The sequence below is a fragment of the Lotus japonicus genome, chromosome 4 (assembly GCF_012489685.1).
Source record: "Lotus japonicus ecotype B-129 chromosome 4, LjGifu_v1.2".
In the NCBI taxonomy this organism is placed as follows: Eukaryota; Viridiplantae; Streptophyta; class Magnoliopsida; order Fabales; family Fabaceae; genus Lotus; species Lotus japonicus.
In genome coordinates this window covers 24,109,872-24,240,139 of record NC_080044.1, presented here as the reverse complement: position 1 = coordinate 24,240,139, position 130,268 = coordinate 24,109,872, and the positions used below count along the sequence as shown (strand labels likewise).

Sequence of the window (130,268 nt, the reverse complement as noted above, 5' to 3'; positions counted from 1 at the left end):
GTGTAGCTATGAGGGCATTTATTTTTCTGGTGGGGTCAACTAAATATAATCTTAATAAAATATGGCATAGTATGTAGGTTTTTCCAAAAGTAACGTGGGGGCATTTGCCCCACCCTCTCTCCAAGTAGATTCGTCCCTAATTGTGTGTGCATGAGACTTTTCGCATTGTCTTAACTACAAGGTTGAAAAATACCCCACCATCTCCTGCTTTCCGCTCTGCTAGGGTTCCTAGCGGCGAAACAGTGAGACTCCCCCAAGGCTAAGTGCCTCCTTTTTCCATCCCTTCTTGGGACATCCCCCGGCCCTGCTTTCGCATGGATCCTTGGAAAAACATATCCCTTCGCCCATATGAGGTTGAAGCTTTCACTCTCACTCCTGAAGACCACGAACCCAATACCCCAGGAGAATGGTGGCTAGTTGGGAAAGTACACACCCACCAGTCGATAAACAACCGAGCGTTCAAATCTATGGTCACCACCATATGGAAGACCAAACACGGCTTTGAAGTAAGGGATATAGCAAAGAATCTCTTCACCTTCCGTTTCTTTGCGGAGAGCGACAGAACCAACATTCTCAACTTCAGCCCCTGGAACTTCAATCACCAGCTAATCATCCTCAAGGAGATGGACCCTGACGAAAGCCCACAAGAGGTGGATCTGACCCATGCTCTGTTCTGGGCAAGAGCCTATGACATTCCTATGAGCTTGAGAACAACTAACATGGCAGAGCGCATCGGAAACTTCCTTGGCACCTTCAAAGCCTGGGATGAAAAGGAGAACCACCGCCTAGGGAGATACCTCCGGATCAGGACCTGGATCGATGTCTCAAAACCTCTCAAAAGGGGGACCGCTATCCCTCGTCCAGGGAAACCAGCAATAAAAATACTTTTCAAATACGAACGCCTTGCCGATTTTTGCTTTGGTTGTGGAGCTTTGGACCACATACTCAGGGACTGTGACCTAAAAGAAGATTCCTGGGAAGAGGATGATGAATCCAACCTCCCGTATGGCCCTTGGGTCAGAGCATCCCCCTTGAAGCCAGCACACACCACTGTGATGAAACAGGAGGGTAGGCCACCACTAGGGCTTCAGATCCCGCTTACTGACAAAGGGAAACACACACCTCCGAGCCCAAAAGGTAGAAGACTTTTTGAAGAAGGTGACAAAGAGGAATCAGAAGAAAGGTATCTTGGAGGACAGAGGGGACCTATGACTACAACCGAAACACACACTGAGATCCAAAACACACTAACCCCAGATCCAACATATACTACCCACATGAGCCAAGACCTAGCATTAACTGAGAAAGAAATAGAGTTAAATGCCCTCCCACCAAACAACACTATTGAGCAAGTGCTGACGGAATCTTTGGGAAATTTCACCCTCCAAAGCAATGAATCCCCCATACCACATAAAAGCCAAGATCAAAGCGACCCCGTTCTTCCTGAAAAGTACTCAGAGCAGGGAGACATATACACTACACAAACAGGAAATGCCCCCCCAATACACAACATAGAGCCTGAATCACAAGGAGAAGAAGAATCCCCCCCCATACTACAAGACAAACCTACGCCCAACACCCTCAGACAGTGGAAACGCTTTGCCAGAACAACCCCCTCTGAAAGCCCTCCGCCACCTCAGCTACACTGTGACCTGAAAAGAAAGGACAGCAACACACAAGAAGCTTCACCTATGGAGATGGACCACGAACCTGCCTCACAGAAACCTAGACTTCTATCGGTGGCGACTGCTGAGCAGTCCCGCCGGGCCCAATGAAAATTTTCAGTTGGAATTGTCGGGGGCTTGGGAACCTTCCGGCAATTCGAGCTTTGCGAAAGCTCACCCTCTCAGAAGCACCCAACATAGTCTTCGTGATGGAGACCAAACAAAAAACAGGAGAAATTACCCGTCTAAGGAAGATAGAGGGATTTGATTGCATGTATGCAGTGGACTGCAGCGGTGAAGGTAAGAGAAGAGCGGGGGGGCTTGCCCTCTACTGGAAATCAAGCATGGATCTCCGTATCTCCTCTTCATCCCTCAACCATATCAGCTTCACTGTCCAGTTAGAGCATACAAATCAATCAGCTACCCTTACTGGCTTCTATGGACACCCGGACCGCAACCAGAGACGGAGAACTTGGTCCTTACTCCGATCCCTCAAACCTACCCCTGAAACCCCATGGCTTTGCTTTGGTGACTTCAATGAGATCCTCTGCCAGGAGGAGAAGAGCGGAGGGAATGAATGGAACTCACAACACTCAGCTGACTTTCACGCTACGATCACTGATTGCAATTTCCAGGATCTTGGCTGCCCAGCTAAGGTTTTCACCTGGACCAACAACCGCCCGGTACCAGAACACATTGAGGAAAGACTTGACAGGGGCCTGGCAAACCCATCTTGGATTCACCTCTGGAAATCGATCACGGTATCACATCTCCTAAACCTCTCCTCTGACCACAACCCAATCTCCATCAACTGTTCCCTGAAAAGCAAGAAAAAAAGGAACAAAGTCAAAATGTACAGATTTGAGGAAGTTTGGTTAAGGGATACTGAATGTGAGGAGCTGGTGGCTGATACTTGGAACCACTCTCACGGTACTGCTGATAGAAGAGTGGAGGCTACGGGCCAATTCTTAGAGAAATGGGGAGAAGAAAAGTTTGGCCACCTTAACAGGAGGATCAAGGACTTGGAAAAAAAACTAAAAGCTCTGAAGGAACAAGCCCAGACGGCAGAAGTGATTACGGAGACAGCCACAATGGAGAAGGGCATCCATGAACTCCTCCAACAACAAGAAATTATGTGGTGCCAAAGATCTAGAGCCAGCTGGCTGGCTCATGGAGATAGGAACACCTCCTTCTTCCACAAGAAAGCTACCCAAAGAAAATCCAGAAATAATATCGACTCGATTGAGGACGATAGTGGCAACAAGTTTGTTGAAGAGGAAGATATAGCTGAAGTAATCACAAACTACTTTGAGTCCATCTTCACGGCTAGCCCTTGCCCTACCATGACTGAAGACCCCTGCACTCTTGTGGGGGGCCGGTTAAAAGACCACCATGGAGACATCCTCACTGACCAGTACAACCGATTGGAAGTAGTGGAGGCACTCAAGCACATGCATCCCACTAAGGCCCCTGGGAGTGATGGCACACCGGCTCTTTTCTATAAAACGTTTTGGCACATAGTGGGGGATCAAGTTACCGACCTCGTGCTCCAAATTCTAAATGGCCAAAAAAACCCAAAGGACATCAACCATACCCTCATTGTCCTCATCCCTAAGATTAAAAAACCCACCCACACAAGCCATTACCGCCCTATAAGCCTATGCAATGTCCTCTTCAAACTAGTCACTAAAGTTGTAGCTAATCGGTTGAAGCTTGTCCTTCCCGACATTGTTTCCGAAAACCAAAGTGCCTTTGTGCCTCACCGCCTCATCACCGACAATGCTCTAGTGGCGTTTGAATGCTTCCACCACATGAAGTCAAACAAAAACAAAAAAGGTACAATGGCACTCAAGCTGGACATTTCCAAAGCCTATGACAGAATTGAGTGGCACTTCCTGGAAAGAACCCTTACGCAATTTGGCTTTCCCCACAGCTGGATCCGTTTGGTCATGAGGTGTGTATCCTCAGTCACCTTCTCAGTTATGCTCAATGGAAGCCCAGAGAAAAAGTTCCAACCCCACAGAGGACTGAGACAAGGTGACCCCCTCTCCCCTTACCTTTTTATTCTCTGTGCAGAAGTTTTTTCCGCTATGCTTCAACAAGCTTTGGTGAACAAGTCCATATCAGGAATCCGCATCACCCCACGAGCCCCAACCATCTCCCACCTCCTCTTTGCGGATGATAGTGTGGTGTTTGCAAAGGCAACAACTCAAGAAGCCACAACCATTCTTCACATCCTCCACACTTACGAATCCATCTCTGGTCAAAAAATAAACCTTGAGAAATCTGAACTTTCCTGGAGCCAAGGAGTGCCTAGTACCCGAGTCAATGAGCTACACCAGCTATTGGGAATGAAAGCCGTGGAAAGTCACCCTAAGTACTTAGGGTTGCCCACTATTGTGGGGAGATCAAAATCTCAAGTCTTTGCCTTTGTCAGAGATAGAGTTTGGAAAAAGTTAAAAGGGTGGAAAGAACGCACCCTGTCCAGAGCGGGAAGAGAAGTGCTGGTCAAAGCGGTAGCCCAGGCCATTCCCACGTACATAATGGGCTGTTTTGCCCTCCCTGGTGCCCTTTGCAACCATATTGAAGGCCTCATCAGCCGCTTCTACTGGGGCGGGGATGCAGACAGGAGAAAACTTCACTGGCTCAGCTGGAAAAAGATCACAAAAAGGAAATCCAAAGGGGGACTAGGCTTTCGCAATTTCAAAGATTTTAATCAAGCGCTCCTAGCAAAACAATGGTGGAGGCTCCTTTGCAACCCACATTCTCTGCTGGCCAGGTTGATCAAGGAAAAATACCATTCCCATGGTACAATTGACGAAGCCCAATTGAAGTACAGGCCAAGCTACACCTGGCGTAGCATCCTGGGAGCGAGAAGAGTCATCGACCAAGGAGCAACATGGAAAATTGGGAACGGGAAAGGGGTAAGAATATGGCAAGACAAGTGGCTTAGGAGCAAGCTAACTCCAAGACGAGTTCAAGAAGTGTCCCATGGACAGGGCCTTCACTGGGTGGCAGACCTCATCAACCCCGAGAGCAATACGTGGAAAACCCAACTGATTCAGAACACATTCCCCCCCTTTGAAGCGGAAAAAATTCTCCAGGTTCCTTTACCAATCCAAAAGAAGGAAGATGAATTGATGTGGCCATTCTCAAAATCTGGAAATTATTGTGTTCGCTCGGGACACCACCTGCTCCAAACCTCTAACCATGAAGCCTCCACATCCACAACCACAGAAGACCCTCTTTGGAAATCCCTTTGGAAGACACACGCCCATCCTAGATGCAAAGATCTAATCTGGAGAGCTATCCACGACGCTCTCCCTGTTAAACTGAGCCTAAAGAGAAGAAGGATCACAGAGGACACCATTTGCCCAGTCTGCGGGGACCATGAGGAATCTACAGCCCATGCTCTCCTATACTGCCCTGATGCTCGTAAAATCTGGTTCCTTTCCCCCCTTGGACTGCGTATTGATGAAGCCGAGAATTACTCTTTTAAGGAATGGATCAAGGAAGTGTTGCAGAATACCCCTAAAGAATTCCTCCCCTGGCTCTGCTCTATAGCCTGGGCAATCTGGAAAAGGCGCAATTTGTGGGTGTTTGAGATGAAGAGGACAGAACCGGACAAAGTGGTTTTCAACGCCTCCCTCATGCAAATGATCGAAGATCCAGAAAAGAAAGCAAACAAGCAAAGAAGTACCGCAACCTCGGTTTGGAAGGCACCTCCAAGTGGCTGGATGAAAGTCAATACAGACGCTTCCATTCGTGATCCAGGGGGAACGGGCTTCGGAATGATCATTAGAAACAACAATGGCATCTTGATTGCTGCAGCCACCAAATGGTCCTCACCTGTCAACACACCCCAAATATCGGAAGCCTTATGTCTAAGATGGGGAATCATGTTAGCTCGGGAGCAGGGGATCAATGACTTAGTGATGGAAACAGATTGCCTCCAACTCAAGCAAGCTTGGAACAGAACCAGACCTCACAACAACCACCTTGACATGATTGTCCAAGACTGCAAGGCTCTCTCTTCCTCCTTTAGGAACTTTGATGTAATACACTGCTGTAGAACAGCAAATGTAGTAGCTGATTTTCTTGCCCATATGGCCTTTGATTTCAAGGACAATTTGTGGAGGTTTACCAGCCCCCCTGGTACCACACAATTGATCCAACTAGATGCTGCCCAGTGTAATGTTCCAGAGGTTTCCTCCTCCGTTTGAATACAACTGGACTTTCAAAAAAAAAAAAAAACTACAAGAGATAAAGAAATATGCTTAAGGGATTGTAAATTCAGAATATTTACTAGCAAAAATTAAATGTAACTCAACTTCTCAAGCTTTCAACACACTGCCACAAGCAGTGTTATCAGACTCGGACCGGTGATCGACTCGGTCGAGGTACTGGGTCAATGAGTCAATGGTTCAACCACTGGGTCATTGGTTGAACCGTTTGACTCGGTCGACACTAAAAAAAATTAAAAAAATTCATAATACCATAATAAAATGTTACAAAATACCATACACACAAAAGCAATAAGAAATGTTTTACCACAACAAAATGTCACAACTCACAAATAACTGAAATAAGTTTTAAACATCATCAAACAACATTGATTTTACGCTTTAATCACAACAAAAAGCGTATAAACAAGTTTAAAACAGAATTCAACAACTAAGATCTTGTACATCATAAGTTAACAAATGATATATACACATGAAACAACTTGTATATAATCCAGTTTCTGATTCAAGCTAACTAAAAAGATTTTCAATTTTTTACAACACTAAAGCTTGGTATTCATATTCTTTAATTTGTCCTCAAAGAAACGACAAGAAGACTTTGCAAAGAAATTATATACAGAACAACTTGACTCATTCTATATTAAAAAATTAAAAGAATTAATAATACTAACTAACATTAATTAATAACTTCATAATAAAAACACACAAACAATTGTTTTAACTTATTGTTAAATAACGTTAAAAAATAGTTATTGTTAAATATATATATATATATATAAAAGTAATTATTATAATGGTTGGGTTGTGTTTTAGTTATTTTGTGTACTAATGTTTACTTTCGTTCAAAAAAAAAATAATGTTTACTTGTTTATAGTATTAGTTTTGTTTATATATATATAATTAAATGTAACCATGATATCAAAACACTTATCTAGCCTAGTGGTAAGGTTCAGAACATTGGATCTTGAGGGAATGAGTTTGAATCCAAGCTAGACACTTTTCTAAAAAAAATTCGCAACTAATAAATGCCAAGAAAAAAAATGCTTTGTTAAAAAAAAAATGCTGGGAAAAAAATTGGCCGGTTCAACCGAGACCGGCCGAGTCTCCGGTTTAACCATAAAAACCGACCGAGTTGACCGGTTGACACCGGGCGGCGAGCATGGCCGATGCTCGGCTCGAACCGATCTAGGGTCCGGTTCCTGGCTCAACCGGTTGAACCGGCCGGTTCGAGCCGAGTTTAATAACACTGGCCACAAGTCTCTAGAAGAGCTTCTTGGAGAAGTAAAAGATTGCTCAAGGGATTGAAACACTAGAAAGTAAAGGTGAAATTGTTTTTATTATTCAATGGGTATGTGCTACTTGTTTCATTCTCTTATCCCATAGGCAATTGGCGTTGCTCTAATCTAAGTAGAAAAGGAACAAAAAATTGAAATGAAGTCAGATCATAGTGAGCAAATTTAGGCTTTTAGTGGCATTAGATGTAATATTGTGTACGTATCGGGACATTTATTTTTTCTGATCGGGGCGACTAAATATAATATTAATAAAGGCTTAACTGCACTTTGGTCCCCTACTTATATCATTTGTGCAGTTTTGGTCCTTAACGTTTAAAAATTGCATTTTTCGTCCCACACGTTTACCTCCGTTTGCACTTTTGGTTTTCCATCCTCTAAGGTTAACGGTTTCAGCTTAAAAATAATTTAAAAAATGAAAAAACATAAGCACTCCATCAAACTTCATCTTGTTCTTCATCATCTTCAAAAAATTTTCAGAAAATAATTTTTTTCTCTAACACTAAGAATACCCAAACTTCATGTTCTTCCAAACAACAAATTCATGAATCAAATGCAACAAAAAAAAATGGCTTAAAAGCATTTGTTGCCCCTGATGTTTCATGTTTGTGCAATAGACACCCCCTATCTATTTTTGTCCATGTTTGTACCCTCAATGATACTTAAAAGTGTAGTGAGTATCCCTCCGTCAGTTTGACGTTAGAAAACTAACGGAGGGGCTGACGTGGCTTTTCATTTTTTTTCTGACATGCCACGTGGATAATAATAACAACATTATCAAAATTCAGAAATGGAAAAAGGGGTGGGGAGGATTCGAACTCAGGACTTTAAAGTAGCAAAACACACACTTAACCAGTTGAACTACATACATAATTAGTATATATTACAAGCAAATTTTATTTATATTATCTCCTTCATCAAAATCAATTTCATATCATCTTCTCCTTCCTTTTCCTTCTCCATCAGAACAGACTCCACAATCTCAAATTCAGATTGATCATCAAATACCTAGAAACACCCAATTGCTAGAAAAATGTAGTTTCATCAGTCATCAGTGTACTGTTAAGTTTTCTAATGCTTGCAACACTTACTGCGTAAAAGAGAGAGTGATTTTACATAATGCTACTAGCACACCATGTATCTAAACAATGGAAGAAATTCACACAATCAAGCAAAAACTTAAAACTTCAACATTCGTAGTGGAAAATTTGGGCCTAAAAAGCTTTGCATTTGCCAAAAAGACCAAGAGAAACAGAAAAATAAAGAGTGAAGAGATGAAAGAAAATTTGACGGAAAAAAAAGAGATGAAAGAAAAGAGAAGTACTTGAAAGGAAAAGTGCGGAGGAGGAGGAAGAAAACAAACGGAAACTACTCGCAGATCGCACTACTCCACCGATGGCGGGACCTCTTTATGGCGGCGGCGAAACCTCTCTCTCGATGATGAACGCTTAGACTTTGGAGCAAGGCTGGAAAAAACCAATTTAACAAATTTTTTTGGACCCGTGGCAGCCCACATAATCTAGGGACAAACAACGGGTTGATCGCCCTCGCTGATGGGTGTTCAGGGAATTGGGTGTTCATGGAATTTCTTCGATTAGGCTGGACGTGGTTGTCAATGGATGGAGAGATTGAATCAAGCCAAAAGGAACAAGAGTAGAACCAAAGCAAAATTGAATCAATAGAGCAAAACCCCCAACCTAATTTTGCAGCCCCAATCTCAAACAACCATCAAATTGGGGGGAACGAGTGTGGAGAGGGGTTGGGAGAGGAGGTGGAGGGTGGGGGAAGCGAGGTTGAAGGTGAGGGAGGTTGGAATTGGGGAAAATGGGTCAATCTGAATTTGATATTGTGGAGTCTGTTCTGATGGAGAAGGAGAAGGAAGGAGAAGAGATATGAAATTGATGATGATGAAAAAGATGAAATAAACTAAATTTTCTTCGAATATAAAACATTTATGTATGTAGCTCAACTGGTTATGTGTGTGTTTTGCTACTTAGAGAACCTGAGTTCGAATCCTCCCCACCCCGTTTCCCATTTTGATAATGTTATTAATTTATTATTATCCACGTGGCATGTTAGAAAAAAAAATGAAAAGCCACGTCAGCCCCTCCGTTAGTTTTCTAACGTCGTCAAACTGACGGAGGGGTACTCCCTACACTTTTCAATATCATTGAGGGTACAAACATAGACAAAAATAGATGGGGGGTGTCTATTGCACACACATGAAACATCAGGGGCAACAAATGCTTTTAAGCCAAAAAAAAATCGAGGATCGAAATAAAGAAGCAATTCAAATCAGATATTTCGGAAACGGTGGGTTTTGGGAAAAAAGGTGGGTTTTTTTTATTCAAACCTGATATTTCATCATTTCACACACTGCAGAACTTCCTCTAAGGTTGATAAAAAAAATATAGGAGGAAAAAAATAAACTTTTCAGGGCCAGTAGCATCGAGAACATAAAGCATCTCATAGATTTCTAGTTTTTCTGGGTTTTTCATATGTATATAATAGATTGCTAGGTTATTTATTTTTTAATTATTTTTTTAAACTAAAACCGTTAACTTTTGGACGGAATTGGACGGAAGACCAGAAGTGCTAATGGAGGTAAATGTGTGGGACCAAAAATGCAATTTTTAAACATTAAAGACTAAAACCGCACAAATGATATAGGTGGGGACAAAAAATGCAATTAAACCATTAATAAAATTTGGCATAGTATGTAAGTTTTTCCAAAAGTCACGGGGCATTTGCCCCCACATGCCCCCACCCTCCCTCCAAATATATCCATCACTGCATACAATTTATTGGTGGGAAGTTATTATTGCATCTCATTGGTTTTTGTGATGAACTGAGTTGGATAGTGGTGCATCTGTGTTCCTATTTGCCCTTTTCTTATCTAAAATTAACATGTAGTACATTATAGAGTAAAGTACACTCACCCCCCTCAAGTTTTGTTAGAATAACACTCCACCCCATTCTTATCTAAAATCTACACCCCACCCCATTTTATATAGAGGCAAATTTAGTGACGAAAAATATTCTTCATTAATAATTAGTTATTATTTAAATTGTTAATCAATAATTTCAAAAAATATTTTCAATATAATCCAATAAATATAAAAATGAAAACATCACAATCCTCCTCATTCTCTCAATCGCGTTCTTCCTCCGTAAATTCACAATGCAAATTCTGCAATAGCACACATGACTGGTTGACAAACCATATCTCGAACATAGTGAAACATGCTTGTGTTTTCATATTTGGTAATAATTCAATTTTAATCAAAATAATATATTTATACCTCCAATTTTTAAAATTGGATTGTAGACCCAAAAAGCAACACAAATGAGTGAAGAAAATAGAGAAACAAAATTAAGAAATATGAAGTGGATCGGAGGTTATTAGAACCCAACGATGCGGTGAAGCACCGTTTTTAACAAAATCCAACAATATCTTAAACCAACAAAGCGTTCGCTCACAACTTAAAGGGATGAAGTTCACAACAAGTAGTTGAACAAGTGACTTTGGGGATGTGCGATTCACGTTCTGGGATTCAGGTCGCAACAAAACTTTGAGGCATGGTGGTGCCATGGGGTTTCACATTCTGGGATGGTTGTCGTCGTGTTAAAGGGAGCAAAGGTTTGGTGGTGACCATTTGTGGTGAGAAATATGATTTGGAGATAGATGAGACGTGGACTTAACAGACAGAGTGGATGGTTTTTTTAAATTTAATTCAGTAAAATTATTTTCATAAATTGATGTGTGATAGTGTATATGCATTTAATTTATTTAAATTTTAAATAATTAGTAATTATTTTTTATTAGTGACGAATTTGTTTTCGTCACTAAATTTTGCCTTTATAAAAAATGGGGTGGAGTGTAGATTTTAAAAAACAATGGGGTGGAGTGTCATTCTTGCAAACCTTGAGGGGGGTGAGTGTATTTTACTCTACATTATATTTTCAGTTTTTGACTGGTCAAATTTTTGCTATTGGTTCATCCTCATATTTCACTTTGGTTGCATCCATTGGCCACTTCCAAATTAGAGGTGCTTGAGAACATAATAATTAATGTATTTTTCCATCTGATTCCAGATTTTGCTTATTTTTTCATTTAATTAGATGACTCTAGATTCAACTTGAATGTAACTATCTTAAATAATTAAAACATTTATTTATCAACTGAAAAGGTCATTCACTAGATAAGACAAATAATGTTCAAACTTTTCAGTTGATTATTAAAAAGTAGTAAATATTGCATTGGACCAATAAGGAGCTTTATATCAAAATAAAACAAAGTTGTCAGCATCAAATTCATCAAATTGGTTACATAAATATAGTGCTGAAATTAGTAAATTGTATCCCATGCATGAACTGAAGAATCTAAATCATAACATCATGGCTGATGATGCACATGTCCCAGTAATAGTATTTCATCCCATTGCTCAAACTTTCAACCTCTACCTACCATTATTACAAATTAGGTGCGACATAACCCTGACTCCCCATAACAAATAACAGACAACTCCTGCATATTTTGTTTTATTACTCAGTGTAAGAACACAAAAGACATGAATTGGTTTATTATGATGCACGTTGTAAGCAAATAAATAGCTGTTGAGATTGAAAACGGAACGTTGTACAACAATAGAAGCTTCTATCTACCATCACACAAATAAAGAAGGTAAACCTCAAATGGAATCACAGTTGTAAGAAACAGACCTTGAGCTTCTTCAATCATCCACTTCCATTAAATGATAATATTCAAATCAATAGAGTGATCATGGAAGAGAAATGTGCAGCCTAGTAGTAGAAGCTGTTTAAGAAATGACGCATTCTGGTATGGTAGGGCACAAAAGAAAACACTACTCATTGGATGAAGAAGACAGCAGTTTGACTAACCCAACAAATAGTGTCATGTGCACAACCATCTTCATTAAACAGCATGCACTAGTTCGCTGACAAAATCAACGAAATTCAAAATCATAAAATTACATCAAGTTATAATGTTAGGGGTATCGAGAGCCAGATTCTACTCAACATTTCAAAGATTGTCTATAGTAACAATTTCCTGGCAGATGTTTCAAATCTTCACCAGGTTTCACATCGCCAGGACCCCCTTTGATGAAAACAAGCCAACTGTCCAGACGCTTACAAACAAATCTGCAGATCTCTGCTGGAGAGCACAAGAAATGTTCTTATTTCGCCCGTCGTCTCCGGTCCCTGCTTCTATCCTTATCATGATCATCCCTGTCCCTGCTTCCACTCTTTTCCCGGTGCCGGTCCCTTCCTCTATCACTATCAAAATCGTGACTTCTATCTCTTTGTCGGTCTCGATCCCTTTCTAAATCATGTTCTCTATCTCTGTCTTTGCTAGATAATCTGTGTTGTGGACTACCCCTTGGACTGGGGCTACGGTGCCGTTTCCTCGAGAAATCATGTCTATCCCTCCTCTCTGAAGATGATCTTCCTGCAAGTGTAAAATTACCAAACAAAATTCTCACTCTAGAATTACTAATAGAGATCTTCACATTTTAATGATATTTCTGAAAGAAATCCAATATGCTCAGAGGAATGTATGAAAGCATGCATCATATGACACGATTTATGCCTAGAGAGATTTGCACTCCATGCCTATTATTTTCTTCCATTTTTTCTCCTACCAAACACATTATCAGACATTCTGACTGGAAAGTATAACAATAATCATTTGTTTTCTTTCTTTAATAGAGAGAGCGGATTATGAGGATTAGCAACAGGGAGCTGTGTATGACTATGATGCCAGAACGCCAAAGACATACAACATAATGAGTTAAAAATGCAAACAACATTAAATGCAGCCAAGGTAAATTTGTGAGGAAGTTACATAGCATAGCAGAGTTCATATATCAATGAAAATGGGGCAGACAAATTCCACCATAGCATCTTTAACTGTTCAGATTCATTAACACATACCCTTTGAACCAAACAACGTCAAAATTGGAAAACATGGTACACATGTAAAAGAATATGCTGAAGCCATGCAATTGAATTATTATAACCAAATCATGTTTCAAGTACAAATCATACATAAATCATATAAAAATAATATCATCTTAATTTCTGTTACAGTGTTACCCAAAGTAGCATCATCACATGCAATTGCAGAAAGTTTCTAACTGGATAGCAGCATATGATATTTGACTTAATACAGATGACTTATTTAATTTGCTAGACATTTGTCTGGATAATCACAAAGAAATGTTACATCTCAATCAATGTCTACCGAGACAGTCAATTGAATTTTCAAAATCTGTCATCCTGGGGTCATTTAAAAAATGCAACAGTCAATTGCTTTTATATGATTTTCAACAGAGTAAGCCAGAAAGAACTTACTATTGCCTTGTCCATCTTCACCAGAATCTGATAACCCATACTCCGCTTGCAGCCGTTTCCGGTGCGTCTGAACTTTCTTCTCAATTTCCTCCAAGTTTTTGATTCCCCTTTCTTCAAGAGACTCACGATATTCAATCAAAGCAACCTCCAAGCGTCTCAACTTTTGTCTGTATAAAAGTTCATGCTAAGCTCAGTGAGCATGAGAAAACATACAGCACAAATATAATCCTTTCCACTTCTACTGGCATTTGTATTGTATTCGGGAAAAGAAAGTAACACTATCATATATAAGAGCAAACAAAGAAAGAATAATCAAAAGTCATCATATGCAGGCAGAACAAGAAAGAGAGTAAGATGTGACATAGACAACTCGATAACTGAAAAACTATAAAGCAACCTCTGTTCTTCATTCAGTCCACTGTCAGCATGAGCTGAAAAACTTGTATCAGCAGCAGACTCTGATTCATCAGCTTTAATATGACCACCACCCACATTCTCACTGCCAGAAGATGAGTAGCTTAATCCGAGATTTTTTCCACTTCTTTGCTCATCATCACTCTCATCATCCTCCCGAGCCCATTTAGAGGCAGGTAAAACCGGGTCATTCTTCTCCTTTTTTGTGAAGGCTTTAAGTTCAGGCTGTGGAATAGGAAGAGTTGGCGCTAAAGGTACAGACTCTTTGCCTTGTGATTGCAAATCATCATCCCCATAATGGTTCCATCCAGAATATCCCACTGGTTCAAGCTCTGCACTTGTTTCTCGCCGACCACTTGAATATTTCGCAGAACTAGCTTGGCCGTGGGGATATTTCAATTCATCATCCAGTTCATAAACCCTCTGTTTTTCTGCCTCTTCAAGACTTAACAACCTTGCGACCATGATTTCTCTACCACCAACTAGTGATAATCCATTGTGTCGGCACCGCCTTTCTAGCTCAGCAAGAGGAAGATTCATTAGCTCCTGCGTTGCAGCTCCTCGACCCATTGCCAATGCAGCATCTTGGTTGATCTTGCCACCAACAACTGTATCTTCAGAAGTGATCTTCTGCTCAATCTCAGGTGCATCACCGCATATGGAATGGAATGGCACCACACCAGAGTTCCCAGGTCGGAGGAAAGTGGCTCTTAAGCCATTAACATAAGCATCTGAAAAGAGAAACCAGTCGGCCCACACTTGCAGAACTTTCAGGACTCGTTCCTGGTACATTTCACACAAAGATCAGAAACAGAGCAACGGTGAATAATAAAGTTATACCAAGGCAGTCCAAGTGTTCAGCATACCTTTAGGGCTTCTGCAGTAATACGTCCCATTATACTACGATACAAGTCATTGAAACTCTCCATTATGTCAGGCAGTGCTGCTTCAAACTTTGTCCGATATGCCGATGCATTTCTTACAGGGGCACTACTATTATGAAGAATATCAGAGACAAGCATAAGCCTTGCAATTTTCGTTGGAATAGGAGTTTCTCGAAGAGTCAAGGATTCCGTCAAAACTTCAACTATCTGCAGTAAAAAAATTACATATACAATAAGGGAAATACTTCAAGAAACACAAAGAAAGATAATTCAAGAATGTGCATATTAAATGACTGCATGGAAACAAAACTGAACAAGTCAGAATCCCTTTCTTCTGTTTCTGAATTCAGATAGTGATTAATCCACAAGAGCTTTGCATAACATGCATGCCTTCTATTGTAGGCTTATACTAGATTACTAGTATATACTAGGCCTATGTGTCCACTCTATACTTGTGCATTGTACTTGTGCTTTCGGTGGAAATATGTAGAGAAAGAAAACGACTGTAGAGGGTAACCCTTATTTCTTGTCTTAATCATCTAGGAAACCTAGTTGCCCCTCGAAAAAGAAAAAGAAAATCAGTCTGAAGTCCATAGTAGTCAATCGCGGCAAATCGCGCCGCTATAGCGCCGTCGCGGCCCCTCCCCGCGATTCTAAATCAATCGCGTTGCGGCCAAAATCCCAGAAATCACAGATCGCGGCGCGACAAGGAGAAGATAAAGGGAACTCGCGGAAAAACCTAAATTGCCCTTGAAATTTTATAATTAGGTTAAACTCTAAGGGTGCTTTTGGAATTTAACTTCTAATAAATGAAACACGCGTTTCATCTCATGATTCATCTTCTTCTTTCTTCGGCGACCAGAACCCATGGTCATTGTGCGACCTCCTTTTGCCACCGTCGATCAGCACCCATGGCCACCGCCCGACCTCCGACAAGCACCGTCCAACTTCCGGCGAACACTGTGCGGTGACTTTCAGCCTATCTCCGGCGACCACTGCCCCTGTTTCCCTTGGGCCTCTGTTCTGCTCTGTTTTTTTTTTATCTTTCTGTTCCTCTATTTTTCTTTCCTTTCTTTTCCTCTTTATTTTTCTATTCTCAATCAATTCATTTTGTTACCCTTTGGTTCTCTCCTCTTCCAGCATAGCATCCTCCTCCTCTCTTCTCTATCATTTCATCATGTTAGGAATTTTAAGTTGTATTTATCATTTTTTAGTTATTACATGTATATACTATAATACTATTAATTATATATGAAAAATCAGAATAGCGGTCATCCCGCTATCCCACTTTTGGGGTCGGCCGCTATCCGGGATTGACTACTATGCTGAAGTCAATCTCTTATCTTGCTCAATCTGCACCGGACAAATCTTCTATCTCAGTGCCGATGATTTCTATACAAAATATCGAGAGACTTTATACAGATATTTCAGCATACGCAAAAGAACTGTACTTCTAACATAAGGAAACAATACAATGTAAGGAAATATATCTGTTCAACGATTCTCACGCCAAACCAATGTCGTCCTGGGTGTTAAAATTGAGAAAATATCAGTTCAAAATTCAAAATAAATTTAGTATCTTTTGTTGTGGTACAAAGTCTTGTAATTAGATCGATGATTTGGGGATGACATTGACCAGGTCAAGCCCAGGCATGGTCATAAGGCTGTCTAATCTAATGTTTGGATTTGAGTTAAAGCCCATTGACCTGAAAGTTAGGCCTAGGCCTAAGATTTACTGGAATGGAGTAATGGACAAACCAAACGAGCTAAAATAGAAAAGCATGATGAATACATTATATGACTGTAAACCAATAAAATGAATTATAACGACGGCAATCCAATAATAGATAAGCAGAGTATAAAAAATACCTCCCCAGCTGCGTCAGCATTATCCAAAGCAAACCCCATAGCCTCTTTTATTTGGCTCCTCTCTAATGTTAAAGCACGCAGCCTATCTTCAAACTCATCCCGTTGTGCATCAGTCAATGTTCTTTCAGGCTCTACACGCTGCATATATCAATCAAAACAAGGAAAAGTGAGAAGATCGAGAGAAACACTACTGAGTAATTGTATTCATCCTGATTGAAAATCCAACAAGGAGTACCCTGCTTCTTCCTCCAGCGTGTGTGGAACCAGACTCCTTTTCATGATCTGGACTTCTCGATGGTGGTAATTGGGGAGGAATCCACCTAGAAAAAAAAAAGTGCCCAATTTATACTTACTCCAATTGACTCATCCAGAAACAACATAAAGAAAATAACAAACACTTCTTTTTCATTTAATTCTAATTCTTTATGAAAACCAACAATGCATTACAGTACCTTCCACTACCCGTTATCATGATAAAAGGTTCAGTCCGCCATCTTTGAAGAGTGTCACCCTGTATACCAGGCAAAATAAACACACTTTCAATCAACGATTCGAAAATATCTGTGTTACACCATTTTTTTTTGTCAAAATGTAAGCATTTTGCTTTCTTGAGTTCTTTGGTGCAGATAAATTCCTGCAGAATCCAAGAAGGGAAATTGCATCTTCTCAAAAATAAAATGAATGTACCTGAGCAAATGAGTAGAGTCTCCAAACATAGTAGGTATGTTCCTTCGAGCCAAGAACAAATAAGAAATTAAAAAGAGGATTGCCACGACCCCTCTCCATAATTGCTTGTTCAAAAGCACATCCTCCATCCAGGACATACAAAGCCATAGTATCAATTAAATGCCTTAGATGGTCATCCTCAGGAGGTGTAACCATTATATCAGGAACATTAGGAGTAAGAACCTAACAAAAATTAACAGCAGGAATAGTAGAGGTAAGAACCATTATATCAGGAACATTGAGAGTAAGAGAAAACTTCAAGTAACATAATATCTGGTATTTGTATACCATTACAAATATTTTGAAAAAAAATTCCACAATCTGGTATATCAAAAGAAAACTAATCCATAAACATAACAAAAGCAAAATGATGGTTGACTACGCACCAAATTTGTGTCATATATAATTACATTTTTAATGATGATTTCTGGTCTCATCACTGTATGACAGCACAAGAAGGTATTGATTTAAAGAAATTATGAGAATTAAAAACAAGGAATTTACCAGTTCAGAGTTCTGACTAGGCACAGACGTTACTGGTGGACCTGATGGGCCAGACAAGATCACAGTACTACCCTGCAAAATAAAATAAAATAAAAAACAGGTCAAACGTTTTTTTTACATTTAATGCAAAAGGGAAGCATTGTGCGATCCATGGAAGGGTCAGATCTATGCGTATAGTAGGAAACCTTGCATGAAATTTGTACATTTTAAAAAACAAATAAAGATAGTCAAACTCGTATATTTTATCAGCATATCATATGTAGGGGCAAATGTACGTAGTACATTGGTAGATAGCATGGGTAAGTTTCTTTCTCTTACCTTTTTTCAGTGGAGAGGGAATTTTTTTTTCTTTTAAGAATTATTTTAGATGAATAATTACAATGAGAAAAAATAGAAACTAGGAATGATTAATTTTGAATTGAATAGCCACTGAAGGGTGATTACAACCAAATTGTAATTACAATCCTCAAAAAATCTTTAAATGTTACTGCCTTTTTAATAAAATAACAGTAGTACCTCCTTACTCCTGATGGCCATATGCCCCGGTGGAGGTGCAGGTAATGCTTGTGACGGGAGCGCAACAGACTTTCCCCACCCAATTTTTAATTCATATTCATAAACCACAACTCCTGCACAAACATATCATGGATTTACAAAAAAATTCGACCAAAAATTATTAGAATTCTAAGTAGAGAAAGTAACCGAGAGAAGCAATGCCGAATTATAGCCAGGTCAAAACATAATGTCATATCTTTGATAACTTCTATAGAAGATATCATTCAAAGAAATTAATCATATTCATTTGAAATTCAAGTTAGATGCAGTTTAGCATGGTATTATGGAAGCAAACCTGCAACAATATACTAAACAGAAAAAATAAAAATAAGCTATATTTTCTGTAGTTTATCTTCTGGATTCAGATAAAAGGATCAGACCTTGCATTTCATCTTTAGCAGCCTGTCCATCAGCTCGGTTCATGAAAGCCACAAAACCACAGTTTCTTTGCCGCCTTCGCTCCTCCTCAGTCCTAGGCCACATGATTTTCACACTAGCAATAGGTCCAAATCTTCCAAAAGTACGGAGAAGGAAATTTTCATCCACCTAAAATAATAAAAAAATTGCCAAGATGAGAAAACATGCTCTTAATTTACAGAGAGCAACAAAGCCCAGAGCTAAGGAGATACTCAAACCTTGGGCGAGAGATTTCCAACATAAAGATTTGTAGTTTGTGGATCACCATCATCAAATGATCCTGGAAGTTTTCCACTTGGATCAAAATCATCAGGCAGTTCATCAAAACGACTAACCTGTTGGTATAGCGGGAAATATCAATAAAACTCTCAAATATATTTAACACGACAGAAATAAAATGAACTGCTAAGAATATGCATATACTGATAATTATTTTCATAATATAGTATGTAGATTGAGAGGTATATCAAGTCATATTTGTGATGTGCAAAAATAAAAACAAGGAAAAGAAAGCAGAACAAGCAGATAGAGATGACAAAAAGAAATAAACAAGTCCTGCACATTTAAAGATAGAGGGACTGGAATCCAATTACAAGCACCTACAATCCTACATATAACTTGCTTGGTCAGAGAAAAGGATCACTTACAGTAGTAGAATGTTCTACCGGACGCCCATCACGCCAATTTTCACGTTCTTGATTTCGTTTCTCCCTCATCTCTTGCTCATGCTTTAGCTCCTCCATAAAAAAATCAATGTTCCTTGGCTTTCCTTTCTCTTTCTCCTTGGGTTTTTCCTCTTCTTTCTAAAATGCACCATACAAGAGCATTAGATCTCTGGATACATCATAACATACAAAATAAAATCAGACGTCAAAACTTCAATTGCAATACTGACTTTCCTTTCAGATTCCTTCCCCTTGGTTGCCAGTGGAGGTGGTATAAAAGATGGAACATACCTGCAAATAAATATAAATGATGAATTCCATCCTAATTTAATAATTTTTTTTTACTAAATACAAGTACAAGAAATATTAGATTCAGCATTTGCAAAACACTTCCTTGGTGTTTATTCATTATAGTTTATTTGTAACTTCATGAATTGCCACTGGACAATCCAGTAAACTTCTCCACATGATTCCAATTTCCAATCTCAACTAATATTCGCAGACCACTAAGCTTAAATGCTCAATCAATTCACACCACTTAACATTGAACATATATATGATTCACAGGAGAATAATCTTTTGAGTAAGCATAATGCCACACATGAGGACGTGTGCAGAATCTCCAGCAAGGAAGCACAGGTTATCCCCCTCTAACTCGGCAGAAGACACCCCTCCCCATAACACCCACAAGCAAGTAATGGAAACACTTGCCCAGTAGGAAGCCAGAACTTGTGAGCTATTCTAAAAATTGGAAAGAGATTTCTAGATATATTATTTCTTAATGCTTAGGGTACAGCCAGAATATACAGTATAGACCAATGCTCTTCACTACTTTCCTAGAATAGATCTATATTACAGCAATAAATCTTTCCTAGTAAAAGTAAATTAAGCACCAAATTGGTGAGAATAGAAAAAGAAGGAATAATAATTCTAAACACTTGCCCTCAAGCAACTGAATAGATATCTATCATTTCCATCTAGTTCGTAAGATCTTGAAATCACACCCCACGAGAAGTTCTTTAGTCAACACATCTAATGAATGATGTCCCAAAAGAACATATGTTGTAATGTTTAGTCCATCATCTAGTTTTTCTCTTTGATAAAGAACCATTCTATGTCCATATGTTTTGTTTTGCCATGCTGGACCAAATTATAGTAAGGCTAATGGCTGATTTTTCATAAGTTAGCTTCATAGGATTTCATACTTAATTCAAGGAATATCCAAAACAATAATCAACCATAGCAACTCAAATATTCCTTGTGCCATAGCTAGAAACTCAACCTCTAGTTTGACCTAGCGACAACATAATTTTACACTCATCCATGTAACTAAATTTCCACCCAAGAACATATGTAATTAGTGACCAACCTTGCACAAACAACATCTATGCACATTTCCATATATAGGTTTTCACCCCTGCTGAATGATAACCCACAGTCAGTTGGTGTTGGGTGATGGAAAATTTTGTATACTGCTTGCAAGTGCCTCACTCTTGGGTCATACTTCCACACATATATTGGCCAACAACACTGACCCCATATGCTAGGTCTAGTCTCGAATGGGCAAGATATGTTACATTAACCACTGACCTATGTTATTAAGCTTTATAAACTTTAGGACTTCCCTCATCATTCCCAAACACATGATTCTACTTTATAGACACATTGGTAGCTTATACCCCAGTTTCCCAGTCTCATTAAGAAGATCAAGAAATATTTCTCTTGGGAGATAAAAATGCATTCCCAGCAAAGTATTTAGCCTTCGAAGATCCTTGATCTCACACTCAGCAGCTAACTTTTACCATCAACAGCTTTCTTTTGACTAATTCTTTACTCAGTGTGACGATATCATCAACATATACAAGACAATGAGCTTGCCATCTCATGAATGCTTCCAAAAATAGGATATGGTCACTCTAACTCTATATGTAACCTAGGGACAACATCACTTCAGTGAACATGCCATGGATATTGTTTAAATCCATACAAATCCTTCATTCACTTCTACACCTTTTCTCCACTTGGGGAACCGTACTCAGGACAAATGTCCATATAAACTTCCTCCTCTATGTCTCCACAAAAGAAGTCATTTTTCACATGGAACTATTTTAGCCTCCATCCACACTGGATGGCAAGAGAGGGTAGGACAGTTAATTGTGTATACTTGCGCAGATGGGGAAATTTTCCTAATAATCAATAAATATGTCTCAATATGTCCTTTTGCAACCTATCCAGCTTCATAGCAATCTAGAGTACCATCAAACCAGTACTTCACAATGTATATCCATCTTACACTGGCCTTCCGTCTCCTAGCCATTCAAAAACCTCACGTGTTTTACTCTTTTAAGAGCATCATCTCTTCATTCATCACTTGAACCCAGTTCCTATCTTTATGTCTCTTGTACTGTTGTGGGGACTCTATTAGAGCCTGGGCTGAAGTAAAACTCGTGTAGCAGGGAAAGATATTTTTGAAGAGATAAATTAGGAAATAAGATATTCTCCAGGTAAAAACATATAGGTTAGGGTAATAGGTTAGGGTAACAAATATTCAAAGGCCTAATTGAGAAGTCATTATTCATGCAGGATAATCACATCTTAAGAACTTACAAGCTGTTCAAAAAATTGGAGTTGCTATTACTTATTAAACCAACTTGAGTTTTGTCTTCCTCTAATAACCAATTCAGGTGTGCATGCCTTGAACTTAGAAAGATTATGGGAAACCTAGTTGAGTCATTAGAAGAATTACAACGTCCTGCATATGAATTGAATCACGGGAGGAGAACTCAGCTATGAAAAAGAACACAAGAATGTCATCCCCCTAAAGCTGGGGAGAGAAATGACATATTCACTCTGATTAAATATGGCATCCTTGAAAACAAAGCATAATAGCACGTATATCCCTTTTAGCACGAGTTTGACCCATGAAAACACATTTGACATTACGAGGATCAAGTTTGAAATGATGTTTGCTGATGAAAAAAAGCCACACACTAGATGGCAAAGGGACTATAGACTCTGCAAAATAATGAGAGCATAGAACAAAATGGCACCATAAATTGAGTAGGACATACATGGCAAAAAATAGACGAGGGATGAGCTACAAAAAGACATTTGGAAAAGAAAGACTATAGTAATCCCAAGCAAGTGACGATCTTACTTTAAACAGCCTGATAAGTTACTTGCGAAAACCATACAACAAAAGCTAACCGTTGTAGTTGAGAGCCAAGGGCTTTATAAACTCCACAGTACAATCGCATGCTTCTAGTGTGAGAGGGCTCAAGTCGCATAGTTTTCCACTCGGGCTGTCTATGGACAAGTCTTTCGACTAGCCCTGGGGGAACAATGTAATGTTGACGCACCACCCGCATTGCTCGTTTGCAATTGAGAGACATGGTGGAAGGCTCTGCTACCAATTTGATAAGAACCATACCACAAAAGCTAGTCATTGTAGTTGGAGGGCCTAAAGCCTTATTAACCCAACACTAGAATCTCATACTTTGAATGTGGGACTCAAGTTCCATTCCTAGAAATTGGACCGTAACTCAACCAAACCATTTGGTGGAGGAAAATTATCACATGTTAGTTCATGACCAATAACATGTTGTCATAATAATGTAGACTAAGGCTCCTGGATTTAGTCCGTGTAGTAAAATCAGATAAACAACTGACAAACTTATGATTTGTCTTACACCAAAAAGTTGTTACCCAAGTCAAATCGTCAATTAACTAAATAAACAATTGATACCAGATATATTAGAAACCAATGAAGAACCCCAAACATCCAATTGAATAAGATAAAAAATTTCCACATTTTGTTTAGAACTGAAAGAAAACCTTCTAAATTGAAGAAAAGTAAACTCAGAAATATCCCTAGTTATAAATCTCGAATCTAAAACCTAAATAGTAGTCGACCGCGGATCACGGCCTGTCGCGGGTGACCCCCAAAAATGAAATCCCATACAAGGGAAGGCCGCTATTGGCCGCGAATAGCGGGATTTCGCGGCCGCGATCCCGTCGCGGCAGGGGTCCGCTACGCTACGCAACGGCGCTATAGTGCCGCTATCGCGCGCTATCGACAGCATGATAGCTTGAGGCGGAGTGTTGAATATAAAAGGATATCTTTTAATATCTTGATCATATCTTAGAGTAACTTAGGGTTGGGGTAGTTTAAATTTTCTTTAGGATTGGTTTTTTCCTAAATCATATTAATTTTTTTTTATTTAATTAGGAATATGAATTGTAACGTAAGCGGTTTCCCAATTTGACTCGGATAAGGAGTCTACAATTAGTAGAAATAAGGGTTAAAGCTTTGTCTTTTGTAAGATCTCACACGATATATTATATCAATATAATCATATTATTCTTTGTATTCTCTTTCCGTCTTTATTAGAGTATATGCTATGGAGTTAGTTACTCTAGTAGTTAGTTATCTTAGCTGTCAAGTCTAGTAGTTAGTTATCTTAGCTGTCATGCTTAGCTGTCAAAGCTGAGCTGGCATAACAGAATTGGTTAGCTTCTTATGCAAGCTTGTAACTCTCTATAAATAGAGAGATCATCAATTGTACTCTTTAGTTTTACAATCAATACAATTCAGTTAAACATTTTCAATATGGTATCAAGAGCAAGGTACGGTCCTTGAGGATTTTCTCTCAGATTTTTCTTAGGTTTTTCTTCTTCTTCTTCATCACCATGGCTGATGAAGCTTCTGCTCCTGCAACTCCTATACCTACTCCAGCACCAGTTTCAGTGGCTCTGTCACAATCGAGTGCATCTACACTGGTTCACAAGCTCACGCTGAAGCTTGATGATTCCAATTTCCTCTCATGGAAGCAACATGTTGAAGGAATTGTCAGGTCTCATCGCTTGCAGAGTTTTCTTGTAGATCCAGAGATTCCACTGCGTTTTCTCAGTGAACAGGATCGTATCAATGCTATTGAGAATCCTGCATATCAACTCTGGGAGCAACAGGATTCTGCTTTGTTCACATGGCTTCTTTCTTCTCTATCGCCTTCTGTGCTTCCTACCGTTGTGAATTGCAAGCACGCGTGGGAGGTTTGGCAAGCTGTTCTTGATTTCTTTCAAGCTCAGTCACTCGCGCAATCTACACAATTGCGATCTGAGCTTCGCACCATCACCAAAGGATCGAAGAGTACTTCGGATTTTCTCAAGCGTGTGAAGTCGATCGTGAATGCGCTCATCACGATTGGCGATCCGATCTCTTATCGTGAACATCTGGAAGTGATCTTCGATGGTCTTCCTGATGACTATAGTCCTCTGATGACGATTGTTTACAATCGGAGTGAGCAGTGCTCGATCTCGCATGTTGAGGCGATGATCATCGCGCATGAAGCGCGTTTGGATCGATCGCGCGCACGACAACTTCAAGCTTCTGCACCGGCGGCGCTTCTCGCTCACGCGACTGCACCACCGCCGTCGCCGGTGGTTTCTCCGTCTCCGGCGACACCTACTGCACCGTCTCCGATGACCGTCGCGCCTCCGTTACCGGTACACACTGAAGTCAACTATGCCTCGAGCAACGTTGACTCTTCCTCAGCATCTGATGATCGTGGTAGATCTGGCGATTCTCGTGGCTCTGGTGATCGCGGTGGCTACAACAATTATGGTGCACGCGGTGGCAGATCAAATCGTGGTGGTCGTGGCTCTGTTCAGTGCCAAATCTGTCATAAATTTGGTCATGATGCTAGCATCTGCTATCATCGAGGAAATTCTTCTTCCTCTGGTTCTCAGAGTCAACCTACTATGTCTTCACAAGCTGCTGTTTCTTCTCTTCTTGGCTTGCTTCCACAGTTTGGTTACACACCTTTTCGTGGATTTCAGCCTTTTGGCTCTCCTGCACAATTTGGTGTGCCTTTTGCTGGCTCAGGCTATGGTCCTAACCTTCCTTTACAACAAGGTGCTATGTTTGCGTCTCCTGGCTATGGTTACACTGCTCCTGCACCTTCTGGCTTTGGATTTGGTTTATTTCCTCGAGCTCCAGCACAGCACTCTCGTGCACCTCAGGCTATGATTGCTTCTGCACCACAGGCTATGGTAGCTTCTGCTCCTTCCACTCTTGGCAGTTGGTTCCCTGACTCAGGAGCTACACATCATGTTACTCATGATGCCTCAGTTCTTTCAGATAGCATGTCAGTTACTGGCAATGATCAAGTGTTCATGGGTAATGGACAAGGTTTGCCTATAAAGTCTATTGGTTCAGCCTCCTTTTCTTCTCCATTACACACACACACCACTCTAAAACTTCACAATCTTTTGCTGGTTCCTAATATTACTAAAAATCTTGTCAGTGTTAGTAAATTTGCCAGGGATAATGGTGTTTTCTTTGAGTTTCGTCCTGCATCTCCTGCAGCTACTGGTTCTTCTCACCCTCTACAAGAGGCTTCTGCAGAAGCAGTTGCAGCTACTGGTTCTTCTCTTGGGCATGAAGGATCTTCAGTTCCTCATTCTCCTAATGAAGCAGTTACACCTAATGCTTCTCCTCCAGCATCTGATTCCTCTGCTGTGCCTCCAGTAATTAATGCTCATCCAATGCAGACTAGGTCTAAGTCTGGTATTGTTATGCCAAGACTTTTTCCAACTCTATTACTTGCACAAACTGAGCCTACCACTACGAGGAATGCTTTAAAGGATCCTAAGTGGTTAGCAGCAATGAAGTCAGAATATGAAGCACTCATGGCCAACAATTCTAGGACTCTCCTTCGTGGCTCTCTTGGTCAAGATGGCTTATACACCTTTGATGGCATGCACTCCTCAACATTCCTCAAGGGACTTTCTTCTGCTTCTGTCCCCTCTACCTTTTCAGTGACCAAGTCTTCTCCTGCTGATGTTAATAATACAGTTTCTGTTTTAAATAATGTCCCTAATGTACCAAGCCACACATCATATGAATTGTGGCATTCTAGACTAGGGCATCCTCATCATGAGGCTCTGCAATCTGCTCTTTCCATATGTAAAATACCAATACCACATAAATCAAAGTTTTCAGTTTGTCAAGCTTGTTGTGTTGCTAAATCTCATAGATTACCTTCCTCTTCTTCTACTACAGTTTATACTTCTCCTTTAGAATTAATATTTGCAGATTTATGGGGTCCTGCCTCCATTGAATCTTCTGCTGGTTATTTTTATTTTCTTACTTGTGTTGATGCCTTCTCCAGGTTCACCTGGATTTATCCTATTAAAAGAAAATCTGATACTTGTTCTGTGTTTCTTCAATTTCAAGCAATGGCTGAATTGAAATTTGGTCTTAAAATAAAATCAGTTCAAACTGATGGTGGCACAGAATTCAAACCTCTAGTTCCTTATTTTACCAAGCTAGGTATAGACCATAGACTGACTTGTCCTCACACACACCATCAAAATGGTAGTGTTGAGAGGAAACATCGCCATCTAGTTGAAACTGGTTTGTCTCTCTTGGCCTATGCTCACATGCCTAATTCTTATTGGGACCATGCTTTTCTTACTGCTGTTTTTCTCATAAACAGGCTTCCCACTCCAGTTCTTGATAACATTAGTCCTTATCACAAACTATTCAAAGTTCCAGCAGATTATAGTATCCTTAGGGTGTTTGGAAGTGCATGCTATCCCCATCTCAGACCTTACATTTCATCTAAATTGTCCTTCAGGTCTAGAGAGTGTGTTTTTCTTGGCTATTCTTCCTCTCACCAAGGTTACAAGTGTCTATCTAGTGATGGAAAAATCTACATCTCCAAAGATGTGAGGTTTAATGAGTTTAAATTTCCATATTCCACTTTGTTTAGTTCTGATGCTGTGATGTCTAGCTGTTCAGGAATCTCTTCTACTATTCCTGTTATTGCTTCAGTTCCTCTTGAGCAGCAACCTCTCTTTGCAGCAGCTCCTGCATCTCCTGCAGCTACTGGTTCTTCTCACCCTCTACAAGAGGCTTCTGCAGAAGCAGTTGCAGCTACTGGTTCTTCTCTTGGGCATGAAGGATCTTCAGTTCCTCATTCTCCTAATGAAGCAGTTACACCTAATGCTTCTCCTCCAGCATCTGATTCCTCTGCTGTGCCTCCAGTAATTAATGCTCATCCAATGCAGACTAGGTCTAAGTCTGGTATTGTTATGCCAAGACTTTTTCCAACTCTATTACTTGCACAAACTGAGCCTACCACTACGAGGAATGCTTTAAAGGATCCTAAGTGGTTAGCAGCAATGAAGTCAGAATATGAAGCACTCATGGCCAACAATACTTGGACTCTGGTTTCTCTTCCAAAGGGGAGACATCCTATAGGGTGTAAATGGGTGTTTAGGATTAAGGAAAATCCTGATGGATCAGTCAATAGATACAAAGCTCGCCTTGTGGCTAAAGGATATCATCAAGTAAAGGGGTTTGATTATGCTGAAACTTTTTCCCCTGTGGTAAAACCAATCACTATTAGGTTGATCCTTAGTTTGGCTGTCTCTAAACAGTGGCATATACATCAGCTAGATGTGAACAATGCTTTTCTTCATGGTGCTTTGCAAGAAGAGGTGTACATGCAACAGCCTACTGGTTTTCAGAATTCAGACAAGTCTCTTGTGTGCAAGCTTAATAAAGCTTTATATGGACTCAAGCAGGCTCCTCGAGCTTGGTTTGATAGATTGAAGGCAGCTTTGGTTAAGTATGGTTTTAAGGCTAGTTGCTGTGATCCTTCCTTATTTACCTTTCACAACAAGTCCAATGTGATCTACATTCTTGTCTATGTTGATGACATAATCATCACAGGAAATTTCTTGCCTTTTATTCAAGAGGTAGTACAGAAACTTAATTCTGAGTTTGCTTTGAAGCAGTTGGGCCAATTGGACTATTTTCTAGGGGTTCAAGTACACCACTTGCAAGACAGATCACTCCTCTTAACTCAGTCCAAGTACATAGGAGATCTCCTTGAGAGGGCTGATATGGCTGAGGCTAAGGGAATTTCTACACCTATGGTTAGTAATTCAAAATTGAGCAAACATGGGGGTGACTACTTTGAAGATCCTACACTCTACAGGTCCATTGTGGGGGCTTTGCAATATGCAACTCTCACTAGACCTGAAATTAGTTTTGCTGTCAATAAAGTGTGTCAATTTCTCAGCCAACCTCTACAAGATCATTGGAAGGCTGTCAAAAGGATACTTAGGTATCTAAAGGGAACCATTCATTATGGCCTGCTAATTAAGCCTTGTTCTTTGCATACTCCAGTGCCATTGACTGCATATTGTGATGCAGATTGGGGCTCTGACCCTGATGATAGAAGGTCGACCTCAGGTTCCTGTGTTTTCTTTGGACCAAATCTTGTCTCCTGGACATCTAAAAAGCAAACACTGGTTGCCAGATCCAGTACTGAAGCTGAGTACAGAAGTCTGGCCAATACTTCTGCTGAGTTGCTATGGATTCAATCACTGCTTCATGAGCTTCATGTTCCATTCATGACTCCAAGAATCTTATGTGATAATATGGGGGCAGTTGCTTTGACCCATAATCCAGTGCTTCATACTAGGACAAAGCACATGGAACTAGACATTTTCTTTGTTAGGGAAAAGGTTCTGAATCAGTCTCTTTTTGTTCATCATGTACCTTCAGTTGATCAGCTTGCAGATATATTCACCAAAGCCCTCTCTCCTACTCGGTTTGAAGCACTTAGAACCAAACTCAATGTGGCTGAGAAACTTGTTTCTCACCCACCTTGAGTTTGAGGGGGTATATTAGAGTATATGCTATGGAGTTAGTTACTCTAGTAGTTAGTTATCTTAGCTGTCAAGTCTAGTAGTTAGTTATCTTAGCTGTCATGCTTAGCTGTCAAAGCTGAGCTGGCATAACAGAATTGGTTAGCTTCTTATGCAAGCTTGTAACTCTCTATAAATAGAGAGATCATCAATTGTACTCTTTAGTTTTACAATCAATACAATTCAGTTAAACATTTTCAATAGTCTTTCTATACCTTAAAGACTAAACCCTATCATTTTGAGCAAGACAATTCAATGGCTTTCTGCACTGCAAACCATGTAAAACACTTTAAAATAAAGGGTGGTTTCTCCTAGCCCAAATTTGAACCTGGATCATACTTTAGGTTTAGGCCACAATAGAGAACTCAAAGATTCAGTCTCTCAACAAAGCTAGTCAAAGTATAAGCATCCTTTTCACATTCCATCTTGAGGCTCTAGTGCCCACAATAGAATTTAATAGTTGGTTACTGAAAGGATCCCCAACCTTAGCAAAGAATTTTGCCCTTGACTCGTCGTAAATAGCTATGTTACTAGCATAACTCTAACAAATATTTTCCTGAAATTTTCAGGCAGTGGGAACGAAAATATACTGTAAGCAATCCTCTGAATCCATATATTTCATTTCCAAAGCAATGCAGAGAAACCTCATCATACCACCCCCACACAACAAATTGTTAATCACCTTGTTTAGGGCTAGTTCAATGCGATAAAGCTTCTTATGACATGTTAGAGTTGAATGGACAACTTTGGGTCCATCGTGCATTGCTCTGTCCAATAAGGCAATGTGAATGAAGAACAAGCATGTGAATAGAGTTAAAGGGAACAATGTTTGTAGTAAGCTGAGAGGTTGGTCCACATTGGTAAAGTCAAGCTCCTCTCGATATCAAAGTGGGAAATGATGTGAGGTTTAAAAAAGGTGGTTGTTTAGATGGTAAGGCCAGTGGGTTGGTAGGACTACTGTCAAAGACAACCCTAATTAGAAACACAGGGAAATTTGGGTTGTCAATGCTGGATATGAGCACAATGAAAGTGTTAAACAAGGAGACACGCCACAAGCGATGCAGCTGGTTTATGGCTGCAATAAAAATAGTGTAAGGTTTGCATGGCTACACTGAAAGTCACCTATGGTTCCCAAATGTAGAGTATCCTAGATCGAGAGCTCAGATACCAACTGGAAGACTGCAACATTTAATTGTATTAATTCTATTTAGAATCACAATCAAAATACCTAATATGGAACTTAGGACCTTCGTAAGACTGAGTCAAGATGGAAGTGTGGGCTATTGAAGGAATGAGTAAGGAAACAGAAAAGGAATTTGCATGAAACCACCACCACAAGGGTCAAAGGACTGAATTATGTAGTTTGGTTTAGAAGACATGGGAGCAAGTAGACCCAAGTGGAACTTCACATCAAAATATTTGCTATCGTTGTTATGAAAATAGTGAAATTTGAATGAATAAGCAAAACACTTAAACTAAAAAAGGGAAAACTCTAACCAATGAATCAATGATCCTCCTAAAAGTTGACTTAAGACCGAATACCCACATTAGGGAATGCAAACACTTAAAAGGTAGGGTGACCAAGTGTGATGAACTTCCACCAACTATAATAAGAAGCTCGAATTGTTGTGTTGGCATCCACAATCCTACCAATTTTGACTAAGCCATGTGTAACTTTGAATAATCTTATACCAAGAGGTATGAAGTTCAAAAGGAAAAGGTCAAAGCCATTTACCCACCAGAGAAATTATCTTAGGCACCAAATTACCCACCAGAGAGGTATGAAGTTCAAAAGGAAAAGGTCAATAATCTTAGGCACCAAATTACCAATACCAAAAACAACTAACTTACTGGGATAACAAAATACCTCCTTACTCACCAGATGATTATGTCTGATTATGAAAATGCACAGCCAAAGCGATATACAGACTATCCCCGAATATACTTTTACCTTTTTCTTCAAAGATATTCGACAAAAACAAAGGGCAAAGGGAATCAAGTACTGGAATTCCCTTCAAAAATTACTATCAAAAACATTATTTTTAACTTCTTCAAGGGATAACAAATCATAAAAAAGGGCAACACAGCACAGGTAAACACACTCAGACAAAGAGGAAGAGAGGGAGAGAGGGAGAGAGGGAAGATGGTAGCAGGCTGGAACTATCATGAAGAGTGATGCAAGGAGCTTCATGTTTTAGGAAGAACCGAAGAAGGGGAAAATCAGTGAAGCACAGAACTGCATGCAATAAGTGAGTAACGGTGAGTAAAATTGCAGTCATGGCTGATCCAAGCAACAGAAGACAGTGTTGGTTGCAGCAAACGAGACTTCTTGCAACGAACAAGGCAAACAGTGGAAGACTGGGGCCTGTGTTGGGCATTGAAAAAGCGAGAAAGAGAACAAGAATGAGAGAGGAGAGAATGGAGAAGAGAGAAGATGAAAAGAAAAGGGGATAGAACAGGGAAGAGTGAGAGAACATGGCCCATTTCATGGAATATATCACCTTGATAATAAGGATATACATGAGCAGTCTACCTTCAACATTTACTAAGACAATCACACCACCTATGCTATACTAAGAATTTGCTCGAGCAATTTAAGATGTTTCTCTTATTGATACTTAGTTATCACTTATCACAAACAACACTATCTTTCATATTAACATCATCAGACAAACCATCCACAATGAACTTTTGTTTTGCAATTATAAAATGAGATGATCTGCAGCATCAATAGCACAAAAACTAAGGAATTTTAGCTGACCTCACCTATCTAAACCTATGTAAAGAGAATTACAACATATTAGGGGAGTTGGAAAACATACAATTGTACATAATTATGTTTTCAACTACGTTAACCATATCACATCATTACATATTATCATAGAAAAATGCATCCTTGAATGTATGGAAGTTCATCAAAAACTAAATTAAAGTAGTCAGTCTATTATGTCTATTAGTACAGACATAATGAAAATAAATCTATACCTGAAAGACATGTCATTTTTCTATATGCGATGCCTAATTAAAGGAGCACAAAAACATGGTCAATCAAAAGCATTTATTTACCTACTTCCCTTCTTTGGAATAGACACCCCATCTTTGGACTTTTCACCTGTCATCCGCGAACGAATAAAAAAGGTCCATACTTTTATTAAAAGTTATAATATAAAATAATAGCAAAAAAACGTATTTATCCACAACATAAAAAACATATACAGCCAAGACTTCCAAGAGATGGGGCAGAAAGAATATAACTAGGAAGGGAAATATAAAGAACTCATTAGACATACTAACCCTCAGAATCATCTTTCAATTTTTCGTTGGGATTGATTGTTCCTCCTCGGACAAAAGTCTTTGACCCAGGCGTGATATCCCCTTGAAATGACTCTACAAATTCAGCATACAAGCGAGCGGTCTCATCTTCTGCTCTCTGCAGGAGACAAAATCCAATATGATCACCCAGATATGTTTTTCTCGACATTCTAACAAGAACTAACTAAATTGGATATGTCAACCCTACCTTCTTCTTTGCCTCCTCCTCTTCTCTATGCTTCTGGAACGGCGTCTTTTTCCGTGTGATGGAGAACGAACTCATCTTTTCCTCAGCACAGGTACCCTGCAAAAAATAATTCAAACACATTGCACGACCTCACATCAGAAACTTTCCACAACACAACGCCTATCAAAATCTTCCTACATTTCTCACATCATCATCATCATTCCTCATTCTCTACAACAATCTCAGTTTTCCCTCATTTAAAACCTCCATTCAGCACTCAAAACAGAAAACTTCAATCACAACCAAAATGCAGAGAAAACACATCAATCTCTGCTCCCCCATATCTAATAATCTAGCCTATCCACAAAACAAAGGAAACACCAAAGAGACCTAAAATGCAGTGCCCACTTTCTCCATTAACAGCAACAAAACTAGATTAACCTCAATAAAATAAATTTTAAATAAATAACTCATCAGCACTCTCCACCTTGGAAGGAGAAGAAAACCCTCCACCAACATCAAACACCATTAATTGAGGAACAAACATTGAAACATGAAAGTAAAAAGAGATGGGTATTGAGGAAATCCGAACCTCCCCGAAAATTGGGAGCAGCTACGAAGAATGCGTGTCTGGAATTCCCTTCCCTCCCAATTTTGACAGAGTGAGATTGAAGACTTGAACTGAAGGCAAAATCATCATCATCATCATCATCAACAACAATACACAGATAGCGATGGAAGAACGAGAAAAGGGTAGCAACTGAACTCAGCTCAACTCACCTGGGTTTTCTTCGTCGGAAGTAGAAGAGAAACTGAGGGATGCGCAGTAACAATGAATAACGTTGTTGTTCAGGGCAAGAGAGGTTTTCGATCGACACTTAAACAAATGTTGTTTTGCCATCCATTACTCTTTACTCTTTGTACTATAAGATTATTTTTACATTTTTAATTAAAAACATTTTTGGGTACCTTTTTTTAACTTTTTTATTTTTATTTTAAAATAATGAAAAAAAAGTATATTTATTATCATTATTTAATTTTAGTCTCTCGTCAAAATAAAGTCTTGAAAGTATCCCTCCATTTGGTGAAATACCTCACTTTTAGTCCTAGTCAGAGTTTGAGCTCTAGCAACTTTGCCAAGTGACCTTGTTAGACATGTGTGGTATTGTCATGTGTTTAATGAAGCTTGTGTGGCTTTTCTATTGCTATATTTTTTTCTCTAGTTTCCACACCAGATAGCTAATTATTAAAAATTAAAAATAATTAACTAAAAATATAGTAATAAAAAAACTTTTAATCTTCATCTTCATCTTTATCATCATCATCATCATCCCCCTCCTCCTCTCATCCCACCCTTATCTCCTCCTTCTCATCCTCTCGCTCACCTAACCATCTCTCCCTCCTAGAAGCTAGGATTTCAACCCAAACCCAAAATCAAGAAGACATTCTTAACCTCTCCTCCTCCTCGCAAACCTAACAACATAAACCATAAATCATACAGATCAAAAGTAATTAAAGGGAAGAAGAAGGAAAGCATGGGCGAGCTTAGTGTTAAGGAAGGTGTAAGGCAAGTTATGACTTGTCTAACTTTCCATAAGACAAAGGTTGAACACTATAAACCTTTAGGTAGCTTGCAACCTTTAGAAATCTCATAGTGGAAGTGGGAAGGTATAGTTATGGTTTTTGTGTCAAGTTTACCTAGATCCCCAAACAAGACATGATGCAATTTGGGTAATTGTTGACATATTCACCAAGAGTGAACATTTTCTAGCTATAAGTATGACCTATCATTTAGAGAAGTTGACTAGGTTGTATGTTAAGAATATTGTGAGGTTACATGGAGTGCCTTCTAACATAATATTAGATAGAGACCATAGATTTGTTTCCAGGTTTTAGCGAAGTTGGCATAAGGCATTAGGGAGAGAGCTGAATTTTAGTTTATCACACCTCCCTTAGTCAGATGGCCAGAGAAGACCATTCAGACATTGGAAGACATGCTTAGGGCGCGTGTACTTGACTACAAATGGAATTGAGAAAGCTATCAGTCCTTAGCAGAGTTCTCTTATAATAGCAGTTACAAATCCAGTATTGGGATGACACGTTCAAGGCTTTGTATGGTAGAAGATGTATAACTCTTTTGTGTTGGTTTGAAGGTGATAGGTTGACCTTAGGACCTGATATAGTTCAGGTGATGTTAAAGCAAGTGACAAGGATTATAGAGAAGTTAAGACTAATATGATAAGAGGAGGAAGGCTTTAGAATTTCAAGAAGGAGATCATGTGTTTCTAAAAGTCACACCAATCACTGAAATTGGCAGGGCAATTAATTCTCAAAAACATACTCTGAAATACCTTCACCTATATATACAAAATACTCAAGAGAGTAAGACTAGTAGCCTACCATATAGATTTACCATTGTCGTTGTCCAACCTACATGATGTCTTACATTCCCAAATGAGAAAGTGTTTGTTTGCTCTCTCTCTGACGTGATAGAACCTGAACGTATATTGCTAAATAAGAATTTGATGTATACAACTACACCTGTAAAGGTCTAAGATAGACAATTGAAGAAGTTCAAGAAAAGAGAAGTTCTATTGGCAAAGTTAACATGGGAGAAAGGAAGTGAACACAAAGCTGCTTAGGAGCTGAAGGAGGGTATGAAGGAGTCGTATCCTCTGAAGTTAAAATTAGAGTAGCACAAGAAAGGGGGGATTGAATTGTGCCATCCAAAAATTGGATTTCCAAACGATAAAGGGATATTACACTTTGGTCGATATTGTTTGGGGGCAGCGGAAACGTTAACGAGGAGAAAGAGAAATAGATAGACGATAGACACAGACAATTTATCCTGGTTCGCCCCCAGAACGATAGGGCTACATCCAGTCTCTGGCAAAGACGGAATTTCACTATGCAAGTATCAAGGACTTCTCCTACAACAAGTATTAAACATGACTTCTCCCAGTGAGTATTCGACAGGACTCCTCCAAGTATTATTTCACTACCTCTTCAGGCATTAAGTTTATAAGGGCTCCTCCTCATGAGTATTATCCAAGACTCCTCCAAGTATTATTTCACTGCCTCTTCAGACATTGAGTTTATAAGGACTCCTCCTAATGAGTATTATTCAGGACTCCTCCAAGTATTATTTCACTGCCTCTTCAGGCATTGAATTTATAAGGACTCCTCCTATGAGTTTATAAGGACTCCTCGTATTCTTTCACTGCCTCGTCAGGCATTGAGTTTATAAGGACTCCTCCTACTAAGTATTCGAAGGACTCCTCCTTTACAAGTATTAGGCGGGACTTATCCCAAAACAATCTTTCTCAAGATCGTTTTCTTCTACTTTAAAACCTCTTCTTCTAAGAGGGATAGTAGATCAATTAAGTCCATGAACATAATTTAGGAGATTTTCAACTCCAAGATTATGCTTTATGTTCTATTACGTATAGAGATAGAAAAGAATTTAACTCTAAAGAATATCTATCCTATATGTTGAATCAGACGATGATGAATGATATGATCATGAAGCGCATCATCGATGTCTGAGATTGAGCATTGAGGCTTCTTTTCACGCTTAAGTGATTTGAGCATAAAACTCAATCCATGTGAGCATAAGCGCTACCTCCTCCAGTCTTCACTTCTTCCCTTTATACTTCTGAATCCTTTGTGAGTAAAAAGTAGTTGTTGCGGCCCGTTGGAGTGTGGAGTTCACAAAGCTTCTAGTTGTTGGATCAAATAACACAAACAGTACTTTCGTCAGAGTGTGGTACTATTTGATAGAGACCATATTTCGTAAAGATGTAATATGTCATGTAGTAGGTAGCATAGGTATGAGTTTCTATTTGTTAGTGTAGAGATATGAAAATCTGATAGTGACACCATAGAGCTTTTCTTCGTCATAGCATTGTGTCAGATATTTGATCTTCAATTTGAATCTTCTGCACAAAGCTTTCTTTATATTTTATCTTCAAGGGAAAGCTTGTTTGATTTGACTTTGTAGTTTGCTGGAGAGGAACTTTGACTTCTCGGACGATCTTCTGCTCCTTTTTTCTTCATTCTGCTTCAGAAGATCTTCCCTCAATTCTTCAGACGATGAGTGTGTTTCTGCTTTGGCTCAGTCGCTCTAGAACTTTTACTCGTGTCTTCCTTCTTGGTACAGCAGTCTTCAGATGATGATGGCTTGATTGTCTCTGAAGTTCTCCTTACCATAATCTTCCTCGGACGATGCTTTCAGCTCTGACTAGTTTCTTCATTCGTCTTTAGAAATGGATTGTCTAGTTCGCCTTGAATTGATTCGATGAGACTAGGCGTAGACAATAAGCTTTGCTTCATTTCGTCAATCCTTGATGAGAGAGAAAGAGGAAACTTTGATTGTAGACATGTTGCTCTGGTTTCCTTGGTCGACGTGCTTTTTAGAGTATCACGTGATTTCCTAGCACTTGACTTTATCCCATGAGTATTAGAGATATTTCCATTTGCATATGACGCTCTTTTCTCTTGACACTACTTTCTTTAATCAGTCTTGAGATAGACATTGAGCTATAGACGTTCCGTGCAGTCTTCTCAGACGATCCAATGCCTTGACTTGTTCTTGCATAGTTTGTTCTTTGATCTTCTTGTGTAGATGTGATTTGAAGCTTTTCCTAGTGAAGATGATCCATACGATTTGTCTTATCATGTATCTTGATGCCTTCTTCACCAGCTTGCTTTCTTTAGATAGATGATCCAGCGAATATGGCTTTTTTTTTTTTGCTGGCTTGTTTCATTGCGGGTTTGATCATTCTTCTCCTTCTTCATGATGTGCGTTGAAGCTTTGATCTTCTTTGTTGATCCTTCTGACTGAGATGTTCGACCTTCCTTCCTTGCATTGTAGCTTTGAGCTTGATCAATCTCTTCTTTGTTGATGCTCAGACGATCTGTGGATATGGCTTCCTTTATCTGCGTCGTCTGCTTTGTCTTTGCTTGCGCTTTGACTGCGTTGACAGTTGACTAGTCTTTTCTTCTTGTGGGTGAGTTGTCTTCTTGTCATCTTGAAGAAAAGGTTCTTCAAGTGATCTTTCCCTAAGGGTATGAGAGTTATTTCTTGAAATGCAATTCATATAATATATTAAGTTAGTTCATTCGCACTCTTGAATGTTTCGCTTTTAAAAATTGTTATCATTCAAAATAAGATAAACGATGCATTCAGCGTTTTGAACTTAATATCCTCATCTGTTTGCGAACTAGATGATGAATTTTGAGGACGAAATTCTTCCAAGGGGAGAATTTATTTTGGTGATAAACTTAGACATATACTTTAGTTATTTAGAATTGGTCCTAATATAAAACTATTGACTCTATAAGTATAGTGATATGGAAAAGATAAATTGATTTCAATTGCCGACAAAAACCGAAACAACATAAGCATTTTCAATTTTCTCATTCTTAATTGAAAATATCTTACGATTTCTTGTCATTATTCATGTATGTAATATCCATGCTTAAAAATAAAACTAAATGCGCAAAACTAGTTTCTAATTCGAAATGATAAGTCATGTAAATAATTATTAATCAGTTAAAATAGAAATTGAGATCTTAAAACATTTTGATAACTAGACTCAAGTAATCGAGGACCCAACACATATCAAACACCTTCTAGAACCCACAATCACCACGATTTCCATGAACCCACCACCTGTAACACTCTGATTTCTCGATGGTCACTAGTGTAAGACCCCGAATTAAATAATTAGATTATTTATTTACTTTTGTCGTGTTGATTAATTAAGTAATTATATTTTATTGTTTTATGTTATTTTCACGACTCGAATCCTGTTACGAGTCACGAAAACTATTTATATAATAATTAAGTTCAAATTATGTTTAAGGTTGACACTGTAGTCAGCTTAAGTAATAGCACGAGCCATATTCGCACCCGACTACGGTCGAGAGTGTCCGAAAAAGGCTATACCGCTCCTAGAGCACTGTTTAAGAGAATTTTAGAATTGAAGGGAGAATAAGAACCTCTAGGTATTTTTCCCATGACCAGTGTTTCGATACGAAACCCTGGACTGTACGCTTGTTAGGTTTTGCTTCCCGGAAGTCCGTCGAAGCTATACTTTAACTTCTCGGGGACTTTAATTAAGACCCTGAATGAAGAGTTTTTCTATTCGGAGCTTCTAACGAAGTTTCCATCCGCGTTATCACAATTCTTTCAGCAATTGCGACGTTTCTTCAGAAGGAAGTTTCTCCATCCGACGTCGACTGCAAAAAATAGTTTTTCGGCGTAAATCGACTCACACCGTCTTTGAGACGTTTTCCTCAATTAAATGAACCTTGATTTGAGTTTCGACATTCTGTCGCCGAATACTCAATTTTTATCAGCAGATGAAAGTACCAAAACGACCGGAACCGCAAAATCTCGATTTTTCGGATTTTCCCCTCTCCTATAAAAAGGGAAAAAATGAGAAAATATCTCATTTTCTCCCAAAGTGGCCGAGAGCTCCAAGAGAGAAAGAGAGAGTGAGATTTTTCTTCAATCCTTGCCCGATCGTCCTGATTTCGGAAGCTACGCGTAGGCACAGAGGTAAGGATGCTTAATCCTACTTCTATTTCTGCTTTCTGTCGGCTTATTCTATCTATTTCTGTGCTCAAAGTTTTGAGCTTTTTGTAAAAATGTCTGATTACCTCGATTTTTCTTTCCAAGTATCTTCTACTGCAACCCAACATGCTATAATCTCTGTCGGATCGTTCGGATTTTCACCGAGTCGTCGTAGATCTGAAAAACTGACTAAAAACCCATTTTCTTCACATGGCTTACTTTATTATCAAAAAGTCGCAACCAAGCTTAGTACCCTTGAGATTAAGTGCTATAAACGTCGTTGTGAACAACCCCATCAATTTTGTTTTTCAGAATTTCAACTTTGAGTTTTTGGTCATTAATTCTGGACCAAAATACCCCTAAGTCGTATTTTTAGTCGTTAAATATTTCTGAGAGTTTCCCTGGCCTAGATATCACCTACGTATACCTAGGAATTAAATTAGATCGAAGAAAAAGTTCGGAAACCCTATTTTCTAAAGTGGCCGAAACTTTTTGGAGCTGTACCGTGTCCAAAAATAATTTTTGGGTTAGTATGGCCTGAGCCATAACGTAGCCCTCTCCGTTGTCGAAATTTTGGCGTTGGTTTCGTGTCATTCCGAGTTCTGTAGCTCGAGTTATGCGCATTTTAGCGAAAACATGTCTTATTGTTCATTCGTGCCTAAATGTCGAACTCTAAAGCTTCGAAAGCTTCTTTTTGGGTTTTGTTAGTGTTATTAGTTGTATTGTTTCTTAGCGACTAAGCAATGATACTTTGCTTAAGGTTTGGAACGAGTTGAGCTGAGGAAAGAGACTTTGGAACAATTGGTGAGGTTTCACAACTGAGGAGGACGCCCGTGGAACTTTCTGAGTTCGGGAGCTTTATTTTGGATTGGACTGGGGTAACTCAGTTTTAGAGCGTCATTTGAGTCTTGCATGCTTTTATCGCACTGCCTGCGTTTGAGATGAAGTTGTTTAAACTTGATTGGCAATTGATTGAAATGTTGGTATGCTTTCAATGTTGTATGCTTGCTTATGTTGACTGTTTCTGAGGCTTGTGCCAAATGTTTTCTGAAGGCTTCGGCCGAGGGAACTTATTGAGACGTGTGTCTCCGTTTTTTGAGAGGCTTCGGTCGTTTACTGGTTTCTGTCATTACTGCTTTCTAGTGGATAAGACAGGGTTATTGTTGATACTTTGATTGTTGTTATGTTGAAATAGTGAGCTGAGTTAGTATGCATTTTGATGAGACGTATGTTTGTTGATAATATGAATAACATGTGATTATCCTGATTTGAATATGGAATTTGAGATTGTTGTTTGAGTGATTACTTAGTTGGATTAGATGTTTTGAATTGCTTGAAGTGGCGCTGAGGTGGTTATGTCCCACGGGATCGTCCCATCTTTCGAGATGTCCTAAAGAGGCAATTAGGAGGTGTGTCCTATGATTGTCCCGTCCGTTGTGGCGTTAAGTGGCAATGAGGAGGTGTGTCCTATCATTGTCCCGTCTTGTGAGACGCTAAGAGGCAATTAGGAGGTGTGTCCTATGATTGTCCCGTCCGTTGTGGCGTTAAGTGGCAATGAGGATGTGTGTCCTATCATTGTCCCGTCTTGTGAGACGCTAAGTGGCGATCAGGAGGTGTGTCCTATGATTGTCCCTTCTTGTGTGACGTTTAAGTGGCGATGAGGAGGTGTGTCCTATCATTGTCCCGTCTTGTGAGACGCTAAGTGACGATCAGGAGGTGTGTCCTATGGTTGTCCCGTCTTTTGAGGCGTTATTAAGTGGCATTCAGTGGTTGTCGTTCCACATGTCTATCCCGTCTTTCGAGGCGTTATTAAGTGGCATTCAATGGTTGTCGTTCCACGTCTGTCCCGTCATGTATGACGTTATAAGTGGCGATGAGGAGGTGTGTCCTATCATTGTCCCGTCTTTCGAGACGCTATTCATTGACTCATATTGTTGGTTTTATTGATATCTGATTTGATGTTATATTGTTGAGGTTATTGATATCTGATTTGATGTTATATTGCTGAGGTTGTCGATATCTGATTTGATGTTGTATTGTTGAGGTTAGTGATATCTGATTTGATGTTATATTGTTGATTTTATGGTTATCTGATTTAAACCTAGGGTGTTAAGTTGTGGATATCTGAGTAAATATATGTTGTTAAGTTGTTGATATCTGAGACAAAACCATATCGTTGATTTTGCTGATATGCTGATATATGATTTGATTTCATGTTGGTAGATATACGGTGTCATCTATCCTGAATTAAATTGGTAGCTTACTTACCATGGCATGTATTAGATTTGAATAACATGATTTTCTCTTTTATATGTGGTAGTTGTATGGAGTTAACCCTTTCTATTTGCTACTTGTTGTTTGAGCGCTTAACGCTATTAGGTGATGGAGAATCTTCGATGGAGCTTGATCTTCGTACGAGTCGGAGAGAAGAACTTGAAGAGCTGCAGATGACTCGAAGAATAGAGTCGGGTGTAGGGCTAGAGCCTTGGGTTAGAGAGCTTACCCTTATTGGTTTAAGCTTGCATAAAGATTTTAGGAATTTATATTTGAGGTTTCGGGTAGGTTCCGATGCATTGCTTTCCTGCGGTTCCCCGATGTGCAACAACCTTGGCCAAACCTAGCAATTATTCAAAGTGCAAGAACCAAGTAACCCAAAAGATAAACTTGCTCCCTGTGCTACCACGCAAGTCAACACAAAAGAGACTTATTCAAAAGATCCAGAAGGTACATAACAAGACTCGGAAGCAAAACTAGTTGATCGACGCACTATAAAAGACACTACTTAGGTGCATTCCTCGCGACAATGTCACCGTTAATAATCCATGGTGACAGTGAGTCCCCTTCAAGAAGCTTGTAGCCCACGCTGGTCGTGTTCCGGTTCTCGTTGCTCATCACGCTTACTAAGGTATGGTGTTAAGCGCTCACACAATAGATAATACAAATAGAGAGGGTCAATTTCTAAAAGGATTGACCTATAGGGAAAGACATGAAAGCATAACATAGATCCAAACAGAGTCATCATCAACAAGTATAGACATCACTATCACACTTAGCATGTTATCACTACTATTACATAGCAACGGTTCTATTATCATAAGTATGTTCAACATAACATAAGCAACATATCATGTTCTCAAGAAACATTATAATAGGTGAAGTCAATGTTGGACCCTAAGTCAATCTATATGTAGACTCTCAACAAAAACTCGGATATACGCCAACAAGCAAGCATGGGAGGCGGGACAATCTCACAGATACCTAGTTCACTAGTTTCTCTACCGGTAACCTATTGTTGATATGCCATTTCTTTAGGAACATCTTGTTTCCTGGACGAACCCACACTCTAATCAAACCTTCATGGCTTTGACTTGTCGAACCTTCACGGCTCCAAACCTTGGTGGTATGGTCCGAAACTTCACGGTTGTAAGCCTTGTTGGCCCTTATGCACATGCCATGCAATCAAATAACTATCGCGAACGATAACACATCTCATATTCACATGCAAGTCTCAAGTTAGACATGCAACATAACAACTCAACATAACATCATCATGGCATAATCTCATCATCAAAACATCATTGCATAATCATCAATATCATAGCATAACATCACATGTCTTAGCATAAATCAACAATAACAACGACACCATCTCATAGATCACAATCATCTCAACAAAGCATACAATATAGCATGATCTCACAACAAAGCACAATGCATACATCAATCACACAAGACGCTCTAAGAATGAAGTGCCCTCACGACACAGTAAACAAACATATAACACACATCACATGCAAAAGACACTCTAAGACCAGTTGCCCTCACTTTTGCCGCTTTCCTTCCCAAGTTCACGTCCTAGATCCTTACGAACCCCGTCAGCTAGACCTTAAACTAAGCCAATTTACCAGACTAGAACTATACGAATAAGGCTTAGAGAATAAGAATTTTGAAACACGCATGGAAAATAGTTTCGCAAACAAGACCCAAAGAACTCAGTATTTACAAAAAGGTCCTTTATGAAACTATATTTAAGAATTAGTCCTTGAACTTCTAATTATTTATAAATAGGTCCGTAACTTTCATTAATTAAAAGTAAGACCCTAGGCTTTTCAAAACTCTTAATTTTAGTCCTTGATAAAAATTTGTGCCAATCCAAAGAAGTATAAAAAAGAAAAGTCAGCCCCCAAAACATATATATAGGTTGCAACCACTTTTACTCAACGAGGATTAATCCTTACTTTTCAAGACAATGTTATGAACACCTAAACGTGGCAAGACATGGTTTTGCAACAATAAAAACTCATAAAACTCGTTTGATTGAAGAAAAAAAAATTAAGAACTCATAACTTTCTTAAAAACCCAAATTTTTCAAAGAAAAGCTTTTCTAAACTGTTTTTAGAAAATGATGAAGGCAGATGAAATAGAAGAACATCGAGACAGAGAGAAAACTCAAGGGAGAAATATAAGCACCTACATTGTGCTTTGAAGAAAGAAGAAAAGAAAATAATTCCCCCCTTGAGAAAGAAGAAATACATTGACCAAGATAGAGGGAGATTTTCCCAAAACTATTTTCTCACTCATCTACTGACCTATTTATAAGGAAATGAAGAAAAATAAAAAAGCCTGACCCTATCCCTCTTAAAAATTATGTGCATCTCCCCCATTAAACATAAAATATTATGTTTGATTCCTAACTGATAACTATCATTATCTCTCAAATAAACTAATTGTGTATCTAGTCCATATCTGAGCTAAATCCTTAAAACAATTTAATTAATTAAAATTCTCAAGGATTATCAATTTAAAATAAACTAATTAAATTCAAACTTAAAACCTTACTTCCACCTAACTGAATTTCTCAATTCAAAAATTAAATCCATCTTATCTCTTAATTTAATAAAAATTCTAATATCTCCAAAATAAATCAACAATTATCTTAATTAAAAAATCAAACAATTATCTCCCCCGTGGAGATGATATGCGTGCCCCACACCTGTTAAGTTCAAACGATGAATACATCGTCTATCATATTTTGAATGATAACAATTTTCAAGAGCATAAGTGAATTGGTTAAATATTTCATGTAAACTATATTTCAGGAAATAACTTCTATGCTTCACATCCCCATCGTCTGATGATAAAGTACAAGACTATGCTAGAAGATACTAGCAAGGCAAGACCTGAAGACGCTCAAGGCACACTATACAAGCAAAGAAAGGCAAATCAGCCAGATCGTCTGAACAAGAGAAGAGAAGATCAATCAAGATAGAAGATAGTCCAAATAAGACAAGAAAGGTAAAAAAATACAATAATGACTACTCAAGCAATGGAAAGTCAAATCTGCTTGGATGTATGATCAAGAGAAAAGAAGAATGGTCGAAGAAAGAAGAATAGTCTAAGCTTCAGGACCAAAGCTATGCGAGATATATCCAAGTTGACAGATCGTCTGAGAAGACCATGATTATAGAAGATTTACATCGTCTATCTCAAAGGATGAAGTAATGTCTAGAGAAAGAGCGGCATATTCAAATTAAAAGCTCTCTGACATTGTTGAAAAAGAAAGTCAAGTGCTCAAGATCACGTGATATCTCACAAGGTACTTTGGACAAGGAAACAAGTACAACATTGTCACCATCAGAGTTTTCTCTTTCTCTCACTAAAGGACTGGAACGTTGTTGTTGATGCTACCAACCAACTGACAATATACACTTAGTAGCATTTTGCCTCAGCAAAGGATACAATGCATTTAATGCACCTAACAAGAAGACCGTTTGATCCAACGGCTAGTACTCAAGAGGCTCTACACGCTCCAACGGCTCTCAATAAACCCTAGAAGCTCTTGTAGTATAAAAGGAGGACTTACAGATTTTCAGAAGTAAGAAATTGAGCTAGAACTTTTCATCTAAGTCGAAAATCTTCCTCAAGCAAAAAAAGAAGCAATATCAAAAGAAAAGCTTAAGAGTCAAAACCTTTAGACATCGTCTGATTTAAAGAGAGATATTCTTAAGTGTCAAATCTTCATATCCTACTCTCTCTAGATCAGGAACACAAAGTGTACCCGATAGTCAAATCCTCAAACACTTTGTAGTTCCCGAGCTTTGTAATGTCTATTATCTCTCTTGTGAGAAGAGAACCCTATAGAGCCAAATGATCTTGAAAAAGATCTTAGGAGAAGTCTTGAAAAATACTTGTTGTGGGAGAAGTCTTGTCTAATACTTGTTAGGAAAAGTCATGTAGAATATTTGTTGGGAGGAGTCCTGTCGAATACCATTTGAGAGAAGTCATGTTTAATACTTGGTGTAGGAGAAGTCTTTGATACTTTTTTAGTGGAAATCTTGGTTAAGTCAAGGACTAGACGTAGCCCCATCGTTTGTGGGTGAACCAAGATATATCATTATGTTCTTATCGTCTACTTTTTTACTTTTTATATCCGTTGATTGCAAAAATAATTTCATAAACATATAATCGTATGAAAAACTCAAGTTTTAACATAACACAATTCAACCCCCCCTCTCTTGTATTATGTTTTCCGATATCAACACCTTCTCTCTATCTGTGGTCCGCAAAATCTTGCCATGTCTCACTACCTTGTCATGTCACAGATACTCTATGAGAATCTTTTTTCAAGAAATTACTTCGTAATATTAATATTATAGTCAAAATTCACAAAATTCTACACATATTATTATGTTATTAAAAAACCAAGGATAATAAAATAATTATTTTTATAATTTGACTGGTCGTACACCACCTAACACCTTCCACCCCTCGTCGTGGAAGGTTTCGAGAGAGAAACATCGATGGAGGGTGTCAAGAGACAACGAATATATGAGGGTGTTGAGTGGAAGTAATGGTGGGAGATGCGGGATGGTGGTAACAATGAAGAGTTTTGGGCGGTGCTTTGGTGGAGTGTATAAGAAAGTGAGGCGATGGTAAAGGGTGTCGAGTAGTTTTGCTAGTGAAGGATGATGACGATGATAGCAGAGGGTGGAGTATGTGAGGTGATGATGGCAAAAAATAAGTGTTAGAAGGTTATACCATGAAGGAGGCCATAGACAGTAGCCGTATTGGGGGGTCTACGTGAAGGTGGCGATGAAGATTGTGGTGTGGTAGTGTTATCGATGGTGGGGGTGGCATTGATATTTGTGATGGAGGGTGGAGAGATGGTGACATATGATGTCAGGTGATAAGAGATGTACAATGTATCAGGTCGCTATAATGATGGTGGAGAGTTCCAAGCGATTGTGACAATGATAACAATGGATAAAGGAAACAAAGAAAAACAGTGAGGGATGAGAATGTGTAATATTTTAAAACTAAAAACCATAATAATTTAAATGTCTATTTGGTTGAGCCCTCTAATAAGCACACGTTTTTTTTTTGTAAAGGGTCATTTGACCTCCTACCACAGGTTATCGATTTTTAAAAAAAGATTTGAATTTAAAAATTAAAGTATTTTAACTTTTAGCCCAAATCTATCCTAAATAATATTAGAACCCCACCCCACCACTTCTCCGGCACCCTCCCTATCATCAACCTCCTCCACCTCCACCACAACCACTATCACCTCTATGGTCAAAGAACTGAACCCAATAGGCAACCCCCAATCATCCATCTCCACCACCATTCTTCAGCCAAAGGCCACAAAAAAATCATTTTCCCCTCCACCTTCATCAAGCTCCGCCATTACTACTTCCACCAAAACAAAAACCGTAAATCACCACACAAAGCTACTCCCTCGCATCTTTCACAACCAACTCTGCCTAAACCAACCTCCACCATCTCGTCATTCCATCACCCTCAAACCATAAGAGAAACCCTAACCTCTGGAACAGTTCTAAACTGTAATCAGAGAGGAGATGAAGAAGAGAAGCCATCCAATCTAATCTAAAACCTATGAAGGAACCTTAGACACTTAGTACTGTTGTGCTGGTGCATACTGATCACGATCAACAAAGTTAATGGCATACATGGCATAAATTATATCAGGAATATAGCCCAAAATAGTAAGAAGCAAGTAAATGATGAATTCAACGTGCATAAAACCAATCACAATCACCAATCTGTCAAAAATCAAATACCAAATCCAACAAACTAATAATCTAATACTATCATATAACTTCAGATTGGTCAATTATTATCCAATTAATTAAGAACTCAATTTATTTCACAACTTCCATAGTTTTAATTCACTCAATATTCAGATCAAAACCCAGAAAGGGGAAAACTGTGAAAGAGATAAAAAAGAACCGATTTTGAGAATGAAAAAAGGAAAAACAAGTCAAAGGGGTGTTGGTATGAAAAATTGGGGCAGATTATACATCCAGTGCACAACAATCCGTGAAGATCGACGAGTGAGGAGGGTGGGAGGCGCGGCGTGACGGGCGAGGACAAGGAGGGAGGCGTTGTGGACTGGTTTGGTAGGTGCTTGGGTAGTTGGGTGGGAGCCTGTGAAAGACTTATGTTCAGGGGGTTCATCTGAACCCGGGTTCATCTGAACCCCCTGAATGCAACACAGGTCCGCCACTGGATATTAAGTTACCATAAAATGTTGGAAAAAAGCATATTCAAAATACTTATCCTTCACTAGTATATATTTCAGATAATTGAGTTTTTTCTCGTATAAAGAACCAAGTCTAAATCTAGAGCTCTCAAGAGGTGAGCCCGAAACTATTTTTTTTTGAAAATGAAAATTTGATTAATTAAAGATAAGCTTGAGACCATCCTTCTCAAGTAGGAGAAAAAAACCCTCTCAAAAGAAGAGGGAGTTACAACAAACTCCACAAAGGTTGGGCCCTACCACAACCTTCCTTGGCTAAATGAACCGCTAAATCATTTGCCTCTCTAAAAACGTGAACAACTCCCACGCACAGAACCTCTCTAAACAGTACATCAATCCTCTTTAGCTCAGGGAGAAGTTTTAGAAGTCTATTTGATTTACAGCCCACCCAACCTACCGCTAAAGCTGAATCGCTATTTTATTATGAAGATCAAGTCCCCTCTTACAAGTGATTGTTCCTCCTCATATAAAGGAGCCTAAGACTACATACATGGATTTGAGTCTAGGTACAAAAATAGTCCATTTGAACAGAACCCACTCATAAAGGGAGACGAGGTCGCCTAAGTCGGTAAAGCACAAAGTCGTCAACATGACGCAATAGCCATACAACACACCAAAAGGAGCAGCTAATTTACATAGTGTTGTCAAACCGCTCACACATGAAGATGTCGCACGTCAAACAAAGAAGTTGTGGCTAAGTGCTCGCCTCAGCTAGGTGACTCGCCTTGACAGATTCCTCACTTGACATGTCCATAAGAAGGTCATCTTGAGGAGAACCACCTCTCAAGCATATCCTAGGCGAGTCCTAAATCTGGGAGGTACATGACTAGCCCACATGCCCACAAGACACTGAGCCTGAAGAATTAAGGTGAAGTGGGTCTTCAATAAGCGAGAATGGAGGAGTTGCCCATGACTGATCATTCCCGACCAGCACAAGTTTCATATAACATTTAAACTAAGCAGAACTACTACCACTGCTATTAGCGCAATGTTAATGTTCTAGAAAATAAATGTTATTATTATTATTTTTTAGAGGAAAAATAAATGTTGTTATTAACAAACCAATGAGTAACACATGAGCTTGGCTGGATGAGGAACCTCTCTTATCACATGACAATGTTAGGTGAAACATTGTGTTATATCTCACTTTATAAATAATCAGAGGATTCTAGTTATTTAATACGGGAAAGACGCACAACTTTAAATGACAAAGTCATGTGTAGCATAGTTTAACAAGTAACAAGTGAAAATTGAGCGACCGAGAAAGAGGAGAGAACACGGTAGGAAGAAATCCCACCAAGGAGAGATTAGCTGAAACCCTAAAAATGCTAAGAACACTAAAACTGGGAACAAATGCTCATTTTCCTTCTTATCTATTAATCAAAGAGAAATACAAATTTATAATAACAACCATATTCTTAGAGTCAAATTGGGCCTTACAAATGACCATATCCTAAGAGAGGAACATTCTAGATAAATAATAGACTGAAATTAACAAATATAAAAACAACTAAATAAGATGTAATTCTGATCCCATTGGCCTACATGATTGTGGAGGGACCTGGCACAACATTCAGCAGGTAGCCAGGTACCAGAAATTGAGGAAGCCAATACAATTATAAGGTAGCATTAAACAGGTAAATTTGAATACATCTATAACGTAGCACTTGGTTCTCCAAAACTATTTACACCAGGAATCATATAAAATTCAATGTCTATGAACTTGGGCCTTTATTGCAAGGGAAAACTGGGAAAACCTTTTTGGTGTGGTTGAAAAGCTATGCTACAAGCTATTAGAAGAGGCAATCAAAGTTATTCTGACGACATGACTTAGGCCTCCGCATCTTCCTCATCCTCAATTCCAACCCAACGCGTGAATGCGAAAAGAAACTCCTTAAAGTTCACCATTCCATTTTTATCCCAATCCATTTCTTCTGCAGCATTTTGCAGAAAATACAAGATTAACATTAATACATAAAATACTACTAGGGAAGAAAAAAATAGACACTGTTGCTTTTGAGTTGTTACTGTATAGGAGTCATTGGAGTGAAATTTTAGAACGAGTGATGGTCAGTTTTTATTTACAGTACGTAAATGAAAAAAAAAAATTAGGTCCCAATACATATTACTGATGCTAGTTCTACATTTCATGCATAAGCATGAGAAATACTAACATGAGTAGACCGAAAAAATAACAGATAAATAGACAACCTATCAGCAATACAAGGAGTACAAGATGCTTAGCCTGTCATGATCCTTTAATGTTGCCTCTACTAGTTTTTCGAAAAAATGTGTCTTATGATCTAGCTTGACCACTAAATGTAATAGATATTCTTTGTTCTTTTCTTGTGAAAACTGAAAACATGTTCAAAACATTTAGTTCATATCTATGTTTAAGCAAGCTTGAATGCACACTATGTGAGTGTATATGTATATGTATTTACAGAGAGGGATAAGGAAAGACAACTGACCAAATCTTTTCATGGCTATTCTTCCAGAAGAACGCTCCCCTGATACAGTTTCATTTATAGCTTGGACCATTTCACTTTTGCTTACATATCCATCCTTATTCTTGTCTAAGAATACAAATGTATCAACCAAAGTCTCAAATGTGGTCTCCAGATCTGGCATTCCAATTCTAGATTTCTAGTGAAGTCAGGGAGAACAATTTGAAAAGGTAAGACATATGGAAACTCATCACTTATAGTTATCGAAGAAAACAGGAAGGCAAGCATGAAATCCATTAATGTCTTCTGCATTGCATTGCATCAAAGTTCAAACTAAAAAGCTTATAACCTGTTCTTCAATTTTAATGGATTATTTGACAAACTTCACTGAATGATAAATTACAACTTTTCATATATTTGAATGATAAAAGTCTAGGCTGTCCCTGAAGAAATGCATGAATTAGAAAAGCAAGGCCAAGCCAGAAAAACTTGATTGAAAAAATAGAACTGAATTGTTCATTAAGTCAAAACAGCTACAGAAATACAAAAGAATCTATATTCAATTCTCTGGAGTTAAAAGTTATAATAATCCAAATAATTCAAACAAGAACCGGAGGTTAGAGCACATAAAATTTGAGGTGTAAGATATTAAACCATTCATATACTTTTATCTTTTAGCTTAAGAGCCTCTAAGTAATTTAGAGTTCAATCCTTTTTACACCCATTATTCTAAATAAAAACTAAATTTCAGCACAAGGTTGGTTGAACCGGTGCATTATCCACGCTTCAAGCCCATATGGCTTTTGCGTAGGGATGTGTTAGATATAAAAACATTCATGTGCTTTAGCCCTAGCATAGGTAGTTGGTTCATATCAATATGTTTGGCGTTACTAGTCTTTCTCCCAAATTTGTGTTTTAGCATATACAGTAATGAAATTAATGTGGCACAGATGATAGGATACTGCTTGAACTGCTGCTCGGTCATCCTTGAGAAGGTGCACAAGGCAGAGTAGCACAATAAACTCACTGAACTCCATTCCCATATCCTCATTGATATCACATGCTTCAAAAAGATCATTGACCTCCTCCTCAGTAAAAGAAATTTCCAGCTTACTGAAACACTTTTTCAATTCTTCTTGATCTATTGCCCCATTAGAATCCTCATCTGTAAGAAACGCCACAAACCTTAGCAATTATAATAAATAGATATATCGATTTGGGTGTGCACGTATTGGTGAAAAAACATTGATTAATGACTTTTTGCTGCTGCACTGCTAGAGCCTATAAATAAGCTTGACAATTGCAGTTCTAATAACAAAATTAAGCACTGCTTATTAGTTTTAGAATAGACTAAAATCTAATTGAATTCCTATAAATATTGTAACTTTTGACCATATGATTAGCTGCAGTGTTTCATGGCATACGCGTAATAAAAAGTTCTGAGAAGAGACTAACCTCTTACTATTACTTTGGCATGACATTGTAGTCTCTACTTTCAGGCCCATTTTTTACATTTATATCAGACTTCTGTTAGAAGGTATCCACAATCAAAATACCAACTTAACAAAACCATAAATTTGAATTAGAAACCTACCGAATTGCTTAAATATGGCTTTGCATTTTCCGAAGCTTTCATCAATTTTCGGGAATTTCAAGATGATAGTGTTGAATGATTTCACAGAACTTCCATGAGATTCCCTCTTTTGCATTGCTTCAACCATTTTAGCTTCAAGCTTGGTTTCTGGTATCCAAGCATTCTTGGGTGATTCACCCTTTCCTAATGCACCTCCCATTGCCAAACAATATACCAAAGAAGGCTTCAGAAATGGTGCCTCCGGAACCTGGCAAGCAAGAGTTGAAAGTTTTATAACATCTTAAATGTAAATAGTTAACAAAACCTAAATATGAATTTACCCTCACATCCCAGTCTATGTATATGCATTTTAAAATTTGTTTTTCTTAAGAGATAATCAAATATACATAAATAAGGTTTAGGATCCATCTTCTCAAGTGTCCTAAATTGTAATGTAATAAAGTTTTAGGCCAATTCATTAGCCCCCTAAAACTATTCAAAGAAAAAGCTGAATGTGAGAAGATAATCAATTATTAACCCCCTAAAGAAATTGAGATCATCAGTTTTAGCAGCAAAAAAAAAAAAAAATTGGGTCAATTATTTCCTAGAATAAATACTAAATGCTTAATGGAAGCTCAATTGATTATTTTTTGTTGTTGCCCAATGTATCTCCACAACCAGAAGGCATGAGACTAATCCCATAAGGCTCTGAGATCACATTAAGTGGATAGACATCTCCCAACAAATCATTCTCCATACACACCGCCGAATGATCGAACCTGAATTGAACTAGATGCTTAAGGAGATCAGTTACTAGCTGTGCTAGACCTTGTTGGTCAATTGACGATTTTGATTGTGAATAGATATGACATGCAAATAAATGAATTCAACTTAATAATTCTACAAATGATTCCAACACCCTAATGATTGGAACGCTAATCAAGAAGTAATTAGGCATATTCCCTTCACTTTATTCTTGAATTTGAAAGATACAAGTGGAAAAGACCGTTTACCAAGCCAATATAGATTGCAATACCACAAAAGAAAGTTATTAGTTATAGCATATTCGATTCCATTCAGCTTCTCATAATCAATTCTGACATAAGTTAGTTATGCACATAAAATGAATGAAAAAAAATGAAAGGCATGAGAGTAGAAAGGAGCAAAACACTACCAGGGAGAAGAAGGAGCAAGAGTTCCCAAGCTCCTTGGATTGAAAATGAAGGTGTGAAGATGCAAGAACACAAACTCGCGTGTTAATCTGAAATAACTAACAAAGAGTAGTTTGAGGGTGATGTAGATGGTGACTTTGGTTTTGTAGAAAGATGAGATGCATGTGAAATGAAGTTGAATAGAAAACCAATCTTAGGAGAGTGATGTTTTTTTTACTTGGTCTGGTCTGCCCTTTCATATGTCTCAGCCTACGTTTGCGCTGCTCCCACCACGTACTGTCCTTGCTCTCCATCTAACCGCGTCTTCTGCAATTTTTGCAATAAAATATCATGTTATTATTATTATAGTATGAAAATGACTGAATAATTAAAATAGGTAAAATAGAATTGAAAGAGAAAAATTATCAATTTAGTATTAGAAAATTAAACATTGATCAATACAATCTTTGAAATATGAAAAGGATAATATATTTTGGTTCTTTCAAAGACTAAATAATTTTGTTTTTCATGGATAGCATTAGGATTTTAATGTTGACGTACGTGTAACATGAATTCTACTTCTACATATTATAATTTATTAAATTACTAATATATGTTGAAATTTTTATTACATCTTTTTTTAAACAACCCTTCATTAAAAAGAATTAAACAGCTCATGACCAATACATCATACTAAGAAAAAAAAATATTTGGAAGAACCTCTTCAACCGACACTAAGGAAAGGTACAAAGCTTTTAGCCATATAATCAACCACACTATGACAAACAAAAAATAAAAAATAAAACTCAAAAGAATTACACCAAATCAAGATAAGAATGCCCTTCCTTTTGACGACGCTTCCAAGCCTCAATTGCAAACAATCCATTCAAAACACACTGTACACAAACAGTGACGGAACTTCAACAAAATTACATTAGGGAGGGAGCTCAAATAAATTTAAATATATAAATTTTGAAATATTTTGTTAACAGTAAAAAAGTCTTTCATAGTGAATCAAAAGTCATTTAGTGTAAGTACATAAGTATTTTAATTTATATATTATCATATACTAAAATCCAAATCACATAAAGTGTTGCTAACCATAATGAAATAACTAAATTTCCTTACATAAAGTAGCATAATCAAAGTCTAAGTTCAGCATAATCAAAGTCAAAGCTAAGTTGTAAAATTGACCACTACCAAATCCACTAAATCAAAATAGTCTACTAGCAAAATCCAACTCTCTGTGTCAGCAAGACCTGCATACCCAAAATATTGCAATAATAGTCAACAAAAAAAGAACCATGTTAACTAAGCCAACAATGATTGATTTATAAAAGAGTCAAATTTTAGGTTCAATTTCATAAATTTGTCATGTAATTGCAATATATTATACATATAGAAAATGATTAGAAATTACCTCTAATTAAAGTGCCGCTCTGCGTTCCTTCATTGACTTGAAAGTATCAATAATAGAATCTGAACTAAAACTTGATGCAATCTCCCTTTTAATTTATACTATCATGCTATCAGCAAGAAAGTCATCTTCCATCTTGTTTCTCAACCTGGTCTTGATTGGAGTTGTGGATTGGAGTTAATTATTTTGTCTTGAGCCAATGACTATGAGCCGTGAGAAGTGAGAAAGATGAAGTTTCTTCAAAGTGCAAATCCAAAAAGTAAAGTTAAAGTGAGCTTTTGTCAATTGTATTGTATTCAGAAAGTACTAAAATATTAGAATTTTATTTTTTTATAAACTTGTTGGGTAAGTCTCCTACTTTTTCTCCTTTTTCCGGTACTATGAGTCTATGACGTTTTTTTTAAAGAATTTGGTACTTGAGTCGGTGACATTGACATAAGTTTTATTAGTTTTAAATTTTATTTTTGTGTGTATTAAATTACTCTCACAATTTTAACCCGTGTGTGGTGAAAGTTAAATATATTTTCAAAAATGGGGCTCCTAAGGATCAAAGACTTAACATATAATTTAACAACAACTTTTTACCACTGCAACTTACAGTTATTAGATATTATATATATGATTTTATAGACTATAATATATATCCTATATACTAAATTTTTTTTTAGCCAAATCTGTGGGGGGGAGCTACAGCTCCCCTATGTCAACCTTAAGGTCCGCCACTGTACACAAATATAAATTAGCCGCTAAAGATAAAAAAATAAGTTCAACAAAAACCAACAGTCTCCACAATCAAAAGAGATAAAACATCAAATATAAGTTGTTGCCGCTGCCAACACTTCACCACTATGATCACGAGCCACCAAACCTAAACCCACCTTCTCAACTAAAACATAAATATCAAAATTCACTTTATCCTATAGATGTTTCTAATATTGATATATGAATCCTCTAGATGTTTGAATAACAACATACACTAAATGTCATGTCCAATTCAAGCCAAGAAACTAACTCCAAGGAGTAATTGACAAATGATGGTTGCTCCGTCAAAGCAATGTTGTGTGAAGGTAGAAATCCGAGTCGGCGAGTCACAAACTTCTAGGAGAAGAAACAATGACAATATATATATTTTTTTTATAGGCAAAATGACAGTATATGTTTTTTGATACAATGGAAAAATAAACTACACATTTCAAAATTGAACTCTGAACCTTCTACTCAATCCCTGGACCATCTACCTTTAATCCATATATATATATATATATCACATAACTCTTACTTAAGCTATTATCGAACATCATTTGATTGAATAATATTTGATATCTAATTTTGTTTTCAAATATTGATGATTTTATAATGGTATGGATATTTGTCATGTTGTTTCTCGTGCCACAAATGCTCCCGACACATGTCAATATGTAAGAAAATAGAGAAAAAAGATCTTATACACTTTTCCATTTCAGTTTTCACACTTCAAGCTAGTGCTACCTTCACTCGTTCTTGAACTCCCTCTCTCCACTTCATCACCATGGCGATGCTATTGAGAAAACTCTTCGATTCAGCCTCGTTGAAGCAGCGAACCACCTCCACCTCCCACCGCCACGCGCCGTCGCCGCTCGGTCTATTCGACGCGCTCCCTCACGACATACTGGTACAAATCCTGCGACTCTTGGCCCCCAACGACGCCGCCAAGCTCAGCCTCGCTTCCAAGGCGTGGCGCTCCGTCGTCGTCTCCGATCAAGCCCTCTGGGCCCGCTTCCTTCAGACCCACCAACATCAACCCTTCGACTCCATCGTGTTTGCAGAGACCATTCTGGCTTCTGGTTACCCCCTTCCGTAAGTAAACTACAAACCACGCTTCGAATTGGTTGTTGTTGTTGGTGCTCTAATGAAGCTTCGAATTGCGTTGCAGGAGCTTGGTTAATCAAGTGCCGCCACTCGAGCGGGTGTTTTCACAACGCGCGCAGTTTCCTGGTGTTGTTATCATCGATGGTTAGTCTCCCACTTTACTTTCCTATCTATCTTTTGTTTGCAAATTGTTAATTATTATTAGAAGTCCCACATCGTCTACACATATGGCATATATAGCCTTTATAAATGGTATAACAACCCGCAACTATTGAGTTAACTTTTGGGTTGAGTTAGGCGTCTTAATTGTTTTATGCTTTTCTCATAATTCATAACATGTATTGTTTAGATTAGCTTATGAATACGTGTTTGTACCGTATTAATAATATATTTTGAACTCATTTCAACAAACTTTTAAAATTAGCTTATGAATTATCAAATAAGTGCTTATTGACACGAGTGATTCATAACATACCGATGAGCGATTTAGAGCTTATTTTAATAAATTGCTTAGATTAGCTTATGAATATGTGCTTGTATGGTCATCGATAATATATTTTGAACTTATTTCAATTAACTTTTAAAATTAGCTTATGAATTACCACAATAAGCGCTTATTGACATGAGTGCTTTCTTAAGCAAACACACGGTAATGGACACTTCTTTGATTTAATTGTACTTAGTTAGGTTTTTTCTTTCTCTTCTCTAGGTGGTTCTGGCTATTGCAAATTTGGTTGGAGCAAAGATGCAAGACCATCAGGACGAGCTGCAACCTTTTTGGTAAGATTGTATGGTTGGAGCCAAAACAAATGATAAGGTTTGAAATTACTGTTTTGTTGGTCTTTATTGTAAAAAATGACAAGCTATTTTGCTCCGGCTGAAGCCAATGCTTTCTGTTTTTCTGTTTTTAACAGTTTTCCGTTTGGTTATATGTCTTCCTGTGAATTTTGATGTGCAGGAGTTTGGTAATGTGGAAATGCCTTTATACTCCAGACTTCGGCATTTTTTTGCAACTATTTATAGCAGGTGCGAGTCATTTTGGGTTTGGTGGAACAGTTTATTTCTTATGAATTATGATCATTTGATCCAAGTGTGCATTGATGATTAGCATGTTACCTGAGTAATCAAGTTGGAGAAAGGGCAGTTGTTTTCTGTTGATGACTTAATTTTTGTCAAGACATAAGTATTTCTGCATATTGTGAGAAAATTCTATCTTCAATGGTCATAATTTATTGGTTTCTTTCTCTGTAGGATGGAGGTGAAACCAAGTTCCCAGCCAGTTGTTGTTTCTCTACCAATATGCCACTATGATGGTTAGTTAGATTTTATGATTTTGCCATGGTTGATAGAATTATTTATGAAAGAAGAACCCCTGAGAATTCCAAACATAGTTTATTTGTTGTTTGATACTCTCTTAAAAGAACTGAATGTGATAAGAAATTATATTTAATGGTGATAACAAATTTCAAGCTGTAGTATCTATAAGCTAATGTACATAAATCCTAATACATGAAAAGCTGAATAAAGTTTGTCTTAATATTTACCCAATAAAGGAAGCAAAAAAAAAAAAAAAATTCTATCCTGAAATAGCCTATTTACAAGTTACAACAGTCCCCCTCAAGCTACTGATTGAATATTCTATCATTCCCTTTCAAGCTACTGCTAGTGATTTGATTGTGGTAATATTGTGTTATAAAAGAATATAAACAGAATAGAAAGTAAGATAATGCATGTATATTGCATCGGTTCGTTTACATTTTATAATAAGATTTTACTAGAGTGAAATTTATATAATATATTTGATATAAATGAATTAGTGTACTCTTCAGTTTTTCTTATGTTTAATTGTACATTGAGTGTAAATAGTTAAAATTATAAAAAATTAATTGTAATAATTAGAAAATTAAATTGGCGAAATTAATTGAAGGGGATTGACGATAAAAAGTAGATGATAATAGATATTCTCAATAAATTAATGTCAATATGAGGTTTCAATTCATGGATTGCATTATCAAGAACCAATTTGGATATGATTTTAAGAATTTGAGGACCAAGTATATCAAATTGTAATAATCTCCCTGTGTATATGTTTGGTGAAGCAAAAGTGTTAGGTGAATATGTGTGTGAGTCTGTATAGCCATGTATGATCTCTTTCCTCATTACAGATACCGCGTCTGCCAAAGCATCACGACAGCAGCTTAAAGAAGCAATCTATTCTGCCCTGTTTGACATGAATGTTCCTGCTGTTTGTGCTCTCAACCAAGTAAGATATTCTAATGGTAAAAATGACACTTCCATTTGCTTTTTTACCAATGCTAAATAAGATTTATTGGCTCTGAGTGTTGGACTTGGAGGATCCATTTTCTTCCCTTTTCAATGAGTACAAGAACATAACCCCATCTCCCCACATCTTAAGCTTTCGATTAGAATTTGGGAGGCCTAACTCTACCCCTTTGGAGGTGAGGATTGCCTTCCCATGTATAAGGGCTATCATGGCCATATCTCTAGTCAATGTGGGACTTCTCAACACACACCCTTAAGCCCAGGGCTGGACATCTGGTGCGTGGAACATGCAGGAATGAACATCTGCAGGTGGTCTCCACTTAAAAATCTAGGATAGGCTCTGATGCCTTATTAAAGTTGAAATAATTCTTCAGTCAATGTGAGACTTCTCAGCACTTTCAACATTTAGAATATCTTTCAAGTGAATTGCAACTATCCTCTCTACTTTTCCATCACTATTTCAATGAAGAAGGATTTGACCCGAAACACCCTGCCGAGGCCTTTACCTTCAGCCAAATGTTTCCTATTATTCCTCTGATTCTGCGATGCTCCCTCCCTTCTTAGCCCTTCCCTTATACCTTTCCCCTCATACTCTAACAGGCCTTTTCTACAGTTTGGCCGGTCTTTTTGTTTCTTTCTTCTCGTTCTAATAACATAGTTCAATGGCCCATCAAGATCCTCTGGCCCTACTACATGTTCTGTTCATCACTTTCTGTAAACATGGTTCAATGCTCCATGAACATACTTGTCAATCAGCTCCATCTTGTCTTCTTGGATTGTCAATCAGACCTGAACCTATCTATTTCATTCAATGCTCTGCTCCTGATTTTGTAGCATTCGGGTGTTTGAGAAGGATAAAGTGAGCATACTTGAGAATATATCCACCACCACTAAGATATCCTCATCCCTTTAGACTTATGCAACCCTATGATAAAGTCCATCGTTAATGCTTCCCAAACTTGAGAAGGGAAGTCATTTGGCTACAAGATAGCTTGAGTGATGTAACTGCATATTTTTGCATTTGACATGTATCACAAGTCACAAGACTTAACGAAATCTTTAATGTATTTCTTCATCCTAGTCCATTTTAGATTTCCTACAATACGGCTACATGTCATAAGGAAACCAGAGTGGCCTTCCATGGAAGGAGCATGGAATTCATCAAGTATCACACGAATCAAGGAAGAGCTAGCCGAAATAACCAGTCTCCCTTTGTGTAGCTGTTACCCTGTCGGTGAATCCTGGTTTAAAAGATGGATCATTCTGTAAGTCGATGATAATATTTGGAACGATGGGATAATAGTGAACTTCCTCTTTGAGTTCCTTGTTGGGGAAGAGACAAGGTTGGTCTGGGCGTGTGGAACAACAATCATTTGTTCTTACTTCTTTGTCAACTTAAGAACCTAGTCTTGGCGCAAAGCTACCTAAATCATCATAAAATGAACAAGAATTAATCATGGGTATATATTTATATTAGTTTTTCCATGAATATTAGTCTTCTGTATTCTTTTGTCCAATCAAGTATGGTTGCTTCTAGTACACCCAAATAATGGTATGGGTTCTTCTGTTCTTTTAATGACTTATTTTTTGTTAGTGCTGCACTTGTATTTACTATATTCACTTACTTATTATCTATTTTGTATATGTAGGCGACATTAGCTCTGTATGCTGCAAACCAAACATCTGGAATAGCTGTTAATATAGGTTTTCAAGTCACATCAGTAGTTCCAAGTATGCTCTGCAATTTTGTTCTCTCATATATTCCTAGTTTATGCATAACAATTTTTTGCAAGAAATACGTTAAAAATCTGGTGTCTTGGACTGGTTCAGAGCTAGTCAAGACTTAACCATTGCTTGCGTTGATCTCTTCTATTTGTTTCCCTTGGCTTGAGCTTATATGCATTGTTGTTTTACAGTTTTAAATGGTATGGTGAGGCGAGAGGTGGGTGTGGAGGTTGTGGGCTTGGGAGCACTAAACCTTACAGGATATCTTAGAGAGAAAATGCAACAAAGCAACATGCATTTTGAATCTTTGTACACTGTTCGCTTGCTGAAAGAGGTATTACAAGTTTGCAACTGCCCTTTCTGTTCTTAAATTATTTTGTTTTGAGGTTTTTTTTTTTAATATGTATATTTGGTGCTGGGGTGCACTTGAGAGGACATAAGTAGACCCTACATACACCTATATCATAAATTTCAGACCTCACTTAGAATGACACTCACCCGTTTCACTTCCTCTTAGTTTTTCTCTCTCTTCCTTCGCTTTATGTAAACTCAAAGCACAAGAGAGGGAGTCTCGTTAGTGAAAATTATCAAAATCATTTTTTAATTTGTAAAGAGAAAAGATTTGTCCTACCCACATAAGTTCACAAGTAGTTTGAGCCATAGCACGATATTCAGCTTCTGCACTAGATCGTGCCACCACATTTTGCTTCTTGCTTTTCCAAGAAATTAAATTACCTCCCAGAAATACACAATAGCCAGTGGTGGATTTTCTATCCATAGGAGATCCTGCCCAATCAGCATCTGAAAATGCCTCCACTCGCATATGTCCATGATCCCTGTACATGATACCTCTTCCTGGAGCTTTCTTCAGATACTTGACAATGCGAATCAATGCTTCCCAATGTGCGTCTGTCGGGGAGGACATAAACTGACTTACAACGCTCACTGGGAAGGCAATATCTGGTCTGGTAACTGTCAAGTAATTCAACTTACCCACCAATCTTCTATATTGTTGTGGGTCAGAGAAAGGAATTCCTTCTGCTGTAAGTTTCATTCCTGGTTCCATAGGGGTCTCACATAGTCACATGGTTTAGATCCCATAAGACCAGTCTCAGCTAGCAAATCCAAAACATACTTCCTCTGAGATATCATAATCCCATTCTTCGAGTACATAACTTCAATGCCCAAAAAGTATTTAAGAATTCCAAGATCTTTGGTCTGAAACTTCGTCTGAAGGAAAGTCTTCAAGTTGCCAATTCCTTCACTATCACTACCTGTAATCACAATATCATCAACATAAACAACCAATAAAATGCAGCCTTTATTAGTTTGCTTGAAAAACACAGTGTGGTCACTCTCGCTTCTTCGTAAACCAAACTCCATAACAACATCACTGAATCGTCCAAACCAGGACCTAGGTGATTGTTTTAGGCCATACAATGATTTCTTGAGTCGACACACTTTCCCACACTCCCCCTGAGCAACAAACCCGGGTGGTTGCTCCATGTATACCTCATCCTGTAAATCACCATGTAAAAATGCATTCTTCACATCTAACTGGAACAAAGACCAATGATTAGTAGCAGCAAGAGAGATGAGAATGCGAACAGAGGACAATTTAGCAACAGGGGAAAAAGTATCAGTGTAGTCGACCCCATATGTTTGAGCATATCCCTTGGCAACCAACCGAGCTTTCAGGCGAGCCAAAGAACCATCAGGGTTTACTTTAGTAGTGTAAACCCACTTACACCTAACAACCTGTTTCCCCGCAGGTAAAGGGACCAAATCCCAAGTCACATTATGCTCAAGGGCCAGCATTTCCTCCTCCATAGCCTGCCTCCAACCAACATGTGATAAGGCATCTTATAGAGACTTAGGCACAGACACAGAATCTAAGGCAGCAACAAAAGACTTAGAGGCAGGTGACAATTTATTGGAAGTGACATAAGAAGAGATGGGGTAAGAGCAAGTGCGTTTACCTTTACGTAAAGCTATAGGGAGGTCCAAATTATCATGAGGGTCTGAAGACACCAGAGGAAGTGAAGGTTGAGATTGAGTATCCGGTGGAGGAGCACTACTCTTCGGCCTGCGACTATATGTCTTCTCATAAAATTGGAAACCTGTACCAGTAGTAGTCTGTGGAGCAGGGGAAGTAGTGATATAAGTTAGGAAGGTGTCTTCTGACTCACATACCGGGAGAGAGGAGGGCGACCACCCCGAGAAGGAGCAGTCCTCAAAGAATGTAACATCAGCAGAGACAAGGTAGCGACCAAGATCTGGAGAGAAACAACAGTACCCTTTCTGGGTACGAGAGTAACCCAGGAACACACACTTCAATGACTTCGGATCCAACTTAGTCACTTGAGGCCTGACATCAAGAACAAAACAGGTGCAACCAAATACTTTTGGAGGCAAAGGAAACAAAGAACATGACGGAAACAAGACAGAATAAGGAATAACACCATTTAGCACAGTGGATGGCATGCGATTAATTAAATATGCAGCAGTAAGAACTGCATCAGCCCAAAAACATTTCGGAACTTTCATCTGAAACATCAAAGCCCGAGCAACTTCCATAAGATGCCGGTTTTTACGCTCAGCCACCCCATTTTGTTGTGGTGTAACAATGCAAGAAGACTGATGAATCATGCCATGTTTATCCATAAAAGTACGGAATGGTGCAAAGAAGTACTCTTTGGCATTATCACTACGAAGAATACGTATTGGACAGTTAAATTGAGTACGAATTTCAGCACAAAAGTTACAAAATATAGTGAATAACTCAGATCTGGATTTCATTAAATATAACCATGTTGCACGAGAATAATCATCCACAAATGTGACAAAATACTTGTAACCTAATTTAGAAGTTACAGGGCATGGCCCCCATACATCAGAGTGGACAATATGAAATAAAGACATAGCTCTTTTATTCAAACGAGGTAAATAAACACTACGATGGTGTTTAGCAAACTGACAAGACTCACAAGAAAAACTTGATAAGGACTCCAATTGAGGACACAACTTCCTAAGAACTCCTAGAGATGGATGACCGAGACGACAATGAAGCTGAAAAGGAGACACGCTACTGGTACGATAAGCTGTGGATGCCTTCGAGACTCCTTCATCTAGTAGATACAGTCCATCAGATTCTCTTCCTCTACCAATAATCCTCTGTGTCGACAGATCCTGAAACACACAAGAATCCGGAAAGAAGGTTACTGAACACTTTAATGAACTGGTTATTTTGCTAATTGAGAGAAGATTACAAGGAAATTGAGGTAAATATAGGACAGATGACATAGGTAAGGTAGAAACTGGGGTGGTACACCCACTCCCCTTAACACGAACAATGGACCCATCAGCAAGGGTTACAGACGAATGAATACTAGAGGAACTAAATGACGAAAAAATACCCGAATCCCTTGTCATATGATCAGTAGCGCCGGAATCAATGATCCAACGCCGTGAGGTAGAGGATAGACACACAGTAGGATTACCTGTTTGGACAAAGGTAGCTGTGGAGGAGGAAGGTGAGGCTGACTGCTGTGAGATCTGAGACTGCTGTGAGATCTGAAACTGTGTATATCTGGCAAACTCATCATCACTCATAACCACTGTACGCTTTTTTGGTTGTGTTTGGACAACATCTGACTGGGAAACGTTGTTGGCAAAGCGATGAGGAGCTGCCTGTTGAAAATGTTGTTGGTGCTATTGAGAATTGGGACATTGATTCTTGTAATGACCCAGTTCTCCACAACTATAACATTGGATCTGTCCAGAACGTCCACCACGACCTCTAGCACCACCACGACCTCCTCGGCCTCCACCACGAAAGCCTGAATGGGCCGCTAAAGCAGAGCGATCAGAAGTATCAACATCTGGAGCAGGTTTGGGCTTCTCAAAAGAGGACTGCATGACTCGAGTGAAGACATCAGTGAGAGTATCCACCTGCTTGCTCGACAAAATCTGAGACCGGACCACCTCAAACTCCTGATCAAGGCCAGATAACCAACTCAATGCTATCAATTTCTTCTGTTGGGCTAGCATATCCTCTTTAGCCTTGCAAGATAGGAGAGAAGTCAGTTCCTCAGCATATTTCTTGAATTCCAGAAAATAATCCATCAACTTACGCTTATCTTGTTTCGGACAAAATATCTGCTGCAACAGAGCATAGATGCGATTCAAATTATCAGCTTTCCCAAAAATAAATTGGAGAAACTCCCATAACTCCTTCACTGTTTGACAATGAGTAATCACAGATTGTGTCCGCTTATCAATAGAATTCACCAATAACGCTTATCATCCATCTTCCATTTCGCCGCTGCCGTTGCGTTTGTAGGACAAGACCCCGTCAAATGCTCATCCTTTCCCATTCCTCCAAGGCTTACCTCCACCAAATACTTCCACTCCACATAGTTCTCACCATCCCCATCAAGCTTGATGTCGGTGAGTTTGGACGAAGTAGTCATGAACTCGGTGACTGGGGTCTTCCCTTCACCCTTTGTCTTAGAGTTGTCTTCAGCCATATCTCAGAGAGGAATCACTAAAGAAATAAAAGAAACTCAATACTCAGCGAACAATATGAACGCTGGTTACTAACAGAAAACGCACGTTTCCACCTGTAGAGCACACCGAAACACACCGTCGCACGTCAAAACGTCACCAAATCACCACCGACGGCTGTGAAAATCACTGGGCGTTCCTCAGACAGCAAAGACGCCCTGCTCTGTAACTGAAACGTACGCTATCTGGCTCCGAAACAGCACCTTCGCGATTACTCACATAAACCGCGATTTCGGCATTCTTCCGATTTCTTCAAGACCCGGCCGCCAAAATTTTTTTCCTACCCCCTGCAACCTTGGTCGGCCCTTTCTGAAGTGGCTGGGAGGGGGAAAAAAATTTCGTTTTTTTTTTTTTTACAGGTTGACAGCTGTGACGGCTGACCTAGGCAGGTTGAGAACCTAGGCTCTTGATACCATGTAAAGAGAAAAGACTAAGGGAGAGAGAGATATTGTAATGGGATACACTCCAAGGTGCAGCCTCCCTCATATATATAATACTAGGTTAAGAGTAGTACAACATGTAGTACAAAGTACATATGGGCCTGGCCCATAGACTCTACATCTAACCCTAACTCTTAACATAATCCTTAATGCTAACATAATTTTTAAATTATAATTCTTCTTTTTATAATTGAAATTGAAAACCTTATTCTACTTTTTTCTTATTCACTTATTATATCAAACATCCACTTGTTTGCAGTCAAAATTAGTTATGAATTCTTTAAATTGAAGTAATACAAGCTAATTAAGCTAATATATTAAATTGACAGTTTTACTCTATAAACTTTAGAGTAACGAAAGTAAAGAAAATGTGGGCCAAAAGTAAACACAAATAGCCCTTAGCCTGCACCAGATTGGGCGGGGTGAACAACATATTAGCCTGAATTAATTTTGGTCTGGTAAAAATCTGGCTCTACAGCCTAAATTGACACCTCTGCTTTAAAAAATTGAACAGTGGGAGCTTCTAAGAGATTGATTCTTTAGACATTTCAGAAATTAATAATACACCTTCTTTGGCACAATCCTTCCTGGTGTCTTCATAGTTTTTTAATGCTCTAGTCTCGTTTACTTTTTTCTCCTTTTACACTAAAATGTGGTGAGAATGTAAGGTACCTTGTGTAAGTCTTCCTAGCAGACAGTTGGCAGTCGCATGGGTAAATAAATAGCAGTAAAAGGGTCTTTGAAGAGATCCCAAGTTAGAGATAGTAAGATATAAATAATTGGATGGAGAAATAGGGAGAGATCATTCAGTCAGAAAGTGAGTTTTGGGGCCATTAGAGGCAAGGGAGGTCGTAGACCCTCAAAGTTTTAGAGTACAGAATCCTGTTATGTAATTGGAGATTTTATCCCTATTTCCTGGAATAAAAATACCAGGGGTTCTATCAGCACCCTACTTGTGTAATTTTGTGCTCCCCTTCAAATTATCATATTGTAGTTGCCTCATATTTTGTTGGTTACATGGAACAGAAGCTCTGCTATGTTTCTTTGGACTATGAAGCTGAGCTATTGAAAGATACACAAGCATCATTTGAAGGTGTAGAAGGGTTGTTTACGCTCTCAAAAGAGCGGTTTCAAACAGCAGAGATCTTATTCCAGCCACGTCTTGCTGGGTTGTAAGTTTTTGTACCTTTTTCAATGTGGTTACAGCTTACAACAGATTCAGGATGCTTGCTTAGGAGATTATATTCCTGTCTACTGTGATTGTGTCATCATCCATAAATTAGCATGCCATGTTTTCACCATGATTGAATGGACTGTAAAAAAAGGAAAATAAATCTTTTTAAATAAATTAACGCTGCACCTTTCTGTTCATTTGTTCTTCTTTTAAAGAACTTGGGTGTTTTTCCTTTGCCTTTACTTGAGTTGTTAATTTATTATAATTTTTTAATAGGTATGTCACAAAAAGTAACAAAAGGAAGAGATTTTAAGCCAGTGACTTGATCCTTCATCTTCCTCTTAAAAAAGAGTGATGACATTTTCTTGGACACAGTGGTATTATCTGAATATGATGAAATTTTCTTTAATTTATACTTTTGGAGCTTTGCTTGATAATTGATTGGACCTATTTTCATTTCAGTTTTGTTCTTTTCCAACTTCAAACCGTTTTCAGTAATTGGTGTGTTTGATATTTGTTATACTAAGTTGATACTATTTTAAATCTATATAAAACTTTTGGCAGTATTCTTATAGAGACATCTATCTTATCTTTTCCTCATTTTTAAAGCATGCACTGAATTGCACCTTCCTATCAAATTTGACTGGTACAAATGTGAGTCTTTCTTCCAGAAAGCTGTCATTCTGTTTAGTTCTATCACAAACAAATTTTAAGTTGGATTCATAAAATGGCATACTATATCATACAATATTTATTTGGGTCCATTACTAGTTCTAAGCCGAATCCAATAAAAGTCAAGTTAGTTGAGTTTTGGGAAATAATGAACCTGTATCATACAAGATTTGTTTTCATACGTTGATAATTGTCTAAATCAGGCAGTATGATTGATTATGATCCCCCTTTCGTCTTAATTCTTTCATATTTTTCCTGAATCGTAGCTTAACCATATTTTGCACTTCTTGTTATAGGCGAGGAATGAGTTTGCACCAGGCTATAGCTCTCTGCATGGACCATTGCTATTCTGCAGAATTAGCAGGCAACAATGATTGGTTTAAGACCATAGTCTTATCGGGAGGGACTGCATGTTTACCAGGCTTAGCAGGTAAATGTCCCTTCTATTTTGGCATTTTTCGTCTTTGCAACAGAGCTGAAACATGAAATGGAGCTACAATACAGAAAACACATGGTGATGAGCTACAGTTAAGATTTCTAATTCTACTTTCGGTATTGTACTGGTTCAGAACGGCTAGAGAAGGAACTTCATTCGTTCCTTTCTCCACATATGTCCAACGGGATCAGAGTAATACCTCCTCCATATGGTGCAGATACAGCATGGTTTGGTGCAAAGATTATTGGCAGCGTGAGCTATCCACCAACTGAAAAATATTCACATTTTGTTTTCTCCATATGATGTTACTTTTATGTTGATTGAGTTCTAATATTGAATCTTCCTATAAAACTGAATTTACTAGCAAATTTATTGATTTTCATTAATTACCTTAATGTCAGCTTGATTTTTACTTTCTCTGTAAGAAGTTAGTGTCTCTGTAGGGCTGACTATTTCTTAATTATGTGCAGTTGAGCACTTTTCCGGGGCCCTGGTGTACCACAAAGAAGCAGTTTCGTCGGAAGTCTAAAATCAACCGAGTATGGTGATTACTTTGATCCAAATTTTCTTTTCTTTATAATATAAATTATTCTATGAGAACAACCCTTGTTCATAATTTGTAGAGTGGGGGCAGCATCACCAAAGAAGTGAATTTAACTTGACTAGTATTTTAGTAACAATACTTGCACGCAGAGTTTTGGTGGTAAGACGCCTTTACAGGCATCATGTTTGATTATAATAAAATTGGAACACTTCTTTCAGGATGTCTTGTAATGTACCATGTGAAGAAATTGTAAATACAATTCAAGATCAAATGGATTTTATGTATCAGAAATAATACTGACCTTAGAATACATATTTTCACTCTTTTTATTCATCTTTACTTCTGAGGTCTATAGTCGATTCAATGAAGAGTACAGAACATTCTATCTTCATAGTCAGGGAGGTGCAAATTATGCGGTGCAAATTATACCTTTCAATTTTTGTTAGGGATGACAATCAAAATGTAAATGTTATTTAAAAATATGTATATAAGTGGAACAAGATTAAGGAAAAATACTAAAAAAAAAGGAAGACATGGGCAGAGGGGGGTGTTCAGGGGTCACTTCGGTTCGATTTGATTGGAGAATAGAAACCAAATTGATAATTTAATCGGTTTTACCAAATTGATTTGGTTAGGTTTATGCGATGAAAAAGTGAAAAAATGAGATAAAAAATAAAAACTCCAATCACTTTTTGCAAGTTATGAAATTTCTAGTGAACTTTTTTTTTTGACAGCAATTTCTAGTTGATCTTGACATATAACAAAAACATAGCACATATGCCTCTAATATAGAAGATCATGATCATAAACAGATGGTACCAATCATATTCAACGATTGTGTTCCTCAGTGCTTGGCAATCACATGGGTACGACCTTGAGAGTTAGATCTTGGAGAGAATCAGATAGCAACAGGGAAACGTTCACTAAAGGGCCTAGAAGCAAGGAGAACGAAGAAAGCAGAGGTCAAAAAGGGAATGACTAATGAGGCTTGCATGTGAGTGACAACAAGCATGGGGCCTAAGGTTTGAGCATTTGCTCACCCCCGACCATGCATGGAAGAAAAGAGCTCTAGCTCTTCATGCATGTCTGATATGAGGATGAAAATGAAGAGGAGGCACCGAGTTCTAACTGGAAAAAAGTATAAAAAAAAAAGACAATTGGAGTTTCATTGGAGCATGGTGGTTCACGGCAGAAATGTCGGGGCTGGTTCTCTTCTTAGCGTTGATCACATTGCTGGTGGAGATGTTCACAGGAGGTGGTTGTCCTCGCCAGAGAACGTGATTATTGGCATTGGTGGTTCGCTTATGAAGATGGAGCTCATGGAGGAGCTTCTTCCAACGGCTATGAACACTACGAAAAAGGGGTTTCTTTTGTGCTTAGGACGTTGTTTGGGAGCTTTAGGGTCTGCTTTGAGGTTGGTTGTGGTTGTTAGTTGGCCACGATGGTGGTGATGAGAGAGTGAGAGTTTGGAATGAGAAAGACGTGAATTCTGGCATAACACATGTTTCCGTTGAATTTCCTTTTTTCCGTTCTTAGCATTCTCTTTGGTAAGCTTGACATTTCTTTCGAGAAAGACTTTGTTTTCAGTATTTTGTTGGCTTTATTTACGCTCTTGGTATTGTAAGTTTGTCAAGACAGGGTACGACTCCAGCCTTCAGGCCAATCTGTTTCTTTAACTTTTTGGCATGCCAACACTCCGACATTCTTGTATGTCTACCGAAACGAAACCTCGTTCCACCAAATCGCATCCTCTTGCACCAAGATCACACACAAGAAACATGTCCCAAAACATTGAGGTGCGAAGCTCAGTTTGATCACGTCGGCAGGTGAGGTTCGACTTTCAACAATAATTCGACCTTGCGAATTTTCCACTAGGAAATAATGTGGCATACAATTGTTCACTTGTTTTAAATATTATTTGAAACAAAAATATATTTTCTGATTTGATGTCTTTGCAAACACAATTTACACTGATAGTGCACACACACACTTTTAATCATTGTTTAAATGTATCACATAGACAAAAGAATATTTATGAAAATATACATATTATCATATTTTTATTTTTCTTATAATGTATTATATAAACTAATGTAACGTCACGATTCCTCGTTTAAATAGAATATTATATATTATTATTAGATACATTGGGGGTTAGAACTTCTAGTAGGTTTGGAACTCTTTAGTTTATTAATTCGAATGTAAAAAATTAGTTTACAAATTGTGAAAATTTATTTTGAAACAAAACATAACAAGTTAAGGCAAAATATATGGAAACCCTCTACTTAACGCATGTTTTGCGCAAAGGGACTGCTGCAAATGTGTTGGCAAAGCTGGACGTGCGTTCTTCTCAAGCCTTCATTGTCTATGGATACTGGATAGCTCTTGGTAGGTTGCGAGATATCCTTCGTAGTGACTACTCTGGAGTCCTAACTCTCCGACCGTAGTGTTTTTTTAGCCGTTGTACAAAAAACAAATTATAGAAATTTAACCATCTTTTTGCTTCGGAAACTTTTAAAAATTTGCTTTAATTCATACGAAATTGAATAAATTTCAATGTTGATTAAAGAAATTAGATAGAAGTAACAATATTTTGCATGAGTAATAAGTAAAAAAAACATTACTTGCCTGGTTTGTAAAATATAAAATATCACTTTCAAATTTGTAATAGACAAAAGAAGAGTCCAACTGGCTTCACCAGCACCTGACTGAACCTACTGAAAAAACCTTTCATCTCATCACTAATCAAGAAGGCACTCAGTATTTTCTTTTGTTTAAGCGTGCACTGCCTCATGTGTTGAAGTTTCATATATGGTCATTTTTTTATTTGATTACCAATTGATGAGAAACTAAGTGTTGTCTTTTGTAAAATCATTTCTGTTCAAGTATTTTAATTTGAGAAAAAAATGTGTTACGTACTGTTGTTGATCTCTTTTTGTATAGATTACTAAAATCAACTTCCAGGTAATATGTCAATTAGCATAGGTAAATAAAATTTATATACCTATTTATTCAGTTAAATTGTTTATTTCGTTAAAAAGATAAAAAATTACACACATTTTATGGATTATATGCAAAGATTTATATGTGATGGATAAAATAGTAATTATCTATCACACTCATTTTGATGATTCATAACTGTATTTTTTTTCTGTTAAAAAAAACTATATTTATCTCGTTAAGAAAACAACTTAATTTTTTTTCTAAAAATTTAATTAAGAGAATTTGTTTGAGTTGAGAGGATTAGGATGACACGATGCATTGATGCTAGGAACAAACAACACAAAATACCTGTCCTTAAAACACAAATGGTGGTGGAAAAAGGATCACACATGCTGATCCAACACGTGTTTGAATGTGATTTTGTTTTCCTTAAGGTGCCAGTTTATGGGGATGTTGCATGAGTTGGAAGCATTGAGAAGGAGGAGTTGTGAGCTGTTCCTTCCTCCTTCATCGCTTCAACAACTACCCTTTTCCACCATATTATAGGACCATCTAAATTCCTCTTCCTTCTTGCTCCTCTTTCTTTCATAATTCTTTTTCTATTCTCTCTTTCTGGGTTCTTCAATTTTAATTCAGGTTTGCATAATTGGCTCCCTTAATCTTGTTTTGTTGCCTTCTATTCTTCTTCTTAATATCATTATGATGCATTTTGTATACTTAAATTTGTGTGACATTAGTCCTTTTGATTTGTAATATTTTAATATTGTTTATGTACATTGTTTTGATTTGTGACAAAATGCTGAAAATTTCCACCAATGAATTGGGAGCATTCTTAATTATATTGTTTCTGAAAAGGAGATAGGAAAAAGGGAACATTCAGATTTGCATATAGTATGAGGCAAAGAAATATGAAATTCTGTAATGTTTGCTTTAGGATGATATTTGAATTTTTGTTATAGTTTCTATTCAGGTTTTCTTCATTTTATAATCTAATTCATCATTTGGATAATGCACATAAATACAATATTTATCCTCAGAGGAAAAAATTGTGGTGGAAAACGATGCAAGACGTGTGTGTGTGAATATCATTTAATTTTCCTATGAGGTGCTAGTTTCTGGGGACGTTGCATGAGTTTGAAACACAAGAAGGAGGAGAGGTCACAAATAGTTCTGAGCTATTAACTCCTTTATCCTCCATCACCTCATAACATAGGACCACCTTCAATTTCTTACTCCTTCTATTTTCTTTTATCTCAGTATTCCATACCATAATTAACCATTTCTTTCTAATTCTTCCAAATTCAGGTTTGATTCACTTTTGATTTGATGTTCTTCTTGTTCTTCTTATCATATGGGTTTTGGATGCTTTTCATCCACATGTTCATTTTCTCTCTTCATGGTGTATCAGTTTGTGTATAACATAATTCCTTTTTATCTCAATATACTTTTAACATTGTGTTTTCTTGTGATTAAACTTGACAATTTTGGAGGGACTATAACTTGATGAATCTTTTATTCCTCTTAATTTTAGGCATGGTAACTAAATCAAAGATTAAAAACAGATAGAAAATTTTTTGTGGAAATTTTCTTTACACAATGCTTGCTTGAATTTCAGACATTTTGGACCAAATCCTGTGAGAAACATTGAAGAGGTGCAACTTTCAAATTCCTCTATGGAGCCACTGTCAGAATCCCCTAAGGTAATTTGCTCAATCAATAAACTCAACAGATAATCATTCTTCCTGGGAAATGGTGGAAATGGAATCTTACATTATTTTTAGGAATTCATTACAAGATCGTACTAATGCTTTCATATTGCCCAAAATCAGCTTGGTGATGAAACTTCAGGAAATACTGATTCTTCTCAACCTTCTAAGCATGTCATTGATAATTCAGCACCTTTTGAATCTGTCAAAGATTATGTGTCTAAGTTTGGAGGAATAGTTGATTGGAGAAACCGTCGAACCCAGAGCCTGGAGGTATATCAGTTTCAATTGTGTTTATGCTTTACATTTTCTTTATGGTTTTGAATCAGCAAGTAGCAAGCACCATTTGCATTAAGCACTGGTCTCATTTTTTTATTCTTCTGGCTGAACAGAGAAGCAAGCTTGAAAAACATGATTTTGAAAAAGCAGACACTGCTGAGGAATTGGAAAGCACTAAGAAACTAATAGAAGAACTCAGCTTTAACCTAGAAAGGATAGAAAAAGACGAGCTCCACGCGAAAGAAGAGGCCGAACTCGTGATTCACAAGATTGAAGAGATGGAGGAGGATATTTCAAATGAAGCTAGTAAGGAAGCCAAGGAACAGCTTGAGGTTGAAAATTCTGTCAATATCGCGGCTGTTTCAGAACTCGAGTTTGTGAAAAAGGAACTCGACTCACTGCGAGAGGAGTACAATTCTATGGTGAGTGCAAGGGATGTAGCTATCAGCAATGCAGAAGAGGCTGTTTCTGCATCCAAGGAGATTGAAAAGGCAGTGGAAGATTTGACTGCTGAGTTAATTGCAACAAAGGAGTCCTTGAATTCCATACGAACCGCACACTTGGAAGCGGAAGAACAAAGATCTGGAGTCATTGATGAAGAATCTCAGAACTGGAAGAAGGAACTTGAACAAGCGGAAGAGGAGATCAAAAGGCTAAATGAACAAGTTTTGTCCGCGAGGGTTCTTAAATCCAAATTGGATTCATCTACCTCTTTGCTGCATGATCTGAAAGCTGAATTATCACAATATATGGAATCAAAACTACAAGAGGAAAGTAATGATGAACAGAAAAAGGAACTTGAGGAAGTGAAGATGAACATAGAGAAAACATCTGCTGAGGTTACCAGCTTGAAGGGGGCTACAATGTCACTAAAATCAAAGCTAGAACAAGAGAAGTCAGTTCTCGCTGCCCTCAAGCAAAGTGAGGAAGAGGCTTCTAATGTAGCTAAGAACCTTCAAGATGAAGTGGAGAAATCTCGGTCGGCATTGGCTTTGCTTAAGGTGAAAGAGGATGAAGCGAGAGAGATGATGACCGAGCTGCCGAAGAAACTGCAGGCTGCAGCAGAAGAGGCTGATCAGGCCAAATCACTTGCTCATGCTGCTCAGGAAGAGCTTCTCCAAGCACAAGAAGAAGCTGAACAAGCCAAGGCGAGAGCGAACTCATTGGAAAGCAGATTGCAGGCAGCACAGAAGGAGATAGAAGCTTCCAAGGTTTCTGAAAAGTTGGCTAAAGATTCAGTCAAAGCATTGGAAAAGAGCGAATCGGCTGGAAGCAAGGTGGATCCTTCCTCTCTGGTGACACTCACGATCGACGAGTACCACGAGCTCAGTAAGCGAGCACAGCAAGCTGAGGAGCAAGCCAACATGAGGATTGAATCTGCCAATTCTCAGATGGAGCTAGCAAAGGAGTCTGAGTTGAGAAGCTTGGAGAAGTTGGAAGAGCTGAATGAAGAGTTATGTGTTAGAAGGGAATCTCTGAAGATTGCAACTGAGAATGCTAACAAAGCCAAAGAAGGAAAGTTAGCTGTAGAACAAGAGTTAAGAACATGGAAAGCTGAACAAGAGCAACAAGGGAAGCAGTTAACTGTGGCTGTGCATGACTCATTAAGCTCAAAGGGAAAAGTTCCTTCAAATCACACTGAAACTGGATCAGCCTCGGATGCAACCGGCAAAAAGAAGAAGAAGTCATTGTTTCCTTCAAAGGTTGTCATGTTCTTTGCCAAGAGAAAAACACACCCAACCAAGTGAATTCAATCCTTCAACTGCTGAAATTAAAGCACCAAGTCTTAACAAAGTCCAACTTCTGAAGGGGTTATTTGTTGCTTGCCAATTGTGACACTTTGTATTAAGTTTTTGCAAGAAGAAAAAAGATATCATTTATTGTATATAAGGTGTAGCTGATCTATTATTCAGTATTTCAATCTCCATTTTCAAAATTACTATTCTGAAAAGAAAAAGGGACAAGAGTCCACTTTTTAGGACACATGTACTACAGTAACAATATATATGCTAATGCTTTGAGTTTTCTAAAGATTTGCTTGATTTATTCTCAAATGGAAATACATTTTGTACCATATTTCGTCATTATTTGCTTATGTTGCTAACAACAAAGCATGAACTGTCCGACTTTAATCCCAGTCTTCCGTCATCTAACCTTTGCTTATCCCCTTCCCTTCGGTGGTGGTTGGGGATGAAAGTTGGTCCGGCCGGCCTAAAAATTGAAGAAACCTGATAACATTTTAGCCGACTCAAAGGTATTACATTTAAGTAAGTAATGTATAGACAGTCTCGATGACTTAACTAATGAACATCCCATCCCAGCTAAGGCCGATCGGTCGCAGGACAACCCAGGCAATACCGCCTAGGGGCAACCTTGCTCTCGGAAGACTTCAACATGGCAACAAAGGCTTGTAGAGACAGGTAGGGCGGACACCGAACCTATAAATATAAGTAAAGTCGTTCACTTATGATACTTTTGCTCATTAGGCAAAACTTTGAATTCTTCTTAGACTATAAGTTTCTTTTGAGCGCCGGAGTGTCTTAACAACTTATACCATTAGATTTGGATTTTGCTTTTTTCCTCACCTACACTCGTTGGATTTTGCTTCCTTCACTATTCTAACACCAAATCATATTAATCCATTCCAGCTCCCTCATTCATAGTCTTCAAGAATGGTTTCCTTGCCATTTAAAATTCTATGTTCTTTGATAAAATTACATAACAAATATGCCTATAAAATAATGAGAAGTGCCAACAAAACTTTCTGACACTTATTTTTTAGCGCTCATTTTTTTTTGGTTAAAATTTATGTAGGTTCCAATCAAATTGACAGTAAGACCAATATAATTTAATAGACCCTACATGAATTTTAACATATTAAAGAGAGCGTTTGAAAGAGTGTCAAAAAGTGTTTTCTAGCATTTCGTGTGACATTATATGTATTTAAATTAAAATGCGTGATTCTAATATAGGACGTCACTCATAAAAATATATTTTATTTAAATTCACCTTTTAGTAAAAATTATGTAATAAATTCAAATTATTTTTTTAATTTCGAGGAAACCACAACTTTTCATTCTCATAAGTACATGCGTGTTTTATGCTTTATTAGTGCACATCTATTCATCCATCTATCTATCTATCTATCTATCTGTTCTCTCCGGTCCTATTTATAAGCAACAAAAAAAAATTCACATAGTTTAAGAAATGTAGTTAAACTAGATAAAATGCATTAAATTTGTCTTAAATCAAAATAAACTTCCAAAATTACCCTTTGTTATTAGTGTTGGAAAGGGGGAAAGAGAGAGAATAATTAATGAGACACATTTTACAAGTTAGAATTAATAAGGACATCATTGGAAAAAATTAATTAATATAGCTCAAACATTCATTTGGTTCTTATAAAAAGAACCAAATTTTTTCTTCTCTTTCATGCTTATAAATAGGACCGGAGGGAGTATCTATAAAGATAAAGAGAGAGTTTTTCAGCTTGGAGGGCAACTTTGTCATTCAATAATTTATTGAACACAACTCTCAAATTAAGCATGGACAATTTTGTAAAAATGCAAATCATTTCTCTTGGATTCAATCTGAGCCGTTCATTTCATCTGCAGTCTTTTGGCCTTCTGAAACGTGATTTATCATTCTTAAACGTTTTCTTTCTCATTCGTATAACTAATGCGATTTCTCTTAAACTCACCACCAGCCCACCACCATTGAAGAGATTCAACCAGAATCCAGACGTCGATATCCAGCATAACGTGTTCTGCCGTCGACTTTAAAGGCACGCACGACAACGCAATTGGCATCCCAGTGCAGAGGTTGTGTGGCTAGGAATGGCGTGTACCCGAAGGAAATCCACCAGGGCTGCAAGGAGTTCGATGAGTATGGAATTCGTTGTGATATTTAACGCGAGAGGTAATCAACTACATGTCAATCACAGTTCTTATTTTTTTTTATTTATGTTCCTGATCAATATATAAGGATTCCTTTCTATCTCTTTCGTTATATGCTGTTCAACTTTCCTTTGATCCAAATCGAACCCTTTTTTTTTCTTAATTTGAACTCAATTATTTGTTAGATTTTTTCTCCTCTTTTCTTCTTCTCAGCCTTTTGCTTCGTTATATCGTTTTAGCTGAAACACTGAGAGCGATATACTGACATAGTGTTTGATTTTTTGTGTTTTTTATTTTATGGTGGACATGGATGTGTTTGGAGGCGGGGGGTGATGTTGGGGAGTTCCCAACACATAGGATCGGTTCTCCTTATTTCTAATTTATGTTTCATTCTCATGTTTTTCTGAGGTGATTATATCAAATTGTGAAATTTCTTGAAATTTAATTATAATCATACAAGTCCTTAATTGTTGCAACCAACTCTACATTGAAGATGGGTTCGAATGCTATTCTTACTTTTTTATTTGGGGGAAATTCAGAAATCCAGTTGTGTCTGAAAACACAACCCTTTGCTACTTTGGGATCTCTTGAGTGTAGAGTGTAAGGAAATTGTTCCTAAATGTGAGGTCATTGATCATGAACAATTAGTATCTCAATTAAGTGCTATTTTGTGTATCAGCTTGGTTTCTTCCCACATCTATGTTCTCTGTCTCTATATCTCTAAAATATTGTTACTTTTATTTTTTAGATATACAGGTTGGATACTGAATGACATCGATGGGAAGTTTTTCTTTTTCATTTCTCTCATTGCTTAGTGCTAATAGTTTTTTCTTTTCAATTTCTCTCATTGTTGAGTGCTTATAGTTTTTATTTTTCATTGATCTTATTCTTTAGAAGCAAGGATCAATGCTTCATTTTTATAATATTCCAGAATTGTGTTTAGAGCTACATTTGTTTCTGATATACCTTTTGGTTAATTTGGTAAGTTATTATTGGAGGCATGTTGTTTGGGAATTGGGGTTTCAATTTTTTTTTATAAACTGCAGATTGGTTCAAGCACAACCTGTACATCCAAGTTGAGTGAATTGTTGAATGTACCCTACTTTTCTACCAGAGGTCTAAATGAGTGCTTATGTATGGCTTGGTCTTACAACTTTTACTCACAAGGTTAGTTAGCATCTCTTTTATTTGGTTATTTGTTATTCAAGTAAGGTTTTTTAAAAGTTTAACCTTTTCACATGTTTTCAATGGTGGATGATGTCTACAATTTGAATTTATTTGATAGTTCAATGGTCAAACTCATCCTATAACTGAGTGAAAATCTAATGGATGAGTCCATGCATCTGTGCTTTTTCTTTCTTTCTTTTTTTGTTTTCATTTCAGATTAGTTTATATGTCTAAATTTTGTGCTTAATTTTGTAGGATACTGATTTGTGTCTTTCCCTTTTGGTTTAAACAGAAGCGTGGTTCCTCCGAGCTTATATGACTACAATCTTGCACCACTGAATAGGTAATCTCCTTTGAAAAATAATTGAAGCAATAATATTTGTGAGTAGATTCATTAGTGTAAAGAATGAATCATTGAAAATATATTATATTTAGTTCGGAACACATTCCACAGAGAATACAAATGGTTAATAATCTATCTATCTATCTAGCTAGCTATACTATATATAAAGAGAGAGTTTTTCAGCTTGGAGGGCAAATCTGTCATTCAATAATTAATTCCAAAAACTATGGAAGATGGACATGGATATTTTAGTAAAAAAAACATTTTATTTCACTTAGATTGAATCTCAGCCGTTGATTACAAGGATTTGAGTTTTTAATTGCACGAGATTCACTTTAATTCCCATTCTATCTGAAATGCACATTTTTAACTTTCTTTCTTCCGTTCATTTTCTTCTTTCGCTGCGCCGTTTCTGTTCATGAAAAGGATGTTGTTCTGCCTGACTCGAAGAAGAAGAAAAGGCTGATGCATCTTCCTTACGTGTTCAGGGGTCCTGAGGGTGATCGAGCATTTTGCTATTATGCCAATAGCTTAAAGGTGGAACATCTTAGAAACTATTTCTTCACTTGCTTTGTGTTCAAGTGACACATTGTGTATGGTTACCTTTTCCTCTAGTTTTTTTTTTTTTAAATTTAACGAAGCATTATATTTTTTTGACTCACTCTTATCATGTGCTTGAGTTTTATGCTAGCTGCATAAGGAGAAAATACAATATGTCATATCTTGGCCAATGCTCTCATAAGTTTTTGGTTATGCTTTCGTTATTTCATTAGTTGATTCATGATTCATGATTCATGATTCATGAATAACTGTTAGAAATAAATGCTTATTGTCAATTATGTTTCTTGTTTAAAGTGTTTTTATGAGTCTGTTACAAAGTAAATAGTCTTTAAGAGTCGATTAGAAAGTCTAATGTCATTATACTTTATTAGGAGTCGTTGAGTAAGTTCTTAAGTTTCTATAAGTTACAATTTTAATCCATTCAATGATTATAGAAATTCTAATATTATTGCACTTTATTAGTAGTCATTGAGTAAGCTTTTGAGTCATTGTAATCTTGCTTGGAGTTTCTTTACAAGTCTCTTACAAAGTAAAGAGTTTATAAAGTAAAGAGTCTTTAAGAGTCAATTAAAAGTCCATTGTTATTACACTTTATTAAGAATCATTGAGTAAGCTTTCAAGTTTTCATGAGTTACAATTGTAATCCACTCAATAATTAGAAAGTCTAATGTTATTGAGCTTTATTAGGAGTTATTGAGTACGCTTTTAAGTTTCCATGAGTTACAATTATAATCCATTCAATTAGAAAGTCTAATTTTTTAATTAATTCTTTCAAAGTTAACACGCAAAGTTAATATTGGACCAGTAGAGGCTAGGGTGAGACAACAACACATGGAGCATCTGAAAAGCAATTTGGACCAAAAAAAAAAAGAGTTAATGATCAAATTAGTCTCTGAGTTTGTAAGCGAGTTTGATTTTAATTCCTTATTTCTATTATATCTCTCCCTCTTTTATCTCTTTCCCATTATTACCACTACACCACTCCTCCCTTTCCTCTCATAATTCGCCCTGACAACTGTTGGACCCCATTCACTGTGGCACAAAACTCTCTAGAGACCATGGTCTAGGGGTACTGAAATCTCCCTTATGAAATCTCGACACTCGGCCACAACAAAAAAATATATAAATGTGTATGATAGCAAAACTATGTCAAACTAGGATTAAATTTTTTGATATCTATGTTAAAATAGTACTTGGTTTGAACCATTCACTCATTGCAATCAGTATTAGTGGAGGTGCGCAAAATCCGGCCCGAACACTGGTGAGAGCCAAAAATACAAAAACAAAAATTACAGGTGAAAAGCTTTATGCATGAATGATTAATCTTCCATCTTTCAGTTCGTTAAAAAATAAAAAAAAAATTATTTATTTTCTTTTCTTTTATTTCATTTTTTTGGTATCATATTTTCTTTTATTTCAAGGGCAATCACTATTTTCATTTTTATTCTTAATGTAATTATTCCATACACAAAAGAAAAGAATCTTCTCAATGTCTATTATTAACTCAAATATATGTTACTTCAGCACCCTGAAATAAGCTATTAAATTAATACATAAAAAAAATGCAACATTTAGATAAGCAAGGGTAAAAAATAAAAACCACAAACAAACAAATTTGCGCTTCGATCTACAAAATAAAAACAAACAAAAAAACTTACAAATTTATGTTTTGCTATATCTAAAATTAATTTGGTTCTTTTAATTCTTAAATTATCATTTAATAATTATAACAAAAATAACACGGAACTTTAACAACCTCATCTGATAAAAAAAAAATGAATAGGGTCACAAAGCTTTGTATGCCACTTTAACCAAAGCTCATACTAAAAAAAATAAGGGCAAAAATAACAAATAGAAAGTGCACTTTTATAAAATAAAAGACAAACACATTCATCGCGGAAAGTGAACTTACAAATTTATGTTGGCTTATATCTATAACTAATTTTGTCTTTTGAAATAATAAATTTTCTTTTAATAAAAATAAAAAATAGCATAAATTTAATTTTTTTTTTGATAAGGACACAAATTTAATAAAAATACACAAAAAAAAGTGAATATCCCCTGTGCGATGCACAGGTCAAAGTACTATTATTGAATAAAAATATATCAATATTAAATTTTCTTTAATTAACAAACTGTTCAACTTTAGCACTTTTTACTTTTCCTAATTTCTTAGATCAATTTTCTAGTACCTCAAATAATAATAGAACATTTATCTTTTTTTTGAAAGTATAATAGAACATTTATCTATCTCCTTAAAATGATTTTTTATGTAATGAATTAATTTATGTGAATTGAATTAAAATGATTTTTCATGAATTAGGTTAAAAAAATTCAGTTTAAATTTATGGATGTATCCGTTAAATGCCTGATTTGATATGATTTTGAAATTTTTTTTGTTTTGAACTCAATTTTGAAAAGATTTGATTATATTCCTTCACTATGTGTATGTTTTTTTTTATAGGCAAGAATAATATATTGAAAAGAAGTACAGGGGTACTTCAACCTAATACAAGTAAAGATATAAGAGACAAAGCTAGATGAGTAAAGAGAGTACATCATCAAAAGAACCTTTCTTGGTGGTGGGAAATTAAAATATTGTCTCATTAAAACCTTACTAGGAAAAACGTCATTGAAAAAACATAGAGAAGGAAAAAAAGTACAATATTCTAACATCCAAGAGACCCACCAAGAAATAAAAAAGACAAATAAAAATAACCAAGAACCAACGCCCTGCTCCAATCCTTCCACGTCTGATATCAAGAAAAGAAACTCCCATAATTTAGCAAAATGGCTAACAAAGCTATGCTGCCTATGCATGCAACCTGAACCAAAACCAGAGAGCAGAGAGCACAAATCTCCCTTCATTGACCCGTGGACCATACCAATTCATCAGCCCAAAAGAAACAGATATCAGAAGCCCGCATTTGAAAACAAAGTCCAGCCGAGACCATCTCACACTATAGAAGAAAAAGAAATTCGACCAAAAAAAAAAAAAAAAAGAAAAAGAACATTCGACCAAAAAAAAAAAAAAAGAAAAAGAACATTCCAGTGACAGCAAATTAACATGACTTTAAAGAACTGCACAACATGATATTGGTTCGCCCAACCAATCAAAAGTTGTGTGATGGAACCTTCTATGCTTAGCTTTTAACCATAACCATGCTTTGTTCCTAGCTTTGATCAAATACCTGCTCCGGCGACGAAAACTCTTGGCGAAAAACCACCCCATTTCTAGCAATCCATAACTTCCACCCATATTACTGCAAGGCCTTTCTTCACTGAACCTGAACCAACTCCAGTAAATTGCTCGAAATGATCTCTAGCAGTTCCAGGGAAAACAGAGAGCCAACCCAACCACCTAAAAGTGAGAGCCCAAATACGCCAAGAAAATGGACAATAGAAGAAAAGATGATTTGTGTCTTCCTCCTTCTGTACTAGGCCCAAAGAGCACATTGTGGTAGACAGAGGAATATTGCGAGCAATAAGATTTACCTAGATTGAATACGATCAATGAGAACCCGCCAACACATAGCTTGTACATTTGAACTTACAGAATAAACTCCACTGCCTTGATATTTTAATGAAATAGCATTAATACTCCTCAGTAACTCAATGTGTATGTGATAATTAACCTTCATTTACTCGTTGTCTTCATTAATTAAATCAGGTTTAGAAATTTCAGTTCAATAGATGTATCCGTTAAATGAAAAGATTTGATTTGATTTTAATTTTTTTTAATTCCTTCATTCACCTTTGTGATAATTGGGTTGATAATTAAGCTTCATTTACTACTTACTTGTCTTCTTTGTGTCATTCTTCTTCTTTTCTTCTCTCGATTCCACTGAAGATAATCAATTTCAAGTCAAAAGATGAGCTCGACCAATGAAATCCCAAAACCGAAACTGAAGTCGGTGATGATCCGAGAAGTGTAGGCCTTCAATTTAGAATCCGAATTCCAACTCATCCGCGGACTCATCCATCGTTACCCAGTACCCTTTCATCTCTATGGATACGGAGTTCACCGACGTCATCTTCAAGCTTGCCGAACCGCACAACCACCGCAACCTCCGCCCCACTGATACCTACCGTCTCATTAAGGCCAATGTTGACGTGCTTAACCTCAAGTTGGCCTCACCCTCTCCGATGCGGCCGACAACCTCCCCGACCTCGGCACCGTCGATTGCACGTTCATCTGGCAGTTTAACTTCAGAGACTTCAACTTCACCCGCGACGCCCACGCTCCTGACTCCGTCGCTCTGCTTCGTAGCCAGGAGATTGACTTCACACGCAACACTGCCGTCGGCGTGGACTCGGCCCGCTTCGCTAGGTTGATGATGTGGTCGGGGCTTCTGCGCAACAACGCTGTGAGCTAGGTCACGTTCCACTCGGCTTATGATTTCGCCTAATTGATGAAGATTCTGACTAGCCGGAGCCTTCCCGCTCGATTGGAGGATTTCTTGAGATAGTGAGGGTGTTTTTCGGAAACAACATATATGATATCAAGCACTTGATGAAATTCTGCAATTCTCTCTACGACGGTCTTGATAGGATTGGACAGGTTCTCAACGTGGATCGAGTGGCTGGAAAATCACATCAAGCTGGCTCTGATAGTCTGCTAACAATGCAAATGTTTCAGAAGATCAGAGACGTTTATTTTGAGAACCATGGGCATAAGAAAAACGTCAATGTTTTGTATAGATTAGAGTTAGAATTCAATCCTAGTTTGAACCACTTGTATAATGTATCCTCCACCTCACCAAACATGTTCGAGTCGGGTAGTACAACTTTACTACATTCCCACACACTCGAATATGATGCCTCTATTCAAATATGTGCAATTTGGCTAATTGCTATGAGGAGTGTTATTTGTTAAAAGAATTTTGATACGAGTTAAATGATTTTTTAATCTTTTAGATTCTTTTTTTATATTAATATGACTACAATGTGTTTGTTTGTTTATCGTTAAGCGATCTAATATCTAAGTCAAGAGGAAAAAATGTGAAGAAATAGAGTGAGTCGAGCTCATCTAATGAAATGTACTGAAGTGTCATATGTATTTCTCTCAAAGAGGGGAGTGTATGTTTTGAAATAAGATTGGAGAAAAAGGTAAATTAAGCTTCTCATTTAACCATCTCCTGGAGAAGGGGAGACTAACATTTAATATAATTTCAAAATAAATAAAATAACATTCAATATAATATAATAGAACATTTAAGAATCTCCTTAAAATGATTTGTTATGTAATCAATTAATTTATGTGAATTTAATTAAAATGATTTTTCATGAATTAATTTAGGTTTAAAAAATTAAGTTTAATATTTATGGATGTATCCGTTAAATGACTGATTTGATATGATTTAGAAAAGATTTGTTTAGATTGAAATATTTTTTACTTCCTTCATTTACTACCAAAAACAAACACTTAAGGCACTGATAATCGAAGAACAACACAACAAAGTTCATATCTTTCTTTGAAACAGAGTGAGACCCTTGACTTGGTGACTAAGTAACTCGATCATTGATCTCTCTCAGCCACTTTGTTCTCTGAAAATCGAAGAAGAATTCAAGAATCTCCCATGGCGGAAGATAACAATGCTCTGTTTCACTGGCCCTCCACATGGAAATGGCATCACAAGGTCAAGAACAACAACAAAGATCATTTTCATGCTACTGGCTCACATGGATTACGCATCAAGAGCATAGGTCCCTCTCCACCCAATAACAACAGCAACAATGTGCAATGCCATGTTTGCAATCAACGGTTCACCTCTTCAAAATCTCTGGCTGGACACATGAGAATCCACAATGTCAGAAAAAGAAAAGTTTCTTGCTGCGTTGAAAAACCCTCTTGTTATATTTGCGGAAAAACATTCTCTTCCGACAAGTCCTTGTTTGGTCACATGAGGGTTCACCCTGACAGTGTGAGGAAGGGAACTGAAACCCCAACATCCTACGATTCATCTGGTAAAAGAAGCCGCAGAAGGGACAAGGGTTTGGATCAAGGGTTTCAAGTTGATTCTCTAATGCAAGAAGCTGCATACACACTCATGTTGATGTCAAAAGGGAAGAATCTTCGAGATGAAGTTGCTAGTGATCATGTTGATTTGGTGCCGCCATCAACCAAGAAGCGTAGAAGAATCGAACAGAAATCACTGGCCAGGGTGGGTAATGAGAAGGGCTCATTTCAGTCACATGATGGCAGAAGCAATCAAATTATGGATCAGTTTGGGTCTTATTTGTCAACCCCAGATCATATGCAGCATTATCCTAACAACACAACAGTGCAAGTGGGTGGAATAAAAGCTACTGCAGAAGAAGAACATGATCAAGCTGACAGGGCAAAAACTCAGTCTAAGGAAAAGGGTCAGAACCGTTTTCAGATTTTTATTGGTCATTATGATAAGCCTGTAACTATGGAAAAGGGAAAGGGTATTCAACCAGAGGTGCTTGTTTCTGCTTGTGTTATGGCATCATCAACTTTTGGCCTTTAGTGGTTTTATTATGTATAGCATAGCATGCTTTCAGTTAGGAAAGTTTCTTGTTTACAATTAGAAAGCTGAGATACAAATTTAGCATTGAATTGATTGCTCAGTATATATATATATAATCAACATTTTATGGTATTGTGTTATATTCATCTTTCTATAAATGTCTATTAGTTGTGGGTTATGATTCAATTGCACTTTCAATTTCGTTTACATCTTTTTTTATAACTATTTTTCTCTTTTCTTTCAATCGGATTACCAATTACATCACTTATTTTGCATTGATTTTATGGACTTACATATTTTGCTTGCTGGTATTGTGTTATGTTATCTGTTGGTATATTGTGATGTTAGTAGCTTTGTTGTTGATATCACTATGAGCCTGTGATCTGAGTTTGATACAATTTGGGGTTCAGACTTCACAACTAAATTTCACAACCTCATCCAAGAGTAAAATGTTTTAGTCTAATAGTATGTGTAATCTGCTCCATGTTTTGCATCATAACCTTCTAGGCTGCTTATTATTAACTGTCTCAACTAATTCAGCTCATGACCCAGCTTCTATAACTAACTCTCCTAAGGAAGTTACTTACTAATTCATAGCTATAGTAGGATAAAAGCAATTGTACTGTAACAATTCTACTCCATCAGCATGTGTATAAAGCCGGGGAAACTCCTCTATATCAGTTAATTTTTCTGCTATTGAATCAATTGACATTCTTCTCTGTTTTCTATTTGCACTTTATTTCTTATAATTTAACAAGATAACAAATGTGTCATTTTCTTCTCTCAACCTAATAAGAAAGAAGAAGGAGGAGGCAACTGAATTTATTTTTGCTATTTAAATTTATGGAAATGAAAGTTTATGTGGACAGTTGATCATCAATTAGTGTACTTAAATAAATTAATAAAATGTGCATGCATTCATGAAGATAACTGTATGGTTGAAAAGCTTGACTTAGGATTATATAAACTTGGAAAATTCTATATCTTCACCTAAACCAAACTATAATATTCCCTTAATCTCAAGACTGAACTAAAGATGCTACCTTGTTTTCCAGACTCGATCTTGCTAAGTTATGCACTTGATATTAAGGAATTTGAGGTCAGTTTTTTCAAATAATTTTTTTCTTCTAAAATAAATTCTGTTTTTCTTTTAAGGGTTTAATTTATGTAAACTAAATGCGTAAAGAATTTTTTTTAAAAAGACAAATGTTAGTTGTTAATTGTTAGTAAGTTAGTTCATTCACTAGGGTTTGAACCCTGACCCTTCACCCTTCATTCCCTTAGCTCATCCCATCTCGTGTAAAGAACGCATCCAATCACAACCCTTCAAGATTTTCCATTTTAACTATTTTTAAATCCATATTTAATCATTAAATGACAAATCGATGAATATTTACAATACTTTTGGTGAATAGAAATTAAACTCTTGTTTTTTTTTTGTGAATGAGAAAAATAAACAGATAGACTACAAAGCTAAAACATCCCGGACAGAAGTGGTACAACAATGTCCGGTGGATTATCAAAATAAGTAAAAGCACACTGCTGAGAAGCTCCATAACCCGCCAAGCAATCCGTTGGCTCATTGACCTCCCTTGGAATGTGACGAAGCCTAATATCCCACTGACGAGCAAGCAAGAGATGAATGTACATGAACATACTAGCATATTCATGCAGACGAAACTGCTCCTTAGTAAGAAGATCAACAATCTCCTTACAATCAGAATTACAATACGCCTTACGAATATTCTTCCTCCAAAGAAGATGAAGACCCATATGGAGAGCACTAAGTTCTGCAGCTAAAGGATCACCGTCAACCACACCAGCACTGAAGCCAAATTACCACACGCCATGCTGGTCACGCATCACACCTCCCATACCCATACGATGTTGAGAAAGATCATAAGCACCATCAATCGTAACAGACACAAAGCCGGAAGTAGGAGGTTTCCACCGATCAATCTGCAAAGGTTCCATAATCCTCTTTTGACACTTAGCGAGGTACTGATCATACTCCTTTTCCTCATTCCAGATCCAAGAGTATGTGTAGTGTTCCGTCCACCAAGCAACCTCACATTCCGCCACCTCCACAAGCCCTACAAAGCCGAGACAAATAATATAGAGTGCGGACCTCGAACCTGAGTTTGAATCCAAGTCACCACCTCTGGTGCATTAAACTGCGACCAACCAAAAGCTTGCAAACGCAACAAGATTTTACGAGAATATGGGCAATCCCTAAGATAATGTAACACATCTTCAACAGGGTGGGAACATCACGAACATCGAGGAGAAGCAGCAAGATGACATCGAAACCTCACTGCGTTAACCTATAACGCATCATGGAGGATAACCAGATAAAGACCCTCACCTTCTCTAGCGCTTGAATCTTCCAAAGCCACTGCCAATCTTCACTAGGCACCATCGGGTCTCGCTGCTGCAGCAACCATTGGTACGTTGTGGCAGCAAAATAAACACCAGCACGATTAGGACTCTAAACCTGAGAGCAAGTAGCCTTCCAGAATAAGAGCACGTCATCGACAAAAAGGAGGTGGGAGAGTGGGGGACCTCCACGTGATAAAGAAATCTGATGCCACACGTTCTCCGTCACTGAGCGCTGGATCCTATTGGAAAGCTTCTCCATGCACAAGACAAACATGTACGATGACATTGGGTCCCCCTGGTGGAGCCCCCTCCCAGGATGGAACCAAGGCAACTGAGAACCATTCCAAAGCAAAACAAGAGAAGAAGAAGTAACACAACTCACAACTAGTTAATAGACACTAATTAATCTGTAAAAAAAACTACTAATAGAAAATTATAACTTAGATCAATTATTTTTTAAGGTCTAAAATTGGTAGTATTATATATTAAAAATATTTATTTTTATAACAAATTATAAAAAATGAATATTTGTTTGTTGATACCAGAATAACCCTTTCTGGCTTTGCAGGTCTGGGTTGTTCTAGAAATAAACCTTTGCTGTTAACGCGTTCGGTAGAAAGAAATTCAATAATATTCATATTCACGTTCTCAGGAAGAAGAAGAAAAAGCAGAGCGATTTGGATTTGGATCTGTGAAGATGGCGTTGAATCCTCAACTCTTCCCCAACGGGATGCCCGTTCCTTTCGTCAACGAGATGTTCGTGTTGGCCAGAGATGGCGTCGAATTCGAGATCGACAAGATTCCTGGCTCCGGGTACGTATTTCAATTTTCAATAATAATATTCACTTTCTCAAATTTAACCTAATAACTTTTTTTTGGTATTATTCTGTTGAAATTGGCACAAAAAAGATGAAATTTTTGCATATTGTTTCATCTGGGTAGGAATAGTTGATGAATTTTGAAAAAAAATAAAGAAAATGAATGGCTTGCTTGCATTCATTGGTAACAAGTTATGTTGAAATTTTAGTGAAAATATGAACAGTAGAGAAGTAAAGAGTCTGAGTCATGTTATGAATGTGAGATTCATAAAAACACTAACTTGACACTTCTTTTTACTCATGATCCTTATATACCCCAACACCTTATCCATCCTGTGACCATTGACATTACCTTTTTCTATACATGCCATATTGATTTTCTCCTAAAATTCTGAATTAGAAAGACTTGTGAAACCCCTACTCGGCTTCTTAGAGTACCATAGGGATAGGGTCTAAGGGTTGCGGAATCCATGCCTCCTTCCTGTTGATTAGTTTGAGGTGGGGGTGGGCCTGTTACCATTCCTATTTACCTTAGCGGTTGTTGCCGGTCCTCCTCCTTTTGTTTAATCAAGACTTCAAAACCCCTCCTTATGGATTCCATCCAAGCCTTCATTCCTGTATATATCGTGAAATTCTCCTTGAATTTGGCAGCTTTGATTCTGGTGAATTCGATCTGGATCAGAGAAAGGTGAAGAACAAATATAATTGAGATGAACTTATGATTGCAGAATTTGGAGGGAAGATGGGTCAAGAGAAGTATCTCAACCAGGTTTAGGAAATTTCAAAATCCTTTCTCTCCCTCCTAACTTCACTCCAAATCCAAAATATTCCCCTTAGTCATTTCTGTTTCCTCTCCTTTTTAACAGGAGGTTTATTGCCTGGGTGTGTAGCATTCGTATAGAGAAGGAAATAGCTTGGCTGTTTTCCTAGCCAACAAGGGGTGTGAGAGAAGCGAGCCTCTCTGGGTGTTTTTGAAGGATTCACAAAGTCAAGGAGGTGGCTGAGTGATGTTAATGTTCACGAGAACAGTGGAAGGCAAGGCCCTTGACAAGGGTGATGGTTTTTAGATAGTTTCAATAGAGGAATTGAGAGCGTAGCTTTGTTTTCGTTTCTTGTTTTCCTACTGGTTGTGCGTTGGATCCTTTGCAGCGTGGGAGTAGGCCATGTTGTGCAAATAGGAACTTTTGTATCTTGGCATCTTTCAGACCTTGGTCTGTTTTTTTTTTTGAAAGCAGAAATTTATTGATAAAAAGAACAAGAACTTCCCGAGAACAAACCTCTCACGGAAGAAGAACCTAAACCCAAAACCTCCCAATTGATGAACATAACAAGTGAATGAGCCTCGTTAAAACCTTACTAGGAAAAACCCAATGGGAAAAACCCTAGTGAAGGAAAAAGAGTACCACGATCACAAGCATGCCAACAAACCAAATCCATAAAACCTTCCACCCAACAATAAAAACAAACTAGCAATATCAAAAGCACACAAAACCACCCCACATATCCTAAATTTTAAAACACATAAGTACCGAAACAATACAGAAGCCTTACCAACAAAATCCACTATCATGCCTTCCCACGAAACACCTGCAACGCAACAAAACTTGGAAGCCCCCTTCATGCCTTGAAACCATCACCGCAACAAACCATGCCTCCGCCTGCATACTCTTGTCACTAATAATTCGCTATCCTTCCACAAAGACACTAACCCACCCGCCATGCCAAACACCGATACAACTGAAAAGAACAACTTCATGATCCTTGCCCAGCTCCCCAATTGCTTCTCCCGCGACACATCCAGTTATTTTCCTGGAGCAATAGAACACTCGATTTTACTTGCAGCACTCAATTTTAAATATTTTTGCCTTTCAGCCCAAGCCACAGATGTTCCAAGAAATCCACAGAGACACCATCCCCAAGTCATCACTCGAACAGAGACGAATGGTTGTTTTTTATTTGTTCTCGAAGACCCTGAATAGCCACCTCTCATCCCCTTTGTACACCAAACCCAACTCCTTCCCCAACAACCAAGTCTCCTTAGTCCTCGTTTCTAAGTCCATCATACAATCAGCACCTACGGACCAGTTGACATCTGCTACCAACACCCCTTTAGGCTTATTTTTACTACCCTTTGGTCTCCCTCTCTTCCCCTTTGACTTCCCCTCTTGGTCCCCCACCCTTTTGTTATTCTGTTTTTTCCTTCAATACTTTTTTCTCTCCCTATTGGCAGTTTGCAGGTCCGCCAATAAAATATCTTGATCCTCCTCTACGTCCACACTATGCACACTCCTTTTGTCAAAATATCCTCCATGCCATTTTCCTGATCACCAATCACCTCCAAATCGCGTGTCCCCACTAATTTTTTATTTTCCGCCGTAATTGATTCACCCACAGCTGGCAATTCCATAGAAGCCTTGGATCTCGCTACCCCCTCTAATGCCCTCATCGATAACGGTTTTTTTGCCCATTTATTTTGGACCGACAGATCACAATGTTCCACTTCCCTCCTATTCACGTGCACCACTTGAAAGCCATCTTCACCCTCCAACAAACTATTATTTTTCATCTGAAAATTCTTTGCACCCGTGGGCCCAGTCTCCATAAATATTGGATTTTGCCAAACTATTCCATATTGTGCACTTTGACCTTCTTCCCCATAACATACGTTAGTAGCCCCACACAATCCCTTAATTTCATTGAAACTTTTTTCCACACCTGATTCAAAACACTCCCCTCCATTCAACTCTTTTAAATCACCATTGGGCCCCTCCACAAACGCATGTCCCTGAATCTTTTCCAACTTTTCTTCCGTTTCTTTTAAAATTTGAAAAACCTTTAATGTCATTAACTCCTGCACCCCGTAACCAGCATCTTTCAAGTGCTGTAACGCTTCCACCACCGAAAATGGCGCCTCCGCTGCTGCCACCGCATGTTTGCCTGCCGGAACTTCCTCAACCATCTTTATCAGGCCCTGATCTTCCTTCCCCATCTCTGATATCTGATCCTCAGAATCTGCCTTCTTGATGTTCTTTACTTCCTGTCTCAAGCCCGACCAATCTTGGTATATTGACATCTCTTTCTCTACCATCACTTCACAGCATTCTCCATCAATCTTTGCCACTACAATATGCTGTTCAATGAGCGGGTTCGCCGTGATCACCAAGAGCCTCCTAAAGTCGAGCCTCTCCTTTCTGGCAGTGATGCCATCGACGCATACAAAATGGCCAAGCGTATTTCCAATTGCCGCAAAGAAAGAATGATTCCATGCTCCGACTGGTACTCTCCAAACCCTCACCCACACCAATTGAGATTTTCCCACCATTAGTTTCGAACAAGGCCCAAACCACTCAAAAATCTCATCCAAAACCGCCTTTGCTTCAGAGAGCGTTGCCTGCATTTCTGTATTCGACTCAAATTCTAGAAGCACCTCTCGCGCACCCATCGCTTTAAGCTTCATATTAACTAACCCGAACATCTTCAACTTCTCCCACACCGCTTCCATGGACTGAACACCGTGCATAGTGGCACAAGCACACCTATTCACCCACTCAACATCCTCCTCATCCAAGGAATAACATTTGAATTTAACTCATCTTCCATTCTCATTTGCGTGTCCTCCTGCACCACCACCTTCGGCTTTGTTAGGTACCAGAAAATAACACTGAACTGAGAATGCAAATGTATTAGATAGCACTGAATCCTCTGGAGAAATTCCAGAAGCAGTGTTTTAGGGAATTTGCAAATAACAGAGGAAATGAAAAGACAAAGATGAGCAAATTCGAGAGTGCTCCTTCTCTCCTAGTCCTAGCCAATTCCAGCCTAAAAACAATACTCTCTCCATAACTAACTTATATTCTCTCAGCTGGTACAATGGTCCCCCCCTTCCCCTCTTGATTGCTGCCACCTAACCAGGAGGTTATTTAGGAATACTACATTCTAGAAGAGTGATCATTAGGTGATTCTGCTGGCATCATCTTGGGCCTCCTATTGTAGACGTTGCCAAACCTGGGCCTGGTTCTTGGGTTTGCAACATCTCTCTCTCCTTGAAGAATCAGCTTGTCCTCAAGCTGATGATCTGGGAATTGTTCCAGTAGTTTGTTGAAATCTTCCCAGGAATCCTCAAATTCTGGCAAGTCCTTCCACCTCACTAATACCTCTAGGTCTCCATCAGTTTTTGCTCTAGAGTCTTGAATTGATTCTGGTTCAACCTTGAGCTCCCAGTCTTCAGTGAGAGAGACAGGTAGTGGTTGGCTGGTGGCTCCTGCATTCAAAGCCTTCTTGAGCAGGGAAATGTGGAAAACTGGATGCACTTGACTGTCCTCTGGTAGCTTCAACTTGTAAGCTGCAGGATTAATTTTTTCTATGATTGGAAAGGGTCCATAATATCTAGGGCTCAGTTTCTGGTTCTTCCTCCTGGCTAAACTCTTGAGTTTGTAAGGTTGTATTTTAAGATACACCAAATCCCCAACCTCATACTGCACATCCCTCCTATGTTTGTTGGCCTGCTGTTTCATCCTATTCTGTGCCTTCTCTAAGTTTTCCTTCAATTCATCAATTATCAAATTCCTTTCAGCAGTCATTTTCTCTACTTCATCCACTGAAGTCAAGGAATCATTTCCCCTGATGATTACAGGAGGCTCCCTCCCATATAAAGCCTTGAAAGGAGTGGTTTTGATTGCTGAATGATAGTTTGTATTATACCAGAATTCTGCCCAGCATAACCACTTGGGCCACTGCTTGGGTTTTAGCCCTGTCACACATCTCAGATAGGTCTCCACACAACGATTGACCACTTCAGTTTGCCCATCTGTTTGGGGATGGTAAGCTAAGCTAAATTTCAGCTTTGTTCCTGCTAGTTTGAACATTTCTGACCAGAAGGTGCTAAGGAAAACCCTGTCCCTATCAGAGACAATAGAAGTGGGGAATCCATGTAATTTCACCACTTCTCTTATAAATAACTCAGCTACTTCCTTTGCATTGTAAGGGTGAGCAAGTGCAAAGAAGTGTGCATATTTTGTGAATCTGTCTACCACAACTAAGATAGTATCCTTTCCCATAGCCTTAGGTAACCCTCCAATAAAGTCCATGGAGATATCTGACCACCCTTGAGAAGGAATAGGTAATGGCTGAAGGTAACCAGCTGGTTTTAGAGCCTCATATTTGTTCCTCTGGCACACTTCACACTTTTGGACATAGTTTTGAATATCCAACTTCATTCCTTCCCAGAAGAAAAGGGCTGAAATCCTCTTGTATGTTCTGAATATACCTGCATGGCCTCCAATAGCAGAATCATGAAATTCCTGGAGAATTGTGAGAATTTTCCCAGATCCTTTAGGGATGACTATTCTGTCTTTGTATAACAGCCTTCCTCTGTGCAATTTATAACCAGCTGTAGTGTGACCTTGGGTGGCCACTCTTGCATGATCATTCTGTACTTGTCATCTCCTAAGATTTCAGCTTCCAAATCTTCCCATTCTGCACACTGTACTGATGAAATTGCTGAGAATTGCATCTTTCTTGATAAAGCATCAGCTGCCTTATTTTCAATTCCTGGTTTGTATTTTATCTCAAAATCAAACCCCATCAATTTGGATACCCATTTCTGTTGTTCCTCCCCCATTAGCCTTTGCTCTGCTAAAAACCTCAGGCTCTTTTGGTCAGTGTGTATGATGAACTTGCTGCCCAGCAGATAGTGCCTCCATTTTTGAACAGCAAATACTACAGCCATCAGCTCTCTCTCATAGACTGATTTGGCTTGGGCTCTGTCTGATAAGGTTTTGCTCATGTAGGCGACAGGCTTTCCCTCTTGCATGAGGACAGCTCCTAATCCTTTCCCAGAGGCATCAGTTTCCAAGATGAATGTTTTATCAAAATTGGGAACAGCAAGCACTGGTACTGTTGTCATGACCTCCTTAAGCTTCTCAAAAGCTTTGGTTGCTTCCATACTCCAGCTGAAACTATTTTTCTTTAGTAACTGGTTTAGGGGATGAGCCAATTTACTATAATTCTTCACAAACTTCCTATAGTATCCAGTCAATCCCAGAAATCCCCTCAACCCTTTTACCTCTTTAGGGATTGACCAATTTAGCATATCTTTGATCTTACTTGGATCAGCTGCAACTCCTTCTTTAGAGATAATATGTCCCAAGTAGGCAATCTCACACTGCCCAAAAGAACACTTCTTCCTGTTTGCCACTAGGTGATTGTCTTTCAGTACTTGCAATACTACCCTCAGATGTTCTGTATGCAACTCTTCAGTCTTGCTATAGATTAATATGTCATCGAAGAATACCAGAACAAATTTCCTCAAATAAGGTTTCAAAACTTGATTCATGAGGGCTTGGAAAGTAGATGGTGCATTAGACAGCCCAAATGGAAGAACCAAATACTCATAATGCCCTTCATGGGTTCTAAAAGTTGTTTTTGGTATGTCTTCTTCCCTCATCCTTATTTGATGATACCCTGATTTTAAATCTAATTTAGAAAAGACCATGGCTGACCCTATCTCATCTAACAATTCATCAATAATAGGTATTGGGAATTTATCAGGAATTGTTAACTTGTTTAGGGCTCTATAGTCTACACAGAATCGCCATCCACCATCCTTTTTCTTTACTAAAATTGCAGGACTGCTAAAAGGGCTAGTGCTAGGTCTAATAATCCCTGATTTCAGCATGTCTTTAACTAACTTCTCAATTTCATTCTTTTGGTAGAAAGGATACCTGTAAGGTCTGCTGTTTGGAATAGTGGCTCCTTCTTGTAGTAAAATGGCATGGTCAGTGTCTCTCTTTGGGGGCAATCCTTGTGGTTCTTGGAACACAACAGGGAACTCAGCTAACACTCTTTAACGCATCTGATGTCTCAACTTCTGCTCTTGGTTCTTCACTCAAACAGCCATAAGAGTAAAAATACCCCTCAGCCTCTCTCTGTTCTGTCATTTTAATTGATTTCCAGTCAGCTGCAACCTCACACCAGGATGGTTCTCCTTGTAGTGCCAACTTCTGTCCATTTGACTCCCACTGAATTATGAGTTCCTGGAAGTTTGCCCTGATGTTCCCCAAGCTTGCTAGCCAGTCCATTCCCAAAACTAACTCAGTTCCCCCCAATCCGAGAATGAAAAAATGTTGGGTGATTTGTATGCCCTGAACTTCTAGTTTCAAGTTCTTGCACGCCCCAGAGTTTCTCTCCTTGGCACCATTTCCCACTTCCACCACATACTCAGAAGTTGCTATGACTGGAATTTCTAGCTCTGCTACTAGTTCCTGGGAAATAAAATTACTTGTTGCTCCACAGTCAATAAGGATCAGAATTTCCCTGTCTTTAATCCTTCCTTTCACCTTGAAGGATCTGTTTGAAGTCAGTCCTTCCTTACTGTTCAGTGACAGCTGTAGGACCTTGCCTTCCAGCACAAATTCTCCATCTTCAGCTTCCTCAAACACCTCTTCTTCTTCTTCTTCATCTTCTACTTCCACCAAAATCAACTGGTAATTTTTCATTGCACAGATGTGCTCTTTTCCCCATTTTTCCCCACATTTAAAACACAACCCCCTCCTGCTTCTCTCCTGCAACTCAGATTGGGAAAGTCTCTGCCCCCCATTCCATCTTCTCTCTGGTGGTTTTCCCTCCTGCACCTGATTCCCAGTATTCCCCTTGTTCATAGGATTTTTCCCTTCATTATCCTGATTTCCAGCTCCTTCTTTACCCTGGTAGCCCACTGCAGTACTAGGAAATCTTCCCCTGTTTTCCCCATAACTAGAGAGATTTCTCCCTCCCCCACCCCCTTTTTCCTTCCATCCCCTTTTGTCATCCTCTCTACTTTTACCCCCTTTTACTGCCAGATTTTTCTCTTCCAACAGAAGAGCTCTGTCCATTAGCTCTGCCAAATCCTCTGCAGGATACAACTTCATCTCTGCCTTAATCTCTTCTTGCAACCCGTTCAGGAAAACGCCTTTCAACACCTCTCTATCAGCATTCCTCATCGGTGCTGCCAATAGCTCAAAGCTCTCCCTGTATTCCATCACGCTTCCCTTCTGTTTTACACTAAGCAAAGGTCCAAAGGGATTCTGAACCAAAGCAGGTTGGAAACGACGAATCAGAGCTTCCTTGAAGGGTTCCCAAGCGCGCACAGGAGCTTGTTCCTCCCACCATTGGAACCAACTCAGAGCTCGCTCCTCCATAGCAATCATCACGAGTTCGATTTTTTCTCCTTCCTCGATTCTGCTGAGGCGGAAAAATCTCTCAACCTTGGTGAGCCACCCGTAAGCGTCTTCACCATTGAACATCGGAATGTCTACCCTCCTTCCAGTCACCGCTCTCAAATGAATACGATGATGGTGGGGTTCGAAACGCTCGCGACTGCGTGTTGTAGAACGCGACCCGGTTCGCGACCCGGTTCGTGACCCACCGTGTGTTCTTACGGCAGAAACGGAACCCAGATCTCGCGAAGTCCTCCTATGACGAGGGGTGTTGGAGCGTCTTCTGGTTCTCCTCTGGTCGCGGCTCATGAAGAGTCGCCGGAGTTCCTCAAACTGCTCGTGAGCCACCTCCTTCATCTCAGTGATGGTGCGTTCAAGACTGTCAACTCGAGATTCCATGGCGCTGCGGGTAAGCACCATACAAAGCTCCCTCTGGATCGGGAGCTCTGATACCAATGTTAGGTACCAGAAAATAACACTGAATTGAGAATGCAAATGTATTAGATAGCACTGAATCCTCTGGAGAAATTCCAGAAGCAGTGTTTTAGGGAATTTGCAAATAACAGAGGAAATGAAAAGACAAAGATGAGCAAATTCGAGAGTGCTCCTTCTCTCCTAGTCCTAGCCAATTCCAGCCTAAAACCAATACTCTCTCCATAACTAACTTATATTCTCTCAGCTGGTACAATGGTCCCCCCCTTCCCCTCTTGATTGCTGCCACCTCACCAGGAGGTTATTTAGGAATACTACATTCTAGAAGAGTGATCATTAGGTGATTCTGCTGGCATCATCTTGGGCCTCCTATTGTAGACGTTGCCAAACCTGGGCCTGGTTCTTGGGTTTGCAACAGGCTTCCACACCTTGCCTCTTACAGCAAACTTCAAACGCGAATCATTGCGCAGAGGGGACGTCGCCAAGCCCCGATTGACTTGATACCGCGCCCTCTTAACAGTAAGAAAGGCTCCTCTGAATTTCATGCCGTTGAACATCCTTATAGCACGCCTCGCATCCATATCCTTCTGAAATCGGACAAATCCAAACCTGAATCGCCTTCCTTCCCGGCGTTTAAACTGCACGAAGACATCCGTCAACACACCAGCTTTAGCAAAAATCGCTGTCACCATATCCTTCGTGACCCCATCACTTAAGCCATCAATAAAAACTGAAAAGGAACCTCCAGATCTGCCTACACCATGTTGCACTCTACTCTGATCCTCCCTCGTACACATCCCCTTTGTATGCACATCCTCTCTTGTTTGAAAACGCCTCGCCGGCGGTTGCGAAGGCGGAGCCCTAGCGGAGCTCATCCTCTCCCCCTCTTAGTGAATTGTTATTGACATTGGTCTGTTTTTAATAACATTTGATATTTCAAAAATAAAAAACAAAGTGTTGTTACTTTGTCTACAGAACCAGCTCACAATCTATTCTTCTGCTCTCATCCTTATTCCTTCTAACATTCAACTTGCTATTGGGGTTCCACAACTGTTGAAATGAGTTATGTTTAGGAGATTTTTGTGGTGAAAATTGTTATTAGTTGATAACTGAATAACTGATTATATTCTGCGCAAGAATACATACTGCGTAAGTACATATTTTTCTCTCACAATCAAATCCTGTTAGGGCACACTGGTTATGGAACTAGTATCAGAGTGCCTCGGGAAGTTGATATTTTGTTTTTCTTTCATTTCTTTGCTTTACTTTTCGGAGGCTGGGCATTCATCAATTAAAATTATAACATTTGGCCCATTCATCAATTAAAATTATAACATTTGGAATTTTTAGGCTAGAGTCCTTGAGATCCAAATGAAATGTATTTTATTTCAGAACAAGTATATTTGTAGTTAAATATATTTCAGAGTCGTTCCCTCAATCTAATTTTGGATTCTGTTTATGCATTAAGCTCATAATCATACAAATGTTAAATGTCGTCAAGTTCACAAGTATATTTCTAGTTAAATTACAACTTGAACCATTTCTGATCTTTCCATGAGGTAGTCGTTATAATTTCTTTTGTTTCAGTCAATCATTTAACTGTTCATTATAATTGATTAATCATCATTTTGTTATTAATGGTCAGAAATCATGGGGGTCATCTCAAAACAAAGGGAACCATTTATTTGTCAAATATACGCATGGTCTTCGTTGCCAAAAGTCCAGCTGGAGGCCTTACAGCTTTTGATATGCCTTTGGTATGTATTACTGAAATCTTCAGTGCTCAAATTGCTCGCATTTTAATTTTTCTTTTTTACCAGTTTTACATTAGCTAAATGCTCTTATTGTTCTGCTAAGACAATTTAATGGACCCTTGAGTTTGTGGATGAATCCATCTAGCAGAGCCATAGCATCTACCACAAGATGCCAAACAATTAGGTTTACTTTTTTTTTAGGTGTAAGTTGCCTTATCCTTAGTCCTTATATCTTCTGTTATGACGTTGTGGCTTGTGAGCGCTACGAGAGTGAAGAGGAGTTTTACACATGTTGAGTGTTCTTGGTAAATTGTCATTATTATTGCTGGGCTTATGCCTTGTGCTAGCTCGCTGATTACTGAAAAAGTAGGTTTTATGGATTCAGTCTGTTAGATTGGTTGGAACATGCAAATAATCGTTATTATCTTTCAAGGTTAACCTCCATTTGATTTAATAGAAGAAGTTACATTTTCACTTGAAAACAAACTTCAGAAGAGTTCAGTGATGCAATTTTGTATTTAATATATAGAGGGGGGTTAAATGTATTTCACCCCAGTACTTTTATTTTTAGAATGAGAAAAGCATTCATCTGACATTAAGAATGCTCTATAGATGATATTTGTACCATGCCTGATCCTCAGTTCTGCATGATGCAGCTTTACACCAGTGGTGAAAAATTTAACCAGCCAATATTTCACTGCAACAATCTTTCTGGACATGTTGAGCCCGTAAGTAAATATTGTAATCTTCATTACTGTGATACTGCTCCTATTTATTGTGATTATCATTGTTATATCAAAATTATTGATCCCCAAACTTGAACTCTGTAAAATCGCATTAGGTAGTCCCAGATGACCAACATAGAGCTCTTTACTCCACACACACATTTAAGATCTTGTTCAAAGAGGGAGGCTGTGGAACCTTCATTCCTCTTTTCTTCAATTTGATTGCTTCAGTGAGACAATATAATCAACGCGCTAATGCGCAGGCGCAGACACAAGCTCGTGTGGATCCTTTGCAGGCAGCTCAGACTCCTGTTGATGAGATGATGAGACATGCGTAAGTGATGTTGTGCTTTTAATATTTCAGTCAATTCTGTAGTGTGTGCTTTAAAACTTAAAAAAACTGTTGGATTCATTGCTGATAATACCATTATTATTATGCAGGTACGTTGATCCTAATGATCCAACAAGAATATTTCTGCAGCAACCCAATGCTGATTCTCAGCTTAGGCGGCGAACATATCAGCCGCAGGAAGGTGGTGGCCATGTCTGAGCCTGAAAGTGCATTGTACTCTACTCCTGACATGCATAGATGATGTTCATATGGGTACCATACTGTGTATTAATATAAAAATAAATAAAACCATGTGAGCAACTACTTCTCATGTGTGATCAGAAACTAATATTTATAAAAAAAAAGTTGTATTTTTATTTGTATAATTGGAGTGTTTTTAGGATTTTATATCTGTTTTTAGAATTTATGTTTATTTGATGTCTAATGGCTATCTGTGTTTACATCATCGAGTGGACTCTTCAGTAAATTAGGTACTGAAGGATAAATTTCTACTAAAAGGATAAATCATTAAAAAATAATAGATCTTGAAAGTTTGCATTATGCTTGTAGAGTTCACACTAATTTAGGGTTGTTCATTTCACTAACAAATAGTAAAATCTTAGTCATTTTTGGAAAAAAGGAAACATATCTTCCAGAAGAATGCAAAAGACATTCTTAAAATTACTTCTCGAAACTAAGGAGGGGTGGTGAAGGGGCATATGAGAGGATCCTGGTCCATCCGTGGTGAGGGTGTAGATGGTAATTTTCTTTATATATTCATGAAATTGATGGTGAGGGTGTAGATGGTAATTTTCTTTATATATTCATGAAATTGATTTCTAGCACATTAGTAATTATGTTTTTTATTTTAATTAAAATTAAAAAGAAATATTAATCCTATTTGACATAGATGGTGGTGCATAGAAATTAAACTCGTTTTTAAAAAAAATTATATATATGGGATGTTAATATAGGCGAAGACTAGGGTGATCCCTTTCTTTTTGGGACCATCGGTTGTCTTAGGGTCAATTTGGTAATTTTCTCTCTTGACTTCTATGGTTCCATAGGGATTTGGGTTTGGCGCCCCACCCTTTAGGTTACGCGCCCCAGCCTTTTTTTTTATCCCAAAAGTACCCATCGGTAAATGATTTACCGATATAAAAATAGGAATCGGTAAATCATTAACCGTTAGTGTTTCTCAGTAGGAACACCTTCATACCATTACCCAGAACACGAAGAACAATATCGGTTAATCATTAACCGATTCGTATATTTATATCGGTAAATCATTAACCGTTTTGATTTCTGGCAGTTTGATCACCTTTTCACCATTACTCCTCCCTCCACCAACCCCTCCACCATTACTCCTCCCTCCAACAACCCCCGAGCCCCCCATAACTCGCCCACACAACCTTATTCCACCATTACTCCACTCCTCCCTCACATTTCACCTTCCCACCACCACCACCATCTCCACATTTCCACTTGCCACCAACACCACCACCACCAAGGGAAAGCTTTAAACTCCTGGTAAGTGTTGTTAGTTTTTGGTACTTTATTTATATTTAGTTTAAGTAGTTAGTTGTTAGTTTAAGTAGTTAGATTAGTTACTTAAGTTGGTAATATAGGCCTTTGTATCGCGAACAGAATCGGTAAATGATTTACCGTTATGTGGTCGGATAATGATAGACCGTTATAGGATCGGAATTTGATTTTCCGTTATTGTGTCGGACATTGATTTACCGTTTTGACTTCCAGGGATGACAGAATCTTTTGTTTTTGGTGAATCACAATTGATACATGCTGCTGATTTGGAAAATGATAATCCAGAGGAGCAACCATCACCATTTGAACCTCCGATTATAATTATAGATGCCTCCCATTTGTATCAGACTAATCAGGTACTCATTGAACAAATTTTTACATGTTTTGTTTATGCTTTGTTTATGCCTTATGCCTTGTTTATCCTGAAACAGCGTTTCCCTTTGAGAGATGATCTTATGAAATGGGTTCGCGACATTTCAAATATAAATAATTTTGTTTTGGTGACAACAAAGTCTGATAGTGGTGCGAATGGAAGAAAAGAATATGTCATTCTGGGGTGTGAGAAGCATAATGTGTATATTCCCTATAGAGATCCTGATCTTGTTGAAGGAACGTCAACACAAAAAACAGGTTGTCCTTTTAGGCTAAAAGGACGACGTACGAAAGATGGTAAAGGATGGTGGTTGGTTGAAGGTGATGGAGGGTAGACACATCCATCTCGTAGCTGGGTCACTACTTGGCCACAATTACGCTGGTCGATTGATTTATGGTGTTTGCAAGCGGTTAAGAAAATCCGCTCGTGGGTCACTGACAAAGATGCAATACTTGCTGAAGAAGTTGGGCGGGGAGAAGTATGTTCACTTTGAAAGAAATGAACCCGGATTGGATGTGATTAGAGATATATTTTGGGCTCATCCGAATGCCGTCAAACTTTTCAACACATTTCCATATGTAGTGATCATGGATTGCAGCACATACAAGACCAGCAAATACAAACTACCCTTGCTCGAGATTGTTAGCCTGACCTCCACGGATAAAACATACTCAATAGCATTCTGTTACATTGGCAGTGAGACCACAGATGACTACATTTGGGCATTGGAGTGTATGAAGTCTCTGATTTCCGACCAATCCAGGTTGCCTAGAGTGATTGTGACGGACAGAGATCTTTCCTTATTGAGTGCTGTTCCACAAAGCCTTCCCACCACTCCCCATTTACTATGCTTGTGGCACATAAACAAGTGTGTTTTGGCAAAGTGCAAAGAGTATGCTGGCACGGATAATGTTGCTGAAGAGGTTATGGAGAAGTGGGCCGACGTGGTAGAAGTTCCAACAGTTGCAGAATTTGAAGTAAATCGGATGTCCTTGTTTAAACTGTGTCATCCTAAATACAGCAAGTTTACCACTAATAGTTCTACTACATGGTTGGTCCACAAGGAGAAATTTGCCAAGACATGGACAAATCATGTGATGCATTTTGGAACAACAACAAGCAACAGGTACAAAAATTATGTTATTATTGGTTTTATTTTTTCATTTCATAGATTATTACAGTATTAATTCTTATATGTTTTAGAATTGAAAGTAATAAGGCGATTTGTTTGTTTGCAGGGCTGAAGGTGCACATGCCAGCTTGAAGTTGATGTTGCGGAACATCAAGGGTGACCTAGCCACTTCATGGGATGCGTCGCATAGTTTGACCATCAATCGCCACACTGAGATAGTAGCATCGTTTGAGCGCAGTATTAACAGAATTGAGCACATTTTCAAGACCCCATTCTACACAAATATTCGGGGATTTGTGTCAAACAAATTCTTGAAACTCATTGATGCTGAACAGACAAGAATGAAGTCCTATGCGCCTGCTAGAAGCATGCAAGCGCTCGTGTCGATCCGCTGGATCCTCACTAGTAGAAGCATGTCGCGACCTCTTCCTCCCGCCCTTCATTCTCGCTATCTGTGCAAAACAAACAAATTTAACAATACTTGTCATAATAAGTAAAGCATTTTCACATATGAGCATATCATTTGAGTCATTTTTCTACTTAATCCGGAAATTTCCAACCAATCATTTAGCAACTAACGATATCAAAAGGAAAATATAGAGAATTAACAAAAAGGACAACTTGTAAGTTCTAACTCAACCGTCATTTCTATATCAAGACTCTAAAACCTCTAATTATTTTGAAGTACCAAAATAGCAACATTGCATGTGAATGTGATTAACAATTTCTAGCTGTGTTAAGGTCAATTTAAGAACTAATCCACTACCAAGCATTGTGCAAAAACTTTAAAAGCAACCATCATCACTAGCAAACAAAAACAAGAAACAACTTTCCTAATTACCAAACATGAACAAGATGAAACTCAAATCTATCTTGATCTTTTCCAATTCTCAACAAATCAGCAAAGTAATCTTGGAAGTTAAATACATGCCATGGTTAAATATTGGAAATAAATTTGAAAATCTGCATTGTCATATCGGAAAATCATTTTCCATTATCATATCGGAAAATGATTTTCCGATATTACAGTGTTCAAATGCAGACCCAAATCGCGCCCCACTAGTGCCCATACTCATTTCATGCAATTTCAGTCAACAAAACACAACAAAACCTACCTCTAATCATCAATCAACTACCCTAGTGTTCAATCATTCACCTAATTCAAACTTGAAATGTGAGAATCATTGAAAATCAAAACTTACCTTTTGAATGTAATGGAATGGGTCTTTGAGGGAGCTTTGATGATGATTAGAACGGAGCTTTGAGGGAGATTGAAGTGGTGGAACCGGATTTTGGGAGAGATTGAAGAGGGTGCGATTTGGGGAGGGAAATTTGGGTTTTGAAATTATGGGTTTCAAAACCCAAACTGCCGTATTTATATGTTTTAAACACAATCGGTAAATGATTACCCCTTATCGTGTCGGGTAATCATTTACCGTTATTAATCAACTGGATTTCTGGTAATTTCGCCCCTTCAGGTGGGGCGGGGGGCCTAATGGGTGGGGTGTTAAACCAAAATCCCGGTTCCATAGGTGGTCCATTTTTCACTTCTTCTGCTTCCACGTGAACACTACCACCATAGCTCAGGCCACCACCACCACCACCATGTGATCTTCGCTTTTCTTCATGAAAATTTCAAAAAGCTTCCACATTTACCTTCCTCAGTGCTCCAAAAGCATCTATCTTCCTTTTCCTCTGTTCACTTTTACTTATTCTTCTTCCTCATGAAAACCACCACCATGCCGGATCTCCACTTCCCTCCGTGAAAACTCCAAAAAGTTTATATCTTTACTGAGTGCCTCGGAAGCATCTCTCTCTTCCTTTTCCTCTCTTTACTTTCACCACTTCTTCCTTCTCATGAATATCACTCATTTCTCTCATCAGATCGTGGTGGCTTACGACAAAGATGCAGTGGCTCTGTCACCGGAGCAGAACTAAGTAGTGGATCCTCTTCCTCTCATGACAAGGAGCGCTGCGGTGATGTTTGTTCCCCTAAAACTCATTGAGCTTGCCACAAACTTAATTTACAAGTCGAAGTTGGTCACCTTAAAATTTTCAGATCGGAATGCATTGCATTTTAGGTGGTTTCTAGGTAGTCCTCCTCCTTTCAGGACACGAATAATGTCATCCATAAGAAGCTTCACCGGAAAAATTGAAGGAGATGATGAAACGCGCAACATCCTTCCTCCCTTCCACGATGGTGGCCTTCGACCTTGCCCTCGGTGGTGGTGGTTTGTCCAATAAGGGAAGTGAAATCAATTTTGTGAGGTCTGCAAAGGGACCACAGTAGTCTTTCCTGATAAAATATTCCCACTTGTTTAGAAAACAATATGTTTCATTTAAAAAAATATATTTAAACAATTAAACTAATGTAATTTAAGATTGAACGATTCCGATACTATTGAATTGAATTGGATTTGAAGCATCACTTAAATTATTATTTTTTGGTCCAAAGGCATCAACTTTTTAGTTTCGTTGATTTGTATAAATTTGATTAACTCTTTCACACCCATATGTTGTTTACTCCTTACCGTAATGCTGGTTTGATCCCTTTAATGTCACTCAAAATAAATCATACCTAGGTCTCAGTTCAACAATGAACTCATTATTTTCACCTACATTGAGTAACTACTTAATTAACTGATAATTACAAATACAATTTTAAATTATTAGATGTGTATTGTAACCAAATTTATTTTGTATAGATGTGTATAAACTTTGGCAACAACTCATGGATAATGCAGATACATGTGTAGTAACAAAAAATAAAAAAATACAGATACATGTGATTTAGTGAAGTGGGACCATCTCACACCTACCAAACCTGCTTTCATTAACTTGATGATACACATCAATTAAATGGAACAAGTGGATTAATGCACAAGTTGCAAGATATTTTTCATTGGTCATTGCCAATATTGTCAAATGATGACAAGATAGTTAAGAGTCAAAACGATCACTACTGGTTGGAGAGTGAAGGAAAGGGTAAGATGCATGCCAACTCGTTCATGATTAAATTTGCAGTTTGGAGGGGGAAAAGTGAAAAGGACTATGATGGTGTTATTGATAGTGGCAAGTGGCAACAACATTGAATTGGATTAGCTTCTAAGACAAGAAAAATCAATAAAATGGAGTACATGCTTTTTCATTCTTTTGTCTTTCTATAACCGGTATTCTTTTGCTGCTTCCTCTTCCTCTATCTCTTCAACTTGCTACAACATCTCTTTGTGCTTGCTAGTTATTAGCTTGTTACATAATGCAATATTGCATACCCTTTCTTTAGTTGAATCAATTTCTTTTGTCTGATCATGTTGTTTGTGCTATAATCAGCAATACATTGGGAAGCAACTGAGAACTCTTCCCAACATGACAATAATCCGTGTGTTGCTCTTTCTGGGACTTTTGGGGGCTCAAATTCATGGCATATCCTCATTTACTGATCCTCAAGATGGTAATGTTTCATCCCATTTCTTTTATTGGTCACAAGTGTCTTTTCTATAACATGTTTGGATCAGTTTATTTTTTCTCAAAATCAACTCCGACACTCAGAAGCTGCTCATGAAAGCTTCTCTATCCTTAGAATTGATTTTGACTTTAGAATTAATTGTAGGAAGATTTCCAAACATGTAAATTGTTCATCAAGAATTTTGGAATGAAGTATTAAACTGGTTTTATTAAATATTGATTACCTTTTGAATCTAGACATGATCTGTAATAGTATCTTTTCATTAAGCATATTTGGTCCCCTTCTCCTTACTTGAATCAACACAGGCTATATTCAGACTATATTTGATCTATAATTACGTAGTAGTGATTATCTGAATTGAACCTAACATGGGTTTAACTTGGTTCTAACTATATGATATGGCATTTGATTGTTAATAAATTAATAAGAATGCTTGTTTCCTGAGAAAAAAAAATATTAATTGATTTTTTACCTAGGAACTCATCCAGATGATCTAATGTTCATCAAGCTCACACTCTACACTTATTAGTGATTTTTTCTACCATTTACTTGTTGGGGATAATTGTATTAGCACCCACATTTTTCTGCCTACATCTCAACTTTTTTGTATTTTTATCTTCATATTATTCTTCACTTCTCACAATTTTTACTGTTTTCTTCCTTTCTCTCACTCATTATTTAGGGTGTATCCACAACAAGAGTAACTCTAGCAAAATATGATTTTTGATTGCCTCATGTGGAGAAACGTGTATTAAACAAAAAAAAAATCCATAACCTAAAATAAGATTTTTGACAAGAAGAGCATTAATTGAGTTCTCCTATGTGCAGTGTCGGACCCCATTTGTTAAAAAAAAAAAAACTTGGTGCAATAAAGCTTCGGCTATGTGCAGTGTCGGACCCCATTTTTTACCTTACATTTTTGTAAGAGACTGATTCCACGGTTGGAACTTGTGACTACAAAGTCACATGCAACCTTACCGTTGCGCGAGTCTCGTCATCTTTCCTTAGCTTTTATAGTAGGAAGAAAATTCATGTAGTTTTTAGAGCACTAGAGCCTTTTCAGTAGGTCAACTCAACATTGATCATTATATTAGTTCACCCTGGCCGAAAATCTAAGTAAATCAAAGAGAGCCTTAAATGAAATTACTAACTACATTCGGTTTAAATTTAATGGTTATTTATTTTTCGATAAATTTAATGGTTATTTATATACTGTTGCAGTTGTTGCACTTAGATCTTTAAAAGATATATGGCAAAATACACCACCTAGTTGGGACAAATCAGCTGACCCTTGTGGAGAACGCTGGGAAGGAGTGACCTGCAACAAATCCAGGGTTACTTCATTGTAATAATTCATCATTTGGAACATCTTTTTTATCTGTGTTCCTCAACCTTGCAATCACTTTTCCAATTAGTAATTTAAGAGTAATTTGCTATGTGCAATGTAAATGTAGGGGACTCTCAACCATGGGCCTGAAGGGTAAATTGAGTGGAGATATTGCCGGACTCACTGAATTGAGATCCTTGTAAGTATGATTTTTTGTTTCTTGTTCGAAGGAAACTAATAGCATGTTTCAATCAGCTTCTCTTTCATCAGAATCAATTCTGGCACTCAGGAGCTTTAGAATTGTATGAATACTTCCAAACATGCAGTAAAGACTAGGAATTAAGGTTGCACCATGTTACTAATCTAACTAGTTACAACCACAAGATCTCTAAAGTATATTGCCACCACAATATTGACTTAGCACTTGTTCTAAAAAATATGTACAATTTTCCATAGCATGTTTTTGCTAATTATCTATGTCATTTAATTTAAATGCAGGGACTTATCATTTAATAAGGATTTGATGGGGCCTCTCTCTCAAGAATTAGGAGAGCTGAGCAAGCTAAATATATTGTAAGATTCAAGAAACCAGATAATTTCCTCATATCATATCAAGGTGCAACTACTATTAGCTTGCCTAAGGCTTTTCTTCTCTGTTTCAGGATTTTGGCTGGTTGCAGCTTCAGTGGCAGTATTCCAGATGCATTGGGGAAACTTTCAGAGCTATCTTTCCTGTAAGAATAATCTTGAAAGAGTCATTTACAAATTAGTGACCCCCTCTTCCTTTCAGAATATTCCTTTTTCAGGATTATGAATTCAGTATCTCATTGAACTGTTTCAGGGCTTTAAATTCAAACAACTTCACTGGAAAAATACCTCCTTCATTGGGTAATCTCTCCAAACTCTATTGGCTGGACTTGGCTGACAATCAGCTCACAGGGTCTCTACCAGTTTCAACCTCCACCACCCCTGGATTAGACCTGCTTTTAAAGGCTAAGCACTTGTGAGTTTTCGTTTGTTTTAGGTTGACACTTTATAAGTACTTTTAGATTAATGCAGCTCTCATTAACAGCTTAGAGTTCATGACATGGTAACATTTTAGGTTGTACCATTCTCACTTTTTAAGTTTTTGTTGGTTATAGGACACATGACTAGTTTTATATTATCTTCCTAATATGCACGCAAGAGACCATTGGATTTGAAGCATGGGCTGTGGACAATGCACATAGACACTTGTGCTGAAATTCAACTATTTATTAGAATAATTTGGGGGTAACAAGGAATGTACTCTATACCACTTGGTCATATAGGCTCTGATACCATGTCATGCACTCTAAGCTGTTGAGTGAAGACACATGAATGGTTTTATATTATAAAACAAAAAACAATGTGTTAAAAAACTGCCCCTTTCATCTTTTAGTCCATTATTAGTTGCTATATCAGGTATTATAGCAAAAGTTTTTTTATTGCTATTTTATGCAGCCATTTCAATAAGAACCAGCTTTCAGGTACCATTCCCCCCAAACTTTTCAGCTCAGAGATGGTACTCATACACATGTAAGTTGCCATTTTGGCATTTAATCATGTTCATAAGTTTATACTCTCAACTATTGTTATTTTTTGAACTGTTTTTCTTCCTGACAGATTATTTGATGGAAACAATTTACAAGGGAGCATACCTTCGACAATAGGACTAGTTCAGACAGTTGAGGTCCTGTAAGTAATTATTTCCTTCATATTTCACATTTTCCATTTATTCACACAATTCTTTCTTCCTTTTAATTGATTTTATTTTCCACTTCACTTCTATTTTACTAAGTTTCCTGTTTTCATGAACTTTTTCTTTCCAATTTATGGCAGCCGGCTTGATAGAAATTTCATGACTGGAGAGGTCCCTTCAAATCTCAATAACCTTACAAACATCAATGAACTGTAAGTATTTATATTTGGGATATGAAAATATACAAGGATTTTATAGTAGCCATAAATGGAGTATTGTTCTCTTTCAGGAATTTAGCACACAATAAATTGACAGGTCCGTTGCCAGACTTAACTACAATGGATACACTCAACTATGTGTAAGTGATTGGCATGAGTTGGTACTTCTACTTTCTTTTCTTTAATATGATTTTATCATTCACACAATTCTGAGGTCAATTTTGAATCTTGTGTAGGGATCTTAGTAACAACTCTTTTGATCCATCTGAAGCTCCAATTTGGCTCTCAACTCTACCATCACTCACCACGCTGTAAGTCTGTACTGATCACAGAAAAGAGTTTCTCCCTTTACGTGTTTCGTGAACTTAAGAAAATGAGTTTCGATCTAACAAGGTAATTTTTTACCTTAACCTGTGTTGTGCTTCAAGTATTATGGAGTTTGGATCTCTTCAAGGTCCTCTTCCCACGAAACTCTTCAGCCTTCCTCAGATACAACAAGTGTAAGTCCCCAACTTTGAGGTGTAAGATAAGTAGAGATATCAGCTCGAATATACAACGGTTTGAATACGGACTAAAGAGCACTTGTCAGAGATTATATACTAGAAAAAACACTGGATAAACTCCAATAAGTTCTCTTTGATCCGCATCCAACGAGGCTCTATATTGCAACGAAAAGAGAAGTAGTCATAATTTTTCATCTTCTAAATCATCCTCAGGAAACTGCGAAACAATGCATTGAACAACACATTGGACATGGGTGACAGCATTTGTCCTCAGTTGCAGCTTGTAGATTTGCAGGCTAACCAGATTTCCTCAGTAACACTAAGTTCACAATACAAAAACACATTAATGTGAGACAACTTTTTCTCTATAATCTTGTACTTCATGTGCATTTTCATTTTTATGACCTTTTTCTAATTTCTACCTCTTCCCTTTCAGTCTCATAGGAAATCCAGTTTGCACTAGTGCTATTTCACACACAAATTACTGCCAACTTCAGCAACAGCGTAAACAACCGTATTCGACCAGCTTGGCTAATTGTGGAGGCAAATCTTGTCCTCCTGATCAGAAGATCTGCCCACAAAGTTGTGAATGTTCATATCCATATCAAGGAACGTTCTACTTTAGAGGACCCTTGTTCAGAGAATTGTCTAATGTAAGCACTTTCCATTCACTGGAAATGAGCCTTTGGGTAAAATTGGGTTTGACTCCTGGCTCAGTTTCTTTGCAAAATCCCTTCTTCAATAGTGATGATTATCTTCAAGTGCAACTAGCACTCTTTCCACCAGAAGGACTATATTTTAATAGGTCAGAAGTTCAAAGAATTGGGTTTTCATTGAGTAACCAAACTTACAAGCCTCCACATGAGTTTGGACCCTATTACTTCATTGCGTTTCCTTATGCTTTCTCAGGTAACACAAAAACAAAATACAGTTACAATTGCAACTTCTATGCAGTGTTAGAAATGAAATTTATCAAAATGGAAATGATTTCAGACTCCAACAAAGGATCTTCTCTTAGAAAAGGTGTTGTTATTGGGATTGCAATTGGCTGCACAGTTCTGATGCTGAGCCTCATAGGACTAGGAGTATACGCGATTCTGCAAAAGAAACGCGCAGAGAAAGCAATTGGATTAAGTAGACCATTTGGTAAATATACAATGTACTCATTTTCTTGTTATTAGTTATTACTTATGACCCCCCCCCCCCCCCCAAAGAAAAAAAAACACTAGAAATGCTATCATCAGTTTTGTCTAAATCACAATCACCTCTTTCTTCCAGCATCATGGGCACCAAGTGGCCAAGATAGTGGAGGTGCACCACAATTAAAGGGAGCAAGATGGTTCTCTTATGACGAACTCAAAAAGTGCACCAATAATTTCTCGCAAAGTAGTGAGATAGGCTCTGGTGGCTATGGCAAGGTATTGTCTTTGTGTTAAAATGTTTCTGGTTCTTGAAATGTTTAATGATTCTCTTTTATTTCCTCTAGGTGTACAAAGGAGTTTTCCCTGATGGAAAAATGGTTGCAATCAAACGAGCTCAACAAGGATCGACGCAAGGAGGCCTAGAGTTCAAGAATGAAATCGAGTTGCTCTCAAGAGTTCACCACAAGAATCTTGTTGGCCTTGTGGGATTCTGCTTTGAGCAAGGAGAACAAATGTTGGTTTATGAATTTATGCCCAATGGAACACTTAGGGAGAGTTTATCAGGTTAGTTCTCATTGCGCAAACACTCAAGTGAGTAAATTATTTGGTAAACAACCATTGCATAGAGCAGAAATATCAATAAAACAACAACAATAACTAAGACCTATATCCCACAAAGTGAGGTCGGCTATATTGATTCATATTGAAGGTATTGGTAAGTTTTAAGTTGGCTGCTGAAAGTATAACACAACTTTTCTCCTTTATCTGGGCTTAGGCCAGCATTTTGCGGATAGTTTTTTGTCACAAGAGAAAGGAAACCATAATACTCCTTAAACAATTAATAGAATCATCAATGTGAATTGCAGGAAAATCTGGCATTCATCTTGACTGGAAGAGGAGACTCCGCATTGCTCTTGGTTCGGCCAGAGGACTTGCATATTTGCATGAGCTTGCCAACCCTCCCATAATCCACAGAGATGTGAAGTCATCTAATATCTTGCTGGATGAAAGTTTAACAGCAAAGGTTGCAGATTTTGGCTTGTCAAAGCTAGCAGCTGACAGTGAGAAAGGCCACGTTTCAACTCAGGTTAAAGGGACACTGGTGAGAAACATTGAACCAGTTCTTAAGTTCAAAATATCTTAGTTTCAAATCCACCAGCAATTTTACACATACATTCACTATGCACAACAAAATACCTAGTGTGATTAAATAACTACATTCAATATTTGGATTTTGCTGGTTCATCTTTGCCAGGAACTTTAAATTCCAAAGGATAGGACATCTTATGAAAAAATAAAATAGCAAATTTTTGTCATTTTCTGAGCTTTATTGCGATTTTCACGACTATATTTCACAACATTCTCAAAATTGTTACTTGTGTTTTACGTGGAATTGTTAGCGGAAAAATCTCCATGATGGTGTCTTTCATTTGCTTTCTCTTTTCTCTATGGTAAACACAACTTGGTAATTGATCTGCAGGGTTATCTGGATCCTGAATATTACATGACCCAACAACTAACTGACAAGAGTGATGTGTACAGTTTCGGGGTAGTTATGCTTGAATTGATAACATCCAGACAACCTATTGAGAAGGGTAAGTACATTGTCCGCGAGGTGCGAACCTTGATGAACAAGAAAGATGAAGAGCATTATGGTTTGAGGGAACTCATGGATCCAGTGGTGAGAAACACACCAAACCTCATAGGGTTTGGGAGGTTCTTAGAGTTGGCAATGCAATGTGTTGAGGATTCAGCTTCAGACCGTCCAACAATGAGTGAAGTTGTGAAAGCATTTGAGACCATGTTACAGAATGATGGGGTGAATACAAATTCTACTTCTGCGTCCTCATCTGCCACTGATTTTGGAGTTACTAAGGGTGCTATGAAACATCCTTACATTGATGCTACCAGGGACAATGTTAATGATAGTAATAATGCCTTTGATTATAGTGGGGGATACACACCTTCAACAAAAGTAGAACCCAAATAAGGCTAAGTAGTTTTGTCAGATATCACTTTCTTTTCTTCTGCATTCTCAAAAGAAAACTTTAACTTGTTATGTTATTCCTGTTCCTTTTAAGAAAGATAATGTTGTCTATTCTTTTCTTTCAGTAATGCAAGTTTATCTCAGACTCATCATAGCAATTCTATGTATAGGCATGAGACAAGTCAATTTCTTTAAACTAAACTTCTCATGTATTGACTTTTCAACTTCTGAAGGACTTTTCAACTTTTCACCACAACTTCTTTATCGCTTTAGGTAAGTAAGTGGATGATCACTAAGAGCATCTTTAACCATGATACTCACTAAAGTATTTACATTTTACTTTTTATAACTTCCAATAATGTCACATCTTCTACACTTTTTTATTAATTTTTACTCCAACCCAACAACTCTTAAAAGTTTATATAAAAAATTATTTTATTAATTGCAAGTTTTATTTAAACCTTTTACATTAAGCAATAATAAATGCAAACACACTTTTCATGACTAAATTGAGTATCTACACTCACATACTCTCACTAGGCATGTTGGAATTAAAAATATGCTTCAATGGTAATAGATATTGGTGAGAGTATGTATTTGACATTACATACTCCCATTAAAAGTGAATTGCAATTGAAAACATAATTTTGGTTAATCTATTAGAGCATCTCCAATGCAAGGTTCTTAGTTCTTATTTCTGAGCTAAGAACTAAGAGCTGAGTTCTTAACCATTGGAGGAGGTTGAGATGAACGTCTTAGCTCTTAAAAATAAGACCTAGTTCTTATATAAGGAGTTTTACTTTTTGAGTTCTTAGCATAAAAAATTAGTTTTTTTTTTCTCTCATTCATCAACTAATTTAATTGAAGTATTGAATTAACATTTAAATTTAAATCAAAAATTAATATGAATTTTCTCCTTAACTTTATTTTGATTAGTGAACATTGATTGAGTGACATCTTGAATATCTTCATCACTTAACCCAATAATTTCCTCCATATGTTCATCAGTAATATTGTTCCCATGAGTGTTAGTTTCTTTGTCCAAGTCCTCAACAACATCAGCAAGATCTTCTGCACCTTTCTCATTGGCACGATCTTTCCCAAAAATTATTACCAACCGGTCAAAATGAGGAAACACTTTGTTCCTATAATTCTTCATAATGTTATCTTTCTGCAAGCAAGAAACAGTAAAAATAGTCACATCAAATATTTAATATAGAAAAAATAAACAAGGCATTCAATAAATTAACTTTAACAGTTGGATAACCTTGTTAGCTTGAATGTAGGTGTTCCATCATGAACATTGAGATGAGGTATAGTACCTAAGGTGTAAGGAACATGATGTGAGATTCCTAGGGAGAATGACAGCGTAACCGCTTTGGAGAGAGAATAACTGAATTTCAATCTTGTTATTTCACAAATGAGCCAAGAGTCCTTTACATTTGGTATCCCTCCCCTATTTATAGTTGGGGGAGTTGGGCTTAGTGCCTCCAAGTCATCCTAATGGGCCAGTTGGGCCTCCGGGAGGAAGGCCCAAGTCCCCGGTCTGCTCATCGCCCCAGGCCAGCGCTCCTGGGCGAGGGACCCTGGGGTCTCGCCCAGTCCACAAGTCCACAAGACACCGAGCTCGAAGCATGAGAGCTAAGTGTGTCTTTTAAACAGAAGAAACAAGGCGATGGCCATAAGAAGCTAACTATTGCTAAAAATAAGGTGTGAAAACAAAGCACAATTGTCAACATGGCTTGGTAATTTAAAGCTTAAGAATTTACATTTCGGATGTCTTGTCACGCTCCCTTGGCAGACCAAGTCCACAAGAAAGTTTGTGGCGGTGACGCTCGGTCCGCTCGCCCTGCCATAGTCATGCATGTGTCCTGAATCGTGATCCCTTGACATGTGTCGAGCCTACGCCACGCGTTGCGCCCTGAAGTGATACAAAAGTCAGCGAATCCAAGGAATCTCAACCGCTATCTTTGGAACGTCCTTTCGAATCACAGTAGAGCCTGACAATTTGAATTCAAACCAATAAGCTTCAACTGTTGTAACCTTTCATTTAATGCATTTTTTTTCCTCTTCCCGAAACTCGCGCCGCACTCCCTTGAGTAATCATTTTATCCTGCCACGTCAAGGCACGATTCCCCAACCACTACTCTCCCTGGCCTTTAAATCCTTTCCCCTTCCATCATTCACCTTTTACTGCCAACTGTTCCCATATTCATCCCTGACTCTCACACTGGTTCCCTTTGCCGATCTTGCGAACTTAAAGCTCCGGCCCCTCTTGCTCCTCTTCTCACAGTCCTTTCCTGGTTAGTTTCCTATCCTCTCTTTCTCCTTCTATTTTTACTGTAACGCCCCGAATTTCGGGTGTCACTTTAGTAACCTATTAAAGTAAATATGCAATATTTTCCAAATGATTTATAAACACGAGTATATATTTTTTTTCTTTTCAAATGTATTTCCAAAACATGTCATGCATACTCCTAACTACAAAGGGATTTACATCAAGCCTTGAACAAGGAGAGTACCCGAAACCCAAAATATAAATTTCTAAAATCGTTATGCAAGCTTAAACCAATAATGGTTAGCTCTCTAATTCAAGGCTCTAACTCTACACCCGACTCTATTCTTAAAGTCTTCCACAGTTCTTCAAGTTCTCCTCTCCGACTCGTACGAAGGTCAAGCTCCATCGAAGATTCTCCATCGCCTAATAGCGTTAAGCGCCCAAACAACAAGTAGCAAACAGAAAGGGTTAACTCCATGCAATTACCACGTATGAAAGGGAAAAGCAAGCTATCAAAGTTTAAGTGCATAACATGGCACATAAGCTAGCAACTTAATTCAAGATAGATAACGACATATATCCAACAACCTAAATTTAATTCAGATATCAACAACATAGATTTAAATCAGATATCAGCAAAATCAACAACATAAAATCAAACCAGATATCCACAACCTTAACAATATAAATCAAATCAAATCAAATCCAATATATAAGTGCCATGTTGTACAACTATGTGCTACTACCAAGACAGGTCAAATAAAAAACGTCTCGCAAGACGGGACAGTCACCTGGAACGAAAACCATTGATCTGCCACTTAATAACGCCACGAAGGCCACACAGTCCGTCAAATCAAAAGCGTCTCGCAAGACGGGACAGTCACGTGGAACGAAAACCACTGATCTGCCACTTAACGCCACTATGGACGGGACAGTTACGTGGAACCATCGCCACTACATTGCCACTTTAGGACATCTCGAAAGATGGGATAGTCATGTGAAAATATCCACTTCACTACCACTTGATAACGCCTCGAAAGACGGGACAGTCATGTGAAAATATCCACTCCACCGCCACTAAGTAACGCCTCGAAAGACGGGATAGTCATGTGAAAATATCCACTCCACTACCACTTGATAACGCCTCAAAAGACGGGACAGTCATGTGAAAATATCCACTCCACTGCCACTTGATAACGCCTCGAAAGACGGGACAGTCATGTGAAAATATCCACTCCACCGCCACTTCAAGCAAGTCAAACATTTCATCCAACTCAGTAGTCACTCAAACAACAATCTCAAATTCAATAATCAAATCAGCATAATCACAAGTTATTCATAATCACAACATTCGCACAAACACCTCAAGCTCTATTGAGCGATGAATCAATAATTCAGTGCTGGAAAACATAACCCTGTCATATCAACTAGAAAGCAATAATGACAGAAACCAGTAAACGGCCGAAGCCACTCAGAAAACGGAGACACACGTCTCAATAAGTTCATTCGGCTGAAGCCTCAAGAAAACATTTGGCACAAGCCTTAGAAAAAATTCAACATAAACAAGCATACAACATTGCAAAACATGCCAACATTTCAATCAATTGCCAATCAAGTTAAACACCTTCATCTCAAACGCATGCAGTGCAATAAAAGCATGCAAGACTCAAAGACGCGCTAAAACTGAGTTACCCTTACCTTAGCCAATTTTCTTCCTAAACGGTGACTTCATTTCGATCACATCTTTGCTTTCCCTTGTCGTCTTGCTTCCTTTTATTATTTGGCTTCATCGCCAAGCGCTCCCGTTATTCGTACCCTTCATAAGCACACTTAACGAAATCACTAACTAAGTTAACTCACTAACTCAATGTCTTAAGCTACGACTTCAGACAATTGACTCGAAGCAACCACAATTTAATCAACGCTTTCTCAGTCAACAACTTAAAAAAATAATAGAGTACATAACTCTTTTGAAATGAAATCAATTTGTAAAGCAAATCAAAACTCTTCACTAATCAACTTTTAAACTTCGATTTTCACAATAACAACGAAAGAGTTTATTTTTCTTTAAGACTTGTTTGTCCGAGGCTAAAACATATACAAAGGTTGAAGGCTTACAAAATCCAAGTTTCAAAAACTTGTCGGCGAAGAGTCGCCAGAGAAAGTCGTAGTGTGCGGGGGTTGACGGAGGAAATGTCGCCAGAGACACAAAAAGGGTATTGGTTCTTCATCCTTTCGCGGCCAGGAACTCATTGGCGCTGTCCGTTTCCCGAAAAAGTCGACAGTTTACTCAGACAGTCAAATTGTAGGTCGACGGAGCTCGCCGACAAAAGTTGTCCAAAACTGAAATTGATTGAGGGCTATTGTTCTCCTCGCGGCAAGGATCGTCGTGGTGCACTCCTTTTTTCCATTGGTAGTCGGAGTTGACCGGAAATCGGCTCCAAAGGCGGCAGCGGCGGCGGTCGACGGCGACGGAACGACGATCCGGAATATGGGTTTTGTTGTGGACGTCGCAAGGGTTCCAATGGTACTAACCTCGCTGTGAACGGAGGCCCGAAGACACTGGAATCGAAGGCCAAAGTTGACGATGTCGGCGGCGTCGGCGGCGTCCTTGGTTCTGTTTCACGTTGTCTTCGTTGCTTCCATGGAGATGGTTGTGGTGCTTTTGGCCATGGAGAAAGAAGCTGTTGAGAATTCAAGTGCGGAGTTGGAGTCCCACATTGGTTAAGTTTGGGTGAGGAGAAGACTTTATAAGAGATGTGACCCATAAACCTAATGCCTTAAGGTTTCGGGTTAAGATGTGGCGTCGAAATCTGTTGGTGTCTTGCTCCTCAGCCCATGGGCTACCCTGACTCTCCCCTACAAGTGGTATCACAGCCGATGGTTCGTGGGACCATGGTAACGGCTGGACAACTTCCGCAGATGGGCCGATGGTTAGTAACCATGGTAACGACCGGGTAACTTTTGCGAAGGGGCTGATGGTTAGTAACCATAGTGACGGCTGATATTTTCCGCTGCGAAGGGAGGTCAACAAGGATTGCAGAAATCGTTGTGAGAGGAGAAACCGACGGATCTGAAAGACACGGAACAAGGTGGAGATCTGTCTACTTTCAAGAGGCGATGGCCACGCCAGGAAGGAGAAGTGGATGGATGCCAAGGTGGAGGAGTGAAGTAACAGGGTGTTGAGCATAGTGGAGTTCGGTTCCAAGGTAGTGCGACTATTGACCATGCCAGTCACCAGTGATAGGTTCGAGCCGGGCTTGGACTTGTTACAAAGTTCTCGGTGTTAAGCATGAGGAGGAGTACAATCCCAAGGAATCGAAGTTCTGAAGACTGAGGCAGATATCTTCACAGGGTTCGAGAATTCGCCAAGGTGGAGATTGTTGGGATTTTGGCTCATTAGAAAGAGAAAAAATCAGAAAGATTTGTTTCAGATTTGTTTGTGTTTTATTTTGGGTTAAATCTATTCAGTTTATTAGGATTTAATTTAAGGGGATTGTATATGGGTTTAAGAATATTTTATGATGTTTTACTAGGGTTAGTAGTATCCTATAAATATGTATACTCTGTAACCCTAAAAGTTGTACTTGGTACCACATGCTTCATGCCACAAGTAATACAAAGGAGCTATAGCTGCTCTATAGCCGCAGAGGTAGGCAATTTGGCCGAACTGCGTGACCAAAGATGTTGTGTGCTTTATCTGTGATTTCTCGCTCTACTACTCCGTGCAATCGAGGTGCTTGAATCCCCTACAGAAGCTTGTGGTGATGGCTGGTGCTCTGTTTTGGGTGGAGAAAAATGATCCATGGTGGTGGTTCCTTGGAGAAAAGAAGAAGAAGATTTGTGGTGGCTTCTTTATGGCTTGTGCGTGAAGGAGAAGGAGGGACGGTGGAGGCTGGATTCCTCATGGTTGTTGCGGTCATGAGGAGGAGGAGTGGTGGTCTCGTGGTGGCTGTTTGACAGCGGCTGTTAGTGGCTCGCCGGTGACCAAGTACTCACAAAGTGTCCACTCTGCTCATGGAGCTCACAATCAGATCCAAGGCAATAGAAACTTGGAGGTTGTGGTGGTTTGTTGAGAAGAAATAAGGAAGGTGAAGAAGATGAAGTAAGGCATGGTGTTGGTGGCTTTCACGGTGGTGGTGTTGGTTGCAAGAACGAGAAGCTTACATGGTGGTGAGGCTTGTCTCATGGAGAAGAAGGTGCTGCCAAGAGGGAAAATGAATGAGACGAAGAAGAAAAGGAATGGTTTGGGTGCTTCAGCAAAGGAAATGAAAGAAGAAGAAATTGATGATGGTGCTGCAACGTTGGTGATGATATTGCAGCCTAGGAGAAAGAAAATGATATTGAAGATAGTTATGAGAGGAAGTAGATGCTGCCGGTTCAGGAAATTGAACGTGAAGGAAGAAGAAAAAGAATTAAAGATGTGAGTGGTGAGATATTTGTTGAAGATATTTTGAGAAGATATTTTGTTAATCGGTAGTAATTGATTTAGACACTGAATGATTTAACTCATAGAGTTAAGAGAAAAATATAAGGATGATATATATTACTATATCAAAAATTATGAGGAACTCTATGAAATGATGAAATATAAATTTGAATCACTTTGAGCAAAATAAAATGATCCATAAACTAAGAAATGAGTAGAAACTAAGCTAAAGAATAACTGTGAGACAATTAGAACAAATATGACGTCGTCATATTATGCGTATAAGCTAAGTATAAATTATAAGAAAATGACAATAGTACTTATCATCATTTGAGAGAAAAGACAATTGTCAGATAGCTCACGGAGCGTCGAATTGAGTTTATTGAATAAAACAAGAGTTATGGTTTATTAAAAATAAGAAGACTAATGATATTATCATTTAAATAATTTCCTTGATTCGTAATTACAATCAAGTCAGGAAAATAACTTTAAAATAATAGAATATAAACACTCAATTATTTAATATAATGAAATTAAATAAATAAACTAGTTATTTATTTCGGGGTCTTACATTTACGATGCCTTCCGCAGGGGCCCTTTCCTCCGTGGAGGAGATCAAAACCCATCGCTTGGTAACCTTTGCCACTCTCCCTTCCCCCATCTCCGAGGCTCCTGATCAGGGGGTTCTTGACCAACCATCAGAGTAGAGCTGTCAATATGGGTTCCAACCCGCAGGCCAGCTCGACGAGTTGGCTAAATGAGCCGGGTTGGGTTGGTTAAATTTCAGCTCGAAAAGAACTTGGGTTAGTGCAACCCGGCTCGTTTAACCCGCGGGTTAGACGGGCCAACCCGCGGGTCAAGCGAGCCAACCCGTCGGGTTAGAGTTATTTTTAATTAAAAATTATTTTATTTCTCTTTAATTCCAGGTTAGTTTTATGGATTAATTTTAGATAGAAAAATTAAAATTTTCATTTCTTTTAATTTAAGTCAATTTTTTATGTTTTATTTATTATTATTATATTATTTATCTCATTTTAAATGTGACAGTAAAATAATTGTGATCTTAAATCCTGTAAACAAAATTCTTTTTCTATATTTGAAATGTGAGATAAAAATAATTGCGTTGATAAACCTCTTTTTATGAGTTGATACCAATTTCTATAAGTATTTTTTGAAATTATTTTTTTATAGCATTTTAAACATTTTCTAATCCAATTTCTTAATTTTTTATATTTATTTCACTCAACCCGCGAGCCAGCCCGCCAACCCGCGAGTTCGTTGCGGGTCGGGTTGGGTTCATATTTTCCTGACTCGTTAAGACACCGGGTTGACATAACCCAACCCGTACGGGCTGACCCATATGGGTCGGGCTAGCCCGTATTGACAACTCTACATCAGAGCTTTCTACCAGCGGATCTTTTTCTGACCGTACCCACAGTGCTTGTGGGCTTTGCTGTTCTCCGCTATTAGAGGGCCTCCTTCGCACTGCCGGCTGCCAAGAGCAAGATCGCCCTTGGCAACACCGTGTGTTTAATGACCCCAAGTATTCCCACTTCTTCTTTGTATACGAATACTTGTTTCTTGATCTTGGTGTTAAACTTCCCTTATCACCCTTTCTTACCCAAGTGCTGTGTGACATTAACGTTTCTCCTTGCCAACTTCACCCTTGCTCCTGGGCCTATCTGAAGTGCTTTGAAATTCTTTGCCGCAGCGTTGATGTGGTGCCTTCCCTTGCCCTCTTTTCTTTTTTCTTCAAAGCAGATCCCCGATCTCTGGAGACCCATGGTTAGGTCATTCTGGTGCCCCGGCCGGGCCGTAAACGATTTGCCCCTTACCAGGTTGGCTCTGAATCTTGCCTGGCCCGCCGGTACTTCCGGGTCATCGTCCACCCTGCTTACCCCTCGTCGTTTACACAGGAGGATGGGAGAGCCCTTTTCCCTTTTTATTGGACACAGTATCCCAAAACCACATCCAATTCTCTCGAAACGCCTTCCTCCTCTAGAGAGAATTTCGCCATTGGTGTCTTATCCCAACTTCCTCTTTTCAGTTGCGCTGATCTGCTTGGCGCTCCCCCATGATCCAAACTGTTTCCTCGATTAGATTTTTCCTTTTACCGCCTTCTTCACACCTTCCTTTTAATCTCTTCGCTTCTGATGACTCTTTCCTTTGCTTTTCAGGGAACATGAAGTTTTATACTTCCGAACTGCTGGAGGCCTTCCTCTCCGGGAACGTTAAGGCACCTTCTCCGGCCCAAGTTGGAGAGAAAATGGGAAGCTCGCCGATGGGCGAGGGCTCTCCCAAGAAAAAGAAACTGGGTGAGACAGGCTCCCGAGTTGCACCTCTGACTGTTACGGGTGAGGGATCCATCGCGTCCGCCCCGGCTGTCTCGGATAGCACACGTGACTCCTTGGTGCCCGATCATCATGGCGAGGCGGACACTTCCCCTTCTGTGGATACCTCTTGCCCTTTGACCTCAATGGCGGGCCAACAACCTCCGTCCTCTGACCGCCCGCCGTCTCCTTCGCCCTTCCAGACTACTCACGATTCACCACCCCCTAACTCTCCTCGCGGAAGCGAAGCTTGCACAGGTAGCGACGGACGAGAAGGAAAGGGAACTTGAGAACCAGGTTGAGGGACTCCGTAAGGACCTTAGCGCCAAGGAGGCCATTATTGCTACTCAAGAGGAAAACCTTGCTGCTAAAGATAAGGAGATTGCTGATCTGCGCGAAGGGCTGGCGACCAAATGTGAGTTACTTGCTGAGGCCCGGTTAGATTTGGAATCAAAATGCAAACTCTTGGCCGAGAAGGATGCCCAGGCCATCGCCTTGGAAGAGCAGATAAGGAGAAAAGCTTCTTTCGCGATGGCCAACGAGCGTATCCGCGACTTCCTAATTTGCAAAGCCCAGGTCAAGCACCTCCATCCAAATGTCAACCTTGAACCCCTGGGAGTTTTCAATAGGGTTACCCCTACCGGACTGGTGGGTCGGGAAGATCCGCCGGAAGTTGCTCACGTTGACCTTGGAGATGCTGTGGAATAAGAGAGTAAAATGTAATGTTAACTTGTTTGAAGTTATTGTAACACTTTTCACTTCTGAATTTCGTTTAAACTCTTTGTCTGTATTTTACTTTCAAGTTTGATCGATTCAGCTTTATTTCTTTACGTTTTATGTTTGTTTTAGCGCTTTTCCGGAGTTTTTCTTTTCTCTCAACGCCCCCCATAGTTTCCTTGTTCCTGAATTACGTCTGACGACATTGATGGTGTGCCTTGTTTAACTAGGACTTCTGCTCAATTTTTGAACTGAAGCTTTCGTCACACCAATATTTCCCGTATGAGCAGGTGTGGCCTCGCCGGTTTTGCCCCGGCGATGTAAGACCCAAGTTTTTAAGCTTAGAATAAGTGGAAGAGATTTCCATTTACGATTAGGTTTGACGTATCGTGAAGGGAAAACCTGAACAAGAGTTTATCGAATGGAATAAATTTGTGAAGGAGAAAGTTCAGGAAAAGTCTAAGGATTGTATCAGAATCGATAAAAGGCATAGCACGATCGATTCGCTAAAACCTAGGACAAGAACCTTAGGAAAAGACTATGTTCCACCCTTGGAACACTGTAGGAATTTATTCCAAAAATCTTCAGAGAAGTGTTAGAACTTCTCTTATTCCATATATAACAATCGTTTCGAGGCGAAACTCTAGGATCTACGAACGTCCGATTCCAATCATCGGAAGTTTGCCGAAACTAAATCCCTGGTCTTTCTAGAGCGATTAAATCAACCGACAATGAAGACTTTTTCTATTCGGAGCTTCAAATGAAGATTCTACATGCGTACACCCATTTCTCTTGATGATTTCAATCTTTCTTCAGAAGGAAGTTTTCTATTCCGACATTCGATACAAAAAATAACTTATCGGGTAAAATAGTTTTTACACCGACTTTGCATTAGCCACCTAAAATACAAGGAAACCTCTGTTGAGTTTTGGTATTATGTCGCCAAAACCTATCTTAGAATCCACGGGGAACGAAGCCGGAAAAATCAGAATCGCGAAACTTTCATTTTCCCGCGTTTTTCCATCCTCTATATATAGCATTAAAAACAAGCATCGAAAACCAAAAATCATACCGGTATTTCTTTGAAGAATTAGAAGATTCAGCGGGGTGAATATCGTGTCTAAAATACGTTGGAATCAGTAGGAAGAAATCGGGATCGCTTTTATATTTTTATCTTAACTCTATGAGTTAAATCCTCCGATATCTAAACAAAACTGTACCGGTTTACAAAATATCTATTCGTTCTTATCCAATCTCTGATAAATATCTATTCAACCTTATCCAATCTTTGATAAATATCTGTTCATACTTATCCAATCTTGATAAATATCTATTCATACTTATCCTATCCTTAATAAATATCTTCCATTTCATTCCCTATAAATATGTGAAGCTTGGAACAAAAACCTCACAAACACACACACACAATCCGCGGCTTGGAGAGAAGAGGGAGGAGGAGAGCTTTTCTTCATTTTTTTCCTGATCGTTCCATAGTTCGTTGCTACGCGTAGGCCTCAAGGTACTGATGCTAATTCTTACTTCTAATCGTAAATTCTGCCGCTTTTCTCTATGCTTTTCGGTGCTCTAAGTTTTGAGCTTTTTGCAAAACTATCCAAATAACTTCATCTTTCTATCTAAACTTATTCCCTGCGTGCCCCTGAGCATGTTTAGCGGATTACATTTTGCCGATTCTCGCCGAATTGCTGCCGAGTTTCAATTCTGCTCATAATACCCATTTTTGCTAAAGTTCCAACCTTTGGGCTTAAAACCCTCGACTGAGCTTAGCGTTAGTAAGATTAGTCGTCATAATCGTCGTTAGTATCAACCCCATCGAATTTGTTTTTCGAAATTCTGATTTTGAAATTCTGAGCTGAAAATAATGACCAAAATACCCCTGTGACAATTTTCGATCCGATAATTTTTCCGAGTTTAGAATGCCCTTAGTTATGACTAATGATAACCTAGGAACCAAGTTTGATCGAAGAAAAATCGACCCACACAATTACCAATAGTGGCCGAGACTACCCTAGGAGGAGGAAGAAAATTCTTTTTCGAAAACTTGTCCTTTCGCGCTAGATTATCGTACCCCGGAGTATATACTACTTCATGTAACCTTAGTAAGTATTGATAGCTTAGTTCCGATAGATTTTGATAGAATTCTGTGGTTTTACTTTAAAGGTTCATTTGAAGAGTTTCCCGAGGAGCAAGGCTTTGCTTGTGAGGAAGTGTTAGAGGACCATCCTGGAGAATCTACAGGTGAAGGCTTCTCACTGAACTATTAGCTAATGTTTTAGTTGTCGACGAATTCGACTTGATTTATGTGTTATGCACTTAATTGCTAAATGTCTGAAATGATTTCTAAGGCTTCGGCCAAGCTTGTTGATTTCATGATGCCTTGATATTGTGTGCTAAATGATTCACATGTTATGTGCTAAATGGTTAATTTAGGATGTGTGATATCTGCTCTATATGCTAAGTGCTACATGGTTAATCTAGGATGTGTTAATATATGTGCTATGATCGTTGGATTGTGCTAACTTAACTATGCTATTGCACCTATATCTGTTATGCTTCAGAGTGAGGATAACGGGCATGTCATGCCGATTTTATTTTGAGATTTTGGGGAAGTTTGATGGGACGGACCGAGGTTCATACCCTATTATTGTTTTATGGATCAAGACCTTCTCTAAGGAAAATGAGTTTGAAAATGATATTGGAAAAATCCCATTTGAATTCACGTAAGAACTTGGGTTGTTCTGTCTAAGGCAAGAAGGGCTTTTAATGAGGCATTGTGCCCGGCCAGCTTACCTGGGAACTTCTCGGGCCATTATTTGGGTGATGATGGACCTTTTGTTTTGAGACCTTCTCCAGGGAATCATTGGAATTATGAGATCTTTGAAACTAATAGGATTAGAGACAAAACTTAAACAATTTCATAATGAACCTCCATAATGTATTAAACAACCTCAAAACCCTTAATATAATGATAAAAGACTCAGACGAAAGTTTAGGGCTTGAACATTAAGTTTTGAAAACGAGAAGTGTCGTCGGATCCAAGTGTTGAGGAAGTTGAGAAGTATTGAGTATGTTGATGCTCTTGTGCTGTTGGAGCAGCTGTGTTGTTGGGCTATCCGGGGGATAAGTCCGGGAAATTGATAGTTTCCGAGTATGTTGATACTCTTGCTCGTTGAGCAGTTTTGACCATCGGATTGAGATGAGTCGGATGATTTGGAGATCATCATGAGTTATGTGTTGTTGTGAAGTGTTGTCTTTTGTCGCAGAATCGACTTTACCTTAGGGTAAGCTTTTAGAGACATTAATTTAGCTAGAACACGTGGCGACGTGTCGAGTGAGATTCGAAGACGTTGTTTGACTAATCATCCTGCATTCATGCAACATTAATGAGGTATTAACACAGGACGTACTCTGGACCTCGTCGGTTTCCAAAATGGTCATAAGACCCGGAATGCCGTGTAAGAGCGTTTGTAGACGACTCTTGTAGCAGACCGAAATGACAGACCTTCGGGTTTACTGCTGATCTGGCTACCTTTGTGTGGTGTAAGAGGCACGCGGGCCGAAATGGTCCCACCGTGGCTGGTGTTAGGGCTGATCCGTTTGATGTCCATCCCTTTCCGGAATGCATTTGGTTAACTGGGTTAACCGTCATATCATTTCATGCAACATGCATACTGACTTAGTTGCTGTGTGTGATTGATAATTGTTAATCTTATCTGATGCATGTTAATTGTTATTACTGTCTTTTATATTCATTGTGAAATATACAACCCTAGGATGCTATCCCTAGCTTATAAGCCTAAGTAGCTATCTATATCTGTATCTATTGGATTTATTATTTACATAATTCTTTGGAGTTGACCCTCGCGTCTTCTGTGTGTGCTTTGGCGGACAAACGCCCTTTGTCAGATGTCTATGGCGGACTGATTCACGATGGTTCACCCTTCGGGGGGAACTAGGTTTGAGATGCCGGAACCGGAACGCATCGCGGTCGCGAGAGGAGGACGGATTGTGTACATAGACTAGGTCGTTCTGAATTTCGAATTCGGACGACGATCATGCTAGCATGTAGGTTTTAGTGCTAGTGTGAGCTCCTCGAGATGGGATTAGTGTAGGAGTAGAGTCTTAGCTCTGGACGTTATTGCTTTCTTTGGGGACAGGGTAGTTTCCCGCCTATAGCTTTTTGTGTGATTCCTCTACGGGGATTGCAGAGAGTTGGTTGGGCTAGGAGGTCTTGTTTCAGGCCGTTGGGCCAACTTATTCTCATTTTTGAGGGATAGTGTTGCGGACACTTGACCTTTCTTTTGGATTGTACCTCTTGCCTACGGGCGTTACCTTCTGTTACTTCTCGTCACTGGAGGTTTACTCGTGACGTGGTTTGCTACTTACAGTGGGGGCTGTATTTATATTATACATTAGTTCTGTTATCTTTTGTTGGGAGTTTATTCCTTTCAGTCTTGATTCTAGTATTATCAAAAAAAAAAAATATACTCACGTTTTTCCGCATTAGTTTCTTTTTGGTTACTAAAGTGACGCCACCGAAATCGGGGTGTTACAGGCGAGGACTTATTGTTGCTAGGGACCCAATGGCCATATAGGTTTACCCAGACTTATGCCTGGTTATGTTCGCTCGCCTATATTTCGGGGGGATTTTTGGGATAAGAAGCTTATCCGCACATATCGCCGACGAGTGACGGCGAGCTGTGTTGGCTTTTCCGGAGCGATCCCCAGACTTCAAGGTTGTGTTGCGATCGCCACCTTCAGGGAATTTTTCCCACCTAGCTCTCGCCGCAATTCAGTGTGATTGAAATAGCTGGATACAATTTTTGTATTTTCAATCAGACGTGATAGTCGACAAACTCCCGAGATGGAGAACAAGAACGTGTCTTTGTTTTTATTATTTAGGCGCTTTGGCCAACAAACTCCCGAAATGGAGAACAAGAATATGTTGTTTCTTTGTTTTTGATCCCCCTATCTTTGCGAGACGCGTCCTCGCGCTGAAGCCAACTCCTTGTCGATCCTTCAGCTGTAATAGTATTTCAGGCTCGCCGCGTTCTAGGAACGTGGCACTCGCCTTCCATCTAAGCTCTCTAGGTGATAAGCCCCCTTTCCCAAAGCCTTCAGAATTCTGTAGGGGCCTTCCCAGATTGGACTCAGCTTGTTCCCGGTGATCCCGGTTCGTTTCTTAAGCACCAGGTCTCCCTTCTGCATCGCCCTCGGGCGCACTTTCATATCGTACTTCGCCGTAGCCCGCTGCTTCATCGTAGCCTCTCTGATGCGAGCCTCTTCGTGTGTTTCTGATAACAAATCTAGCTCCACCGCCATGTTCGAGGAGTTCTCGCCTTCGAACCGTGGCGCTGTTCACCAAGAACTGTTGTCTATTTCTACGGGAAGCATGGCGTCCGCCCCGTAAGCCATCCTGAACGTAGTCTCCCCAGTGGTTGAGTGTTGCGTCGTATTGTAGGACCAGATCACAACCGGGAGTTCATCTAACCAGGCTCGCTTTACCTCCGAGAGCCGGCGCTTCAAACCTCGCAGGATTACATTATTTGCTGATTCTGCCTGCCCGTTAGTCTGTGGATGCTCCACTGAAGAGAATCTTCTCTGAATACCCATCTCTTCGCAGAATTCTCTGGTTTGATTACTTGCAAAATGCGTTCTATTATCCGAAACGATCGCCTGTGGTACCCCTAACCGACATACGATTCTTTTTCAGTAAAAACTTACGATCTTGGCCGCAGTAATGCTTGCGAGGGGTTCGGCCTCCACCCACTTGGTGAAGTAATCCACCGCCACAAGGATGAACTTCATTTGTGACCTGGCGGTGGGGAAAGGCCTGACGAGGTCAACTCCCCACATGGCGAAGGGCCATGGGGAGCTAATCGTGGCCAACTGTTCCGCTGGGGCTCTAGGCAAGTCTGCAAACACTTGACACTTTTCGCATTTTTTTCACGAATTCTGCACAGTCTTTTCTTATTGTAGGCCAGTAAAAACCTTCTTTGAGGACTTTGCTAGCCAAAGACCTTCCTCCGATGTGACTAGCGCAAACCCCCCCGTGAACCTCTGCCATGACGGCCTCGTATTTCCCGGGCGGAAGACATCTCAGGAGTGGTGAACTAAATCCTCGTCGAAAGAGTATCCCATCGAGTAAAGTGTAGTGTCCTGCCTCTCTCCTTTTTTTCTTCGAGTATTTTACCACCTCGCTTGGCTAACCCGCCAAGATGTCTACAATGGGGTCCATCCAAGTTTCTTGGCGGTCAACCGAGGCTACCAACTCTCCTTCGTTGCTAGGATTGGCGAGCGTCTCTTGGATCACGCTTCGATTGTTCCCAAGCTTTCGAGTGCTGGCTAATCTCGCCAGGGCGTCCGCCCTCTGGTTCTGCGCCCTTGGCACGAATTCAACTACCACCTCTTGCAGTCGACCCATCAACAGTCGTACGCGTTCTAGATATTTTATCAAGGCCGGCTCCTTCACCTGGAATTCCCCATTTACCTGGTTTGCCACTAGCAACGAGTCCGTTCTAACCAGCAAACTGTCAATCCGTACCTCAATTGCTAACTTCAGCCCGACGATCAGGGCCTCATATTCTGATTGGTTATTGCTGGCTTTGAACTGGAATCTGAGGGACTGCTCTAATACCAACTCCCCAGACCCTTGTAGCGTGACCCCTGCTCCACTTCCGTTGTCATTTGATGACCCATCGACAAACAATGTCCATTGCGTGCTCACCTTCTCACCGTCTTCCGGCGTTAACTCCACCACAAAATCAGCTAAAGTCTGCGCACTGACCTTCCCCCTTTTGTCGTATTGCAAAA

At 38.6% G+C, this 130,268-nt stretch overlaps 6 protein-coding genes, 1 long non-coding RNA gene and 1 pseudogene across 14 annotated transcripts; 6 read left to right on the top strand and 2 right to left on the bottom strand.

The window, feature by feature from the left end:
- Nucleotides 1-11,907: 11,907 nt before the first annotated feature.
- Nucleotides 11,908-33,767, bottom strand: LOC130713994 (protein RRC1). Of its 2 annotated transcripts, XM_057563846.1 has the most exons (19): nucleotides 33,612-33,767; nucleotides 33,424-33,512; nucleotides 32,853-32,948; nucleotides 32,627-32,762; nucleotides 32,399-32,444; nucleotides 19,840-19,900; nucleotides 19,592-19,747; nucleotides 19,163-19,279; nucleotides 18,908-19,073; nucleotides 18,489-18,601; nucleotides 17,973-18,044; nucleotides 17,430-17,651; nucleotides 17,195-17,253; nucleotides 16,978-17,062; nucleotides 16,743-16,880; nucleotides 14,856-15,080; nucleotides 13,973-14,772; nucleotides 13,576-13,742; nucleotides 11,908-12,670 (listed from the first exon to the last, which is right to left on the bottom strand). In XM_057563846.1, the coding sequence occupies exons 3-19, from the start codon at nucleotides 32,925-32,927 to the stop codon at nucleotides 12,399-12,401; spliced, it is 2,910 nt and encodes a 969-aa protein (XP_057419829.1). In that variant the 5' UTR covers nucleotides 32,928-32,948; nucleotides 33,424-33,512; nucleotides 33,612-33,767; the 3' UTR covers nucleotides 11,908-12,398. The 2 variants fall into 2 exon arrangements, with proteins under 2 accessions (XP_057419829.1, XP_057419830.1); XM_057563847.1 differs by lacking the exons at nucleotides 32,399-32,444; nucleotides 32,853-32,948; nucleotides 33,424-33,512; nucleotides 33,612-33,767 and having other exon boundaries at nucleotides 32,627-32,764.
- A 15,695-nt stretch (nucleotides 33,768-49,462) lies between these two features.
- Nucleotides 49,463-53,401, bottom strand: LOC130714691 (probable calcium-binding protein CML21). Of its 2 annotated transcripts, none has more exons than XM_057564614.1 (5): nucleotides 53,166-53,401; nucleotides 52,013-52,259; nucleotides 51,381-51,583; nucleotides 50,443-50,617; nucleotides 49,463-49,905 (listed from the first exon to the last, which is right to left on the bottom strand). In XM_057564614.1, exons 2-5 carry the CDS (start codon nucleotides 52,209-52,211, stop codon nucleotides 49,802-49,804), a joined length of 681 nt encoding a protein of 226 aa, XP_057420597.1. In that variant the 5' UTR covers nucleotides 52,212-52,259; nucleotides 53,166-53,401; the 3' UTR covers nucleotides 49,463-49,801. The 2 variants fall into 2 exon arrangements, with proteins under 2 accessions (XP_057420597.1, XP_057420598.1); XM_057564615.1 differs by lacking the exon at nucleotides 53,166-53,401 and adding an exon at nucleotides 51,874-51,907 and having other exon boundaries at nucleotides 52,013-52,145.
- A 2,459-nt stretch (nucleotides 53,402-55,860) lies between these two features.
- Nucleotides 55,861-68,580, top strand: LOC130711015 (actin-related protein 8-like). 5 transcript variants are annotated; one of them, XM_057560444.1, is made up of 13 exons: nucleotides 55,873-56,395; nucleotides 56,472-56,551; nucleotides 57,117-57,187; nucleotides 57,366-57,433; nucleotides 57,659-57,720; nucleotides 58,573-58,670; nucleotides 60,340-60,421; nucleotides 60,607-60,749; nucleotides 66,448-66,593; nucleotides 67,564-67,697; nucleotides 67,837-67,955; nucleotides 68,174-68,247; nucleotides 68,327-68,580. In XM_057560444.1, coding segments are annotated over exons 1-13 (1,386 nt in total). In that variant the 5' UTR covers nucleotides 55,873-56,087; the 3' UTR covers nucleotides 68,328-68,580. The 5 variants fall into 5 exon arrangements, with proteins under 5 accessions (XP_057416430.1, XP_057416429.1, XP_057416428.1 ...); XM_057560443.1 differs by having other exon boundaries at nucleotides 55,874-56,395; nucleotides 68,174-68,242; XM_057560447.1 differs by lacking the exon at nucleotides 67,837-67,955 and having other exon boundaries at nucleotides 55,861-56,395.
- Nucleotides 68,581-71,634: 3,054 nt separating this feature from the next.
- On the top strand, nucleotides 71,635-75,208 carry LOC130714753 (protein WEAK CHLOROPLAST MOVEMENT UNDER BLUE LIGHT 1-like). 2 transcript variants are annotated; one of them, XM_057564700.1, is made up of 4 exons: nucleotides 71,635-71,826; nucleotides 72,806-72,890; nucleotides 73,020-73,169; nucleotides 73,289-75,208. In XM_057564700.1, exons 2-4 carry the CDS (start codon nucleotides 72,864-72,866, stop codon nucleotides 74,921-74,923), a joined length of 1,812 nt encoding a protein of 603 aa, XP_057420683.1. In that variant the 5' UTR covers nucleotides 71,635-71,826; nucleotides 72,806-72,863; the 3' UTR covers nucleotides 74,924-75,208. The 2 variants fall into 2 exon arrangements, with proteins under 2 accessions (XP_057420683.1, XP_057420684.1); XM_057564701.1 differs by lacking the exon at nucleotides 71,635-71,826 and adding an exon at nucleotides 72,332-72,495.
- Nucleotides 75,209-76,659: 1,451 nt separating this feature from the next.
- LOC130714441 (uncharacterized) lies at nucleotides 76,660-79,303 on the top strand. Its single transcript, XR_009011271.1, has 4 exons — nucleotides 76,660-77,093; nucleotides 78,118-78,238; nucleotides 78,531-78,581; nucleotides 79,008-79,303. It is a non-coding gene; the product is annotated as an uncharacterized LOC130714441 (long non-coding RNA).
- Nucleotides 79,304-83,014: 3,711 nt separating this feature from the next.
- LOC130712516 (probable CCR4-associated factor 1 homolog 9) lies at nucleotides 83,015-84,018 on the top strand (annotated as a pseudogene).
- Nucleotides 84,019-88,563: 4,545 nt separating this feature from the next.
- LOC130710414 (UPF0664 stress-induced protein C29B12.11c) lies at nucleotides 88,564-100,656 on the top strand. The gene is made up of 5 exons (XM_057559677.1): nucleotides 88,564-88,828; nucleotides 99,106-99,217; nucleotides 99,871-99,942; nucleotides 100,056-100,273; nucleotides 100,381-100,656. The coding sequence occupies exons 1-5, from the start codon at nucleotides 88,713-88,715 to the stop codon at nucleotides 100,487-100,489; spliced, it is 627 nt and encodes a 208-aa protein (XP_057415660.1). The 5' UTR covers nucleotides 88,564-88,712; the 3' UTR covers nucleotides 100,490-100,656.
- Nucleotides 100,657-106,291: 5,635 nt separating this feature from the next.
- On the top strand, nucleotides 106,292-113,841 carry LOC130711500 (leucine-rich repeat receptor protein kinase HPCA1). The gene is made up of 20 exons (XM_057561163.1): nucleotides 106,292-106,490; nucleotides 106,651-106,771; nucleotides 108,008-108,131; nucleotides 108,241-108,312; nucleotides 108,612-108,686; nucleotides 108,776-108,847; nucleotides 108,955-109,116; nucleotides 109,596-109,670; nucleotides 109,758-109,829; nucleotides 109,974-110,045; nucleotides 110,123-110,191; nucleotides 110,288-110,362; nucleotides 110,480-110,551; nucleotides 110,768-110,902; nucleotides 110,991-111,463; nucleotides 111,548-111,700; nucleotides 111,833-111,972; nucleotides 112,041-112,260; nucleotides 112,563-112,798; nucleotides 113,177-113,841. The coding sequence occupies exons 2-20, from the start codon at nucleotides 106,687-106,689 to the stop codon at nucleotides 113,684-113,686; spliced, it is 2,892 nt and encodes a 963-aa protein (XP_057417146.1). The 5' UTR covers nucleotides 106,292-106,490; nucleotides 106,651-106,686; the 3' UTR covers nucleotides 113,687-113,841.
- Nucleotides 113,842-130,268: the final 16,427 nt, after the last annotated feature.

Coding starts and splice junctions, on each gene's coding strand:
- LOC130710414 (XM_057559677.1), top strand. CDS start 88,713: ATGGCGTTGAATCCTCAACTCTTCCCCAACGGGATGCCCGTTCCTTTC. Junction 99,218..99,870: donor CAGCTTTTGATATGCCTTTG/GTATGTATTACT, acceptor TGCATGATGCAG/CTTTACACCAGTGGTGAAAA. Junction 99,943..100,055: donor TTTCTGGACATGTTGAGCCC/GTAAGTAAATAT, acceptor AAATCGCATTAG/GTAGTCCCAGATGACCAACA.
- LOC130713994 (XM_057563846.1), bottom strand. CDS start 32,927: ATGAGTTCGTTCTCCATCACACGGAAAAAGACGCCGTTCCAGAAGCAT. Junction 17,063..17,194: donor ATGATAACGGGTAGTGGAAG/GTACTGTAATGC, acceptor TTTTTTTTCTAG/GTGGATTCCTCCCCAATTAC. Junction 15,081..16,742: donor ATGCTGACGCAGCTGGGGAG/GTATTTTTTATA, acceptor TTTTTACTGCAG/ATAGTTGAAGTTTTGACGGA.
- LOC130711500 (XM_057561163.1), top strand. CDS start 106,687: ATGACAATAATCCGTGTGTTGCTCTTTCTGGGACTTTTGGGGGCTCAA. Junction 110,903..110,990: donor CAATACAAAAACACATTAAT/GTGAGACAACTT, acceptor CTTCCCTTTCAG/TCTCATAGGAAATCCAGTTT. Junction 111,464..111,547: donor GTTTCCTTATGCTTTCTCAG/GTAACACAAAAA, acceptor AAATGATTTCAG/ACTCCAACAAAGGATCTTCT.
- LOC130714753 (XM_057564700.1), top strand. CDS start 72,864: ATGGAGCCACTGTCAGAATCCCCTAAG. Junction 72,891..73,019: donor CACTGTCAGAATCCCCTAAG/GTAATTTGCTCA, acceptor GCCCAAAATCAG/CTTGGTGATGAAACTTCAGG. Junction 73,170..73,288: donor GTCGAACCCAGAGCCTGGAG/GTATATCAGTTT, acceptor CTGGCTGAACAG/AGAAGCAAGCTTGAAAAACA.
- LOC130711015 (XM_057560443.1), top strand. CDS start 56,088: ATGGCGATGCTATTGAGAAAACTCTTCGATTCAGCCTCGTTGAAGCAG. Junction 66,594..67,563: donor CAGCCACGTCTTGCTGGGTT/GTAAGTTTTTGT, acceptor TTCTTGTTATAG/GCGAGGAATGAGTTTGCACC. Junction 67,956..68,173: donor GTGCAAAGATTATTGGCAGC/GTGAGCTATCCA, acceptor AATTATGTGCAG/TTGAGCACTTTTCCGGGGCC.
- LOC130714691 (XM_057564614.1), bottom strand. CDS start 52,211: ATGGGAGGTGCATTAGGAAAGGGTGAATCACCCAAGAATGCTTGGATA. Junction 51,584..52,012: donor AGCCATATTTAAGCAATTCG/GTAGGTTTCTAA, acceptor CGTTTCTTACAG/ATGAGGATTCTAATGGGGCA. Junction 49,906..50,442: donor AATAGCCATGAAAAGATTTG/GTCAGTTGTCTT, acceptor AAAATGCTGCAG/AAGAAATGGATTGGGATAAA.